Below are 144179 nucleotides of genomic sequence, written 5' to 3'. Positions count from 1 at the left end.
GACCTTAAAAAGTTTTAAAAGGTTTCAGTTCCTTTCAAAAACAAACTTGGAAAGCAGAGCCTTATACCAATCATGCTGCAGTACCCTGTGCTAAACCCCTAAGGAGGAAAGTGACCAGAAAAGAACCCAATTTGATCAAGAAGGTCATAAGAACATACGATACAATATACATGTTGCACAGTTGTGAACTCTCAAGGATGAACCTTTCTACATTTACCCATATTTTTCTTCAATGATTTCACAAAATCATTGGGATCACTTAAAAATCTGGAGCTAAAGATGAGTAGTTATACAAAATTTTCCCTGCCATTCAATATTCTTCTATTGAGAATTCTCTGATTAGCTCTGTACCCCATTTTTTTAATTGGATTACTTGGTTTGTTGGTGTTTAACTTCTTGAGTTCTTTATATATTCTGGATATTAGCCCTCTTCCTTATATAGGGTTACTGAAGATCCTTTTCCAATCCGTAGGCTGTCGTTTTGTTCTTACCACTCAGTGGCTCTTTGATCACCTCCCCCTGAGGGGGGAGCAGCTTTATCAGGCCACAGAGGAAGACTATGAAAGACAGTCCTAATGAGACCTGATAGGCTAGGGTCAAATGGAAGGAGAGAAGGTCCTCCACTATCAGTGGAGGGGGAAGGGGCATGGGAGGAGATGAGGGAGGGAGGGATGGCAGGATTGGGAGGGGACGAGGATGGAGCTACAGCTAGGATACAAAGTGAATAAATTATAATAAATAAAAAATTATATTAAAAAAGTAGAAAAAATTTCTCATAGATGAAAATATTTCTGAAAGGCTCAGTTTTTTCCCTGATGATGCTAAACAAAAATAACATAAAAACTGAAATTCCATCTAAAGTGAAATAAATTAAAAGCTGTTCATGCCCTCACCTATCCACTTACTACCTCAATAAACATTTATTGTGAAGAAAGAGGAATGTATAAATGAGGATGTGAGGCAGACTTCTTTTCTGGAAGTCTCCCAACTCCTGAGAGCAAACCATAAAAGCTCCATTATGCTAACAAAGAAGGGAGAAGTCAGACTTGGGGCCGAGATACTGTGAATAATTTCAGGAGGACCTTGTTCAGAATCCAAGGTATTGTGCACATTCTTTTTCTACAGTGCCACCTACGAAGATGGTGTTAGCACAGAGCAATGCTGTGATGAGGCCGTGCAGTCAGGGAGAGCATCACACATGAGTCTAAAAAGCTCAGGATGTGGGAGTGAGCATTGTGGGAGGAGAAGACTAGAGGAGAAAAGTGGCCCCCATGCTAACAATGAATGAACTGTTCTGACTACAACTCAGCATTCATTTTTATGCCCTTCTTTTTTAATTCTAGAACCATAGAAGAAAGAGAAAACAAACAAAAAACAATCTTCTAAACTTTCTAGTAACTTTATCCTAGGAGCAAAGACGTCTACTGTAATTAGAACTGGTGGAGAAATTCAAATGTGGACATATGTAAGATCTCACACCCTGCCCCACTATCATCTTTTAGAGATAGTCTTGCTGTGTAGCCCATTCTGGCTTTGAAACAAACCACAGTCTCTCTTCCTCAGCCTCCTCAGTACTGAATTTATAAGCCTACGCTGCCATGCCCAGCTGTTGTGGCTATTTTAACAATGCCACATAGATGTCAGAATTTAATGTAGTTTTGGCAGGGAGACTCCCCATTAAGGTAACTTTTACAGATAGAGGCAGTTGAAGGAATTACTGAAGCTGATGCCCACCCACCTGGGGAAGGTTGTCGTAGGGTTCCTCAGTCCAGAAGTGGGCCTACGATCCTTGCCCGGCTAGCCCATCTAATCAGTTCACAAGAATGTCCTTCCGTGCTTCTAATACACCCTTATCACACTAAACTCTGGTGAAACAGGATGCTCAAAAGCAAGTAAATAAACACAACATACACAAACATACACACATACACACACACACCACATGCATGTATTCACTTATGATCAAGGAATGAATAATTACTAAGCATATTGGAACCAAAGACAGACAATAATAGAAGATATAGGTGGAAGAACAAACTGCAAATGTTGAAGAAATTTTCAATTCTGTTCATCTCAAACACTGTCCATCTCAAAGAGCTTTCATTCAATACATGGCTATATAGGGTTGCAGAGATGGCTGAGCAGTTAAGACCTCTTTCTGCTCTTTCTGAGTGCACTTAAGCTCGATTTCCAGTACTGATATAGGGGTTTTATAATTGCCATAGAATTACAACTCCAGGATGTCTGACATCCTCTTCTGGCCTCTATACTTACCTGTAAACACACACACACACACACACACACACAAACCCTTCAAATATACATTATTATTCAGATTGTATTTAAACTATTTGGTTTGGCTTTTTCTCCTGGGTGACAGCGCATAAGGCTTTTATAAATGATCACTATGAAATCTATGCTTTTTATTTACACTTTTCATGAACAGCATCGGACAGGAGGTAAAGGTAGCTAAGTACAGAACAACTCCCCCAGACTGTCTTGTAACATGTTATAAAAGCAACATGCAAAGCTTATGTAAAGTTTATTGTATGCAGCTTAATTATCATAGTTCAAAACACTTTAATAATTTTTTAATAAAAACTCACTAATAAATAAAGCCAACACACAGCAAAAATTAACTAGATGTAAAATCTATGCAACTTAAGGAAATTATATACAGATAGAATTGACATCTGAAATGAAAGCTGTGAAGATTTACATTGTGTTTTACACTTTCAGACCTGAATATACTTTATGCATGTGTCCATCAAGAAAAATCCAAAAGCCCATTGCAGAATTAGAACTAAAAGAACAAGTAAGTTTATAACCTCTTTCATAACGTGTATCATTTTGTACATCCAGTCCTTACAGTTAGCGTGTTCTCTTTCCTTTGTATTATACTGTAGCCACATGCACATTTGTTTATCCATGTATCTATGTATCTGTCTGTCATCTATCTATCTATGCTGAATCCCACATATACGAGAAAGCCTGAAATTTATTTGTTTCTGAGATTGTGTGATTTACAAATTCTAATTCCAGCAGTGGAGAAGGGTTCCCCTTTCTCCGCAACGTCTCCAGCATGTGTTGTTTCCTGAGTTTTTGATCTTGGCCATTCTGATGGGTGTAAGGTGAAATCTTAGGGTCATTTTGATTTGCATTTCCCTGATGGCTAATGACGCTGAGCATTTCTTTACGTGTTTCTCTGCCATTCGATATTCCTCTATTGAGAATTCTGTGTTTAGCTCTGTACCCCATTTTTTAATTGGATTACTTGATTTGTTGCTGTTTAACTTCTTTAGTTCTTTATATATACTAGATATTAGCCCTCTGTCAGATATAGGGTTGGTGAAGATCTTTTCCCAATCTGTAGGCTGTCGTTTTGTTCTGAGGACAGTGTCCTTTGCTTTACAGAAGCTTTTCAGTTTCATGAGGTCCCATTTATTGATTGTTGCTCTTAGAGCCTGTGCTGTTGGTGTTATGTTCAGGAAGTTGTCTCATGTGCCAATGAGTTCAAGGCTCTTCCCCACTTTTTCTTCTAAGCGGTTTAGTGTGTCTGGTTTTATGCTGAGGTCTTTGATCCACTTGGACTTTAGTTTTGTGTAGGGTGATAAGTATGGATCTATTTGCATTTTTATATATGTACACTTCCAGTTAGACCAGCACCATTTGTTGAAGATGCTGTCTTTTTTCCATTGAATGGATTTGGCATTTGGGCAGAGTGCAAGGAATCTTAGGAAAGAAGTGGGAAATAGTAAGATCTGAAGAGGACAGGAATTCCACAAGGAGAGCAACAGAACCAAAAAATCTGAGCACAGGGGTCTTTCCTGAGACTGATATTCCAACCAAAGACTATGCATGGAGATAACCTAAGACCCCTGCACAGATGTAGCCCATGGCAGTTCAGTATCCAAGAGGGTTCCATTGTAATAGGAACAGGGATTGTCTCTGACATGAACTGATTGGCCTGCTCTTTAAAACTTCCCCCTGAGGGGGAAGCAGCCTTACCAGGCCACAGAAGAAGACAATGCAGCCACTCTTGATGAGACCTAATTGACTAGGATCAGAAGGAAGGAAAAGAAGTCCTCTCCTATCAGTGGACTTGGGGAGGAGCATACATACAGAGGGTGGAGGAAGGGAGGGATTGGGACAGGAGGAGGGAGAGAACCACAGGGGGGATACAAAGGGAATAAAGTATAATTAATAATGAAAAAAATTCTAATTCCATCTATTTTCTTACAGCTTTTTAATTTCAGTTTGTTTTACTTTCTGAATTAGTAAATACTTTTATTTTATAGAGTTTTTTATTTTATTATGTAATCTACATTTCTGTTCTTTATTGTACAATATGGTTGTTTTCACTGTTCTTTATTTTACAATAGAAAAAAGAACAGAAAAGAAAGGTCACTACAGTAGATTTACAGCTGAGTATGGGCTTAATATCTCAGTGACTATCAAGTTCTTTGTTTTTATGGCTGATCATTATATGTTGCTTTCTATAAAACACTATTCTTTCAAATCTGTTAACATTTTTTAGAGCAAATTACACCATGAAGTATCAAGAATCTGCTAACAATTTGAAAACATTCATTAAGATGATATGCTTTCAAAATCATTCAGCAGAGCCTACTGTGGGGTGCATGGATGTTACTGCCACATGCTGTGGTTTGGATCTGGAACATGCTCCAAGCTCAAATGTGTTGAAAGCTTGTATAAGGAGGAAGGGGGATCTGTAAGAGATAGTTCCATGGTGAGTGTAAAGCAGGTAACTGGGCATGTCCTATAGAGGCCATTAGACCCTGGCCCAACCTCTTCTTTGCCTTTTCTCCTCAACTGCTGTGGTTAAGCTACTCTTTGTGCCTGGGAGCTTGCCACCACAGTGTTACAGTTACACATGCCTGTTACAGTCCCAAAGCAACAAGATGTGATTCCCCAAATCATTTCCACTTTATGTGTTCTTTCCTTTCTGCAGTTTGTCACAGTGAGAGCTGGCAGACACCATCCGCTAACACCAGGGTGGCTAGTGAACAAAAGTATCATCAACTCACACTTAATAGGAGGTATGTGAATCTGCTTATGGTCTCAGACTATGGGTGGGTGATTTGATTTTACAAGACTGTATTTTCTTTTTGGATATCATAATTTTGAAATGTTCCTGCTTTTCCCAATTAATCTGGAGATCAGTTATATGGGTAGAATGTTTTAATTGATAAACATTCACAGGGCATGTCTTAATAATTTATTCAGTAAAGCAAACTTAAAACTATTGCCATCCTCTGCAAATGTTTGATTTTATGGAAAAATTAATTGTATTATATGAGATTACTTTTAAGAACTCTCTTCTTGTGTCAAATTAACTGCCTACACTTATGCGCTCCTTTATCAAGCACAGACATGGCGAATGTCTTCCCCCTGGCTGTGCAGCATGAGCATTCTTCTCTTTACCTACTCAGTGCTCTCTTATCAGCTTTGTGGTGAGGGTGGGACCATATGGCATGCCTGCCTACAGGTGAAGCCTCCACATGCTCTTCTACCTTCTAGACCTCTTTCTCCATTCCAATTAGTAAGCATTTAAGAGCACTCCTTGGGTTGGCTCCAGTAGATACAATAGCCTTAATTTCTGAGTCACTGTCTGGGATGTTTCCACATAACCCACTCTGAGTCCTATCGTGCGCTCATCAGTCTGCAGTAGACCGTGGCATGCATTGACAATGGACCTCCTTTACTTATGATCCCGAAAACTTAGCATTGTTTGTTGTAGAAGGAACTCCACCTTGAATTAAACAATACATCTCTTTATCTCGTTACACTGTATGTTCTGAGGTCTTAGGATCTGCTTTACTTACCTATTTTCTACTACAGGCTTTTCCTGACACACGGTAAATGTGTGAATGTGTGAACAAGTGAATGAATATTCTAGACAAGAGATAATAGACATTGTATCTAAAGCAATGGCGTTCATCAGTATAAAAACAAGTATATAAAGAAGTTTTCAGGGTCTGGGTATATAGCTAGATGGTAGAGCATTCTCCTGGTTTATCTAGGCTCCTGTGTCTAATCAATTGCTCCATAAAAAAGAAGAGAACAGTAAAAATGTCTTCAACTTAAACATTATTTTAGAAGAGAATATGCACCTTTACAGTATTTAATATTATAAATATTTCATGGTCTGTTCATCTTTTACTGTCTCAATACTTAAAATTAATATTGTTTACTTAATATTAATATTAGTACTTAAAATTAATATATATGTAAGCTTTGGGGGCTGGAGGGCTACCTTAGCTGTTAAGAACACTTGGCTGTTCTCACAGAGGACCTGAACTCTATAGCAGTAGATCCAGAAAGGAGAGTCAGGTCAGATGCCCTCTTCTGACCTTAATAGACAGCAGGTACCTACACATACACGCATGTACAAAAACATTCATATGCATAAAAGTAACAAAATAATAAATATTTAAAATACTGAGCTTATACACTGATAGTAAATATGTGTCAGCATTTATGCAACATTAAAACACTTTTTTCTACCAAATTCACGTAGGATTATCAGGAGACAATATTATGCATAATGAAAGTTATTTTCATGTATACTTTACAGAATCAGCCCAATTAACTATAATTGATTATATTATATATTGTAAGTCAATTACTTGCATAGATATATCTTCTTAAAATCCCCTCTTATACCGATGAGACTTGGTTCTTGAGAAGTTTTAAATTGTATAAAATTAATAGAGCATGAAGAGTTCCTGCATCCTCATGTGCCAGTTACATTTCTGGTTGTAGCGACCAGCACATCTATGAGAAACAACTTCAGGGAGAGTGTTTTATACTGGTGCATGGTATTAGGAATAACAATCTATTGTGGTGAGGAGGTATGGCAAAGCAGCGCCATTGTGGCAGGTCATGTGGCTGAGGCTTGTTCGCACCTTGGCAAGTCATTAAATAGAAGGCCTGGTCTAGAACCAGAGGTAGATAGAGCTCTTAGCCCTGTGTCTGGCAAGCTGACTTCTGCTAGCTAAGACAATAGATATACAGGTTCAACGACACTCACAACAGTGCCACCAGCTGAGGACCTCATGTTCACGGGAAGCTATAGGGGACATTTTATATTTAGAACAGATGTTCCTATCCTCTAAGCATCCCTTTATGTTAGCATCTTCTATCGGTGTACTACATGTTGCAATGAAAGAACAAATAACATTCAACTGAACAATAATGACCACGTACATTATTACTATCCATACTTCACTGTTTACCTTAGGTTCACTCTGTATGTTGCTTGGATTGTAGTATATAATGATATGACTATTAGCTGTCACTCTTTTATTGTTTTTGTTTTTTTCTATTTTTCTTTCAGTCATGCTCTGAGTCACATTTTATCTTTGTAAGATATAAAACACATATATTACTTACATGCAATACGTGTAGTGGATATTTTTCTTTTTTAATGATTTTGTCATTAATTACAGTTTATTCATTTTGTATCTCAACTGTAGTCCCCTCCCTCTGCCCCTCCCTCTTCTCCACCCGTGCCTCTCCTCCAGTCCACTGATAGGTGGACCTCCCCTTCCGTCTGACCCTGGCCTATCAGGTCTCATCAAGACTGCTGCATTGTCTTTCTCTGTGGCCTGATAAGGCTGCTCCCCCCTCAGAAGGAGGTGATCAAAGAGCCAGCCACTGAGTTCATGTCAGAGATAGTCCCTGTTCCCATTATCAGGGAATCCACATGAAGACTGAGCTACCACGGGCTACATCTGTTCAGGGGTTCTAGGTTACATCCATGAATGATCCTTGGTTGGAATATCAGTCTCAGAAAAGAACCCTGTACCCTGATTATTATTTTTTCTCTACTTGTGGAGCTCCTGTCCCCTTCATGTTTTTCTATCTCCCCCTTCTTTCAAAAGACTCCCTACTCTCTCACAGAGAGAGAGACAGAGACAGAGAGACAAAAAGAGAGAGACAGAGACAGACACATACACACACACAGAGGGAAAGAGAGGGAGAAAGAGACCTTGGGACACAGCTCTTGAGATTCTTCATCAAGACATCAGAGCTCAAGGGACCCTGCAGAAGAGGAGGTGGAAGGAGTTTGTGAGCCAGAGGGGATGGAGTACACAGAGAAGAAGGCCCTCTAAATCAAGTGAGATTTGAGGGGATAGCTTTTTATTTATTTTATTAGGTTTTATTTTGTTAAAAATACTATTGAAAAGCTTCAGGCTATCAGACAATAGAATTCATGTTGACTAATACCTGGAATACTTCTGAAATTATTTTAATTGAACAAAAAATTTGCATGTTCAAAAATGCACTTGTGTTCTGATGTGTGTTGTACAATATTTGCATTATAGTTTGTATAAACCCCGTTAAATACCAAAATCACAATAATAGATGCTTCACAGTCCTATAACGACTTTTCAAATAAGTCCCACACGACTCTTTCCTTCACCTGAAACCCAGACATCCGCTTACCGTTACTGTGTCCATACTTTCGCCTTTTCAATAATAAAGAAAACTGAATAACAGATGTAGCCTTTTTTGGATGGTAACTTTCTCTTAGTTATAGACACTTAAGATCCCTTTGTTTATTTCACATCCTGGCAGCACATCTCCAATACTGTCCCACTGAACCCAAGTGCCACACCATCCCTCCGCTGAAGGATATCTCAGCTTAACATCTTTGAAGCGAGTAATGCTTGCAAATTAGTAATATTTGTGTGCTTGTGTGGATATAGACACTAATGATTTTGTGATGTTCCAAGGAGTAACACATAATAGGAGTATGATATGATTACATGATATTATATATTTTGTTTCAGCCGAAACTGACAAACTACCTTCAAGTGTGACTGATTGATTCATTTTCAGACAGATGTTCTCCTTACTGTGTGTGAAGGAACTTGTAAAGAACTGAGATGTGCCTCTGAGTATCAAGGTTAATTGATTTGTATTTTGCATTGCTTCTTGAGTCTAAGACCCAACTTCAAGTACCTTCACGTGAAAGTCATAAGTCCCTGCCTTTAACTCTGCCCTTCACTCACTGCGTGTTTTCTGGCTAACGTCCTAGTGCAGGACAGACTACTGTGATGAGTAAAGAGAATAAACAATATCATATCCCTAAAGAACCAGGGGACCACCTGCTTGTCTCAGCCTTCATTTTTGTGTGGTTCTCCTCCATACAAAATCGGAACTCATTAAAAGATAAACAGGCAGAACGCTGACATCAGCAGCTTGTATGAGATTTCTTCGGAAGATTGACTTTCTCACCCCTATCCCCAGCATTGTAGCGTCTGAAAGATGGATGACATAACAGCCACAAGATGATTGGGGATGAGGACATGTGCATGCGGTGCCTGCTCTAAAGGAGTGGGTTTTCTTTTTCAGAGTGCCAGAAATCTGTTAGCATGTAGAAATGACTATCAGGTGCAAAGTACAGTCTAGGGTCTGAGAATGGATAAGCTGAATTCTTCATCAGAGAAATACAGCCTGTCTTTGTTCACACTTCCCTTTTGGCAGTCAGCTTCAAGATGATTGCTCTAAGCCTGACCCTTGAACGTAAATATTATCTGAAGGATGAAAGCTACAATTTCATATAATTCAAAAGAATTCCAAACTCTTCACCGCTGACGACTGGGGGTAGGGCTGGCGGGCTGGAAGTGGGAGTTTTACTTTTTGTCTTGTTCATATAGGAGGCAAGTATTTTTTTTTTCCAAGTGAAAAGACAGGCTGAGTATTTCTTTACCATGTTAATGTCAAAACATAGTTGGTGGTAGCTGTGCAGTTGCTAAGATGGACATTTGTTCAGAGCAATGATAAATGCATACCAATACATTTGTGATTACATGTGAAAAGGTTCTGTCACTTGTCTGTGCTATTATAATCATATGTCACGTGTAACTTGTGTGGTACCAGACCTAACGGTCATTTCTCCATGCCAGGTACTCCAGAATGTGGTCTAACTCTAGGAAGATAAGCCCACAATTTCAGTAGTCGGATCTATAGGGGAAAAAAAGAGTAGAAAGTAGAAAGTTTTCTTTTCTTGTTATCCAAAATAATGAGGGTAATAAGTAGGACGTTATTAAAATCAGTTACTCTAAAATCACCAGAGAGATAGAGGCACCTTAGCAGATAATTCTTTCTTCTATGCCTCCATTACCTTCAGTCATCCACACCATAATAATAAGTGAGCCAATAACAGCTTAGCAAGAATCATAAATTATTATTCTTCAGCAAACACTATATTCTTTTCTCTTCTGCATTAAGAGAAGCCATCTCCTTGCCTAAACAATGTCACGATCCACTCTAACTAATGCCGTGTTGGCAAAAGCAACACTGACAACCATACAGTTTAAGCAACATTATTACCAGCACCCACCAACCAGTGAGGCACACTTGACTCAAAGTTGTAGCCTCGTCACAGCTGTATCAATCTACAGTCAATATGATCAAGCTGCAGGAACTAGCAAAATATGTCACTGATATTTGAACACTTGAAGAGATATCTTTAGTTACAAAAAAAATGGTATTAAAATTAATGGAAATATTGAAACATAGAGGCAAAAAACTTTCACAATGACAAGACAGAAAAGAAATGACTGAAATTGGCTGTTTTGTGTATTGTAGTGAAACTTAAAAGAATCCAGCAAGATGACACACCATGTTATGTAATAAGGGAATATGCAGCTAACTGCATTAAATCCTTTGAGTACTTAAAACTCAGTGTATTTTGTATTTAGAGTTTGTTGTCACTTGCTAGAGATGTGAAGAAAGTACAGGAGTAGATAGATCCAGAAAAGAGCCATAGTGCTCATAAGTGGAATAAAAAGAAATTAGAGAGTACAGGGAATCTTATGAAAGAAGGGGAAGATAGAAGGACCTGGAAGGGACAGGAGCTCCACAAGGAGAGCAACATAACAACAACAACAAAAATCCGGGCACAGGGGGTCTTTTGTGAGACTGATACTCCAAACAAGGACCATGCATGGATATAACCTAGAACGCCTTGCACAGATGTATCACATAGCATCTCCATTTCCAAGAGGGTTTCTTAGTAAAGGGAATAGGGACTGTCTCTGACATGAACTCAGTGGCTGACTCTTTGATACCTCTACCTGACAGGGGAGCAGCCTTATCAGTCCACAGAGGAAGACAATGAAGCCATTCCTGATGAGACCTGATAAGTTAGGGTCAGATGGAAGGGGAGAAGGACCTCTCCTATCATTGAACTGGGGAAGAGACATAGGAGGGAAGGAGGGTGGGATTGGGAGGGGATGAGGGAGGAGGCTACAGCTGGGATACAATGTAAATAAACTGTAATTAATAAAAATAAAATAAAATTAAAAAATATAAAATATTAAATCTTGTTCAACAGAATCAATTAAAACATGTTGATATGTCTGAAGAAAGGATACCAAGTCTAAGTAAAGTGGTTCTCCAAAGTGGCCTCCACAAAACCTTCCAAACTTAGGTTGGCCACACTCTCCAAACATTTTGAGTTCCTGTTGGGGAGTGGCATTGTATTAAAAGTGTCCAAGGAAGGCAGTTCTCAAAATCTGCTGGGTCCTTCACAGCTGGGTGGGTAGCTGAGAGTTCAATTATTAAGTTGTACTCTAATCCTCCCAATGTTGTCATATTCTTGATAATCTGGTTTCTCAGCAGTTTCTCTGGCCAAAACAAATGCTACAGAATAATTGACATGGTACGGAAAAAGAGATTGTGTTGACTGATCGTATTTCAAGATTTCAGAAGCTGTATAGGTTCAACAGATGCACATATCATGAGAAGTAACTTGAAGATATTTTAGAATAAAATATAAATGTTATATTTAAACCAGCAGTTCTCAATCTGGGGGTCACAACCCTTGGTGGTTCTGGCGACTATCACAGGAATCACCTCAGATCATCCAGAACGACAGGTATTTGCATAACAATTCATAAGAGTAACAAAATTATAGTAATAAGGCAGCAACAAAAACAGTTTTATGGTTGGGAGGAGGTCACCACAACATAAGGGCCTGTATTAAAGGGTTCAGAATTAGGAACATTGAGAAGCATTGTTTTAAACTTGTTATATGCATTTTTAGACCACATGGTTAGGAAATGTAACGGTTAATCTTAATGATCAACTTGATGGGATTTAGGGTCACCATGAAAACAAGTCTCAGGATATAATTGTGAAGAATTACCTAGATTAGGATAATTGAGGTCAGAAGATACACTCTAGATATGGAAGGTACTTGTCCCCATGTGGGGGTTTTGGTATGAATAAAGGAGAGAAAACTAGCTGAATTTGCTTTCTGTGAATATTAATTTCTTTCTCCTTCATTTGGGATGAACCTTGACCAGTCACTTCCTACTCCTTTGGCCATACCTTCCCTGCCATGATGGATTGTGTCCCCTGAAAATGTAAGCCAAAATAAACCCTTCCTGCCCTAGGTTATTTTTTGTCAGGTATGTTGTCATGGTAATGAGAACAGTAAATAACATACTAAATTACTAGGACAGAGTTTGGCCCTTGCAATTTAATAGCATGAACTATTAGATACTGCTTTTGTCAGGTAAGCAGTAGGAAAAAAAATATGGTCTTTAAGGACGCCATGGACTTATAAATTCGGGGAGTCTCTCTGCTCTTGCCTGAGTTTACGGTAGAAATCTACTGAACACAGACCATCACATTCATGTTGGAGGTGAAAGTCTTATTGTGAGTATCAGACCATTACATTCTCTGATATCTGTATTGGAATTACCTAACCATAACTGTTTCTAATTAATCTTCAATAACTTTCAGGAGCAAAGAACCTTGCATAACAGAACGCGAATGGTTATACCATGTAAGAGCTGTGCTATTAATTATGAATTAATACTCAAGCATCTTTATTATACCCCTTCACAGTGTTTTGGGTTTTTTAACAAAAACAAAACAAAGATAGTGAATCCCTTTTAGAATATGCTCAAGAGTACATGGGTAGAGTTATGAAGAATATTTCTTAGTTTAGATGGCTGATACACCAGTGGTGGACCACTGTCTTTATAACATGGAAATCCAAGAACCTTTTTAGGCTTTCTGGACACCAGTGAGCAGTAGAGGCAGCTTTCTGCCTCTGTTATTATTTTGGTAGCATGGGGAGGGGGAAGAATGCCTAGATTCAAATCTTGGAGCCACCATCAACTTTGTGCCTTTGATCTAATTCTTCAACTTCTCTAAATTTCATCTTTCTTGTGTGTGTGTGTGTGTGTGTGTGTGTGCTTGTAGAAACCTGGTGTTATTCTTCTCCATATTTTTGTTGAAACTGGATCTCTCGCTGGCCTGAGGTTCACCAAGGAGGCCTGAGGTTCACCAAGGAGGCCCGAGGGCTGCAGGCGTGCTGGCTTGCCACCAAGCCTTATGGATGCTCCTATCCTCACCTACAAGTTCTGGGATTACAAATGTGTGTCACACACCTGGATTTTTGTTTTCTGTGGGCTCTGGAGATTGAGATTGTCCTCATTCTTTCAAAGAAAGTAATTTACCCACTGATCTTCTCTCCATGTCTGTACTTTTAGCTTTCCTAGCTGTAAAATGTATGTTGTCTATATTAATCGCTAAAGATGATTGCTGCATATTTGAAGGAACATAATACAAGTTTGTAGAACATGTCTGACAGATCTAAATTCTAAATACATGCTATTTCTATTTGCAATATTTGAACTATCATCATGTTCACTGTTGGCCATAGCGGCATTCTTACTTTCATTTTTGCTGCTATGTCTTCACCAGATGTGTCTGCCATACTTAATGCTGAAATGCATCGTGGGTGTGTCATGAGATTCCTGAGTGAAATCCAAGCCTGGGAGTGTGCCAAAGGTTCCATTTCTCATCATTGTCTGCATGGGCCTATACAATTAGAAGAGGCATGTAACTGGTTGTGACCAATCACACAGAAGTGAAAGTGAAAGAAAGATTTTTCAAAGCCCATATATAATCTTTCAGTCTCTCCTTTTCTTATCTCAGCACTCATTGAGAACTTATATTATAGACACAAAGCTATTTGCTAGGGATACACACACACACATACACACACAAACACACACACACATTCATCAACTTGGATTCCTCTGAAATTCAATGGAACAAACTCACCCACTGCTAATGAGAATTATATCCCATAATTAATAAATAAGCAAAATTTCATATTTACAGGAATTCTAACACAACTGCAACAGGCACAGATGACCTCCACTGAAAGGTCATTCTTTTTGTTTGTTTGTTTGTTTGTTGTTCAAGACCAGGTTTCTCTATGCAGCCTTGGTTGTCCTGGACTTGCTTTGTAGCTTTATAGACCAGGCTGGCTTAGAACTCACAAATATCATCCTGCTTCTGCCCCCCGAAGTGCTGGGATTAAAGTTGTGTGTCACCATATCCAGCTAGAAGGTAATTCTTAATGGTTACTCAATTTTCAGAAAAAAAAATATATGTGTTTACAAAAGTCTTCATAAATACTTGCTTGAACAATTGAGTGCACTATATATTTACATATTCTTTTTTCTTAACTTGAACCCTAGTGGAGCTTAAGACAGATATGAGCAGAGGCTCTGGTCCTATATACATTTTATTGGTATGATTGCTATCCGCTGTGTCTTTTCCTATAAGCTGGTACTTGGCATGGGCTTTCACTTAGGAACTTGGTTGAAGGTCTTGATCAGAACATGCATGTATACTTTTCCATGGGGTTTCAGTCTATTATACATCAATAAGAACTCAAAAGTCTATGAGTTCTTTAATAGTGAGTGTACTGAGATAGCCACGAGTAAAGGTGGAAGTCATTCTATAGTCTGGATTTCAAAGTTCCTTAACTTCAACTCAGTCACATCAGCACTGTGTAAATAAATCTTCAAAGTGGGGTGGGGTAGGACAAGCCTATGTGAGAAAAAGTGAAAATATATTTGTATTTGTTTCCCTCATTATCTTATCACAAGTTCATGAAGTAATGGTCATCGAACACGTATAAGCTCACACATTACATTTCTTGCAGCCAGTAGCTATGCTCATTATAAGTGAGCATCTCTACCAATGCGCCTCTGTTTACCCTGATCCATGCCCACTCATCGCTGCTGGGAAATAAAGGTAGGTGAGGTGCACACCTTTGAATTTTTCCATTGTCTTCCATGTTATCTAGACCATAAAGGTTCCAGAAATGGGGGTCTGGGACTAGTATATAAAGTAAGATTATTCTGACAGTAACTTAAAACATTTGTTAACATATTTCCTCTGAAACTATCAAATTTTAATATTACATTTGTCTATAAAATAGTAGTGTAAAACTGTTAGGTACAAGCTGTGTTTCATTGTGTTGTGAAAGGACTGACGGTAAAGCTCATGATTATCCTCAGAAGGTTTTTTTGTGTTTTATTTTACTGTATTTACTATGTTATTTTTGTATTTATCTTTCTGTATCCCATCCTGGCCTGGAACTCATGATGTAAACCAACCTGGCATCAAATTTGTTCTTTCCCTGCCTTAGCCTAGGAATCTAATTTTTTTAATTAAAAATTATATTCATCAAATAATAAGTGTATGCTGACATATAAAAACATATATTAATAAATTTGATCATTATAATCAGAAAAGCAATGAACGGGAGCACAAGCAAAGCAGGAGCAAGGGTCATCTAAGATGGTAGGAGGCAAGGTAGGGTTTTTGCTTGGAACAAAAACTACAGTTCTGCCTGAATAGTGTTGCTCCAAATTCAACTGAAGCTTTTAATTGCTTGTTTGCGCATGCCATTTTTGACATATTTGATATGAACTAGATAATAGTAAATTTAACAACTTAGAATAGACTATAACGGACTGTGGTCATTCTACACGTCCTGAGATTTTCCTGGGTCCAGTGCAATAAGGTCTAGCAGCAAGTTCTATCACCGGCGCCTCCCCACCACCCCCCGCAACCCCTGGCAGAGAAACCTCGGCGCAGGATCGGACTGAGAAGCCCCAACCCCTTCTGGCACTCCCCTGAGAACACCTCCATAAGCTTGCCCTAGCGGAGGGGAAGGTCAGAAGGGAAGGACAGAGAGGCAGCCTGCCAAGGACACAGCACCCTCTCTCCAGCTCACCCAGCGGCCCCTAGCAGAGAAACCCAAGCTCTGGATCTGAGGATACTCAACCCTACCTGGTACTCTCTCGGGATCAGCAAACATAGGTTCTACCACCAGGCTGCTTCTGGCAGAGAGATCTGGGCCCGGGATCTGGGATTGAGAACACTCAACCTAACCCTTTCCCATGCCACCTGGGGACCAGTCAACATAACCCCTCCAGGCAGAGGGAAAGGACAGAGAGGCAGCACACAGGAAAGGTGGACACTGAGTCCTGCGGCCACAGTGTCACAGAGCTGACTGTTAGCCTACCCGTGCACTCTCCGCAACAGGACCAAATCAGAGAGTAGTGAGCAAGGGGAACCCCTGTGAATTCCAACTGGTCCTGCAAGAGAGTGAGTGAGCCTTATAGGGAGAGTTTGCCCCAGACCCAGGGCCTCTCCACAGAAGCAACCAGACGAGATCCCTGCCACCCACACCCCTAGTGTTGGCATCATAAGGATAGCGACCCCAACATTGAAGCCTCTGCATTACGGGTCCACCAGTGTAATCCAGGCAAACAATCCCTGGATCTCAGACAGAGCTGTGTAATAGTGGCTTGCAGGCCACTGCAATAGTCAGAGAATCCGCGCATGCACACTGCACCCACTAAAAGCGCACGCAAATAGCGCCAGCGTCATATTCCTTACTTAGGCAAAACTGAAACCACAGTGCACACTCCCAAACCAGTGAACCTCTCTCATCTTCCTGAAAAAACAGTCCAGAAAACAGAAAGAGACGGTCATAGCCCGAACTACAATCTCGAGGAACAAACAGTGAGGATTATAAATAACCAGATGGCTAGAGGCAGACATAAGAACACTCCCAACAAAAATCAGGACATAATGACCTCACCAGCAACCCCACAAAACAAAGGATACTTCAACTCACTAGATATACAAGAAAACGACCTCAAAACTATGTTTCTCCAGGTATTAGAGGCCCATAAAGATGAAATGAACAAGACCCTCAGAAAAATAACCAAAGAAATCGAGATGAACCAAGAGGAAAGAAAAAGAGCTCTCAGAGAAATGACCACAAAAATTGAGGCAATCAAAGAGGAAATGCACAAAGCTCTCAAAGAAATGTCCACACAAATCAAGGCAAATAAAGAAGAAATAAACAAAGCTCTCATAGAAATACAGGCAATTATACCCAAAGAAGTAGAAGGACAATTAGTGATACATAGAGAGGAAACGGAAAAAATAGAAGCTCTCATTGAAAAGCAGGACTCCATATTCAAACAGATGAAGGAAATGGTGCAAGATATGAAAACAGAATTAGAATCAATAAAGAAAACACAAATAGAGAAAAACCAGGAGCTGGAGAACATAGAGAAAAGATCAGGAACTACAAAGGTAAGCATCACCAACGGAATACAAGAGATGGAAGAAAGAATCTCAGGAGCCGAAGATACACTTGCGGAAATTGACATGTCTCTCAAAGAAAAAATAAAATCAGAAAAGTTCCAAACAAAAAACATCCAAGAAATCAAGGACACCATGAAAAGACAAAACCTAAGAATAATAGGAGTAGAAGAAAAAGAAGACATCAGGCTCAAAGGTCCGGAAAATATTTTCAAGAAAATTATAGAAGAAAACTTTTCCCAACTTAAAGAAGGAGATGGCCATAAACATACAAGAGGCCTACAGAACACCAAGTAGACTAGACCAGAAAATAAATTCTTCACTTAAACATCATAGTCAAAACACTGAACCTACAGAACAAAGAAAAAATTCTAAAAGAAGCAAGGGAAAAAGGCCAAGTAACATATGAAGGTAGACCTATCAGAATCACACCAGATTTCTCAACAGAAAATATGAAAGCCAGAAGGGCCTGGACAGAAATCATACAGTCCTTAAGGGACCACAGATTCCAACCCAGACTACTATAATCAGCAAAACTTTCAATCAACATAGACGGAGAATTCAAAATATTCCAAGACAAAACCAAATTTAAACAATATCTTCATAGTAACCCAGCTCTACAGAAGTTACTAGAAGGGAAACTCCAAACCAAAGAAAACAACTACAATTAAGGAAACAGGAAATAGATAACTACACAACAAAAAAACCCAAAAGAATACAAGCAATGAAACTCAGTGACACCACCAACCCCACATCTAAAGTAAGTAACAATTGTTGGTCACTAGTATCTATCAACATCAACGGATTCAACACCCCAATAAAAAGACACAGACTAACAGAATGGTTGCGGAAACAGAATCCAACATTCTGTTGCATCCAAGAAACACACCTATGCAACAAAGATAAACACTACCTCAGAGTAAAGGGCTGGAAAAATGTTTTTCAAGCAAATGATTCCAGAAAACAAACGGGAGTAGCCATCCTAATATCTAATAAAATAAACTTTCAACCCAAGTTAATCAAAAAAGATACGGAGGGCCACTATATTCTCATCAAAGGAAAAATCCACCAAGAGGACATCACAATTTTGAATATCTATGCCCCAAATACAAAAGCACCTACATTCGTAAATGAAACAATATTAAAGCTTAAATCACACATTGGTCCTAATACCCTAATAGTGGGAGACTTCAACACTCCACTCTCACCAAGGGACAGATCAACTAGACAGAAAACAAATAGGGAAATAAAAACACTTACAGAGACCCTAAATCAAATGGACCTAATAGATGTCTACAGATCTTTTCATCCAAACTCAAGAGTATACCTTCTTTTCAGCACCGCATGGAAACTTCTCCAAAATAAACCATATAGTTGGTCATAAAGCAAGCCTAAACAGATACAAAAAGATTGAAATAATCCCTTGTATTCTATCTGACCACCATGGACTAAAGCTGGACATCAACAACAACAGAAATAACAAAAGGCCGACATGCACATGGAAACTGAACAACTTGTTACTCAATGACAGCTGGGTTAAGGAAGAAATAAAGAAAGAAATTAAAGACTTCCTAGAATTCAATGAAAATGAAGGCACAACATACCCAAATTTATGGGACACATTGAAAGCAGTGCTCAGGGGAAAATTTATAGCACTAAGTGCCTGCAAGAAGAAATTCGTAACATCACATACAAACAACTTAATGGCCCAACTGAAAACCCTAGAAAAAAAAGAAGCAGATACACCAAAGAGGAGCAGGTGGCTGGAAATAATCAAACTCAGGGCTGAAATCAATCAATTAGAAACAAATAAAACTATTCAAAGAATCGATGAAACAAAAAGCTGGTTCTTTGAGAAAATCAACAAGATAGACAAACCCTTAGCCAAACTAACTAAAAGGCAGAGAGAATCTATCCAAATCAACAAAATCAGAGATGAAAAGGGTGACATAACTACAGACACTGAGGAAATTCAAACAATCATTAGGTCATACTACAAAAGCCTATATGCCACAAAATTTGAAAACCTAAATGAAATGGACAATTTTCTTGATAGATTCCATCTTCCAACATTAAGTCAAGATCAGGTAGAAAGACTGAATAGCCCTATATCCCCTAAGGAAATTGAAGCAGTCATTCACAGTCTCCCCTCCAAAAAAAGCCCTGGGCCAGATGGTTTCAGCGCAGAATTCTACCAGACCTTCAAAGAAGTGCTAACACCAATTCTCCTCAAACTATTCCACAAAATAGAAACTGAAGGTACATTACCAAACTCATTCTATGAAGCGACAGTCACCCTGATACCTAAACCACCACACAAAGACCCAACAAAAAAAAAAGAGAACTTCAGACCTATCTCTCTTATGAACATTGATGCAAAAATACTCAATAAAATACTTGCAAACTGAATCCAAGAACACATCAAAGATATCATCCACCACAACCAAGTAGGCTTCATCCCAGGCATGCAAGGGTGGTTCAACATACGGAAATCCATCAATGTAATCCACCACATAAACAAACTGAAGGAGAAAAACCACATGATCATCTCCTTAGATGCTGAAAAAGCATTTGACAAAGTCCAACACCCATTCATGTTTAAAGTCTTGGAGAGATCAGGGATACAAGGCACATACCTAAACATAGTAAAGGCAATATACAGCAAGCCTAGAGCCAACATCAAACTCAATGGAGAGAAACTTAAATCAATCCCACTTAAATCAGGGACAAGACAAGGCTGCCCACTCTCTCCATACCTCTTCAACATAGTACTTGAAGCCCTAGCCAGAGCAATAAGACAACTAAAGGAGATCAAGGGGATACAAATCGGAAAGGAAGAGTCACTATTCGCAGATGATATGATAGTATATATGAACGACCCCAAAAATTCAACCAGAGAACTCCTTCAGCTGATAAACACCTTCAGCAAAGTGGCAGGATACAAAATCAACTAAAAAAAAAATCAGAAGCACTCCTGTATATCAAAGACAAAAGGGCCGAGAAAGAAATTAGGGAAACAACACCCTTCACAATAGCCACTAATAACATAAAGTACCTTGGTGTGACACTAACCAAGCAAGTGAATGACCTGTTTGAGAAAAACTTCAAGTCTCTGAAGAAAGAAATTGAAGAAGATATCAGAAGATGGAAAGATCTCCCGTGCTCATGGATTGGTAGGATTAACATTGTGAAAATGGCCATCCTGCCAAAAGCAATCTACAGATTCAATGAAATTCCCATCAAAATACCAACTCAATTCTTTACAGACCTCAAAAAAAAAAAAGATTCTCAGCTTCATATGGAGAAACAAAAAAACCCAGAATCTCCAAAACAATCCTGTACAACAGATCATCTGGAGGTATCTCCATCCCCGATCTCAAGTTGTACTACAGAGCAATAGTACTAAAAACTGCATGGTATTGGCATAAAAACAGAAAGGAGGATCAATGGAACCACATAGAAGACCCAGAAATAAACCCACACACCTATGAATACTCGATTTTTCACAAAGAAGCAAAACTATTCAATGGAAAAAAGATAGCATCTTCAACAAATGGTGCTGGTCCAACTGGATGTCCACATGCAGAAAAATGACAATAGATCTATATTTATCACCCTGCATAAAACTAAAGTCCAAGTGGATCAAAGACCTCAGCATAAAACCAGATACTCTAAATCTGTTAGAAGAAAAAGTGGGGAACATCCTAGAACTCATTGGCACAGAAGACAACTTCTTGAACAGAACACCAACAGCACAGGCTCTAAGAGCAACAATCAATAAATGGGACCTCATGAAACTGAAAAGCTTCTGTAAAGCAAAGGACACCATCATCAAATTAAAATGACTGCCTACAGATTGGGAAAGAATCTTCACTAACCCTTTATCTGACAGAGGACTAATAATCCAGTATATACAAAGAACTAAAGAAGCTGAAAAGCAGCAAACCAAGTAACCCAATTAAAAAATGGGGAACAGAGCTAAACAGAGAATTCTCGACAGAGGAATATCGAATGGCAGAGAAACACTTAAAGAAATACTCATCCTCATTAGCCATCAGGGAAATGCAAATCAAAACGACCCTGAGATATCACCTTACACCCATCAGAATGGCCAAGATGAAACACTCAAGTGACAACACATGTTGGAGAGGTTGTGGAGAAAGGGGAACCCTCCTCCACTGCTGGTGGGAATGTCAACTGGTACAACCACTCTGGAAATCTATCTGGTACTTTCTAAGACAATTAGGAATAGTGCTTCCTCAAGACCCAGCTATACCACTGCTAGGTATATATCCAAAGTTTGCTCAAGTACACAAAAGGGATACTTGCTCAACAATGTTTATAGCAGCTTTATTTGTAATAGCCAGAACTGGAAACAACCCAGATGTCCATCAACGGAGGAATGGGTACAGAAATTGTGGTATTTTTACACAATGGAATACTACTCAGCAATCAAAAAGAGGAAATCATGAAATTTGCAGGCAAATGGTGGGATCTAGAAAAGATCATTCTGAGTGAAATATCCCAGAAGGAAAAAGAAAAACACGGTATATACTCACTTATATAGACCTATAAGATATGATAAACATAATGAAATCTATACACCTAAAAAAGATAATCAATTGAGCGGGCATGGGGTAAGATGATCAATCCTCGTTTAGAAAGACAGATGGGATGTGCATTGAACGTATGACAGGAGTCTACTGAGCACATCTGAAAGACTCTATCTAGCAGTGTTTTCAAAGCAAAGACTCATAACCAAACCTTTGGGAATCATAAGAAAGAAGGGGAGTTAGTCTGATGGGGAAAGGATAGGAGCTCCACAAGGACCAAATATATCTGGGCACAGGGTCTTTTCTGAGACTGAGATTCAACCAAGGACCATGTATGGATATAACCTAGAACCTCTGCTCAGATGTAGCCTGTGGTAGCTCAGTAACCAATTGGTTTCCCAAAGTGAGGGGAACAAGGACTATTTCTAACAGGAACTCAATGACTGGCTCTTTGGCCTCCCCATTTCCAAGGGAGGAGCAGTCCTGTTAGGCCACAGAGGAGGGCTTTGCAGCCAGTCTTGAAGATACCTGATAAAACAGGATCAGATGAATGGGGAGGAGGTCCCCCCTTATCAGTGGACTTGGAAAGAGGCATGGTGGAGATGAGGGAGGGAAGGAGGGAGGGACTGGGAGGGAATGAGGGTTCGTGACATGGCTGGAATACAGAGTTAATAAAATGTAACTGATAAAAAAAATAGAATAGACTATAACATATCCTAGATACTAAAATTCTGAAAGAAAATAATATAAATTTAACACCAAATAGTTCAATTAAAGAATGAACCACACTTAAAGAATGAAACACACATTTAATAAATAAATTTACATTTTGAGATACATTATTTTGAAAGATTTTTGAAATTAACATTATAAAATACATTCTCTGAATAAAAATATGGACATTGGTCCCTATGAGATCTGATAGACTAAGATCACAAGGAAGGAGAGGAGGACTTCCCCTATCAGTGGACTTGTGGAGGGGCATGCGTGCAGAATAGTGTGGGAGGGTGGGAGGAGGGAGGAGGCTTATGGGGATACAAAGTGAATAAAGTGTAATTAATAAAATAAAAAAATACTGACATTGGCCAATGATGGGGCTGTCATCTATCATTCTCTATTTTATCTCAGAAAAAATATTTTAATGCAGTTCGCTAAAGTTGAATAACAAATAAGATAGAACAAGTTTTTATTTCCAAGTTATCACCTTGTCAACATCTAGGTTTCTCCCTTAGAGAACCGTGGCAGCAGCCTTCTTGGAATGTGGCACCAAGGTTCTACAGCAGAGCTCACAACCCTGATAGGTTTCTGCCATCTATCTTCAAGACTAGCTTCTTTCTCAGGAAAGAACTTCATGTGTGTGCTAACGAACTTCATGGTGTAAAAGATATTGCCACAGTGAAGAACACCAATATTCATCGATGCCCTCCTCTCTCTGTGAAAGTGACTGAAGGCGGAAAGTGGGAGACATTCCCTGCACTACACTGTGTCTTTTGCTATTTCCTATCTGCTTTTCTATAAGCGACACACACACACACACACACACACACACACACGCACACACGCACGCACGCACGCACACACACTCACTTCTCATAATGAGAGAAAAACTTAAATTTTTACTTACTAAAACACATAATCTTTTTATATTTTCTACAGTATTCCAGATAACATAAAAATTGTTTGTTCAGTAAAGCACTGTAAGTGAAAACTGTTTCACCGTTTATCTGACTCATTTATTTAAAATGCTGTAGGCATGCTGGTTTACAATGTCATAAACAGAGAGATTTAAACAATGAGGCCAATATGCCTTTTCTTCTCTCTCTCAGCTCTTTATTTGCTAAGCATTGGATCAGATTAAAATAAACACCCAGATCTGTTAATTTAACACCTGAATTACAGATTAACTCTTGGCGTGGAGAGCAATAAATATGCTTCATGCTTCAGATGAGTTAGATGTGCCTCACAACAGAGCCAGTCCAGGTCAGATGTATCACAGCTGTGGACCATGTGACAGCCATTCAGTATCCGTGCAGGTCTCCTATCTCAAAACTGCCACCGATGGAGACCAGAGGTCTTAGTCCCTAGTGGTCATTCTCTCAGAGACTCTAGGCACACTAGTGAACACCAGACCCATTTGGCACATATACTGACAGATTTATCATGTGTTTCTTCATAATTTCATAGGCTGTTCAGGATTTCAACATTTGCATCCAATGAAGATAAAAACTGACTTGCTAACTGTTTCACCCCCCCCTGAACCCTAGAAAGAAGCAGAAATACCAGCATTAGTATTCTATGATCTTGCAATTCGAGGTGAGAACATTTATTTCTAGGATGCCTATGTTTCTTCCACTTCTCTTTCCCCGTGTTAAGCAAGGAACAGAATAGGGGCAATCATTTATTTGGCCAGTGTAGGTCACAAACCCCAAAATGTCTTAGAGCTCAATTTGAGGATGGCAATCAACCCAGGTACAACATTTTAAGAACATTTGAACAATCACTCTGACCCATATTCTAATGTCTTGACCCTAGGCTGCAGGCAGGACTGAAGTCTCGAGGGTACATTCAAATACATCATCCACTCAAACAAATTTTCATGCAATAAGGGATACAATTTAATCAGAAATCATCAACATGTTTGTCTTCTGTTATATTCTTACACTCCGCTGATGATTCTATTTCCCAGTTTTGAATCTTCTGAAAGTTATTGCTAGTATCTCGAAAAATATATTTTGCTCCTTACTTCACCATAGAACATACTTAGCACCAGAGTTATAGGCCAAGCACAGACACTAATATGTGTGAATGTTTTAGGATATTTTCCTTTTGCTGCTACACAGAATGTTTACTTTGTATGTATAATCATAACAATGAGCATCAATGGGTTAAATGAGTTAAGAGACTCTCAAAGCCCACTTGAATGGCTTCATGCTTATAGTATTTCAGATTAAGGACAATACTTCATTATACCTGATGATATGTTTCCTGGGATCATGTCCAAATCACTCCTCAGAAGGGACTGCACCCCAGCTCTTGACATCGTTTTGTTTATTCAAAAGGTTGACAGGTGACATCCTTTAAAATAACTGTGCGATGTTCTCACACCGAACACATTCACTCATTTGCTTATTTTCCAACTACATCCAGCCTTTGATGCTGATCATTTTTGTTGGCCCATTAATTGCATTTTTCTTTGTTTGAGAAAATCCTCGAATGCTCATGTTGCATTGCTAAAAACCGGTGAGAGGAATGGCACCAAGAAATCACTGCTTTTCTTGGCCACCGGCATTTCCAGACTGAACAATGCCTTTGTTCCTCCTAGCTTTCAGCAGTTTCAGATTGTGAGCAGGAAATAGATGAGGGCAAATGGATGGCAGTGAAGGCTGGAGATCTCATGTAGGTAGTCAGGAAATGTGAGATGGATTGCGAAAGCAGAAAGGTATCACAAAAGGTCTAGGTCAAAATACAAAACCGAAGTGTGCTGAAGTGGGCTCTAAAACTTAGCTGACTATCTTAGCAGCTTGGCCTTGCTTCTGGGGGATCTATTCTCTATGAAGAGTGAAAAGAGGGAGATCAATAATGCTGGGCTGCCAGAGATATAAAAATTATTAAGAATTCATGTTTTATAAGAATACACACAATGTAGCCACTCCTGATGAGATCTGATAGACTAGGATCAGAAGGAAGGAGAGGAAGACCTCCCCTATCAGCGGACTTGGGGAGAGGCATGGGTGGAGAAGGGGGAGGTAAGGTGGGATTAGGAGGGGAGGAAGGAGGGGTTTATGGGGGGATACAAAGTGAATAAAGTGTAATTAATAAAAATTAAAATAAAAAATAATCTTAAAAAAGAATACACACATTTTAAGCTTATTTTTACCTTCAATATTGCAAAATTCTTACCCTTTCTAGGTTCTTATTCTTTTCATAAGTCATTGTTGAAACTGATAAGGATTTCCTTTCAAAAGATTTTATTTTATCTTTAATTATGTGTATTTGATGTGAATTTAAATTTGAGTATGTGCATATGAATGCGGGTGCCCACGGAAGCAGGAATGGGAGGTCAGATCCCCTAGAGCTGGTGTTACAGGCAATTGTTAGCCACCTGACACAGATTCTCCAGGAAAGCAGCAAGCATTATTTTAATGGCAATTTAATAGTCATTATTTAAGTTTAATATTTTACAGATTGTAAGCATTAAAATGGGGTCATTCTTGTGTTAGAGGAATATGAATGACAAAGTAAAACAAGCCTGAGAAGCCTAAACATAGCATGCTTACAGATAAGGTTGTCCCTTCTAGGAGAAGAGATGAGACATGAGCAAATGATCTGGGGTAAGGGACTGGGATTTAGCTCAGTGGTAGAGTGCTTGCCTAGGGCCCTGGGGTTGGTCCTCAGCTCCAGAAACAAATCAAACCAAACCAAACCAAAACAAAACAAAACAGAACAGAACAAGACAAAAAAGACACAGGTCTTAATAACATTCAAAGATATAAAGGGTTTTATTGAAAAATGCCAAAGGATTAAGGAAATTCCTTAAACTTATTGAAATCTGTTTTTTCATGGTCCTGAAAGATATAGCAGTTGCTCCAATTCTCCCGATCGATCGTCATTAGTATTTTATATTTTTTTCTTTTTTCATGTTGCTTTCTGAAAATTTTTAGAAACCTTTTCATTCTGTGACTCTAGCTGGTCCTCCTTTTGCATTGAACTGGCCCTTCATTACTCCTAGCAGAGATACATATGCAGACCCTCATCCCTGGAGCAAATGGTAGAGATGTTTGGTGTTAGATCAGAAAGAGAATATAGCTTGCTCTCTGAGCCTCCCTCTATGCCCCACATACCCAATGCATCAAGCAGATCTCCTAAAGCTGACCTCCACCGCCTCATCCCTTGTTTCAGCCTCCAACTCACACATGCACCCCAGGGAACCTGCTGAACACTCCAGAACCAGGAGTGGGCAATCAGGTAGGCAATCTTCACTCTCCCTCATCTAGTCCCATTCCAGTGCCCTGGGCTTACCCCAGCTTTGTAACAGACCACCTGCTGTGGCCTCTCATTCTTCTGTGCCTCTGTACCCAGGGGGTCTGTACAGACCACTGTGGCAAATCCATCCAATGGTCCTCATATGGACTCTCTCAGATTCCCCAATACCTAGGAAAAACAAAAAACAAAAACCAAAAAAACTTCTCAAATACAGAGGCTCATAGCTGGACACTGTGCAGAAAGTGGCGACTTTGGAACCCTAAGTGCTATATGGATTAAATCATTTTTTCAGGGATTAGGGAACCCTTCAGAGGAGGAGGCAGACAGATTTTGGGAACCAGAGAAGATGGAGAGCACCAAGAAAACAAGGCTTTCTAAACACAGCAGAACTAATACCAGTATGAAGTCATAGAGACTTGGCTGCCTGCACAGGCCTGCTTGGGTCTGTGACAGATGGTTATCCCAGAGCTGAGAGAAGTGGACCCAAAAGCTATCTCCAATTGATAATCACTTGCAGCTTATTTTTCTCTAATAGAATCTCACAAGGGATACAAACCACTCTTAAGGCAGTTGCCGTGTCCAACAGGAGATGGTCAACCCAAAATAACAGTGGCGTCTTGGAGGTAGCTTGCCTCATGTTTTCTCAAGACTATTTTTTTTTTAACTTTACATGACCTTTGTGTACACATTATGGCTTCCGATTTTAGATTCCTGTCTCTGTGCATTTTTAATGATTTTCTTCAGCTCTTTTTTGTTTGTTTGTTTTGTCTTATTCCAGCTTGGTTTTCTTTTTATGCTATTTTATTATTATTATTATTATTATTATTATTATTATTATTATATGCCTGTTTGTTTTCTAATGAGAGACAGAGAGAATTCGAATGGTAGAAGAAGTGGAGAAAATCTTGGAGGACTTGGGGAAGAGGAAATTGTAATCAAATTATATTGTATAAAAAAACCCTATTTTCAATACAAGGAAAATGAAAGGACTTCTATTCTTTTCTGCATCAATAATTGAGTAGAGTCTGCTTGGTCTAAACTTTATGGCCCTCAAGTTTTAAATAGTAGAACAATTAAAATAAATTATTTACCAACCTGACAGTGTTGACAAAGCAATTTGTGTTTTTCATTTTTAAATCAATAAAATATATTTTCTAGTAAATGAGAAACACTGAACAAACATGTCCTAAACTATAAGATAAAATAAGGTGGAATTCAGTCACAGTAATGTATGTCTGGAGTCTCAGCCCTGGAAGAATGGGCACGGTACATTTCCTTTGCTTACCTAAAAACATCCATCTTTCCCCAAATTTAGAAGTTATATCCATAGAAAAAGCTGGTTTTACAGAATTATTTAATGTATTCCTTTGCTTCTTTAACTCCTCAGACTTTATATTAAATGCCTTTCAACTCTCAGGAAGTCTGAAGGAGTAATGCTCAGTCAATAGCCCCACTGAACAGATATAGTAATTTATATTCAACTCAGTTTAAGTGAACAAAAATTAAAAATCCAGTCCTATTAACAACATCTGAGGCTCAACAGGTATCTTTTTTATATTAATTACAGTTTATTTACTTTGTATCCCAGCTGTAGTCTCCTCCTTCATTCCCTCCCAATCTGACCCTCCCTCCTTCATCTCCTCCCTGCCCCTCTCTAAGTCCACTGATAGAAGAGGTCCTCCTCCCATTCCATCTGACTCTAGTTTATCAGGTCTCAACAGGGCTGGCTGCAATGTCCTCCTTTGTGGCCTAGCAATGCTGCTCCTCCCTCGGTGGGGGGAAGGGGGAAGGTCAAAGAGCCAGCCACTGCATTCATGTCAGAGACAATCCCTGTTCCCCTTACTGTGGCACCTACTTGGATACTGAGCTGCCATGGGCTATGTCTGAGCAGGGGTTCTAGGTTATATCCATGAATGGTCCTTGGTTGGAAAATCAGCCTCAGAAAAGTCCCCTGTGCCCAGATGTATTTGGTCCAGGATTTGCTAAAGGAAACAGGTGTTGTGTCTATCACATTCTGCAGCACACCAAGGGCTTTTCACTGTTGCAGAAGTCATGCAGAACCCCATTTTATTATTCTGGAGCCTTGCTACTCAGGTAGAGTCCACAGACTAATCATGTCCACGTCCGATAGACTTTATGAGAAAAACAGATGGATAGCTTCCAAACCAGACTTTCTGGATCATAATCAGCCCTTCTCACCAGACACCTGTGGCATAATGCAAGGCTCCATCCCAGGAAGACCTGCTGGAAAGAGTCATGATATAAAGTGTGTTCTTAAATAATCTTCCTGCTGTCATGTACAATGTGCCTAAGTTTTGTGTTTTACATTCCGAAGATCAGAACCCCTTTCAATAATTTTTATTACATTGCAGAATAAGTCTTAATAAATTTATTCTGATGAGAATTATTGTTTTTGATTTTCCAAATTGTCTTGTACAACTGAAGAGATTCGCTGTTTACTGTAAAGTTTGTATTCTGAAACCATGCCTAATTTTTCAGGAGCCTCAGAGACGAAGGAAAACACTGGAGAAAACCATAAGCTTCTCATGACAAGGTGCATGGCAAAGATACTTACCTTGTTCAACATGAAAAAACCAACACCTCCAAAGACAGAACTGTGAATGGGCAGAAGTAGATATTCATGCTTCTAACAGGATGTAATGGCGAAATCCATTTACAGGGACAAATGTAACAATATTCTATATTTGTCTTTATATATAGCAAAACAAAAATATTTGACTATTTCAAAGTCACAAAAACAACTTAAGTCTTCAAGCTGCAAAGCTTGTGGAAATACATGAAACCAAAGGATATCTCATTTGACTATTATACATGGTATGACCAGTTTCATGAATAACATTTTTGTGACAAGTAAATTTATTGACATCAAATACCAATATAAATTCAGAGTCTTCTTAGTTAGGTCATTACAAATCAATTTATGTTCTACATATTTATTTCCTTCAGTGGGAAATGCTAATTTTTTTAGAAAGAGCCAAGCCTATGAGATAAGCAGTTATTTTAAAGATAGAGCAGGTTTACTCCAGACTCTGAAAATAATTAGAAAGGTTCCATACATGGGCTAGCCCTGAATTCCAACCCTTGAGATGAAACAAGGATCCAAATAAAATAAGATAACCTGGCTCAAGATTTATAGCATCACGCCAAAGTTCCATCTTTAACTGTTTAAAAAATACATATAGTTTTTAGTGGCCAAAGATAAAAACAATCACATTCTTTTCTAACAAGAACAATGGTCCATGTCTTTCTCTGAAGTGAGATTAATTTTATTTTTCTTTTGGCTTTGTTCCCTTTCAAGGTTTACAATTTGCAAACCTAAATAACCAAGAACTTGTTCAAAGTGAAATATCATTTTTTTGTGTTCTCAGTTCACGAACCCCTGCTCACTTGCCCTGATGGAGGCCTTTCACACTTGCTTTATTAGATAATATTCGCAGAGAGTAACAACAAGATGTTGGCACATACATAAGAAAGAAACATAAACTGCCCCATTGGCTCAAATGCTCAACTAAACTAAGACTTCAGCACTAAAACATGTCCCCTTCATACCTCAATGCCTAAGCTGTCAAGCCCGAGGTGCTTTCCCAAATATATATTTGCTATGATTTGAATCTGAAACATCCCACAGGCTCACTGACAATGCCATTTTAGAAGGCTCTGAAATCTTCGGGAGGTAGGTGGGACATCCCTGGCAGAAATAGGTCATGCATGTAAAAGCCCAGCCCTGGATCAAGTGAGCTTTGCCCCTTCTGGCTACCCTATCACTCCTTTGTCACTTGCTTCTACAACCATGGAATTAAACATATCATCTCAGCCATGATAGACATATAACCTCTTAAACCGTAAACCAAAATAAAACCTTTTAAGTTATCTTAAGTATTTTTTCACAGAGACAGTAAAAGTGATGAGTATAATACTTAAATGTTTATACTCTTATTTATTGTGTGTGCGTGCTGTGGTGTGCAAGAGGACAGTTTATGGGTGTCAGCTGTCTCTTTGTACCATGTGGAAGCCAGGGATTGAACATGCTCATAAGGCATGGTGGCAAGTGCCTGTGGAGACATCCTGCAAGCCCATTTCTCTCTCTCTCTTTTTCTGAAGAAAGAGTTTTTGTTTCAAGTATGACATTTTCCTATAAATATTATTTTATCAGTTGCTTTTGTCCAGATATGGCAGAAAGTAAGGTCCTTGAGAAATGTGATTGGGAATGAAGGGGACAGGAAAAGTATAAATTCTAGGGCACTTCTGTGGATGACAGACTTGTCCGGTGTGCTTCACGACAGTCTGAGCTGCCTGAAGCTCTGACATGCCCAAGAAAATCGCAGGTGTTAGAGACCAGAGGAGTGGGAATGAACTGTTTCATCTGTTACCCAGATTTCTAAAGCCTAAAGTATTTGGAGAATATTGGTTGCAGTGCAGTTTCTATATTTTACATTTTGTTTGGGGATGAGATTTCCGGGAACCAATTCTAAGCTCCCGTACCCCACAGGCTAGCAAGCATTCTACTGCTAAACATTGTTTCAACCCCAGCAGTAGAGCTTAGGGTATTTTAGGCATAACATGTGTTACTATAAAATATTGATTTAAACGTACCAAATGAAACACAGAACATAATAAAGATTTCCCATAGAATAATAAAAATAATCCAAATGATGACTATTATTTCTAGTTTTGATACTGATGAAAAATAATTTCAGTATGAAATAATCTCCTGGGATTTTCTTGAGACTCGTGTTAGTCTCACAGTTTATGGCCAGAGTCATAGTCAGACTATGGTTCTTGTGTTTGTAATTGTGTATAATGTTAATTGTTTTAATCGTCACGTAAAAATGAACACATAAATTATTTTCTAAGATGTGTTGGTCACAGAAAGCAAATATATAAAGCTGATAGTGACTTGAGTTCTTGCCTGCCCTTGTGCCCAGAACAAACCTCACAGTGAGGCATGCAGTGACATCACTGGGACCCGCCTAGAACAGTGGCCCTCAACCCATGCATCACAACTCCGTTGACAAACCTCTATTTCAAAAAGTCCTCACACTGTGATTCATGGTAAAATTACAGTTAGGAAAAGGCAACAGAAATAACTGTATTTCTGTTGTTATATTCAACAACATGAAGAGCTGTACTAGGGGTGACAGAAAAGGGAAGGTTGAGAACCACTGGCTTAGGTAAAACCTGACAACAGAAAGATTAACTTAAGATTCTAAGAAAAAAAAATCTGGACTATAAAGCTTGCACTTCAAAATCAAAGCATTCTCCTGTATCCGTTCTTATATCTTTATGACTTCATATATTCATGTCATGATAATTATTTTCTATAAAAGCATTTTGCTGAGTATTTCTATTTGCAGTGTTAGAAAATGAATAGAAATAATCAGTATTTCTTTTATACTCAAGTTCTCTCTACTTATTAAGGACTTCCAGAGCCCCTGTGAATTAGAAGTGCTGTAGAAAGCACATTAAATCCTATCTAATTATCTCACTACTTATGGGCTTATATCACCATTTTAATGATCTTATACTTCTAGAAAACTGAAACAGGGCTAAATGACATTATGTCTCTTGGACTGCAAAACTATATCACAGGAAGAAAATAACATTTCAGAGTCTCCAGTTCCTCACAAATCTATGAAGACCTGATTTGGTGAGGTAGTGTTCAGTATGAATTCCCTTTTACATATAAAGTATATCATTTTACTCATAAACGTTCAAAATGAAAACTGAGAAATTATTGCAGCAGGAATGTTTAAATTATATTTTGCATGGGTATACTAAAAAAAAAAAAACCTGGCCAATTATATAAGTGTGTGTGTGTATTTGTAAATATTTTTTTCCTTTTAAAATTTGTACCAGTTGACACACAGAGACAGAATCTTAATCGATTTGGGTGTCCCAAGTGATAGATCGATATCCAGTCAAAACTCTCAAAAACCTTTATTATTTAAATTATGCAATGTCTCCATCAAAATCCAAAATCAAAATAAAAACACTTTTTAATATTTTATTTTAATTTTTATTAATTACACTTAATTCACTTTGTATCTCCCCTGTAGCTCCCTCCCTCCTCCGCTCCCAATCCCACCCTCCCCTTCCCTTCTCCACTAATGCCCCTACCCAAGTCCACTGATAAGGGAGTTCTTTTTCTCCTTCCTTCTGATCCTAGTCTATCAGGTCTCATCAGGAGTGGCTGCATTGTCTTCCTCTGTGGCCTGGTAAGGCTGCCCGCCCCCTCAGGGGGAGGTGATTAAAGAGCAGGCCAATCAGTTCATGTCAGAGACAGTCCCTGTTCACTTTACTGTGGAACCCACTAGGACGCTGAACTGCCATGGGCTACATTTGTACAGAGGTTCTAGGTTATCTCCATGCATGCTACTTGGTTGGAGTATCAGTCTCAGAAAAGACCCCTATGCCCTGATTTTTTTGTTTCGTTGCTTTCCTTGTGGAGCTTCTGTCCTCTCCAGGTCTTACTATTTCCCACTTCCTTCATAAGATTTCCTGCACTCTGCCCAAAGGTTGGCCATAACTCTCAGCCTCTACTTTGATACCCTGCAGGATAGAGCCTTTCAGAGGCCCTCTGTGGCAGGCTCCTGTCCTGTTCCCTGTTTTCTCCTTCTCCTGATGACCATCCTCTTTGCTTTTTTGAATGGTGACTGAGCAACTTAGCCAGACTCCTCCTTCTTGATTAGTTTCTTTAGGTGTACAGATTTTAGTAGGTTTATCCTATATTATATGTCTATATGAGTTAGTATATACCATGTGCATCTTTCTGCTTCTGGGATAGCTCACTCAGAATGATCTTTTCCAGATCCCACCATTTACCTGCAAAGTTCATGATTGCCTTGTTTTTTTTTTTTTTTTTTTTTTATTGCTGAGTAATATTCCATTGTGTAGATATATCATAATTTGTGCATTCATTCCTCCACTGAGGGGCATCTGGGCTGTTTCCAGCTTCTGGCTATTACAAATAAAATTGCTACAAACATGGTTGAGCAAATGTCCTTTTTGTGTACTTGAGCCTCTTTTGGATATATGCCCAGGAGTGGTATGGCTGGATCTTGAGGAAGCACTATTCCTAGTTGTCTGAGGAAGTGCCAGACTGCTTTCCAGAGTGGTTGTACAAGTTTACATTCCCACCAGCAGTGGAGGAGGGTTCCCCTTTCTCCACAACCTCTCCAGCATGTGTTGTTACTTGAGGTTTTGATCTTAGCCATTTTGATGGGTGTAAAGTGAAATCTCAGGGTCGTTTTGATTTGCATTTCTCTAATGACTAAGGACATTGAGCATTTCTTATCCTGTTTTTTTGGCCATTCGATATTCCTCTATTGAGAATTCTCTGTTTAGCTCTATACCCCATTTTTTGATTGGATTATTTGATTTGTTGCTGTTTAACTTCTTGAATTCTTTTTATATACTGGATATTATCCCTCTGTCAGATATAGGGTTGGTGAAAATCTTTTCCAAATCTGTAAGCAGTCGTTTTGTTCTGACGACGACAGTGTCCTTTGTTTTACAGAAGCTTTTCAGTTTCATGAGGTCCCATTTATTGATTGTTGCTCTTAGACCTGTGCTGTTGGTGTTCTTACCAAAAGCAATCTACATATTCAATGTAATTGCCAGCAAATTACCAACACAATTCTTTACAGACCTTGAAAGAAAAAAATCTAAACTTCATATGGAATAACAAGAAACCCAAAATTGCTAAAACAATTCTCTACAACAAAAGATCTTCTGGAGGTATCTCCATCCCTCGAACTATACTATAGAGCAACAATACTAAAAACTGTATGGTACTGGCATAGAAACTGATTGGTGGATCAATGGAATCAAATAGAAGTCCCTGAAATAAATCCACACACTTATGGACACCTGATTTTTGACAAAGATGCCAAAACCATACAATGGAAAAAAGACAGCATCTTCAACAAATGGTGCTGATCTAGCTCAATGTCTACATGTAGAAAAATGAAAATATATCTGTATTTATCACCCTGCACAAAACTAAAGTCCAAGTGGATCAAAAGACCTCAGTATGAAACAAGACACACTAAACCTGTCAGAAAAAAAAGTGGGGAAGATTCTTGAACTCATTGGCACAGGAGACAACTTCCTGAACAGAATACAAAAAAAATATTTTTTTTGAAAGAAAAAGAGGAAAAGAGGAAGAATAATGTGAAATTGGGTTGGTAGAGAGGGGCATCAGAGAGGAGTTCAGGAAAGGGCAAGAATATAATCAAAATATGTTATATGACAAATTAATTAAAAATTAGAAAAGCATGTAAATTTTTTGAATATTGGTCACCCTGCTTCACACTAGCACACTGGAACTTCCTAATCTTATCTCTGAACTTTTTCCATCTCTCCCTTTGGTGGATAAATATTTTAAATGCAGTATTTTACCCAAATTTTAATCTATCATGTCAATTGTATAATAACAGATTTTCAAGGTGATTTGATTAGGCTCTACTCTGCACACTAACTTTATTTATTCCTTTACAGGAAAGCATCCTCTTCTCTAGAACAAAGAGCAGTCTCTTTTTCTCTCTCCTCTTCTTTTCCTTAATCACCTATTAGCTTGCTCACTCTGACTCTATGATCCAGTTCTGATAAGAGATGTGCTTTCCCATGATTAACTATTTTAAAAGCCTCTTTTATTTTCTGATGCTGGGGGTTTAGCCGGGAGCCTCCTGAATGTTAAACATGTATTCTGGCTCTGAGCTAACTCTTCATTCTCAGCATTGATCGTTTTTAGAGAACTTCATTGCAGGAAAGATAGATGATGCCTTACAGTTTTCTCTGTCTTTCAAATCAAAGAATATTGAATTCAGTTGTAGAAAATTCAGACTAGAGAAAGAAAATGTCCAATTCTCCTCCTGCTATGAGTGGGCAAGTGCTCTTAGGTAGGGACAGTTGATACAGGGATTTGCTACCCAGGTCTTGGAGGAACACTGAGACAAACCACAGAAAGAAATGGCAAGAACTAGCTACAATCCCCAGGGTTGCAAATAAGCAGAAAAGATTAGGATCCCCAGTGACTTAAACAGGGCCAACCACAAGGCAACTGGCTGCCTTAGATACCACTGAGCAGAAGCAGGAAATGGAAGAAGCTGAACGATGAAGGCAGCTGCAGTGCTGGGTGCTGGTGTCAGAGGAGAGTAAGCAGGAGGGCAGAAGTCCTTCCTATTACCTAGATTCTCTCTAGATTCTTCTCTTGGCTAAACTTAATGGGAAGTTCCTGGCCAGGAAGTCCTAGCTAAGTAATGTACAGAATTTCAGTTCCAGCCCCATAAGGCCCATAGTTGAAGGGCTTATTTGGAGCTCATTGAAGGATAAAAATTTAGCATACCCACAAAGCAGTAATTGGCAATGTGTAGTAACTGTGCTATTTGAATTTCATGTTAACTTGATGTAAAAAAATGTAGGGATGGTGTTGTATGTTAAAAAGTACTTTGTATGTTGCAGCCTATTAACCAGTTTTTAATTTAATCTTGATCATTGATTTTGGACAAACATATTAAAAATTGCCTAAACTTCACATTCCTCATTGTGGTGTTTTATTTAATGACTGCCAGCACAATTTCAGCTTCATGGGTTTATTTGATTCCACGGTTTTAAGGTTAGCAACTGAACCCATTCTGTTTTTAAGAACAGTGTAACATGCTGTAGAATTGACATACAGAAGCTTAGATAACAGACAAGGATATTAAGGAATGTCGGATCAATCTGTTTGCTTCCAGACAGGTAAGTGATCGGGAAAGTTTTCTTTAGTAGTAGCACATTGTAGGAAGGAAAGTTGTCAGCAGAGTTATAGCACACTATAAGAATATGTCTTTACAGTAGAACTGATCTTAAAGTATATTATAGGAAGAAGTAGAATTTTTCTTTGTCTTGTACAAAATTATTTAACTTTTACTGAAGTGGGAGAAAATATAAATACTTTTCTCCAGAATCAGAAGACCCTTGTGAGAATCAGAAGAACACTGTGAAGTATTGTCCTGACAGTGCTTCTCTCTATAGGAGTTATGGTATATTTGGAAAAACACACAGTAGATATTAAATAACCCAGTATTAAAACAACAGAATAATTAGTCTGGCATATACATAGGAGTTGAGTATTGGGTACATTAGCATCTGAAAATCTTGGCATTATTCTAAAATGTTCAAATAAGAATTAAAATGACATTAACAAAAATACTGGTTTCTGAAACAAAATAAAATATAATAAAGGAATAAAAATATTGAAAGTAGTGACTATGGACACAGAACAGAAAAACCTAAGGCTGACATTAAACTCCAACACAAGATTCTGGAATTTATTAAACAGAACAATGCATGGAACATTTGGAAGCAATCTGTGTGCTATATTATGCATTCACCAGCTAGCTATTTGGATATTGTGGCTACTTTTGGTCACTGCACTTTTTAAAAGATGTAGACAAACCAAAATTGATCAGAGAAGGATGAGAACAATGTTAAAAAAGAGGTTAGATAATCGAGGCCTGGAGGAAGTTTAAAGAATACTGAAATCTAACACAGAAAATAAGCCCTGAGGAACAGTCTGGTTGCTATGGTTGGATTCATGAAGCATTTTTCTAATATTAGAATCAATTAATACTTTCCCCCTTGGCAATGGTACCTAAAATAAAAAGGAGTTTAATAAAAGAACCTTTTAATTGTTTTTTTTTTTTTTTATTTTGCCTTCCTTTGCCCTGTGATGAAATTCTAGAGAGTCATCAATGTAATCCTGGGAAGAATAACTCTCTCTAGAAATTGGAAAGCAGGTTCCGAGATGTCTCTGAAAAGAATCTTCTCTTTACTTGCAAATGGACTATACAGGTATCGTCGTTGTTTGGTTGGCATTATAAGTTAGATACCTAGTCATGTCTTACCACGGTAAACATGGAATTGAAAAGAAGAGATATCCAAGACCCTCAGAGTCTCAAGAAATACAAGAAGATACAACTAAATCTACATAGCTATAATAGTGGTTCTCTTCTGCAAAGACACTATATGAATATTTTGAAAGAGCACTAGCGTAGTCTGGGTCGTGTCTGCCAACAGCTGAGGTACATAATGAAAAGTAGCTCGACTGTGTAATCCCTGCAGTGGGGATTTCAAAATGCCATCCTTGGGAGGTGCAGGGCCCAGTCACTGCCATGGTTATGGCTGTCCAGTTGTCAACAGAGACACCATGTGGTAGGTAGAAGCAATGGCAGCCAAGATAGTGAAACCAGCTGTCCCACCTATAGGACACACAAGGGCCTCAGAAAATTGGGTTCTTCTTGTAATCAGGGTATTTTGTATTGAGCTAGAGACATGATTACATTCATAACCCAAGGTAGAAGAGTAGCCATGGACAGGAGCCACTGTTTTAAGAGTACATTTTAAAGACAAAGGGATAGCTTCAATTCAAGTTGAAAATATAATCTACAGATTACTCATAAAAGCACCCTTCATATGCGTAAATTAAATCAAAGCTCATCATTTTCAACTCCCATGCAGTAGGAACGCCTACTTAGAATTAATTAGAAAGCTCAGATTTATTGCTGTATTGCTGGAAAGTCTATCTCCAGTCCAAAATGTGAATTTCACAAGAACACACATTTCTCACCCATTCTTTTACTGTAAACTCAGGCCAAAGGAGTTCCGAAAATACAGTGGATACATCATTTGGTACATAGGCATAGTCAATAATTATTGAGTGACTGAAGGCCAGCCTTTATCCCATTTATCAGGAAAAATTAAATACAATATTCAAATACCTTCTCACAACGAAAATCCTAACCTACAAGCATATCTTTATAAACATTCAAGGAATTAATAAAAGTAAGAACCAATACCAGTTAGACATAGCTCTGTCAGTACACACAAATAAAGAGGTTTCTTACTCAGAGTTCTCTAGAGGAATAAAGGTGATAAAAAGGATGAGTATATGAACAGTATTTATCAGAGCGGCTTACAGGCTGGGGTCTAGCTAGTCCAACAGTGGCTGTCTACCAATGGAAGGTCGAAGAACCTGGCAATCGTTTAGTCCACAAGGCTGGTCTTTAATACATGCTGGGATTCTGAAATCTAGGCTCTAATTGTAGTGAAGCAATGGAACCTGCCAGTGAGTGTGAACTAAGAGGCAAAGCGAGAGCTTCCTTCTTCTTTGTCCTTTACATAGGCTCCCAACAGTTGGTGTGGCCCAGATTTAAAGGTGGGTCTTTCCACCTCAAAAGGTCTGGATTAAAGGTCCATCTTCTCACCTCAAAAAACTGTGATTCTAAGTGGATCTTACCACGTGAAATGATTTAATTAAGAAAAGAAAAAAAAAAAAAACACTGGTGTACCCAGATGCTTGGGTTTTAGTTAATTCCAGATGTAAAGTTCACAACCAAGAATAGTCATCTCAGCAGGAATGATTCCTATTTTTATTAGGTTAATATTCAAATCTTGATTCCAAACCCTAGTAAGGAAATTACAAAGGAAGTTACAGACCACTCTTGGGCATGAGTGCAATTCAGCGTGTTTTTACAATTATATAAGCTTTAATACCAGATGAGCTCGCTCCATAGGCAAAGTTAGTTTAACATTTACAAAAGTAAGTTATGTCTGTAGTTTACTACATGAAGAAAAAAAAAAGAGGTTAGGAAAATGGCATGATTACTTTGATTTGATAAGGCTTATAGAAATTATTTGAGCAATTGCAATATTCATCCCTGATAAATAATTTCAAAACATCGAGAATAAAGAAAAGCATATTAATCTACAACCAAATATTTACATAACTATAACATATAAGATTTATGGAATGTTATTAAGATAAAAAAGTAGTTAAAAAAAATGAAAAACTGTCCCTTTTACCAGTAAGCAACAATTAATTATTTAATTGAAATTTAAAAATTCACTTTCATTATACTACTCAATAATTTACTTGGAACTACTGTAACTACAATTAGTAGTATAGGTAACAAAAATGACACAGTAATTGGAAAGAATGAAAATAAAGAAAACCATTATTCATAAGTATGACAATCATATTGCCAGTAAACATCATGAACTTACTATTATAATCAAATGGTGAATTTCTCAAGTGTATTGAATGGATGTCCAGTATACAGAAAACATTTGTATTCCAGAAACAAGACAACAAAAGTAAAATGAAAAAAATAATAAATGATATATCTTAATCAATAAATATAACTTATCTATAGCCAAAAGTATCAAAACCTGTACACTAAGTACAGACATGATGTAGACTTATTAGCTGTACCATCCAGTGCTTGAAAGTGCAATATTAAAACTCAAGTCAGTCTTCTCCACACTGTGCACAGATTCTATAAACCACAATAAAAGTCCCAAAAGTTCTGTTTTCAATCTTAAACTAAAATTGATGACAGGGTGTTGTGCACATCGTTAATCTCAGCATTTGAGAGGCTGAAGCAGGTGAATCTCAGTGACTTTGAAGTCAAGTTAGTCTGCACAGCAAGTTCCAAGACAGCCCAGCCAGAACTATACTACATACAGAGATCTTGCTTCAAAAAAAAAAAAAAATAAATAAATAAATAAAAGAAAAAAGAAAAGAAAAAGAAAGAAAGAAAAGATAAAAGCACATGTAGATGAGTTCAATTATCATCAAGGCAGTACTAAGGAAGCTAAATAAGGCTAGACCCTAGTAAACACTAAGAGCCATTCTTAAGATACAGTCAATAAGTCAAGTTTATAATGGAAGTTTGGTTTCTTTGTAAACCCGGTTATCTTAGGTAAATAGGTTTCTGTTTTAATCCCATGTGTGGGATTTTAGTTGGGCTTTAGTTTGTCTGCAGTTGATATTTGTCTTGTGTGCTAATAACAAACAACCTGCTACATGTGGCATGGAGAGAGGTGTGGTCCAGGGCTCTCAGGATATAAATATGAGAGCTCATGAAGATAAACTGTGCTGTGGGGTGTTGGCATGTGGCATGCAGCAGTTTTAAGAGACCAGGGACGGATGGTGTGGTGGTTTGGAGCAGACAGATGGAGAGAAACACTTTGGGGCACAGCGACTTGGAGGGGACTTCTTGCTGTGTCTGCTGCTGATGGAGACTGGTATAATCTCAGAAAGAACCCATTGGCCCTAAACAGCCAGGAGAAGCAAAGGTGTCTGCCCCCTCTCCCCACTAACCTTCTCCCTCCTGTTTAGAGTTGAAGGATTGTAAGGCAGAGGCTTTAAGGAACCCCAAATAAAACAGTTTAAAAACAAACACTATAATACCTATGAAATGTTAGCTTAGTAAGAACCTTGAAACAGAACAGAAGATCTAAAAACAGTCCCTTCTCTCCTTATCAGAGTGTAGTAAATGTTCCGAGGTATGTACTTTACCTTTCTTTTTTTTTTTTTTTTTAGAGCTGTGGATGGGACTGCAGGCACACTGCAAAGAGTCTGGTGAAATTGTTTTTTTTTTTTATTTTTATTTTTTATTTTTTTATCAGTTACATTTTATTAACTCTGTATCCCAGCCATGTCCCGATCCCTCATTCCCTCCAAGTCCCTCCCTCCCTCCCTCATCTCCACCGTGCCCCTTTCCAAGTCCACTGATAGGGGGGACCTCCTCCCCATTCATCTGATCCTGTTTTATCAGGTATCTTCAGGACTGGCTGCAAAGCCCTCCTCTGTGGCCTAACAGGACTGCTCCTCCCTTCGGGGGTGGGGAGACCAAAGAGCCAGTCATTGAGTTCCTGTTAGAAATAGTCCCTGTTCCCCTCACTTTGGGAAATCAATTGGTTACTGAGCTACCACAGGCTACATCTGAGTGGAGGTTCTACGTTATATCCATACATGGACCTTGGTTGAATGTCAGTCTCAAAAAAGACCCTGTGCCCAGATGACTTATTCTCCCATCTAACAGTGCTGCTTGGAGCTGATCCAGTTCTCCTTCTTTGAGGATCATTTCAGTTTGAAGACAAGTGGTCACCCCTACTTCTAAGTTATCTTGTACCCATCACAAGGACAGAAAGACATAGCCTATTACTAACTCCAAAAAACTCTGGAAGGCTCCAGATCTATTTTTGGAATTATCAGAAGCTTTTGGGAAGATGGCCTTTCAGAATTACTTATTTCTCTGTCCAATGGCACTTCTTTTCCTCCTCATCTATACATGTAGAATCCTAAGAGTACTTTATAAATGCCTGGCAAGATCCTCTTTGTCTCAGAGCCTGCTTCACATAAAAGCAGAATTGCAGCTATTAGTGCCAGGAATCTGCAAAAAGCAGATGCTAGTATGTGCTTCCAGAGCCAAGTCGTCTGTTATCTGATAGACGACAGTAGGCTACTGCAAAGTCAACCACATAGTAGCTCCACTTGTACCTGTAGGGCCAGATGGGATGATCTTCAATACAACAAATCAGCAGCTGCTTGATAAGTGGCCATTGATTCATTTGTGCATCACTTTTTCCTATTCTTACCTACTGGGAATGTCATAAAAACCTTATGATTGATTAGAACCATCAGAACATTTGCAGACATTTATGGTTTTGTTGTTGGACAGTGTTAACTCTCTTGCACTTTTCCATGATACAATTCAAGAAGATCTGCCATAGATTTACCAAAGAACAGAAATTATACTGTTCAATTGATTTGATGACATTGTCCTAATTTTGATTGGAACGTATATGCCAGAAGTATTTAATGGTTTGAAGCCTTGGTACCATCCATATATTGCAATAAAACTGACAGAGTATCAGAATCTATCACAACACTGACATTTTCATGTTTCAAGAGGGCCTATGTGCTTAGAAGTGAGAGAAATATTTTTTTTTCTTATCTCCTATTATGAAGAAGGACAGACGTAGGTAGGTAGATCCATTTGCATGAAGGATATACTATGTGTTAAACCTGGAAATAGTGATGACCATTGTGTTACTTAAATCTTCTAGTCTATGAGTAGGACCTAAAGCAAAAAGGGTTCTTAAGACAATCCCATGTTTTTTTAGATGCAGTCAGTGACTTTTACCCTTCATCTAGTTAATGTATCAGTGAAGTTAAAATACAGTTAGTTAAAGTAGAGTTTATGAGCCTCAGAGGAGACAACACCACATGGAACTTCAGAGTTCTATAACAGAGCCACACCATCTCCACTGGACTATTTGATGCCTTTAAGAGCAGTCCTGACATGGTGTGTCAATGTATGCATCCTAGATAAGAACTTGAGCGTTCTAAGTGATCATATGATTTAATCCAAATGACCTATGTAACAATTAAATTAGCAAAGACTTACTTTCCTAGAGGCCACCCCATTAGGCTCCTGTGATATCAAGGGCTTTGTTGGGGCCACAGGCTCCAAGGCACCATCAGTCTTCATCTGAGAGTACTTCCTGTGAAGGAGAAACTTAGGAGGCATCTCCTGTGTCCTGTTTGCCCACAGTCCAGGTGGGGTCCTAGCAGTAGGTGAGGCACTGGGGCAGTTTTGCTTATGGAATCATTACCACAACACAGGTGGGGTCCTCAGTGCATTGATCTTTTTTGCAGACCTTGGGATCACCGCTAAGAACTGGGGTCTCTGTCATAGTAAGATTTTTTTATTAAACATTTAAATGACATATTCAGCAGATCTATGAAGTGCCAGAGGAACATCTATCTATTTAAAGTGTGTTTGATGGGACAAAGTTTGCTCGTTCCTAGTTACCTGTTCTAGGCTTAATCTTGAAAACATATACAAGAGGCTAAATGATGCTCATTCCTCTTAAGGTTGAGTCTTAAAAATCATGATTTAGAACTGAAGCTCTTTCAGTATCAGCATAAGATTTTAAATATAGAGACTGGGAACTTTCTTGATCCTTACATGGAAAATCATTATAGAATGTTCCTTGTATGATTCAGTGTACCAAAAAATAACTATTTTTTAATAATGATAGTAAAAACAAGGTAGTTAAATATGTATCTTTAAATCTGTCTCTGTTAGCCTGAGTAGACCTTATGAGCCGGTGATTTTTATTTTCTTTAATGTTGTAGCCCTTTAATATAGTCTTTTTGTGTGTTAAGGTCCATATATGATCAAAGAACCTTTTCCAAAGATTAAGCAGATTGTATAATTTATAGAGAAAGAAATGATGAATATCAGCTGTATACCCAAAGCTATTTTCAAAACCCAAGACAGTAGTGTATGTCATTAAGATTCCTGTTGTAAATTTGCCTGGAAGAAGAGGCTCATTAAAATCCTGGAAGAAGCAGATCTGTGTGTGTCAGAGTTATGCCAGGGTCATGCCTCTTGCTTCAGCAACTCAGAACTCATCCTCTACTGGAATCAGTAATGCTAGAAACTGGCTTTCAGTTGTCAGCTCTCATTGAAAATTATATTCTTAGCTAAAGGCAGGATCTCTGTACAAGGCTATGCTTCTTTTCACTGTCTGTATCCAATGAGTGAACACCTCAAGAGCATGTTCAAAACCTCAGCTCCAGACCTTGGCTCTAGAGTGCCCAGTATGGTTCACTGATTCTGTCATAGCGCTGCATTGCAACTCCACCTCTCTCTATATATCCAATCTCAACTCTTTGTCCAGTCTATTGTTTCCTCTGATATTGATACTGAATCCAGGATCATTCCACAACAAACCTTTGATGTGCTAAATTCTATCATGGTCTGCTTCCCAGGAAACACAGGGTATACAGCCACTACTACTACATGGAATATCTATATTGTATTTTCATTAGAATATCTATATGGTATTAAACCTGTATGTTTGTGGTGTTTGTTTTTCAATGAAAGGCACTATCTTAAATGTCTGTCAACTGAGAAAAAAAAAAGTGTTTTGATCCTTACTTGAATATTACCCAAATATCAGTATTAGATAACTTGATACAAAAAGTTAAAAATAATCAGAAACACTCTTAGGAGAAAACAAGGGAGCACATTTCGCTAATATTTCCCTAAGGAGGATACAGCAGGATTTAATGATACTGTAAAGAAATTACAGACTAGAACACCTGAGTTTTAGGAATTTTCATCGTTGAACATTTAAAAGACTTTAAAGGCAAGCCAAGACTATTGAGTCATTTGTGAGGTAGAGGCAAGGATCAGAAATTCAAGGTCCTCCACTATATAGCACATTTGAGTTTAGCTTGGGACATAAGCAAAGAAACAAAACAAAAACAAACAAAAAGCCCCTAAAATAAAAATAAAACAAAAACCAGATTATCATTAAGGATATAATTAGTGTTTCCATCTAGTCAGCATATATTTGGATAGATCAAGTTGCCTCCGGGGTGGTCTCCAGACCAGATGATAGACAAGCCCAATTCAATTAACTCTTTTCTGTTTTAAAAGTGGAAGTATGTAATGTTTTAGGAGCTCAGAATGATATAAGCAGAACACAGATTCTATTCTGAAGGTGAAGTTTCTGGTTTCTTTGAAGACTAAGTTTTGTCATGTGATGTTTTGCTACAAACTGGGCATGTGAGCTCTCTCAGGCAAGGGGAGTGATTTTGACCAGCTGAGAACACCCTTGGGTGGACTCTGAGGAGAGGAGATATACAGAGGCCCAAGCACAGTGAAGCTTTGCTTTTTTGATAGACATTGCTGCATTGATCTTCATGCTTCAACACTTCATTTCACAGAGAGAAATGTTCCAGGGAACTTCCTGGGGCAATCCAACTGAGTCCTGCGGCGTTTTCTGACTTGCCCTGATCATCTGAATGGTGTTGCCACTTGGTGTTGGCCTTTGGACTGGACTGCTGGTGTCCTGACAAGTGAGTTTGGTAATCCCCTAAAGACCCATCTATCCTAACCAGCAGGAGGTAGATAAAAGAGGACTACAGCCCCTTTCCCTACTTATCTCCTATCTAAGAGGTGGGGGTGGGGTCGTAGGGAGGTAAAGGTGCTTAAGAACCTTAGATAAAGTAGGTTTGGTGAAAAATCTAAGCCTACACTATTCTGATAAGAAGGAAGTAGATTTCCCTTAATGAGTCTCAACAAAGACCCCATTCCACACAAAAAGGGAATAAGTTGGAAGTCTTTTAAATCTCAAGAAGGAACAAAGCCAATTATGAGGTGAGGGTGTGTTGTTTGTTTCTGAGGAAGTGCAACGCACATATTTACTCGCCACAGATCGGGAGCGCGTGACAGACCAAAGTATGGAAGCTACCAGAGAACAGTTTGGTGAAGCCATGAGTTTTATTGGTATTACTTACACAAATATGGGTGAGGGTTCATTTACAGGGCATGATGGACTTAAAGTTAGCTGCATCTCAAAGCCCATCTCAGTGTGGATGACAGGTCACGAATGCTGGGAATTCATGAGCACACTGCACAGCCTGCAAGTAACTCAGCAGGCTGGAGAATATCCTTACCAAGTGACGCAGTTGCTCTAAAACTCTTCTAGGCAGCTAATCTGGTTTCTGCTTTTTTTCAGGCAGCTGGTGTAGCCTCAGAGTCCTTTTTGCAGCTTGGCTTGTTTGAGAGAGAATCTCAGCCATCTTTATTGCTTACTCAGGGAGAGAGGGGGCTAGTGAATCTTGTCGGTTTCAAGGACTTCCTGAAACTATTTGCAGATTAATATGTAATTACACCCTGCTGAGTCTTTTAGTGTTGTCAGAATAGAAATGATTTTAGTGATGACCATTTAGTTTTGGACAACCAATTAGGGACTCATCCTTGGGGAAGACTACCTCCCCCTCTTTCAAGAGTTCTAGTTACTTGTAGATTCTGCCTAAGTTTGGGACTGTATGAGATTTCCCTTTTTCTCTGCCATGTCTATTTCTACTCTCATTTCTCGGGTCTTGTTTAGGTATTTTTGAGGTATCATTTTGTATCTTTACCTTTCTTTTTTATATCACTAATTATTTATGTTCTGTAAAAAGAAAACTTTTTAGAGAAATATCAATGTACCACATTCACTACACATGTCTTCATATTTGCTTTTGCAATTTCCTTTTATCCTTTTGGTCATTATGACTGCTGTCCCTGTAGAACCGATAATAAGCATGGAAAGGCTTTCTCGCCTCTGAAGCTGATTAAGAACACTCTCTCCAGGATATGGAAGCTGTTAACACCTTGTACACTAGAGTCTGTTGTAGTTATCGTTAAAATGATAGTACACTATCGTTTTCAGTGTCATCTCACCAGGGAGCAGGGACTTAAGGAATGAAACAGAACTGTGTCAACCCATTTAGCTTTAATATGTAATTATGACTTTTCTTTGTGTTCATTGTAGAACGACTAAATTCTATTTTTAAAGCAATTTTATTTTTTAAAAAATATATTGTGGAAACGTATTTCTCTTTTGTTCTCTTGTACCTAGCCCTCACTGTCTTTCTTTTTAATAATGCCTTCCTAAGACTTGGGATGTAGCTCGTTATTATGTTAATAGCTTGCCTGTTCAAGGGGCTGTGTTTAATTAATTTGAGCACTGAAGGTAACAGCCTATACAGAAAGCCATCCAAGAGAATTCTTCAAAAATTTGTGATGATGCTGCTGAAGTGTAGCTCTCCACAACTGATGGCTGATGGCGGGGGTGAGGTAGGAAGGGTGGCAAAGGATTCAGTTTTCTTTCAGGAGTTTGACCATGCTCCAGTGTGTATATAAGCATATTCTTTCTCTTCCTTTTCCTCCTCCTCCTCTTTTTTTTTCTTTTTCTTTTTGTTTTTCTTTTTGGTCTGGGGTAGGACACAGGATGGTGGAAAACACATTGGTGGCCTGAGAAGTGAGTGTAAATGTGGTCCATCATTTAAAATTCCAAAATAATCAATAAAAAGGTTATGGGAAAAAAAAAACAAAATTAAAGAATGGTCTCTATCTATCTATAAATCTATCTATCTATCTATCTATCTATCTATCTATCTATATCTATCTATCATCTATTATACATTCTTCTATCCACCTATCTATCTATCCATACATCTATCTCTCCAAAAAACTATTTCTTTTTTGTGTTTTTTTAATATTTTTAATTTAATTTATTTTTAATAAATTACAGTTTATTCACTTTGTATCCTAGCTGTATCCCCCTTTCTCCTAATTCCACTCTCCCTCCCTCTTCTCCTCCCATGCCCTTCTTCAAGTCCACTGATAGGGGAGGTCCTCCTCCCCTTACATCTGCCTCTAGCCTAGCAGGTCTCATCAGGACCGGCTGTATCGTCTTCTTCTGTGACCTGGTAAGACGGTTCCCCCTTCATGAGGAGATGATCAAAGGGCCCATGAGTTCATGTCAGAGATAGTCCCTGTTCCCATTACTAGGAAACCCACTTGGAGACTGAGCTGCCATGAGCTACATCTGAGTAGGGTTCTAGGTTATCTCCATGAGTGGTCCTTGGTTGGAGTATCAGTCTTAGGAAAGACCCCTGTGCCCATATTTTTTGGTTTTGTTGATCTCCTTGTGGAGCTTCTGTCCCCTCCAGGTCTTTCTATCTATTTCTTGATCAAATATTTTCAAACACTTCATGTTTTATACTGCCTAGGCTGCTGTAACAAAATATGTCACTGACTGAATGACTTAAATAATATTTCTTCCTAACAGTTCTGGAGTCTGAAATACAATATGATACTATTTTCAGATTTGGTATGTGAAGAGTTCCATGCTGGTGTAGCAGTATTCTTGTTTTGTGCTTCTATGGTAGAAGGAGGCAGGTGAGCTCTCTGAGATTCCTTCATCAGGGTACTAACCAAGCCATCAGTGCCCTCCCTCATGACCTAATCACCATCCAAAGACCTTTTCTCTTAAGACAGTCTCATTTCCAGTTAATGAGAATTTTATTATATATAGTTTTGAGAACAGAAACCTACTATTGATAGTGACAAGTTTCTTCATCAGTTAAAAACTGGTTTGGTATGTATCCTATAAGTCTTACAAAGAAAACATAAAAGACAACACTTTCTTTTATTTTCCATACAGCAAGCATCCTAAGCGCTAATGTGGTGTTTTAGAAAATGCTGAAGAACATTTATTCTGGATACTTTACTCTGCTCCATGTTTTTTGACTGCATTAGTTCCTCCCTGTTGTAGTTAGCAAATACCTAGTAGGTAGTAAGTTGAGAAAGGAGGAGCTTATTTTTGCTTACAGTTTTAGGAGATACAATACATCACAGCAGGATTTAATGATACTGTAAAGAAATTACAGACTAGAACACCTGGACATACAGAGTTTTGGCTAAAATATATACTTTTGATATAATTTATATTAGGGTGCTGTTCTAACTGGATGTCAGCATGTAGAAGCTGCAAATAGATTCCTATCTATCATCCTGCACACAACTCAATTTCAAGTGGAATAAAGATCACAACATAAAACCAGACACACTAAACTGAAACTATCATGAAACTGAGGTCCCATGATATGAAGGACACCATCAAAAGGACAAAACAGCAGCCTATAGAATGGCAAAGATCTTCACTAGACCTATATCTGACAGAGGGCTAATATTAAAAAAAAATATAAAGAACTCAAGGAACTAGATACCAACAAACCAAACAACCCAGTTAAAAAGAAAAAGGATACAGATCTAAACAGAGAATTCTCATCAGAGGAATCTCAAATGGCTGGTAAGCAATTAAAGTAATATTCAACATCCTTAGCCATCAGGAAAATGGAAATCAAAACTATTTTGAGATTTTATTTGCTCCTGTCAGAATGGTTAAGATCAAAACCACAAGTGACACTTTATGCTTATGAGGATGTGGAGAGGAACACACCTCCATTGCTGGTGGAAGTGCAAACTTGTACAGCCACTTTGGAAATAAATTTGGTGGATATGGATCGTGAACTAGCCATCTCCTGTAACCAGGTAAGACTTCCAGTGGAGGGACTAGGTAATCAATCTAGCCACAAACTTTTTGACCTACAATTTGACCTGCCTACAAGATATGCTGGGGTAAAGTTGTTGCAGAAATTATGGGAGTGGCCAACCAATGACTGGTTCAGTTTAAGACCCATGCACTAGAGGAAGCCCACGGGTGACACTGCCTGGGTGTGGTAGGAAACAGAGGTTGGATATCCCAGAGACCTAAAGTAAAACAAAACAGAAATAAGAGAAAAAAGTAAATGAAATGATTCCTAGTGATATTCTGCTATACTTGTAGATTGGTCACAGTGCAATTATTATCAGAGAGGCTTCACCCACAACTGATAGAAACAGATGCAGAGACTCAACAGTCAAACATCAGGCAGAGCCTGGGGAATACTGCAGAAGAGGGGGAGGTAGGATTGCAAGAGCCATAGGGGTCAAGCTCACTGTGAGAAAACCCTGTAGAGTAAACCTGGCCTTACAGAGACTCACAGAGACTGAACCAGCAATCAGGGCGCCTGCATGGGTCTATCATAGGCCTTTTGCACATATGTTACAGTTGTGCAGCTTGGTCTTCTTCTGGGACTCCTAACCGTCGGAGCAAGTGCTATCTCTGACTCTGTTGCCTGCCTTTGGGCCATTTTGCTCCTTTTACCTTGTCTAGTCTTAAAGGGAGATGAGGTGCCTAGTCTGACTGCAACGTGAAATGCCATGGCTGGTTGATATCCAGGGGAGGCCAGCCCTTTTCTGAAGAGAAATGGAGGAGGAGTGGATGGGGATGGAGGAAGGTGTGGGAGGACAGGAGCCAGTGGAAACTACAATCAGAATGCAAAATAAATAAATAGGTAAAAGAATATGCTGGAGTGAGTAGCTTTCCCAAACTGAATAATAAATAGATTTGCTTCTAAGGCTCATTTTAAGAACAGTAATAGTATCATGTCATTTACATTGGGGTGATGCTTCTTTTATTATTTTTACTAAGGGTTTATTTAGCTTCAGTGTCTAAGTTATCTAAGTGCTACTGCACTGAGAATTCCAACAAAATGATACATTCCAGAAAATTATTTTAGGTTCATACATCATCAACTGTAGATTGCTCTTCCCTCTGGGTAGCCCATGAGCACAGGTTGGTAGCTATAAGGTTGGGCTCTGTGATGGTTCTAAGCAGTGCCCTCAAGGTAGACAGAATATACTACACATTTTGAAAAGTGGCTTTCATTCATTTAAATATCACTCATTCTGTTCTTGTAGCATCATAACTAATATGGAGTTTTCATTGAATGTGATTTCTATTCTGGGTATTGTGTGTGGTGTCAAATATAAAACATTTTAAGGATCCAGTTTCCAGAGTCAGCCATATGTAGATACATCTTCCTCTAAATAATTTACGAGCAAAGTGACTTTGGAAAAACTGCATGATTTCTCAGATCTGCATTTATAAATTATTGCAGGATGAACATCTCATAAAATTGTTGATGATATAATAAATATACGTACTACATGATATTAATTAAAGAGTAGTAGGTTACATACAACCTCAATCAATATAAAAATATTCAACTTATGTCACTTACATTAACATTCTTATGTTGAACACAAAACATTTCAGTCACCAAAGCTTGCTGACAGATTAGCTAATTCTTAAGATCAACCTCGAGTGTGAGGTAACAGCCTGCTCAGCTTCATTTTTTTCTGATGCGTATAAACATGTTTGTGTCTAGACATGAGCTCTTTTCCTTGCTTTATCCATAAGCAAGTGAAACCAAACAAATTTTGGGAAAATTCCGAGGAATAATCACATGACCTCCTACAACGAAGCACAAGGTCCAGTCCTGTGGGAACCTGTATTCCCCAGAACCAGTCTCAAAATTACAACAGACACTGAAGCATCAGTAAAACTCCGACTTTCTTTTTTGTGCTATTATGTTAGCTAATTTAATTTCTCTTTATGGCTGCTGATTTGTCTCAAAAATATAGCTATGAAAATAACTTCATAGTAAACCTTGAAGTTCTTAATATACAGTGCTGAAGGTTTTTGTTTTGTTTTGTTTTGTTTTAGAATGAAATTAAGAAAGTGCACCTCTTATTTGAAAATGAGCTTCAAATATAATTATATGATTGAAGGCTAGTTTAAGGACAATCAGCTGTGTTATAATAATGTGTGAAGGTGATCTTGGATGATCAAATATTTTCATTGTTTCAAGGAGGCTGACTGCTTGCTCATCATCTCTTGATTTTTTTTTTATAGTTCATGAATAGTGGTTAACAGAGGCTAACAGCTTCACCATTCTTATTATCTTCTGTTGTAATAGTCTCTTTTATATTTATACCTATCTATTTTATTTTGAGACATTTTCGAAAATGATGATTCACGAAAAAACACATCTCCAGCAGCTGGATATGTTTTTTGTTGATATTTGACGATTATAAAGCTATATGGTCTAGAATATTGATGAAAAACTTCAAGAATGATGATTATATTTCAGTATATCATTACAGAATGAGTCAGGTAGAACTGAGGAATAAAGAAATTAATTTATACTTAATATGTTATCTCTGTTTTGAGACTACTTGAAAAGATAAGAGTAAATTTTTATTTCTTATAAGACCAAATGATATTGTAACAGTTACCTCTCTTCTTCCAATACTTGATTTAAGATACCTATGACTATATTTAAGTTATATTATTAGGAGATATAAGATTTACATATTTTAAGGCAAATCCGCAAACACAGAGAGTCTGTTCCCTATGGATTGTTTTGAGATAAGCCTACAAAATATATCCAGCTAGTTGTAAATACTACTTTTTTTTTAAGGCAAAAACCAAAATGTAATATCTAATTGGGTTCCATAAGTTACAAATCTATGATTCTATGAAGTAAAGAGAAATAACATAAATGGGGGAATGTATTATTTCTGGCTCCTCCTATCTTTTTCAAATATATAACCTCAATTAATCTGTGTGGTTCCTGGAGCACTCTCTAAATTATGTGTTGCCATCTGCATTTTGCTTGGGCAATATAAGTAGTTTGTTTTGAGTTTATGACACAATCGGAGGAAAGAACTCAAAAACAGTAGTGTATTCTGCAGTATGTTAGGATGTAATAAACATCATGATAAAGAAAAAGAAAAGAAATTTAATGTGATAGAAATTTTTGAATGGAGAAAAGCTTGAGCTTTTAAATAAGATTTAATGAATCTTCCTGAAGTGTTGTATCTGAGAAAGAAGACAATGGTATTAAGGAGTTAATACATGGTTTTTCTGTAAGAAGATCATTTTGATCATTTTAGTACATGGTTTTCTGTAGGAAGATCATTTTGATCATTTTAGTACATGGTTTTCTGTAGGAAGATCATTTTTCTTACAGGGAATAATTGGAGGCAAGAACACAAGGTGGATCAAGGATGGGAATAATCACAGCAGCTGAGAAAAAGAGAAAGTGGGAGAGCAGAGGAAACAGTCACAGCTCTGTGTGTGAGAGAGAGAGAAAAAGAGGGAAAGAGAAGGTGAGAGATGTAAAAGATCTTACAGACGAATGCATGCACATTGATTCATGCCTAGGGGTCACATTGCTGGGATTTGAGCTAAAGAATGACCTAATACAACATGAAATATATTCTGAAGGTGTCACTCCGGATGCTCTGCTGAAAAGATTCAGAAACCGTAGAACAACATGAGAGCAGGCAGAAACGTTTGTATACAGCTGTTGGAGTACAGGTTGTTGGAAGCCGTTCTAGGGTGGTTGTGGTACATATAATTCAAAGTGGTTGGATTCCAGAACTTCTACATTACTGGTAAATGTTAAAAACAAAATTGTGAACAGTTTTACAAGTTTTGGTCTTGCAAAGCTGGATGATGAGTTCCCATCATCCAGTGGGGGGAGAGAAGGTCTGTTTGTGGACCAGTTTTAGAGAGAACAGTTTTATATGTTAAACAGTTTTATATGTTCATATGTTAAACAGTTTTATATGTTAAACAGTTTTATATGTTAAATATTGCACCTGCCATATGCAATGGTTAAGAGTGACCGTCAACTTGACAGGTTCTACACTCCACTAGCAGATAGATATCTGGCATGTTTATGTATGAGGGTGTCTTTATACTAGGGTAACGGAAGTGAGAAAATGAACTCTAATTTTGGGTGGCACCACTCCAACTGCTGAGCTATCAACAGTTGCTGAATACAGAGGTAAGTCAGCTGGGGCCAGCACTCACAGACCCTGCTTCTGGACTTTACACGCAGTATGACCATTTGCCTCACATTCCTCTCACCACACCTTCCCCACCAGGATGGACTGTAGACCTAGAACTGCAAGCCAAGAAACACTTCCTCTTTTAAAAAAGATTTTTTTAAATAAATTACAGCTTATTCATTTTGTATCCCAGCTGTAGCCCCCCTCCCCATTCTCTCCCAGTCTCACCCTCTGTCCCTCATCTGCTTCTCTCTCATCTGCTCCTATGCCCCTCTCCAAGTCCATGAGTAGGAGAGGTCCTCCTCTCCTTCCATCTGTCCCTAGCCTAACAGGTCTCATGAGGACTGGCTGCCATGTCCTCCTCTGTAGCCTGGTAAGGCTGCTTCCCCCTCAGGGGAGGTGATCAAAGGGCCAGCCCATGAATTCATGTCAGAGACAGCCCCTGTTCCCCTTACCAAGGTACCCACTTGGACACTGAACTGCCATGGGCTACATCTGTGCAGGGGTTCTAGGTTATCACCATGCATGGTCCTGGGTTGGAGTATCAATCTCAGAAAAGACCCCTGTGCCCAGATATTATGGTTATGTTGTTCTCCTTGGGGAGCTCCTGTCCCCTCCAGGTCTTTCTATCTTCCCTTCTTTCATAAGATTCCCTGTACTCTGCCCAAAGTTTGACTATGAGTCTCAACATCTGCTTTGATACCCTGCTGGGTAGTCTTTCAGATTTCCTCTGTGGTAGTCTCCTGTCCTGTGGCCTGTTTTCTCCCTCTTCTGATGTCCTTCCCATTTGCCTTTCTGAGTGAGGATTGATCATCTTACCTAAATAATCATGAAATTTGCAGGCAAATAGTGGGAACTACAGAAGATCATCCTGAGTGAGGTATCCCGTAAGCAGAAAGACACATGGTACATACTCACTTGTAAGTGAATATTAGACAAGTAAGATAAACATACTAAAATCTGTTTGTACACTCAAAGAAGCTGTACAAGAAGGAGGAAGTTGCTTCTTAACTATGGAAATGAAAGCTCGAGTAGTTCAGTACCAAAAGGCAGAAACTAACTGGCACAATCCTGCAAAACCACTGTGTGTTTCTGGTAAATCCCTCGTAAGATCCCTAACCCCCAAGTAAATCTGTGACCCGACCTTCAATTTCGCCCTCTATAACACTGAGAATGACATACAACTGTGTGTCATACCATCACACTGATGGGCAGCTGAGGCTGTGTGAGCCTGGTGAATGGAGGGGCCTTGTGATGCACAGTGCTAACTGTGCAACCAATGTTAACAGAATTGCTTCTTGCGCTATACTGCTGTGGGATTCTGACCAGACGAAGCCTGCCTAGAAAAGGCAGCTTCCGAAATTGGACTTATCATTCTGACATGAAGCCAGCAGGAGAGGCAGATGATGAAACCGCAGGAACCCAGTCCACTTTAGTTCGGGAAGGCCAACTGCTGTCTCTCCTCAGGTAGCTAGTGTCACAGCCTACCCGTGAGCCTTGCCACTCTGCTGTACCTCTTTTTCTCCCAAGAGTCCTCCCCGGGGTCCTGCGACGGTGCCCCAGCAAGCCTCCCCACCCCCACCCGTGCGGAGCCTGGTCCCTGGCGGTGGCGACCCGCTCCTCCGCCCGCGGTCCCCGCAGCTGTCCGCGGCGCGCACGCTCGGGGGCGGAGCAGGCGCGTCAAGGCTCGGCGGCGGCGGCGGTGGCGCGGGCGGCGGCGCGGGCGGCGGCGGGACTCGCGGATCGCGGCTGCCTTTGCGCCCGCCACCGCCCGCCGTCACGTCGGCGGAGGGCTGCGGGGCGCGTGCGGTAAGGCCTGGCGGCGGGATCCGCGCGCCGCGGGCTCCGGGTGTGCGCACTGCGGCGGGGCCGAGCGGGGGCCCCGGGCGGGCTCGGTGGGTGGACGATGTGGAGTCCGACGTGCGCGGGGGACGGGGCCGGGCCCGGGATGGGGACGGGAGGTGGCGAGGGCCCTGGCGTGCTGTGGGGAGGCTCACCTGGCCCTGAAGCAGCCGCTCTGCACTGCCACCGAGCACTGGGGACCAGGGGCGCGGGAGACCGGCTGTGGCGGCCAGCGCCGCTCCCGGAGGGCATGGGGCTGCAAGCCAAAGGGGGACAGCCCTACTGCGGTGCTGGGGCTCTCCTCCTCGGGGTGGTGGTGGCTGCGAGTGAAGGACCCAGTGATGCGCCCTTTGGGCCTGCTTTGGGGTGTAGAGGATGAAGATGGGATAAACCTGGGAAAGGGGGGTGGTTAAAAAACGGGACATTGGCATTGCAGATACAAAAGAGGGGTGGCACTTGCGTGTTTGGGTCTTAGGTTGCAGAAAACAATTCTAAGATCTGAAGATGAAGCACGCAGAAGAGGTTTTAACTATTCTGCTCTCAGTAAATGCTTGATGGTTTGCTTTTTGTGTATCGTACTCTGGCAAGGATATTCTCTTATGGGCATAGGCAGTGATGGTACAATGAGGTAGGAAGATTATCTGAAGAACACTTGCAGTTTTGTTTCCTTACGATTACCCAGAACTGTCTTTTTGATGAGGAGTGTAACACGAGTTTCCGCATGAATGGAAAAAACTAGCAAGCCGACTTATGCTAATGCTTGGCTTTTTCAGAGTGAAAAGTAGCAGACGTTCCGATGTAGGGAGAGCAGTGGGTTTAGAGTGTGAAACTTTCATGGTAATGTTCCTTTATCTCCGTCAGTTGCTTAATAGTTTGAATTAAATACTTAAGTTGTTTTTGAAAAAATATACATGTAAAAATTCACACTCTGTAGGTTAAAAAAATACTACATCAAATGTACTTGTCAGAGAGAACCATTTTAACCATTAATCCTTACAGGTACCTGTCTGAACCTGTTTTGGAATATTCTACAATTTACTACCAAAATTTAATTTCATATGACTCCGAGTTAGACATTCTTCAATCTCCAATTGTATCTTACTGCAATCTTGTTTTCTCCATATGTTTTCTGGAACTGAGTTTAACCATGATTTTCCGCTATATAAAGGAAGCTTAAATGTTCAGCTATGCAAGATTTGGGGTAAAAATACACTTGCCTGTTGGGTAGCAGTAGTGAAGAGAAGTCCCAGGCTGGCCCCATGCTTGTTGAGAGTGAATATCTTCCTGTTTTCTCTTGTAGATTGAGCTGCTGAAGTTCTCAAGATGAAGTTTTCATTGGCAATCTCCTTTTTTATTTTAATGTCCTTGTGGTTTGAAGAAGCTTGTTCTAAAGAAAAGTCTTCCAAGAAAGGGAAGGGGAAAAAGAAGCAGTATTTGTGCCCATCGTACGTTCTTCACATCTTATATCCTTCTGCAGAGCAATGTTGCTGCTTTCGCTAGGAAACCAGACTGGTTGTTAAATGCCCACCCACAGTTTTCACATCCAGCCATGCACCCACTGTGTCCTACTAGCAAAACGTCAGAGTAGACAAAGGTTTGGAATGCAATGGGCCTCCCCAGTGGTGAAGGACACTTTATTTGGTCATCTTTACATATCATTTACAAAAGGAAAATGAGTTACTGTAGCTTTCTTATGCCAGATATGCAAGCTTAATTGGATGCTATGAGTCCACGCTTTGAGCAAACACTAGTTCAAAAAGTAGATTTAAAAATAATCTGAAATGAAAATTTATGAGAAACCAGATGAACTATGATCTTGAGGTCTATTATATTTATATTAGTATCATAGAAGTAAATTTGTATGATATATAACATTCCTTTTCAAGTGTTTCTTGTAAAGTACTTACAAAAGGAATTTAGTGTATTCTTCAAGAAATGTGTGATAAAATATAGATTTACTTGTAAATACAAAATCCAGCCACAATCTCCCAAAAGTCAAAAGTTTATCAGTCTGGGATCTTTTCTGGGAAGAGTTACTATTACTAGTCAATAAAAGCTGAAAATACCCAACACTTAGAGCAGGTAAACACTATATAATGACGCCTCCCTATTATAATGCGTTTTTACGGAATTATACAACATGTGTAGTTATTTGCTACTGTGGGGCATCTTTTCAGTTAAGACTGTTGAGAAGTCATATTGACCACAGACAACGTTTTATCCCGGGATCATGACTTCCATGTGACCACTGAGATTTTAAGATGTCTGTAATCTTACCATTCACATCCTTCCTAATTAGCAGTATTATATGTCAGGGTCAAGGTTATGCAGGATAATCTTTAAGGGTGTGCATGCACCAACTTGGCCTCTACACCCTTGGGTATCTGCTGAGTGGCGAGGGCCAGGCTCAGGCTCACCCACTGCGTGCTGACATCAGGACTCCTCAGTGTTATAATTTTTGTGTTCTCATCAGGAAGGAGGTCAGCCCTTGAGTCATGGAGATTGTGTGTGTGTGGGGGGGTCAGGCTATCGTCCAACAGTCGTGTTTTTCTTTACAAGCAAGTGATGTTCTGATTTCTACCTCCCTGTCAAGCCCCTGTTCTACTTCCTGTCCCCAAAGACACATTGTGTAAAGATCACAACAAGCCTCATTGTCCCCATTTACCTGACAGTCGTATTTGGTGGACACTTGCTCTCTCTTCACAACTGCACTGTCAAATTGCTCAGCATATAATAACGGTTAATGTACCTGGTGTCGACAGTTACTTAAGACATATTTTAGTAGGGCAAAACAGTAGAGTTTCTCTTGGAGAATGTGAAGATTCTCAGGTTTCAGAAGGTGCCATCTATGCCCATTGAGTCCTTCTCACGGTACTTCATATATTATATAATGAGCAGAAAATTGGTCTTTACTAGCTTTTCTCATAGCCTTAAATTTATTTTATTTTCATGAAGTAAAAGTCACTGATGGTCAGACATGAGATTTCTCAGTGTGTAAACAGGACAGTGGAGTGACTCAGCAGGGAAAGTGTGCTCTGTGTAAGAACCTGAGTTTGGTTCCTGGCACCCACATGGTAGAAGCAGAGAACTGATTTCCAAAGGCGTCACCTGACATCCATGTGCACGCCCTGACACATGCACGTGCAGACACACAAGACCTTGAAAACAGGTGATTGATAGACAAACAAATACATGAACGAATGAACGAATAATAAGTAAACACGCCTTGGTGAACTGTAGTGGATTTTGAGATTGATTTTTTTTAATAAATATTTCCTGGCACAGTAATAAAATTTTATAATCCCAGCATCTGGCAGGAAGATTGGGAGTTCAAAGCCACCCTGGTTACACAGTCAGACCTAGCCTAAAAAACAACTAAAGTAAAATAACAAAAACCTAATTTAAGACTGAGAACTGCACCGTGTGGTGGCGCGGGCCTGTAATCCAGGCCTCCGAGACGTAGGGCAGGTGCATCTCTATGAGTTCAAGCCCAGCCTGGTCTACAGAACGAGTCCAGGACAGCCAAGGCTACACAGACAAATGCTGTCTGAATACCTCCGCCCCTCCCAAAGAAGACCAAGAGCTTAAAGAATCCAGAAGTCATTTTTTTTTTCTGGCTGGAATTTGGTTCATTATATGGAAGTTCTCTAAAAACTCAGGCTAGAATCTTAGCCATGGTAATTTGCTGTAAGATAATCTTCTAGAGTTCTTTGTAAGTTAGAAATCTAAGCTATTTATTTTGTGTAATTTATTAGGTGTCTTAATTATCAGACTTAGAGTTAGAAATCCCAGAAATTGAGGATAGAAAGTGAACACTTATTAATATCGTGGATTCTTGTCTGGTAAACTTCTGTTTATTTAAACACTTTAGGGGTGGCACTGATAAGCCATGGGAGCATGTATTCCTAGCTTTTATGTTTGCAGTCAACAAGACTTAAATATTTCTATTTTCCCACTAGAACAGTCATCTTTTTCCTGTTAGAAGAAGGCACATCATAAAATACAGGGGAGCAGCCGAAGGGAGAGATGGCTTAGTGTGATGATGTGATTTTCTGCTGGTGTGATTTCACCTAAGCCCCTGTGATTAGTTGTGCTCACTCACTGTTGCCTGCAGATCTTTATGTCTAAGTCCAAGCTAGGTAGAGGGTAACACCCTTCATCTTGACTGTCCCATCACGCCTCGAAGCTCAACTCAACACAGCAAAACCTGCACCCAGAACTCCTCTGCACCACTCCCAACACAATGTCCCTTTGCCAGCAAATAACCTCAACACCTCCTTTGCCATCCTAGGATCACCCTTTCTGTCTCTCTCTCTCATCTCAAATTTAGCAGTCACCAAGACTCAGCAGCTCTTCCTCACTGCCTTTGGAATGTCTTTCCTTTCACTTCTTTACAGACATTGTTTGAATCATCTTCCCTAAACTTGGTAATACAGCTTGTTTTAATCTTTCCACTTTTTTCCCCTAGTCATTCTTGCCTCACACTGATTTAGAGGTGTTTTCTGTTTTGTTTGTTTGTTTTTCCTTTTTTTTCTCTTTTTCTCAGACCTTGGTTCTAATTAGGTCATTCCAATATTGAGACGCCTTGCAGGACTCCATGGCTTTCTGGATATGGCCGACATTTCTTGTCTCTACACAGAAGACCATTGATGGCTCCAGTCCAGCATCTTCACCATTCTCCTCTCCATCCCAGCATGCTAGTCTGTTCTTCGCAATAGTTGGTGCTTTAGTGCTCATTAACTCAGACCTCGATGCTTTTGATTGGAATTCAGAGCAGCAACTATATCACTTATTCACTGTTGATCCTCAGTCTGTGTGCCTAGACCTTCACAAACACTGCTGTACATTTCCTCTTCATTCACCATTTTAAACTGACATTCCCAGAATGATATAAAAATCAACCCAAATTTAAAACTATGACCTCTACTGAGAAACCTGTGTGCATGTTTGTATGTGTGTGTGCATGCATGTGTGTAAGAGTTTGGGTGTGTGTGAGTGTGTGTGTGGGGGGGCACTATGTTGTTAGAGGGATCCCAGACTCTTTCCTCATTTTGACAGTCTGATTTTGAATCATCTTCTCCACTTCCACAGCCCTCTACTTAAAGTCCATTTCCATAATTCCTCCTGGAACTTATCATTTAGAGCCCTGTGCTTCTCCAGCTCTTTGTAAGCTCATGAGAGAACACTGCCTTACTTGACTCATTACCAGAGAACAACAGAGTGCCTGGCCTTTAATAAGTGAAGGGAAACCTAAATGCCATTGTCTGCTTCTTACTGCCTGTTATGTCTGGATCTTACACAAATTGATCTGATCTCAGCATATGGACAATTAGAAGTAGGCACAACTAGGCTAATGAGTGGAACATTTTCAACCTGGGTTATGTTGACTGAGGTGGAATTTTAGCTTCATCATATTCAACATTTTATCAGTGGTTAAAAGGAAACATTAAAAAAAACTCATACAAACTGAAATTTGTAACATTGGAAAATGTAATGTGAGACAGAATTGGGATCCAATATAACCCTAAATTAAGAATTAATATTAATTAAGAATTAATATTTTCAAAATATTGAAAATTATATGCAGTCTATCTATCTATCTATCTATCTATCTATCTATCTATCTATCTGAATGGCAGGGCATTCTTCTAGGAGGTTAGGAACCAGCAGGACTAGGGGACTGACAAGAATGTGTACTGGAGTGAATATGAATGAAGCAAATGATACACATATAGGAAAATGTCATAATGAAACCCATTTAGTTTTTATGATAATAACAACAAAATAAAGTGATGGACCAAGGCTTTATGAGATAGGGGACTTAGCTGCCCTTTGCTTAAACTATTATCTGTGCAAGTATAAGTTAGAGAGAATATTTGGAAAATGGTTGACGATATCACCATTGTGATACAAATGAATATGGATGTATGTATGTGTGCATGCTTGTATGAATGTTTGTGTAATGTTTTACTTAGGCATTTAAAGCAAAGTTTATGCTGCACTGTTTTATTCAATATTTCCAGGCCAGAGAAATGATATTAGAAGCAGTTAAGGTATTTTCATAATAGGAAGTACTAAAGCAACTGAGATAATTGAAGGTTGTTTCCAAGTGTTTGAAAATTTGGGATGTAAATAAGAAACTACACTTTATGGCTTGGCATCAGCTTAAAGCCAGGCTAATGAATAGAAGCTACAGGGAGTGAGACTTTTGGCTTAGACTTAAGAAGTTTCTGCTGGAGATCAGATGAGGTATAATTGACTGGAGCTGGAGAGGGGAAGGTACTGACGTAAGAGCCACTCTGGCGTAGGGAATTTGTTTGGCCTGTGTTAGGGGGTTTGAAAATGAGTAGCTAGGTAGACCATTTGCTGGTGTTTGAGGCCATTTTAATTTGTGGGTTTTTTATTTTTTTTTTATAAATTCTGTCACCCTGACAGTATATTTGATTTTCTAATAACCATAGAAAATATTATCATTCTACAAATTTAAATTTTATCTTTCTCGAGTTAGATAGAACTGCCTTTGTTTTTGATGGATTGACTTAGAGGTTTCTAGTATATAAAATGCATAAGCCTTGGTCTTGAGTTGGTAATAAGAATTTAAAGACTTTCATTAACATAGTTTCCATTTAGGCCAGACCTGGTCATGCCTTTCATTCCGGTCCTCAGTAGGAAGAGTTCACGGGCAGCCTGGTCTACATAGGGAATTTCAGTTCAGACAGAACTACATAGAAAGACCCTCCCTGAAGAAATCCAAACCCATCAAGCAAAGGAAAACAAATGCAGAAAACAAAACACTATATTTTTCCTCTGAAATTTCATAGATATTCAGTTTTATTTAAATCTCTTTTAAACGCAGAAAAACTTCTTTTCTGACATAATCCAGCAGGAAAAGGTCTGTCAGTCCACCACACCCCTCAAGAAATAGATGGCTGCAGGGTGACAAATGTAAATGATCAGCACTGCTATATTCATCATGAATATGGTTCCTGTTTGCATATTCTAAAAAAGAACAAGCTAAAATATACTTAATAATCTCAAGAGTAACAAAAATATAATTTATAAAGCACAGAGAGAGAATTGATTTCTGTCTCAATTTTCACTCACAGAAGACATGCTAGCTCCTTTTCACTGGGCTTGCCTGGGCAGTGTCCTGGCATGCATTAGTGTTTTTGCCATTTCTGAGCTACTGGTATGAATTCTCATGTTGATGCCTCTGCCTTTCAAGCATCTGGCAGCTGATAATCAAAAGTGGAACAAGTGTGTGTATGAAGTACGTTAGAGAACTGTCTTGAACATGACATGTGTGTCACAGACAGGCAGACAGTCTGGTGTGTTTTTCAAATGCATGCTGTATTATACATACATAAATAAGCACGTGGAACACCTTACAGCAAACACATCTAACAAAATTTTAAAAATCTAGTGGTATGTGATGTCAGCAACATCAATCTGGAGGCAGAGTTCATTCACAGACAGTGGGTCGAGAAAGAAGGAAGTGAGCTGAAAGATTTCCACTGTACAGCAAGCCCCCATGCCCTTGTTCACTGGTCAGGAAACACTGGGAGTGGGGGTTGGCCCTGCAGTAGATTCTTGAGAACTGTATTCCTTAAAAGCACTGTATGCTAACTAGTCAATGGCCTCAGTTATGCTTAACCAGGTCAGTCAGAGTGCTGGATGCTCAGTGGTCACTAAAATCAGAGCAGGATATCCTGGCAGTAGGGAGATGTGATCACTGGAAGGCCCCTTGTTGATGGAATACGTGGCTCATGTATGTTGAGGTATTTTGGAACTCAGCATCTACTGAGCAGCTTGGAGCCTAGGTTTTTCTCTAGCTTCTGAGCCCCATCTTGTCTTCTCAAACCTTTTAGCCTCTGCACACGATTAGCATAGGCTGCGCGCCTAGGGCATTGCTGGGTACACTCAGGTACTCCTGCTCTCACCAAGTTCTGGTATCAAGACACTGAGCAGGAGCGCCACAACCCTGGGAAGCACTGTCTTTTGTTTTCAGAGTTTTGATCTAAATATTTCCTACAAAATCCGTCGTTTCTTCCCTTTCTAGCTCATACAATGTCTTCCCTCTGAGGAGATTCACATGAAGCTTTAATGATTCAGGTAGCTCTTCTTGTTTGGGTATACAGTCATGTCAGTCTATATTTGGCCTATTTTCTAATAAGTGATTTCAAACCCTTCACAACTCTAGTGTTAAAATTATGACGTTAACTAACTCACATTTTCTTTTGGTTTTGTGCACATACTGGAAAAGAATGAATTATTTCTATAAGCTAGTCATAACCTAAATTATTATGTGTAAATATAAGTGCACTTGATATCTTCTCTTTCAGCATTTAGTGCTAGAATATATGCACTTCAGTTTTCTATATTGGTGGGAGGTAAAATTGGAGTGAAAAGCAAAAGCTGTAATGTTGAGGCAAATTATTATGGTAGTCATTAGTAGCTATAGTTTCTTTTTTCTAGTTTTCATGAGCAAACTGAATGGATCTTTACTTAGTTCCAGTTTTTTGCTTCCTTGTTGAAATATTCAAGGGGAAAATGTTGGCCAAAGATGAGAGGCTGATTGAAAAAGGTATGGCTAAAGTAAAAATTGGATACACATGTAGATTGCTGGTATTGTCATCATTCCATACTTGGACCAGTATTTTTTTTTCTTGAATGTTTGGTTATGTATTTTTGTACTATCTATTTTGCAATTTCTCCTTGCTCGCATCCTGTAATTTTGCAATCACTTGGATTAATGATGTTGTCTTTCCAAACAATTCTTCAGTTTTCAAATTGGCATCCCCATTACTTGAGTTAGTCAGGCATGAAACTGAAATGGAACCTGCATCTTTCCTTTGAAATGATCTCTCTCCCCTATCACCATATCCAGGTTTCTTTTTAATGCATTTCCTCTTGCCATCATTGTCAACAGATCTGCTATGTTATTTTCCCAGTCACCTTATTGCCATACATCTTAGCATATTGTTTTTATTTTCTTCTTGCTAGTCTTTCAATCAGGAACCCCCAATTTCTTGTTTTTGCTCACTAGTTCAGCTCATTTTCTTTAACCCCAGATTTCAAAGGGCTCTTGAATTTATATTCTAGACTTTAGGTGCAGCTACAGTCTTGATTTAGAAAAATTGATCTGCCCCCTTTTTCTTGCCTTTTCTTACTATTATCTTTTTCACATTTAGAAATGTAACTTTATGGTTTCCAGATTTTACCAATTTTTCAGGATTTACCTTGGTAAATATTGCCCTATCCTAACAGAATGTTTAAGTAGAATTTTCAGTTGGGTGTGTGAATTCCGGGAAGTAACATCGTTTGGTAGAAGTATGACCAGTTAATAGCTTGGAAATTCATTGAAATTCAGCATTAAAAAAAAAAGTGTTCATCTCATTTTATCACACCTGCAATACTGTACTAAATTCCTCTTGCCATTATTTGGAAAAGTTACCTTCTGTGGAAGCTTGTTCAGAGGGTTCTGATTGACATTTGCTTGGACTTGAATGTCTATTGTGTGTTGTTGGATTAGTTTTACTGTAGTTTATTTTCTTTAAAGAATAAAAATAAATAACTTCTAATTAAGGTTTTGTCTTATAAAATAAATTAAACCTCTTTTGTATATGCCACATTATAGAACCAAGACTAAGGAGGAAAATGCAGAAGAGATCTGTAAATCATAGATACTATAGATGTCTCTAAAAGGGAAATGGAAGTTTTTAGTCAGGACAGTAATTTTTTTTATAATTTTTATTTTTTTAATATTAGTTACAGTTTGCTAACTTTGTATCCCTGCTGTATCCTGCTCCCTCTCTCCCTCCCAATCCCACCCTCCCACCTTCATCTCCTCCCTGCTCCTTTCCAAGTCCACTGATAGGGAGAACCTCCTCCCCTTCCATCTGATACTGGTTTATCAGGTAAGACAATAATTTTAAACCAGAAGAGATACAACCAAAATCAAGCATCTCTTGGATATTAATAGCATTTAAATTTATTTTAAGACACCTGTGACTAGGGCTACTCTTGAACTCTTTCCTCTCACACAATCCTTTTTCTTTCACATCATCTCTTTTGGCAGTTGATTAAATTTATATGATGAGGTCTTTTACTTTTTAGATAAATCATATGTGTGCTAACCATCTATACTGCAAACAGTTGAGATGAGGTGGGCTTATATTGTTTTAGAACATGTCTATTTTGAAGCTTTGTGCCTCAGAGCTTTGTTTATGCTTGACAATACAATTGAATCAAGTAAGTAAACGATTACATAGAAAAATGAGAGTTAATCTTTTGACACACCCATGGTTTAAAGACAGTGCATTCAGTAGTGATAATGGTAAGATGAATTCACTTTGCACATCTTCTCACAAACGCTGGACAAGACTTTGGGTCATAGCAAGAAAAACATAGCACACATGGAATAATACTAAGCCAATCCACTTGGCTTTCAATTTTCTCATGTGTGCAGTCAGTGAAAAATTTGATCTTGTTCAGTCATGCACCCACCTGTTCACTTGAGGAAACTTGGCCTCTTCTGGTATTAATTTTTATGATTGTTTTGTCACCTTCCTATTCAGGGATACCTTAGGTTCTTTTTCAATTATTTCTGTTTCTCAGCTTTGAAGTAGTAAAGCCTGGGGGAAAAAATCCTAAGCAAAATTCAGTTTCTTAAAAAAGTTAGTTACAAATGGATCCAGTTTTAGATTTGAGGTGTCAAAATGTAGGTATTTAAAAGTAGAATAATACATGTGGGAGTTGAATTGTTTATGTTATCAGCCTCTCATATTTTTAGAAATTGAGGGAATTATGCAGAAAAGAATAGTGTTTGTTTACACAAGTCTCATGTGTTGCTACACCAGCTCCTGAAAGAAACAGTTGGCCACTCTGTACTCTAAGGCTTTCGTCCAGCATCATACCTTTTATGGACACTGACCCTCAGCATTCAGGAGGCAGCTTATCTAAGTTGTCCCTCTGGGAAGTCTGTGCATGTGAAATAAAATATTTAGAGCCTTCATTGACAGAACAGTGAGCTATGTAATAAAGTGCTAATAGAACATGTTGGATGATGAATCATCTGGTTGTTGGAGCTCCCTTTGTTGACATGTGTTGATTTGTGCTGGGTGATCTGCTAATCTGTTTGGGCTGCACTGTCTCTGCAGTTCTGTGGCCCTTTGCTGCCCCCCCCCCCAGCCTTCTCACACTTGTTCTCACTTTGTCCAGCATTTCATTCTTTCCTCCCATTTGGTTCAGTTCCAGCCTGACATTATATTTTTTTTACTAAAGAACAGCAATTCTCAATTTGTGGGTTGTGGTCGCTTTGGGGTCCACAGCTCCTTTCACAGGAGTTGCCTAAGACCATTGGAAAACACAGATGTTTACTTCACAATTAATAGCAGTAGCAAAATTATAGCTATGAAGTAGCAATGAAAATTATTTTATAGTTGGGGTTACTACAACATGAGGAACTATATTGAAGGGTTGCAGCATTAGGAAGGTTGAGGACCACTCTATAGAGGAAAGTAATCAAGCTCTTTGGCAGACTCCCCTCCCCCAATGTCTGTTCCTTTTGTGCTCTGAGGCTTTTGTCTAGCATCATACCTTTCTTGCCTTCTCAGCTCCTGGCTTTGAAGAAAGAGATCTTCCTTGGTGAGGGGATCTGGGGATCCACCTTTTCCACTCTGGAAACAGCTCTCCATTTTATTTATTTATTTTTCTTTTATACTTAAGGGCTTGAAAACATACTGAAGTGGCTCCTACCTGAAAAAACAAATGGAGTGTATTCATATCTCATTAACATTTCCTTCTATTAGCTGTTGTATTTTCTGAACTAAAACGAGCTCCACTATGCTGGTTTTTCCTTTGTTGGGCTCCCTTTAATTAACAAAACCATATATTATCTTAAGAGGCAAAACACTTCGGTATTTTTGTGAGGGCCTGGTTTTAATACCGAGTACAACAAACAAGGAAAATAAATTTCATATAAATGTAGACATTAAATATTAGCCAGAACAACTTACTTTATGAAGTTCTTTGTAGGATAATATGGATTGTTTTAAAATGAGTGAAAACAGCGTTTTGATTTGCATTATTACGTGTTAGTTTAGGGGCTGACTTCATGGAAGACTCCATATTTGAGCTCTCTCATGCACATTTTCATCAGGTTCACAATGATATATTAATTTGGCTGAGGCATGTGAAGAAAGGATGACTGTATGCATATTTGAAATTGGAAAAAGGAAGAGTGCTTAGATAGCTTTTCTTAATTGTGAATGTTCCTTAATGTTGTGCCAGAGTTAACAAATGATATCTCCTTAAGAGAGAGTTTTTGTGTGAAACCGAAGGTCAGATCAGGGAACATTTTCTTCTGTGTCATTACGATTCAGTGGTCTGACGTGCACATTGAATGGACTCTTTTGTTCAGAAATGATTTCATAACAAGAAAAAGAAACATTTAGGAGATACTTTGAAAGTCTTCCAGAGGTTGATCATGTCATTACACAGCACCAAAAGGCACTTGCATTTAGTGTCCCTCTGTGTAGGGTTGGGGAGATTATATAAAGACTGGGAAGTGCTCAGACTCATAGGAGCTAATGTTTTTCTAAGATGCTTGTTTGTATGTGAAACGTTATATTTTGTCAGTAGCAACTAATGCATCCATGTTTGGTGTACCATAGCTTTTGTGTGTACGTGTGATTCCATGAATGATCTTCCATGAAGAATAGGAATCTAATTTAGGCCATAAGTCAAATAACCCAAGTTCTTTTTTTCCGGAAACACTTCAGTTTGGGTTATGGCAACAGCGCAGTGCTGGAGGTCAGGTACGCTGTTAGCTCATTTAAGTTATAAAATGCAGTGAAGTGATGATTATCTTAGTATTTCTTTAGGAATATTTCTTAGAGACACTAACTTTACAGTTTACAGCTTTTTGCATAAGTTTCTGTTAGGTTGCTAATGCTTGGCATGTTTTGAAGGTTTGTGGTAGTGTGTATAAGTTGGGTAGGTTTATACAACAGTGGTGTGTGGTATATTTTTATTTTGTAGGGGTGGGTTTTGGTGTATATGTTGGTAGTGTGTCATATGTTTTGATATGTGGTGTTATATATTGATGATATGCAGTGTTGTATATTGTATGGATTTATGTTTTGGTGGTGTGTGACATTATGTATTGGTATGTGTGTCATGTTGTGTGGTATTAAGTATTGGTTGTGTGGAGTTTTATGTATCTGTGTATAGTGTCATGATTTGGTGATGTGTACTATTATATTTTGGTGGTGTGTGGTGTTATGAGTTGGTAATGTGTGGTCTTATGTTGTGGTACTGTGTGGTGGTGAAGAATGAGTTGGCATTCCGTTGAAACATTTTCCTGATTTGTTCTAATGCACAAGCAGGTATATTCAGCAACGCCTTTGCACCGTGAGCACAACTGTCAGTATTTGACGGGATGGGCAATGTGTTACTAGCTTCATGAAAGTAGTTTTGACTGGTGTGGGCAGTCTGCAAAGAGACAAACCAGGCTTCAAGAACTGTTACCCTAGTGTGGGGCCCCCTGTGATGTCTGGAATGGAGTCAGCAGCTCATTTCTCTGCTGTGACCAGCCTTTTCCTCTTCCAGCTTTTCTCTGCACTGGCAGCAACTTCTGCGATAAACGGCTCAGCTTCCACTTTGCTCTGGGGTATTCTGTAACTTCTCCCTGACATTTGCCCTGCTTCTTCTCTTATCTTGTTCCATCCCTGCATATCACTACTTTCAGCCAAAAGCCACATACTCCTCAGAGTCCCTGCTGTGTAACCTGTACAAAATCCAGCAATACAGACACAGTGCCAACAAGTGCCAAACTCATTGCGTTAGTCCTGAAGACAACACATGACACTGAACTCCAAGTGACGTGAGTTCATTTTGGTTTTGGCTTATGTACTCTCACTGGCCAGATCTATAAAATAAAAGCATTAATGAATTTCCCAGGTTAACTGGAGTAAAATATTTTCTGCAGTTTTTATATGAAATAAATCAGTGTCTCCTCCAGAGGCATTTGGTCTGTCTGAGGACAGAGCCCTTCACACATCCATGGCCTCAACGGAGCTGACCTTGCTTCCACACACCTCTATTTTCTCCTCTGGAAATGGGCACAGCCTTCCTCACCTCTGCACAGAGCACAGGATCTAAAGTGGATCACTTTTGCTTGGTATTGCAGAACTTATGTGACAGAGGTCAAAGAATATTTTCATATTCTAATATTATTCTTAACCTCCTTGAACTTGTATTTAATTTTGAAAAATAAAAGATGTAATCACAGGAAAATATCTCCATAACTTTTTTAGACATAGCTTTCTCTGTAACCTCAGCTGCTGGCCAGGTTGGATATGGTGTTTATGGGGTGTTTTCCTGTATGAGGGTGAACCCCTGGTAGGACATCATTAAATTTTTGTGAGAAGCGTGTGCAGAGGGAGGCTGGTCACACAATTTGCATTATTTCCTGCGGATCTGGCTAGCGTGAGGGCAGAGGCCATCCTGGTTATTTGGAAGGGTTAGAAAACAGATCTGCAAGGTGAGCACACCTCTTCCCCAGCCTTTCACCCGCTGAAGACAGATTCACCAGTAAGCTGTGTTCCAGTCCAGGCTGGGTTTCTTTATTACACAGGCACGCTCATGTTACATTTTCTTTAGTGTTTTTATTTTGTTTTTATTGATGGGTGCCCACATCAAAGCTGTGATGAATAGATTTGGATATAGAAGGAGGGTTTGTTTTTGCTTGAGCTTTCCATAAAAATAACCAGTTTTTGTTCAAAATATTGATCTGGATAAAGAACTTTAATTAACAAGTTATTAAATTTTAATAATATTGTTTACTTAAGTGTTAGTTGATTTGAACGTTCTTAAATTCTTGCTTTGAAATCTCTGCCTAGCTATGCTTATCTGTCTTAATGCCATGTTATGTTCTGCCAGAATCCAGCAAGCAGGAATGTTTGCTGGTTCTTTGATAGTAAGAAACACCTTAATTGTGGCCTTTGCATGGTCACACCTTGCCAGAAGTTGAGGTGCTGTAGGCGTGGTCCTCACTGTGGTGATTTGAGGTGATGGTGTTATAAGAAGTGTTGTCTGGTAGAAGGCGACTGGGTCCTGGTGTCCTCTAGGAAGTAAGGCAAGATGTGTAGAATGAATTCGCTTTTAGAACTGCAAGTTGTTAAAAGCATGACTGCCCTGCGCGTGAATTTTCTCGTGATAAGCCCTTCTCTGTTCCTTGACAGGCGTGGCATTCTGCTCTTGGACTGCAAAACCTGAGACAGAAGTGAACTCCTTTCCTTTATAAAACAATGGATCTCAGCTATGATCATAATAAGTTAATACATTAATGCAATTACTTACACTTCATTTTAATTAAATGTTAGCATTGATATTAATATCAATTTTGCATTTAACATAAAGGGCCATTGTATTTTTTTGTTAGAAGTGTCATGGAGGGCAGTTAAATGTTATACAAAAAATAATGAAAGTATATTTAAAAAAAAAGTGAGAGTGCTAATTATGGCCAAAGCTCTAGGGACCAGGAAAGAAAATATATTTCAGAGACCCTGCATAGCACTGTTAGGAATCAGACCTCTTCTGCAAGCAGTGAGGGCAGGGAAGGGAAGCATGGCTTGGTTACCTTAACTCAATATCTCCTCCTTGGGCTTTGTCAGGACTGAGGAGAACGAGGGAGAGAATATTTGAGGAGGCCCATGGAGCTGTAAGGAGAAATGAATTCCCTTCTGTATTTCACAGAGAGAACATGGAGGAAGGACTGCACCTGGCCTTGGAGTTTGCTGGGCTCGGGGTAGATGGCTCTCAGTTCTTGCTGAGAACTCAGACGCAGCTGCTGCTGAGGCCTGGGAGCCATGGAACAGAGATGTGGGTTGTGTGGGATGGGGAGAATTTATACTGGGAAAGGGGACAGTGAATATTTCCTGTTGGTCAGATGTGGGTCATGGGAGCAATGAGACAGGGAAGAGAGTTGCAAAGAACAAGAAATGGGGAGTTTAGATAAGGAAACAAAAGTGGTTTTTGTCCACAAGAACCTAGGAGGGGGCTGGATCCAGGGCCAATGTGAGCTGTGGACTCAGGGCAGGCAGGAGCGGAGATGGAAAACAGCCAAAGCTTCTTGTTGGCAGTTGATGCAGAAGAATTCTTGTGAGGTTGAGGTCAGCCTGGGCTTACCGTAGGTTCTCGCTATAGGAACACAAACAAACAAGGAAACAAACAGAATTATCAAAGAAAGAATGCGAGGAAGCCACAAAGAAAGTCTAGACTAGTAAGTGAGGAAGCCAGCAAAACCCAGACCTGGCAGGGCCAGTCCTCTTCTCTGTGTCTCTGTCTCAGGGCCTAGCTGAGGAAGGAGGGGTTTGGAGTTTCTCTTCAAGCATCCGGTTTTGTTGCCAGGACTAGAAATGTTACATATGTAGTGACAATTCTGGGTGTTAAGAAAGTGCCAGGAGGGAGATTCCGTTCTCTAAAGATAACTAAAAATATCAGAGAAGTTGCTGGGGGTTTCATGATGCAAGCTAGGAAGAGCTAAGCCACAAAGCTGTTAGATTGTGGTGAGGAGGGGTAGAATTTATTTTTAAGGAATCCTGTGGATTTTAGTTTATCCAGTCTAAGGTGACACTGATTCTAAGCAACAATTCACAGAAACAGAAAGGGCTATCTTTCTTTTTCTATACTGAAATGCAATAGGTAATTCAGCATTCAGAATAAAATCTGCATTTGTTGCCCCTGCCCTGAAGTGGGTTTGCTCATCATTGTTCACATAAGCTGTGGGGCTATAATGAAGATAGTAATTCAAAGGAGATAGTTTTTGTGTCTCTGGTAACAAATTTGTTTGCACATTGGATCTGACAAAAGGAAAAGTGACAAAGTCATGGTAACAGAACCAGCTTAGATGTTAGGGGTGGCCTTGGGCTCCTCCACTGGGTTCCTGACAGAAACAAAAGCTCCTTTATCTAAATGATTTGTGGTGTTCCTGGAGTGACTTATTCAAAGAGCTTTGAAGTTTAAATTATTCATTTCTCAATTTCTCCCTTTTTACTTCTTTTTAAAAATTTGCTTGTAGAGGCAAAGAAAATATTTCCTTTCAAAACGTAGTCTCATCAGTTTTTGGAGAGTAGTGGAATTGCAGTGGGGACTTGGGAGAAAGATGCATGAATAGGCAGCGTGTGTTCATATAAGAATGGGAATACTCGGCTTATTTGCTTAAATAAACCACACGTCTGTGGCGTTCTAGTGGTTGAGAGAGAATTGTGAATGTCTGTCATTTTCAAGCAGTTGTTGTTTCCCTTTCCACATGACACAAAAGAGGCTCCCGGGAATCGTCCATCCCATAGCTTCATTACTAACCTAGGCTCTCTATTTATGCTGCCACAGTTAATTGCACAGACAGGCCTTTTGTGAATTGTTTTTAGGCAGCTATCTTCTCTGTTTACTGAGAAGCTCGCAGAGGCTGCGACTGGGTGTCTAGAGCTATAGCATGTGTCATCTGTAAGTCAGGCCTCCAGTCTAGCCAGCCCGGCCTGCCCAGAGAAAGGGCAGCTAGATATTCATTTTTCTATTTTTTTAACCTCCCTCCCCCCTGCCCCCTTTCTCTCATCATCCTCTTTCCTCCTCCCCTTCCATTCTTCTCCTCTTTCCCTTCCCTTCTCCTCCCTGCCAAAAGTCAGAAATGGACAATGTTCAGAGTTAGAGTCTTTGGGGCACTTAGCCCTTTCTTTATCTCCTTATAGTTGAGACAAGTGCTGCTAAGCAGCCTGGGTTGGGCTGGACTCACCATCAACTTACCTCTTACTCTCAAGTGCTGGGATCTCAAGCCTGTCGCCATTCCTGGCTCACTTACTTTGCTTCTTTTCTGTCAGAATAGAGAGCAATTTTGACTTCGTTGTACAGTTAGGAAATCTCAGAATATGTTGTATAACACCTTATAGCAGGACAGATAACCACTTTTGGAAAAACAAACAAACAAACAAACAAACAGAAATAACCCAACAAAACAAAATAAACAAACAAGACCTGTTACCTTGCCAAAGAACTGAACATGGACATCCTTGTAATTTTTTTAATGTACAATAAACATTTCGTGTCTCTTATAAATATTACATGGTTAGTGCCTTTGCTTCTTCCAAAGATTTACTTAAATTTCTTTTATGTGTATGAGCATTTTCTCTGTGTGGATGTATGTGCAGGTATAGGTGCAGGATCCCAGAGAGGGAATCCGATCCTGTGAAACAGGAGTTAGAAATGTTTGTGAGCCACCATGTGAGTACATCGACTAAACATGAGTCCTCCGGAAGTGCAGGCAGGACCAGCTCTCCAGATTTTGATGGACCATAGAATTTGGTGCCAAATTTGTCTGATTAATCTTTTCACTGTGTGAGCACAAGGGTCAGGAATAATCAAGATTATAAAACCACAGTGTAACTCTGATTGTTATCACTCAGTTATAACAATTAATAAATGTATTTTATCCTAATGTAGCAAAAAATGAAACACACAATAATTTACATCTGTTTCAGAGGCTTTTTTTTTCTCAGTCAAATCTATCATTAGACAGGAATGATGCAATAACTCCTAGAAATGTGATTTCAGATCTTTACAACTTGTACCATTTTAACTTAGGTAACTGAATCTCTAAAAATTTTGTCAGTCTCTTTCTCTATTTGCTTTTCTAAAGCTGAAGGTTCTGAGAAATATGGTGTTATATGACCAGAAAGTACTTGGTAGTGCTCCTGACCCTTGGGCTCACACAGTATTTTCCCCGTTTTTAATAATGCTGGCTGATGGATACCTTTCTTCAGTGTAGCCTGGAAAGAGTCAATTGTGGCAATCTATTTAAGTGGTTGGTCTCTGTGGGTGCTGTGCTGAGATCTACTTTCCTGAATGAGATTGTTAATTCCTTGAAATATTTTCATCCATGATGACATTGAAGATTGTTCTAAATTTAGTTACATGTTCCAGACTTTCTTTTTTCATACATCAGTATTGAAACTGCAAAATTCTGAAATTGTTATATGCTTTCTTTGGTACTTCTGTATCTTTGTTGTACAATTTGGCTTATAATAAAATGAAGCCTTACTATCCACAGTAAAAAAAAAAAATCTTTTCACCGTTTTAGAGACTAGTTATAGTATTCAGAAAATCATACAAGTAATTGTGGTGCAGCTCATTGACATTTAGATATGGAGAAATCCCATTTTTTGGAAATCCTCCTGTCTCCATCTCCCATCGCACCATAAGAGCGCCAATGCTAAAGAGATGTGGTTTTGCACTGGCTTTATATGGGTTCTGGTGATACCAAATCAGGTCTTCATACTTTTTCAACACATTACCTTCTGAGCCATGGTCACTGCCTGCCTTTTCACTTTAACATTGTCGTTTGATGAGAAGGGCTAATCTTCAAAAACTCTTTCTGCGTGTAATCTTCTGCGTTGGTACTTCACAGCTTTATAGAGCTCAGAGCAACACTGTGTGTGTGTGTGTGTGTGTGTGTGTGTGTGTGTGTGTGTGCGCGCGTGTGCAAAGATAAAGAGTCAGACAATGAGAAAGCGCCTTGTTGTGTTTCTTTCTTGGGAACTTCTCTTCTGGTTATGCCTGAAGTAGATCGTAAGTTACTGTAAGCAGAAAGTGCCCTGCTGTGCTGTAGCAGATGAGAGCTGAGCTTCCCAATCTGAGCTTCAATGCCCCTTAGTCTACTTCTTTCCATTGCCCACCCTGAACCCTTCTTGGGTTTTAGTGCCCATCACTCTACTGCTTACACCTATAAGACCTGCTGTTTGGGTTTTATAAGTGAGTGAGTTAATGTGCTACCTGTCTTTCTTTATATACCTGGCATATTTCATATAACACCAGTGATCGCCAGTTCCTGCTACAGGGACAGGAATTCATTCTTTCCTTATAGGTGAATACTATTATATCACATAGACACATTATAGATATTATGCATATGTACACATGTACATATTGTATTCATGCTTCCTTTTCTATTCTTCCACTGACGTTACCTTGATGTGTTCTGGGCCTTGGCTGCTGTATATTGTACAGCAGTATACATGAGCCTGCCAGTATCTTTTTGATAAAGTGACTCTATTTCCTTTGAGTATGTATGTTGGATGACTTAAGCATATGATAAATATATTTTTATTTTTTAAAGGAATCTCTAAACACTTTTCTATAACATCTATAATGGCATCTTTATATCAGTGTGTGAGTTCCCTGATAAGCTTGTTCTTGTAAGCTTTTCAGTACATTGTCTTTTTGATAATATCCACTGAAGGGCTTATTTTTCATAAAGGCTGATTTATTACTGTTTCTTCCACTGTTGATGCCTTTCCATTCTGCACAGTATTTTCCTCTATTCTCAGGTCAGGTGGCTCTGTCTGCTTTGGTTTAGTGTTCTGGAAGCTTTGTTGTTCCCAGCACACATTTGCTCTGTGATCCGTCTTCCTCCCTGCCTTGACTCATGCAGCCGGCATGTCTGGTGTCTGTCTGTGAAACCATTGCCAAGAGCAATGTCATGAGGACTTTCTCCTCTGTTTTCTTTTGAAGTTTGGGATCTCATGTTTAAGCCTTTAATGAATTTTGAGTTGAATTTTGTGTGAGCCAGAAGATAAACATCCAGTTTCTTTTTTTTTTTTTTTCATAGATGTCTGGCTCTCTTAACATTATCTGTTAAACACAGTGTTTTCTGCTCATTGTGCATTCTTGGCTGACTTACTGAAGAACAGTTAGCTAGATATATTGTATTTATTTCTGCTTCTCTTCAGTTGCATTGGCCCATACCATTTTATCTCCTAAAATTGTGGTATATATTTTAGGAGAATTTATTTTAGAAACATAAAAACACACAACTAAAGAAACCCCTCTTGCCATAGCAGTGAGAATACTGAATAGAGAAGGTTCATGTTGATATATAACAAATTATAGAAGAGTTTCAAAAAGAGAAGTATCCGGTAAAATGATGTGAAATATGAATATTCTTTGAGGAGAGTCAGAGCTTAAAAAAACAAAAAGCAGCTGTTAATCAGCATGCAAACTTTCATACTATATCTAATAACTGTGAAAATTAGCCAGCTCTTATAGGCTGTCTCCACACAACTGTCCATAATCTATTCCATTGATACGCTTGGTGCTTTGTAATACATTTCAAATTACAAAATGTTATACTTCCTTAAAACGTCATCTTTCTAAAAATAAGTTTGTTTTTTTGTGTCTATGAAGCTAAATACTGATTGCTAACTGCATTGTATTGAGAGTTACTTAGGTTTTAAAGCACGTCTTTTGGTGTGCCTTTGCCCTCAGACTTTCCTGAAAGGCGTCACTAAGTGAGGGTGCTGTCCCATGAATGTGAGCAACAGCATCTCATAGACCAGCTGTCCTGAAGGAACGACTGGCAAGACGCAGGAAGGAAAACGGTCACTGCAAGATGTCCTCTCTTTCTGTGCTTTCTAGACAGTTCTGCACACTTTCTATGCCATGGTCTTCTGAGCACAGAGAAACTCTTTCTTTCTGAAACTGCATCTTTTAGGTGTTTGCCCTGGCATCAGAGTCTTTGTTGGTTCCTTGGAATTTTTGAATTGTTTGTTTTTATTTTTATAATAACTTTCATCAGGTTTTGGCTTCTTTGTATTTTTGTTGTTTGTTTTAGATATAGAGACTCATGTATTCCATACAGTACTTCTGTGAAGCCAGGGATGACTTTGGCTTTCAACCCCATGTTTGAGGATTATGGGTATTATACCAGCATGCACTGGTATGCAGTATTGAATCTTGAACCCAGGGTCTCTTGTATGCTAGGACAACATTAGCAACTGAGCTACCACCAAAGGTTTCATCATGAGGATTTTGATAGGTAATTGCTTTTCATCTTACATCTCTGTGGGTAGTGTGGATATTATAACAGTATGTCTTCTAATCCATAAACTTGGCTAACTTCCTATTTGTTTTTAACTAATTTTTTATAGTTGTTAATGTACAGATGCTTCATTACCTTAATCAGAGCTAATGTTATTCTAAAATATCTAATTCATTTGGATGCTGTCGTAAATAGGATAATTATCCACATTTCCATTTCACAGTATATATATATATATATATATATATATATATATGAGCTTTTTCAGTTACTACTGTTTCCTACACCATTACTTTGTTAGTTCTAATTGGATGTTTGCACAAGTGTGTGGCAGTGTACAGATGCTAAGGGATGCGATAGCTGGATGGTATTCACTGCAGAGACATTGGACTCATTGTTATGAAATGACAGTGAAGAGCTCTGATATATATTGAGTAGATGCAGTAAAAGAGGGCATCTTACTTTGTTCTTGATCTTAGTATAACAGCATCCAGTTCTTCACTATGGAATGGAATGTAAGATGTGAACTTGCCATGTATGGTAGTCATCCTTAACCTGTGGGTGGTGACCGCTTTCACAGGGGTCACATATCCTGCACATCAGATATTTACATTACGATTTATAAAAATAGTAAAATTAAAGTTATTAAGTGGCAATGAATATAACTTTATGGTTGGGGTCACCACAACATGAGGACCTGTATTAAAGGGTCACAGCATTTTGAAGGTTGACAACCAATGATCTATGGCCTCTAATACATAAAGATGATTTCTCTTCTATCTCCAGTTTCTTGAAATTCCTTTTAATCCAGAAGGAATGTTTATAATTATATCAGGTGACTTTTATGTGCCTTTTGGTATGATCCTGAGTGTTTTATTTATATTTCTGTTGATAATGAGTGAGGTGATTTTCAATGGCTGAGCTGTGCTTGCACCCAAACGTAAGCCCCACTTGGTGAGTATTGAAGGTGCTGTTGAATTTGTTTTTCCAGTCTTTGTTAAGGGTGCTTATGAAGGACCTTGGCTTGTAGCTTCTTATGCTGTGTTGTCTGGCTTTAACCCCGGGGTCATGCTGTCCTCATGCAGCCCTTGGAAGTGCTCCCGCTCTCCGTGTTTGGGCAGATTTTGACAAGCACTGGCTTGACTGTGCTTTTAGCTGCTCAGCAGAATTTGCCAGTGAAGTCATATATTCTTGGGCCTTTTAAAATTTATTCACTTTACTAGCTAAAGATCAGTTCAGATCTTTATTTCTTCACAAAAAAGTCTTAGAATGTTGGCTGTGTCTAGAATTTTACCACTTGTTCTGAGTTAATCCACCTGTGGGCATCAGCTTCCTCCCTGGCTTGATATCAGTTGTGATGTCACTTCTTTCATGTCTCATTTTATTTAATTTTGGTCTTTTATTTCTTTTTTATTCTAAAGATATATCCATTTAAAAATATTTTCAAAGCACTGTCTTCTTATTTTCCTATTTTTTATTTCATTTCCTGCTAACTTTTGGTTTATGTATTTCCTTTTCTCTATCAGGTAGTTGATACATGTTTATTTCAACAACATTTGTTCAAGGAATTTTAGCTTGTTAGTTTTAATAGACCCCACGATTAACCTGGACAACACATTGAGATCCTCATCTCAAAACAAAACAAAAACAAGCAACAATAACAACAAAACAAAACCAATGAAGTAAAACCCAAGCTATTTCATGCTTAAAAGAAAAACAAAAGCATGGTTCTCTCTTTATTGGAAAGATATAAGTGATAGCTATGTAAATAATTGAAATATATAATTTCTGGCAGTGCTGCTTGTTGTAGGTAGCTTCCTGCTTTATGTGAAGATGTGCTGCCTGTAATTATTTACCATTTTCCACATCTGAAACAGTGTACAATGCATTTCTATGTTATTTCTTATTAGCGGTTAATCACAGAGAGCTGAAAAAACTGCCAATCTGAGAACAGTGATGATTCTTTCACATTTTAGGTCGTTTTTCCTGAACACGATTGCTTATCCTGTAGAAATCTGCAAGAATGGCCATCTGAGTTCAAATCTCTAACACCATATTAAAAATATGTGTGGTAACATAAACCTGTAACACCAAAGCTTGGAGGCGAAGACAGGAGCATCCTGAAGCTTCACCACCATGCACCCTAATCCATTGTTATCAATCAGTCTTTCCTCTCTCTCTGCTCCCCCTTCCTTCTTTCCCTTCCTCTCCTATCTGTGTGTATGTTTGTATAGTTGGAAAGTTATACAGGTAGATATCCAACATCAACCTGTGATCTCCACACATCTATGCATGCCTGGGCATCAGCACACACACACACACACACACACACACACACACACACACACACACATGACACGTCCTTTTCTGCTAAGGCAAGCATTCTTTTGAGGTCTCTTTAAGTAGTTCATAAATAATTAGATAGAAACTGTTTTCTCATCAGCAGGGTCCCTTCAAGTCTTAGTTGATGATCAAATGGTATGAATAATCACTCTGGCTAGCTGGCTAACAATAGCTACTGGCATTTATGTGTGATGTTCACAGCGAGACACGGAGTGTAGCTGCCTGCTAGGAGCTAAATTATTTCCTGGATTCAAAGGGGTCTCTTGGATTTGTTCTTAAGAAATAAAGGTTAATGTCTGAAAGCTGCCATGTCAGCTCATCCTTTCTTGCCCTTGAAACAACTCCCTTTTGTCTTTAGATAATATTTTCATCCTGAATATTTGCCAAATATTTCTTGGTCACCATCCCTAGGCAATAAATAGATTGTGTGGAGGATAGATTAGTATCATTTGCTTTAGGAAGTGTGGATTCCCCAGTGAATCTCTGTTGATTTTCATTTAAAGTTTTATTTTTCAATATTGTGTGTGCTCATAGAGTGTGTGGGGTTCATGCCACATCATGTGTGAAAGGTAGAGGACAATTTTGTTGAATTGGTTCTCTTCTTCCACTTTTGTATGGATTCCAGGAATTGAACTCACTTCACCAGGCTTGAGAGGCAAGTGCCTCTGTGCTGTGAGCCTTCTCACTGACCTATCCCCAGTTCTTATGCTTCATTCTTATGCTCAGCAAACTGTCTGCATTTGTTTCTTTTTCTTGGATTCCATGTGGGTGTGTGTCATTTTATAGCTGTGTTTTCCAGAGTGTGAAGTTGCTAAAGGTTCTGTGGACTGATTGTCGTTAGGGACGTGGTAGCACCTCTCAGTGTTCTGATGTAGCAGAAGCCCACAGAAGTAGAGGCACTTCACACTCACTGTCGTTTGAAGGCATTTCATAAATGTATTAATCACTGGGGTCAATACACGGTGACTCCCTAGTCCTCATTTTTGAATTATGTGATGGAATATGATACTGACAACTCAACAGTGACACTGCTTCTGAAATGAACCTGACTGATCACAGCATCACTGTGTGGGGTCCTTTCCACGTTGGCATGCTGTTCAACAACTATCTGGTAGGTCTCTGATCTTCTTTTAAAATCTTTGACTTTTAATGCATTTTTAAAATGTTTTGGCTGAAAGTACTTGGAGATTATGAACACCTTCGGCCCTGGTACTTCAAGAAAATTTGCAGTTTTATAGCCAAAGCCAGTCATTTTCTTCATGTGGCTCAGAATATCAATGTGATATTGAAAGTTTAAGATGTTGATTGCTGGCTTGGTCTAAACATGCCTGAAATAAATTTTGCAGTTTATCAAGAGTGCTCCGTCGAAGCCACTGAGCACAAATGATTATCAATGGCCTGTCCTTTCTCTGACTAAAGCAGATGAACATGATGTCAAGAGATTTACTGACTGATTATTATCTTTCTGACCTGACAGTCCCTGTAGAAAGGTCATCACTGTGAAGTTGGGAGACTTGGTTTTCAGTGGTTTCTAGGTACACAGAAATATTGTCAGTAAGCCTTTCAACAACTGGATGAAATTTTCCCAGCTGTTCTGTAACTGATTGAGACATCTCTCTGTAAGAGCCAAGCCTTTTCTATTAACAAATACCAGCTGTGGGTGCTTTTCATCTCTGGCTCTTGTAAATTTCTTAACCCCTGAGTTTCCTAGCTTCCTAGTTCTATGTAAACACTAAATACTCTCTTAAATACCTATTAAATACCTAAAGGTTTGCTCTTTAATTTTGAGTTTGAGGTCATTTCTATAGTTGCTTAAACACAATGTAGATACATGATACGTTTTTCTTCATTAATTAATTTATTTAATCAAGTTACGGACTGGTCCATACCCTTCCCTTTTCTTCTCCTGCTCCCATCATTGTCGTTAGGGATGTGGTAGCACCTCTCAGTGTTCTGATGTAGCAGAAGCCCACAGAAGTAGAGGCACTTCACACTCACTGTGTGACACCCGCCTCCACCAACTTCCCCTCCTCTTCAGAGAAGAGTGCCAACCCACTCTGGCACATCAATCAAAGCAGGGCTAACCACTTCCTCTCCCACCCAGGCCAGAGAAGATAGCCCAGCTAGGGGAAAGGGATCCAAAGGCAGGCAGCAGAGTCAAAGAGCTCCTGCTCTTTTGTTAGGGGATCCACATGAAGACCAAGCTACACATCTGCTACATGTATGGAGGGCACCTAGGTCCAGCCCTACTCATGTTGGCTGGTGGTTTGGTTTCTGTGAGCCAACATGGGCCTAGATTAGTTTCCTCTGTAGGTCTTCTGCTGATGTCCTTTTCCTCTCCGGATGCCTCAATCCTTTCTCCCATTCTTTCACAAGATTTCTCGAGCTCAGCCTATTTGTTTGGCTGTGGGTCTCTGCATCTGTTTCCATGGGATCAAGTGTGGGGAGAGCAGGGATGGGTGGTAGAGGGATGGGAGATATGTGGAACTTTTTTTTTTCTTTTTCTTTTCTTTTCTTCTTTTTTTTTTAACATGTGGAAATTTTAATGAAAAACGCCCCCATAGGCTCAGACATTTGAACACTTGGCCTCGCCCCACAAAGGGTAGAAACACCACAGCCTCTGCCTATCTGTGCTCTTTCCCCCTCACGTTTGAGCTCGAGTGAGGTCATGTGTAGAGCTGCATCTGCTCTAGATTTCTCACTGATGGTGCTTTCAGGCTGAGAAACCCTGTAACCTGTGTTTTCACACTATGGAAAAGTTAGGCATTCCTTTGGACATAGACTCGCAATTTGAGAAAAACTGAGGCAATGTGCTCACGCATACCTGTCTTTCATTGATCAGCTTTAGAACTGTCATGAAATGATCAGATTATCCTACACTGATGGCAAGTCAAGCCTATGTTTAGAAAGAGATTTCTGTATTTTTCTTTGAGCACTGTAAAGCATTACCTCATACAGCCATATAGCCTGACACATTCTTTACATAACTTTCCATGTTAGTAATGAAACATTGGTTCACATTTAGACAAGTGAACAATACAGGAAAGATTTTAAAAGGCTTGTTATATAAGGCAGAATTTCTAGATCATTTGATCACTTTGTTTGAGTAAGTTATTTTCTTAATATCATATTTCTAATAAATGAATCTTGTTTTGTAATTTATTGGAATTGTTGAAAAAACTGAAATAAACTATTTACATGGATAAAACATTGAACACTCTACTACTGAAGCCATTGCTAATTTTGTTCCACTTGAAATCACTAATAACACACTTTGCAAATTATCTGTATATGTGTGTGTTACTATATAAATAATCAAATATGTTACATACACATTGCATATTGTTTGTTGGAGAAAGTAGCTGCAGCCATCTGATCCCTCTAAATTAGTAGACAGTATTCTTACGGAATCTTAATATTGGAATGTTACAAAAATTGTTACTATATTTATGTCAGTATAAAAACATGGAGTCATACCTATAAATACAAGCTGCATGTGACTTCTTTACATTTTAAAAGGTTTCTGAATTTCTAACATAAGAAGATGAACTCCTTATTAAGCATTCAGGTCAAATTGTATTGACACAAATAAAAGAGGAGAAGAGGACTGAAAAGATTTGGTATATTCTTTGGTGTGTGTGTGTGTGTGTGTGTGTGTGTGTGTAGTTGATTTTCAAGTTATTTTTTTTGTAATGGATATTGCTTTTGTTTTTTAAAGCAGCACTTTCTTTTAACTCTAAGGGGAAAATGGAAGCATTTGGGCATAACTACCATGTGATAATAATAAATGTGATAATAAATAAATAAATAATGTAATAAAAATAAATAAGTAATAAATAATGTGATAATAATAAAATTCAGAAGAAGCTAGTTCTTCGTTTTAGTGCTGATTTACGAAAATGATTGGCAAGAGCAATAAATCCCTGGGTGTAGCATATGTACCCTGAAGTGTGGACGGTGTTCACAGAAGCTATTTCAGGGTGTTGCTTTGGACCAGTGAAAACATCAGAGTGATGTTCGCTGTGCAGGCTAAGTCCACATTGCCAAGCCGTAGCTCTGAGGCATGTTTTACCTTGAGAAATCGGCTTTGAGAAGTAATTTCCAACTTCATTGACTGGTTTCAGTTGGCATGAAGGTGGGCCTCCTCCTTCCTGCTCCTTACACAGCAAGATCATGCAGAGTAACCTGATATTGACAAGTTGTTTTTCTTGCGTCTGTTTCTGTGTCTCTTTCAAAGAAAGTAACAGGGTTAGCTGACCAGTTCTCATTGATTTTGGTTAGTTGATTGGTTGGTTGGTTGGTTGGTTGGTTGGTTGGTTGGTTAGTGCATTGTTGTTGGTTTGGTTTTTTGTTTTGTTTTGTTTTTGAGAAAAGGATCTGTAGCCTAATCTAACTTAGGGCATTGATACTCAGGCTGGCTTCAAACTCAAGGTGATCATTGTTCCTCAGCTTCCTAAGTGCCACCATTCCTGGTTGGGCTATTTATTTATTTATACTCCATAAAACTAACTTCCTCTGCTGGATTCCTTGGAAACTTTATTGTGTTTCATGGAGAAAAGCTCTCCTTGATTCTGTAATTTAAAGTCTAAGCATTTACAATATTAAAGTCAAATGTTAACATTTGGCTTTGACAATGGGAACGAGAAGGTAGAAAATATTTCACTTATATCGTGCCAGGTTTCCCATGGGATGAGAAGTCAACTAATAGATGGTACCAGAAATGTTACATTTTAAGTATTTATTTATAGATCATACTACTGTTTTCATTATTATTATCATTATTATTTTTGGTGGAGCTGCTGACAAACCACCAAATTTGACCAGTTATCACCAATCTTTTTTTTCTTTCTCTGAACTGAAACATTGCCTAGAGCTTAGATAAATAGCCTTTCTGTTAAACAGATCATAATATGTTTTGCAGCTGAAAGACTGACATAGATACGTGGGTTATTGTTGCACTGCCCATTCCATTGTGGAATATTAATCTGAGCCGGGGCAAGTAGAAAGTAATAAATCCTATGTGCATTTAGTGGCAGTACAGGAAACTCCAGGTTAAAAGCCATGATTCCCTTAGTAATCATGGTTTCTGTACTGTATCTAACTAGTACTCTATAAATAGATACGGATGGAAGCTACAAAAGTGTCATCAAAAGGTGCATTTATTAGTTTGTATTTCCATGGTTGCATGGCTGAGGCATACTTTTAAAAAGAGATGGAGGTTAAGGTAATTTTAGAGACAATTTAGGTTTAGATTGGTACAATTAGAAAGAGGAGTTATAATGTTGAATGCATGGGGCAGATTCTGTAGCAGTGGACAGAGGAAGGGTACAGTTTGATAGTGCAAGGCTGGAATTAGGATTTGATTGGCATAGTTTATGGCAAAGAAGAAGCAAAATGTCCTGAAAGTTCCAAACTATACAATTAAAGTTAATTTTCCTTATGCTCTCTTTTCTTTGCTCTGAAGGAATGTAATTGTAAAGATATTATATCAAGAGACACAATAATAGCAGTCCTTAATTGATTCAATAAAGTATATTTCATAATTAATTCCATTTTCCTTCCTTGAATGAGAAAATCAATAGATAGGATTGAACACTAATTTGCATCCTAATATCCAATTTCTCCTCATACCCTTATTTTCTTTAGAGTATCTGATCTTGTGATAAGAGATGACAATTGGCCCTAAGGAGGTTACAATTTTACCTGCAGTGAAATAGAAAATCTCATTACCAGTGCTCAGATCCCTTGGAGGTGTGATATTGGAGTTGATAAGGCCATGAGAAGCAATTTAAAAAATCTATGCAATCTCTTACACTTCGGGAAATTTCACTAATTGGTTTTCATCTGTTGTTTAATGTATTTCACTCAAAATGATTTCTATCTGAAAGAATTGTCTGTAGCAATTTATAGCAATTTTAGCTCTTTCCAAACTTGTGCTGTCTTAACGTTTCTCCTCTTGTGGCCTCCTTGCCTCACAGCAGAGATGGCTAGTAGGTATTTTAGTTGTGAAAAAAAGTTTAACCAGCTGCATCAGAGTTTGTTTCACATCAATTAATGTCATTATCAGAAAATCAGCACGTTACACAACACCACATGTATCTGTTTAATCTTTCTTGTGATCATTAGATCATTATAGAGTTGTTGGTTTTGTTTTTCCCTGTTTGTGTGTTTCAATTTTGTTACTGGGTTAAAATGACTGTATGATAAAAATTCATGGGTGGTATAGCAAAACAAACAGAAACCACATAGTATTTCCCCTCGGCAACCAAGGAAGTTGAAATGTTCTGTTAAACTGTCAATCTAGCCATGACTCGCCATCATTTGTAAGAGCAGAATGGCATCTAGTTAATAATTAGCTAACAGAGTACTGGAAAAACATGGCAGTCTCCTCTCTTCCAAATAAAGAGCGTATAACAAACATGTACAGGAAATATGCAGCAGGTTTTTGTTGGTGATTTGTTTGCTTTATTGATTGGTCAGTAGCAAGTCTACATTTAACCGATTTCTACGCTGGGCAGACATGATTTAGTTTTGAAGAAAAAAAAATGTCATTGTTGCCTAGGAATAACATTTTCTGAAAAGCCTGATTGTCCTATGGATCCTTAACTGTCTCTCTGGCCCCATTAGCTTACAGCATTTACATTCTCCTTTGCTTGTGTCCAAGCTAATGATATGCATTGTTAAAACAAACAAACAAAAATGAACCCAAACTGTAGTTTGCTCTCTCACTGACTTGTGCACATTTGATTGGAGGTTAGAAATCTCCTTGGTTTCACTGAATGGGAGGTAACCTGGATAGTGTTTTTACAATACGGCTTCACACAGTCAGTAAAATTAAATGCGAAAACACTCTTGTTTGCTTTTATTTTTGCTCAGATGACTTGGGCTCTGCCAGTGTTTGTGACTCTTTTTTACTTCAACTTGGAAATGTCTTGGTGGAGTTGTCTATTTGTCTTAAGAGAGCCAAGCCAGTTCTCCTGAGGAAAATGACTGCTTTCTGTTGTTTGCTGGTTTTTAATACTTCCTGGCTTCTCTCTCTTCTCTTGTTTAGTCAGCAGTCACCAGAGGACCTGGCGCGTGTGCCCCCCAACTCCACCAGTAATATCCTGAACAGGCTGCTGGTCAGTTATGACCCCAGGATCAGACCAAATTTCAAAGGTTTGTTGTTGCGCTGCTCCGCACGAACCCCCTTCAGCCTTCATGGTCTAAAATTTAATTCTGCCTATATAATACTGTTTTCCTAATGTACCAAAGAAGAGGATTTCAAGTTAGCACTTAACTATCCTGCAATGTTTAAAATACATTTTTGTTATTAGGAAAAATGTTAATTCTCATAGTTTTAGATAGTAACCAGATGAAAAAAAAAAGTGAAAAGGTATATGCTATGAATTAATAGGCTGACCTTTGAGGGCGATTTTCTCAGTGCTCTGTATCCCTAATCTTGGTGATTTAAAGTTTAGCCTCCTGACATTGATGTGGTGTTCAGTAATAGACATAACAGTTAATAATTCGTACAGCACCATTTACTCAGGAAAAACGAACAGTTCTGAATGTATATAAATTATCTTTCATTAGTTTTTTTATATTCATAGAAAATACCCTCCGTCTGTTATTTTGCTGAAAAAAGACAGCCGACTTATTTTAAAAACCATGTTCACTTTATGAACAAAAAGTTTCAGAACAAAAGTTAGCATTTCAGCAAAATATTACCACTTGTCACAAATTTTAAGGAAAAATAAAACCATGGTTAAAATAAAAGGCTTCATGACCAGATGGCATTATTGTTGCAGAGTTTTGTGGGTTTTTTTTATAATCTTCTTGTTAAATTCAGAGACTTTACATGAAGCACGCCCCCTGGAAGATTGTAATCGTCCTTGTTGGGAAAGGACAGACATTAATGTACATATGTACATACGATTAGCATTCTAAGGCTTGATACTTTTTCCCCTTTGTGAAAAAAAAAAAAAAAAAAAAGGACTTGCAGCTGCTTCTAGTCAACTAGAGTTCTGCAGCTATGTTGTAAAACAGAGATTCTGTTCATTACCGGAGCCTGTACAGGCGTTCTCCACAGCAGCCGCAGTCTGGGCTACAGGCTGAGCGCGCATCCATTCCCACCTGTTTCTCATCAGCTTAGGAGGCTAAAGGCTACAGTCACATGTTCCCTTTGATAGGCACAATGAGGTAGAAAAGAAAGAAAATTGCAACATTATACCTCGGTTCTCACTCCATGAACTTTCAAATTATTTTCCAACAGGTCAGACAGAAATCTTTATAATGGCTCTATTATAGGTCTGATTAGCTTTGCGCTTTCATGAAATAAAATGGAAATATAGCAATTATAAGCAATTATAAGTAAAAATCTGTTGAATACTGGTATAGCAATTAATTTAAAGATTTGAAATGATGAAAAACTGCAAAAAGTTACATGATTTTAAAAGTGACTTTTACAGAAAACTTTAGTGAGTAGACCAATTAAATTATGCAGTTGGCAGTTAAAACATATATTCCAGAGTTTATGCAACTTAAAACAGAACTATTTCTGAATAATGCATACCACTAAATATAACTGAAATTGGGTTTTATTTGTATTAATATTTCTATTCAGAAAATAAAATTGATAGCAATTGTGAAATGCTATATTAACATATTAATAATATTACATGTTAACAAAGATTTTTGCATCTAAACATACATTTAAAAATACAAAAATTAAATATGTATACCATGGAATAATTCTGAACAGATCTTTGCAGATGCTAAATTTTTCCTTAATTTTTCTTTATAGGTATTCCTGTTGATGTAGTAGTCAACATTTTTATTAATAGTTTTGGATCCATTCAAGAGACAACAATGGTAAGATGATAATTTCATATATATAATTCTCAAAGTTTCAGTCAGAGGACATATAAACCATCAAAACTTAAAAAAAAAGAAGTGACTGTGAAGAAAAATGCATGCATGTTAGCATGGAAAATTACAAGTTCCCAAGTTGTGTTAAACAAGAGATTTCAACAGTATGTCATTTTGCAATTCAAATTCAGCCTTGAAACTTTCAGGCTTAGGAAATATGCAGTCACCCTGAAAAACTGCTTTTATAGGAAACACTTTCTCTCTAAACTCTGTCTCCATCTTTGTCTCTCTCTGTGTCTCTCTCTCGCAATCTCTCTCTGTGTCTCTCTGTCTCTGTCTCTGTCCCTCTGGCTCCCTGTTACTCCCTGAGCGCATGTGAGTATGGACATGCACATGCCTGTGGGCGGGAGTCAACATCTGCTCTCTTCCTCAGTTACTCTCCCCTTACTTTATGAGCGATCACTGAACCTGAAACTCATTGATTTCGGCTAGATTGGCTGAAAGTGGATCCCCAGGGATGCTTCGGTCTCCACCTCTCCAGCTTTGGGATTACAGATGTGGACCACCATATCTGGCTTTCTATGTGGATATTTTCAGGAGCTGAAGTCTTCGTTTTCATGGCAAACACTTTACAGAGTCAACCATGTCAGCAGCCCCCAAGAAGCCTTTTAAAAATGTCCCCATTGAGCCATTCACCAACCTATATGAAGTAACTAAAAATCTTAGGAAATGTTTTCTTTTTATTTTTTAGATGTATAAATTTTCAGATGATGCTTTAAGATTCTTCTTTCTCTGTTATGCTAATTTTGAGAGAATTGGAATAACCAGAGGGGAGAATTTATTTTCATAAAATAGACCTAAAATTCCTGGTTAAGTAGCAAGCACAGAGAAAGAAGAAGAGGGAACAGTGCCTGTGATCTTAAAGAAAACAGAAATTTGTTTCCTTTAGATTATTTGAACAATGAGTAATATAATTGATATCCCCATACACTTTTGTGGGGGGGGCTATTCTTTTTTTATTTTTATTTTCTTCTTCACAATTTATTCAATTATCCCAATTGAAGACCTCTCCCTCCACCCCCCAGTCCCACCCTCTCTCCCTCTTTCCCACATCTCCCTCCCCTAGTCCATTGAGAGAGGGAGTTCTCCACTATTGCCATCTGCCTATAGCTTGTTAAGTCTCATCAGGACTGCTTGGTTCCTTTTCCTGTGGCATGGCAAGGCTGCACCATTAGGAGTGAGTGATCAGAGAACAATCAACTGAGTTCATGATGGAGGCAGCCCCTGCTCCCCTCACTTAGAGGGGAGCTGCCAATAGGCAGCTGCCAATAGGCCACATTTGAGCAGGGGGTCTAGGTCCCTTCCATGCATTGTCCTCCATTGGTGCATCAGACTGTGCAGGACCCCCTGGGCTCAGATCTTCTAGTTTTACTGGTTTCCTTGTGGGTTTCCTGTTCCCTCCATATTGCTCTAATCCCACCCCTATCTTCCTCCATAAGATTCCCTGCACTCTTCATAAAGTTTGGCCCTGAGTCTCAGCATCTGCTTTGATACCCTGTTGGGTGGGAGTGTGAAATTATACAATGACTTTGGAAATCAATCTGACACTTTTTTCAGAAAATTAGGAATAACACTACCTCAAGATCCAGCTATACCACTCCTGGACATATACCCAAAAGATGCCCCACCATTCAGTAAGAACATTTGCTCAACTATGTTCATAACAGCTTTACTCATGGTAGCCAGAATCTGGAAATAACCTAGGTGTCTCTCAACAGAGAGGCATGGATACAGAAATTATGCTACATCTTCACAATGGAATACTGCTCAACTATTAAAAACATGGAAATCACAAAAATGTCAGGCAAATGGTGGGAACTAGAAAAGATCATCCTGAGTGAGGTAACACAGACCCAGCAAGACAGGCTTGGTATACACTCACTTATAAGTGGATATTAACCATGTAATATAGGATCGCTATCTACAGACTTAAAGATGTTAAACACTAAGGAGAACCCTAGGGAGGATGCTTAAATCTCATTCAGAATGGCAATCCGGATAGACACCAGATATGGTGAAAAACAGGAAACACAGTGGGAGTCTCCTATAGAGGAGACTCCTATAGAGGGTACCAACTCACTTCTTAAAAAGTGCTTCAACAAGCCAGGCACAGTAGCACATGCCTGTGATCCCGGCACTGTGGAGGCAGAAGCAGGCAGATCTCTGAGTGTTCGCTGAGTGATCTCACTGTGTTCTGCAAAGTGAGTCCAGAACACGCAAGGTTATCTCAAATACTAACCCTCTCCCAACAACAACAACAACAAAAGTGCTTCAACAAAGTTTACTGTGTTCATGATTTTAGATGATCAGGTAGTGTCTTCTCTTTTTGATAAAATACTGAAATAGTACTTAGGTGGGAGAAAAAAACATTTTCCTTTGTTGTATTATTTTATTTTTTGAGATATTTAATTTTTAAGTGATGCTAGAGGGTTTGATTGTAATGCTAGTAGAACTACCAGAATATCATATAAGCTTCCAGGCTACCCCGGGTCACAGAAGGGGAGATTTAAAGTAACCACTCCTTTATTTTTAGTTGCACAGCTATTATATTTTTGTATAATAACAACACCTGAGTGTTGTATTTACTTTCTGACACAGAGTAACAATTGTGATACATTTATTGCTATAGAAGTACAAATTTCATCACATTTAATACATACATAGTTTTAGATATTTTTAGAGAATTATTTAAAAGATTTTGAGATAGAATCCAAGTCTCACACCTAAATGGCATAGACATAACATTATAGATCATGAAAACACTCCACTGAAATATATTGTCATTTGTCACACAGGAGAAAAATGTATTGCTCATTGATCTAAAATATGTTTTATCTACATGGGCCTTTCATTTCACAAGAGTAAGATATGAATAAGGAGGTGAAAATTTGAGGGTTCTGTTTGGTCTATTTGGTCTCAGAAGTCCATGCTGTACCTTACAGTTCTTCCTCAGAGCTAATTGTAAAAAGCCACTCTACAGAATTTGCCTTTTCTTGGAAATATCCTGACTCTTCATGTTTCTTAATTCCAAAAGCAGGTCTGTAAAGTCTGGGGGCAGAAGCTAGGTAAATGATCTTTTTCTTCATTGATTTTTTTTTCGCATGCCATCACTCAGGTGGCATGATTTACTCTGAACCATGTTTATCAAGCAGATTTGTCCTGCTCGCTCGTCAGTGTTGGCTTCTTAAGTACCTACAGAATTTTAGAGGGTGTCTTTTGAGGGTGTCTTATTTTATAGACTCATTTTGGTGATTTGCTAACTTCTCTTGCTTAACAGGAGCACACACACCACACACACACAAGAAAATGTCTTCTAAGAAAAACAATGGCGCTAGACAGACCAGTCCTTCATTACTTGTTATAAACAATGGTCAGAAAGATGGAGCTGACTTTGGAGTTGTTCAGGAGCATGTTCATATATGGGCAGGAGTGATAGCATCAGAGGCTGCTTATTAAAAGCCAGCTAAGAGAAACAAAACTCTCCCCAAAGCAAGAAGTTGGGAAAGCAGAAAGATCAGCTCCATCAGCTTGCTGGTTAAGTATTCATGATTGTGTGGTGTTGAATATGGGAGCTATCACCAACAGACTTGAACTTGAACCCTTCATGTCCCTGTTATGTGACACCTAACAAACAGGAGAGACTGACATACAGAGGGACAGTGTTTTTTGCAAGTATCCTAAAGTCCCAGTGATGGTGGATTTTTGCTTGTTCCACTTTTGCAAAAGGATACAACATCTCAAAGTGCTAACATCCTGCAGCTGCTTCATTGCCCTTCCGGTTATGTTAATTAATCAACTAGAACCTTCTCTGTGAGAGTCTGCTGAAACGAAAGAACCCTTAACATTTTGGAAGCCTAGCATTTCACTACATTTTATGATTTTTCAGGATAGACAGGCAGTCGTTTCTTCAGATCTCAATGCAAGGCCTGGAGCTGGGGGCTGGATAGGACATTAGTAGCCCCTAGTTAGGTGGTAGACAGATGTGGGGCGCCTTCTGAAAGGAGAGCCAACTCTTCTCTCCAGTGCATGAAACTGGCATGGCACACCTTGTCAAGATCCCTTAGCCCTGAGGGGGAGGGGAGGAGCCTCCCGGGTTATTCCTTCATTTATTTTTACTTCGGATGCTGCTGCCTAAACTAAAAGTTGTCTCATCTTATTTGCAAACCATTGCTGGGCGGTAGAGGAAGCACTACAACCGCACCAACCCTTGCCAGGTTGTTTCCTGCCCTGTGAACCTGTGCCCTGTGTGCCTGCGCTGTGGTCTCACTCTGGCTCTATTGTTCCCACTTCCAGCGTCTGTGTGGTTTGCTTGCACTCGGCTACCTTCCACTGTTATCAGGTGTCGTTATCAATGCTGTAAGTGAGATTTGCTGACATTAGCAGCAACGTCACACGGGTTAACACATACATATTACCACCCCGCTATGAACTTGCTGGAAGGACTGATTCCCACTTTCACCAGTTTCTGTGCTACTTGGGGCAAATGAAATAAGGGCACCTGAAGCCGTGAGAAGAGCGTCTAGGGAGCATACGCCCTACTGTCACACTTTCAATCGTTGCTGATTTTTCTATTTGTTCCCTACTGCTTACCCAAGACAGTGGCTTTTCTTAAATGAAGAGTGAACCATTACCCACTGTGGAAAATCGGGCATCATAGCTGATTGTAAAAGTCTATGCATGAGCGCGCTCTCTCATCAGAAACACACAAGAACCCCTTCATGGAAATAAAGTCTGCTTATACAATCCATTTTCTCTTTTTAGGCATGCTTTGTAATTATATTGAATTATTGCTATGCTACAATTCACGGTCCTGTCAGGCTTTCTATGACTTTCTGCTGCATGACTTTTTGTTGTTTTAATAATAGACTTCAAATCATTCTGGGCAGCACAGCTGTGCTTGTCAAGAAAAGGAAAATCATGTTTGGGATCAGCTTAAAGAGCTTATTTCTAATTCCTTCCAATTGCTCATCTTCAATATTTTAAAATGATTTTATCTTTCCTGTATGTATAGATTTAAAATCTATTTTAAAATCTGTTCTTCAAAATCTATTTTATTGTACCATTCTTTATATTTTTATTGGTTTCCAAAATATTTTTATTTATTTAAAGAACAGACATACTTGTTCAAATTTTTTATTACTTCTCGTCTAAATTTCGTCTTCTATCTTAGGAATAAACTCAGAAGCGATAAAGTAGTTTTTCTACTCTTTTCTTTTAAAACAAAATCCTCCGTTTCTGTCTCTGTCTGTGTGTGCACGCGCTTGTACTACACTCATCATAACTGTAGTGGAGGAAGCATGGACTGGAACGGCGTGAGGGAGGGCCGTAACCTAAGAAATATGGGCGGCTACCAGAAGCTGAAAGATGGGGAAGGAATTATGTCCTCAACAACTCTGTTGAAGGAACCAGCCCTGTGAACAGAAACCTTGAATTTCACCTGTAAAAGTGTCTAAACTGCAAATCTCTAAGATATTGAACTTGTAATGTTTTGCTCTACCACATTTTATTTTATTTTATTTTTGTAGTTTATTCACTTTACATTCTGATTGTAGTGCCCTCCTTCATCTCCTCCCAGTCCCAGCATCCTTCTCTCTTTCCCCCATTCCTCTTCCATATTTTTCAGAAAGGAGGAGCCCTCCTTCCCTACCATCTGACACCAGCCTATCAAATCTCATTAGGACTGCCTGCATCCTCTCCCTTTGTGGCCTGGCAATGATCCACAACCAGAGGGAAGTGATGGAAGAGCAGGCAACAGAGTCCATGTCAGAGACAACCCCTGCCCCCCTTACTAGGGTACCCACATGGAGACTGAGCTGCCTATTTGCTACATCTGAGCAAAGGGTTTAGGTCCTCTTCATGCATGGTCCTTGGTTGGTGCATCTGTCTCTTCAATCACCATGGGTGCAGATTTGTTGGCTCTGTTAGTCTTCTTATGGAGCTCCTGTCCACTCCAGGTCCTTCTATTTCCCCACTCCTTCCTACAACTACCTGTGCTCTGCCCAAAGTTTGGCTGTGAGTCTTACATCTGCTTGAATCCCATGCTGGTTGTTGTCTTTCAGAGGACATTTATGGTATACTCCCATACTGTTCTCTCTCTTCAACCACTTCCGGTGGCTATTCTATTTGCCCTTCTGAATGAGAAATAAGCATCTTAACTAGAGTCCTCCTTGTTATTTAACTTCTTTAGGTCTCTGGAGTGTAGTATGGCTAGCATATGTATTATATGACTAATGTCTGCTTATAAATGAGTGTATATCATGCTTGTCTTTCTGGTTCTGGATTACCAAACACAGGATGATCTTTTCTAGTTCCATCCATTTGCTTGTGAATTTCATTGTTTTCTTGTTTTTAATAGCTGAGTAGTAATCATTTGTGTAAATGTACCACAATTTCTGCATCCATTTTTCGGTTGAGGGACATGTAGGTTTTTCCAGATTCTGGCTATTATGAATAAAGCTGCTATGAACATAGTTGAGCAAATGTCCTTATTGAATGATGGAGCTTCTTTTGGGTATATGCCCAGGAGTTATATAGCTGGATCTTGAGGTAGTGCTATTCCCAATTGTCTGAGCAAAACAAGATTAATTTCCAAAGGTTTTGTACAAGTTTGTTCTCCCACCAGCAATGGAGGAGTTTTCCCCTTTCTCCACATCCTCACCAGCATGTGCTGTCACTTGAGTTTTTTTTTAACTAAATTTTTATTTTTTATATTAATTACAGTTTATTCACTTGGTATCACAGCTGTAGTCCCCTCCCTCATTCCCTTCCTAATCCCACCCTCCCTCCCTCATCTCCTCCCATGCCCCTCTCCAAGTCCACTGATAAGGAAGGTCCTCCTCCTCTTCCATCTGACCCTAGCCTATCAGGTCTCATCAGAACTGGCTGCATTGTCCTCTTCTGTGGCCTAGCAAGTCTACTACCCCCTCAAAGGGGGAGTGTCAAAGAGCCAGCCACTGAGTTCAGGTCAGAGACAGTCCCTGCTCCCCTTACTAGGGAACCCACTTGGAGACTGAGCTGCCATGGGCTATATCTGAGCAGAGGTTCTAGGTTAGTTCCATGCATGGTCCTTGGTTGGAGTATCGGTCTCAGAAAAGACTCTTGTGCCCAGATATTTTGGTTCTGTTGTCACGTGAGGATTTGATCTCAGCTATTCAGACAGGTATAAGACAGAGTTGTTTTAATTTGTATTTCCCTGATGATGATGAAGGATTTTGAACATTTCTTTAAATGATTCTCTACCATTCAAAATTCCTCTGTTGAGAATTCTGTTTAGTTCTGTATACCATTTTTATTTATTTATTTTTTTTAATGCAGTTTATTCAGGAACATTGAACAATCCTCGGACCCCGGGGAAAGCCAGCCCACAGCTTAAATAGCCTCTGGGTAGCCAACCCAGGCGTGCCACGGGGGCAATGCAGATAGGTCCACATACATGGAAGCAAGCCAGATCCTCGGCCTTAGCCAAATGTGGAGTTGTTCGTGACAGAGAGCACTCACCATCGGGAAGGTGGAAGGCGGAAACCAGCTCCATCTTTAAGGCATAGCATTCTGCAGCTCTCTACAGTTCCCCCTTTTTGTTTTAGACGCATCAGGCAAGAGTGGAGGTCTGATCTCTGATATTAGAAATAAATTGGGACTTTGTACAGATGTTCATTTAGGTGTCATCCACCCAAAGAGCATCGGACCCGTCCGATACCTTTTTCTCAGAGGCGGGACCTGGGGCATCAACCCGCATGCAATCAGACATGCTCTTCTCTGGGTCCAAAGCGGCTGACCCTGAGTGCAGTGCTTAGCCTCGCATCCTGAGCGTATCATTTTAGCTTTTTATGGTATCCAACCATGCTTGGGGAGAATGTCTTGCTTCAATGGCTGTAAAGGCCTGAATGATCATGGCTGCATCACACTGTTGTGAGACTCTAATCTTGCATATATACCACAGGCAAACCAAGGAGACCAACACCAGAAGGCCTGCTAACACTCCCATGCCCGCCCATTCCTTCAGATGATTCATGGCTGCAGCAATCCATGGTGATAATCCTGTGGCTAGTCCTGCATCCACTCCGGTAGAATTTACTGTGACAATGGCCACTCTCAGCTGCTCCATCGTAGTATCGAATTCTCCAGTCCAATTACCTAAAATATAGCTCGACAATTGTTTAGACAGATTTGCAGCGCAGGAAAAATTCTCATGTTGTATGCTAGTGACACAAAGTCCAGCATACTTTCATTGACAGCCAGGTTGAGCGATTTGCCATAGGGTATCAATTTGCTCCTGCAAGAGGTCAATCCTCTGATTGAACACCATCAAGCTTCCTTTTAGTTGAGCATTAATTCCTTTATGTACAACTAAGGCATGAGCTACATTGGCTAAATGATTATTCAGGGTCTGAGCAGTCTGCCCAGTATGACTCATGGCTAATGCCCTGGTGGTAGCTCCAACAGCCGTCAATGAGATGGTAGTAACAATGGTGGCTGTAGTTCCAAGATCCCTTTTCTGTCTGAAGAGAGTCATAGCGTGAGGGGCATCAATGGGCATAGGCACCCTGTGAGGCATGCGAGTAACCAGGGCATACCTAACTTTACTAGCATTGGGGTTTAAAAAAAAGCGAGTATCATTACCACAATTACTTGGCTCTATCTGGCTAATAATGAATAAAAATGGGGGATATAGACAAACAGGTGTGGGCTTATAGGAAATATTATGAGAAGCCTTAACCCCTTGTTGGAACATCCTGCGTCAGTTCTAGAACTAGCAGTGGTGGTGTCCGAGGTCTGAGTAGGTTCAGGAGACCATTGCCCCCAGGGGCGAGACGTGCTCCATGCCAATTGACTAACTCCATGTTTACCATTTTTAAATTGGATTATTTGGTTTTTGGAGTTTAATTTCTTGAGTTCTTTACATATTCTGGATATGTAGGATGTAGGATTTTTTTTCGGATGTAGGATTGGTGAAGATATTTCCTCAGTCTGTAGGCTGTCATTCTGTTGACAGTGTCCTTTCACCTACAGGAGAGCCCAGGGGCTCTCCTCTCAACAGGGGAAGTCCTGGTGACAGCTGCCCAGCCACTGGCTTTCGTGCTCTGAAGTTAATGAGCTGCAGCTGCCAAGACACTGCGCTCAGACATTGTATTTTCTGGACACACATTTGTTTTCTTGGAGAACAGCGAGCCCAAGATTTGGTCAGATTCCCTAGAGCTGAGCTTTGGAGAGGTGTCGGGCTCTTCCTGTGGCTCCCAGCTATCAGAAGACCTGATGTGGGAGCTTCATTCCCGGTACCCAGAAGGTATTCATTGGCCAGTGAGCAAAACATACAGGCATGTGGCTAGGCCCTGCAGACCTCAAGCCGGGGGGAACCTAGAATCTTTTCTGGGGATCAGCTGGATGCCCTGAGTTCGGATTGTTTCCCTCATCATGGGTTTCCTCTTGAATGGAACTGGGAGACCCAGTCTCTGTTGTTTTGGGGCCCAGAGTTGAGACAGGGATGGTGAGTTTTATTTTCTCTTTCTAGTAACATGATTATTAATGCATAGGAGGGAAATTATGTTTGAAACTTGAAACATGTGATTTAAGATCTGAAAAACTATCCCAGACTTCATTTCTTCTCTCCTTCGCATTTAATAGAAATACGTTAAGCACTTTCTGGACATACTGTCCCACTGGGTAGCTCCTTGCTATTTTCTTGTTCTTCCTTTCTCCTGAAAACTCATATATGCAAACTAAACTCCAGTGCAATTGTCTTCAGAAGTGGGGCCTCTGGGAATTCAGAGAGCGAAAGTGTAGCCCCTGATAACGGAATTTACACTGTCTAAATGGAACCAGGTGCCACTTGTTTTTCCATCCACCTTGTGACTAGGATGAATCAAGAAGGTGCTTTGAGGAACAGGCCATCATCTGTGAACACTGCATTGCTATTGCTCAGAAATAGCATAAAGTATCTTGCTCTTACAATAGGAATGGATTAAGATGCCAGCCTCGTGGGGTTTACAGTCCAATGTCAGTAGTCCTGAGTGAAGAGCTTCTACTACAAATGCGCAATTGGTGTAGGTGTGGAAAAAGACAAATACCAATAAAATGTTTAATACTACTTAATAAGAAAACATGGCATTTTTGAGAAAGATCACTACAATATAAACTAAGAACTCCTAATTAGCATTTTTAAACCCAGCATCTCTCATGGGAGACTTCTAGTCTCACAAAAGACTATATTTGGCATCATTTTGGGCCATGTTTCTAAGCTTTGACAGAAATTTAATTATAATGCTGCCAGATGCTACAAGAGTTGGTCTTTTTATTTCCTTGCATACTAATTATGTTTTTTATCCCAATGTGAAGAGAACAAATGAGTTAACAATTGCTTATATGAGAACCAGGTAAAAGTGAATCACAGAAGTGTTTGCCTAGTGATTTCATGAAATAAAGATAAATAGTTCTCACTATTAAAATACCATTAATGAAACGTAACTGGCCATTGTGTCTCATTGTGAATTGTTTTATTGCCTTGGGAAAACGGTTTAATTTGAGTGTTAATTGGTACTGAAAATTTATGGAGAACATCCATTTTCCAAATAATGACTAATAATGAGTTATTTTGAATGAACAATGAGTAGAATTTGTCACCAAATACTTTATAAACAATTAAGTCATTCCTCGCTGATAAAGTTGTCTGTTTCTGATGCAAACTTGTTTATCACAAAATAAGTGATAACACTGTAATTATTGTGATTGAGCAATTAAGATGGAAAGTAATAGATTTCAAAGATATATATATATATATATATATAAAGTTGTCTTAATATAGAGCATTTGAAATGTCAATAACTAGTAATTATTCGGAGTTTTGCTTTAAACATTAACTGAAGGTTACTGACTGATGAGTTCTTATCTTTTAATGAGTGTTGAATCAAACTATTAATTTTAATGAAAGCATTTAAATGTGCTTAAAAGATATATAATCATGCCACAGCCTGTACTGAAACCCAATAATATGCAGTTAGGTAATTAATAGAAAAGAATCTTTAAAGTTTTTTTTTTCAAAATAAAACAGTAAAGAATTATAACAATTGATACATTAATGAGACAACATTAATGATCAATACGTTAAGTGAGATAATGACATTAGTGAAAAATGATACATAAAATGAGACAGTTTGGGGAGTTGTTTATTTGAATATTATCTTAATTGGATATCTGTTAAAGATAATAAATCAGGTCAGGGAGAGTTTAGTTGGTGAGGTGCTTGCCATGGAAGCATGAGTACCTGAGTTTGAGTCACAAAACCTAGGATTGGGCATGATTGCATGCATTTGTAATCCTAGCACGGGAAGATGGAGGAAGGTGACTCCCTGGGCCTTGCTAGTCAGTCACTCTTGTCAACGTGGTCAGCTCCTGGCCTCTGGAAAACAGCATTGATAAACAAAAACAAAAATCCTAACAGGGTGGTGGCTGGAAGGATTGACACTTGCACCTGACCTTTGATCTCGGCATGCACACAGCTACACATGTACCCACACTCACACCTCCATATGCAGCCACACTAACACCTACACACATATGTGCATACTAAAATTGGTTCATCAAAGAAACCTGAAGTTGCTGTAGCTGTTGAACTCACCACAGTGTACCTTGAGAAGAAGGGTGCAGGGAGGCAGTAAACAATGTTTTAACAGTGTGGTGACATTTGTTTGGTAGAAGTGAGGTACTGTTAAGAAATGTAGAGCAGTGAGCAAACCCTAGCACAACCTGAATCAGGTCCACTGGACACAGGACAGTTTTCTGAAGCAACACAGAGAAGACTTAGAAAGCTAAGAAACTATTTCATCGTCAAAGTGTTCAAAAAGCAGAGTGGAGATCTGAATCAGGACCGCTGTATTTATGAGTCTATGACACCGCAGTCCTCAGTCTTATCAACTAGAGTAATGTAATCTTTTCTGGTATGTCTTCACTGTATGTAGTAACAAACTTCATAAAGACACTTTCAACCAAATATATCATGTGTTTTCACTGTATTCTCTGCCATTCCTACCTTTATCACTATTTCTTTTAGCCACTTTTTCCTTCTAACATTCTCTTTTCTATCCTGTTGTGCTCAATGGAAAAGCCATTGAGAGACAAAGGATAGCACGTCAAAATGATCTATAAAATTAAGTTCTTTTTGTTTTCATTTTTTTCTTTTATTAAAAATAAATTCTTTTCTAGTACAACATATTCTGGTTATAATTTTCCCTCCCTCTACTCCTCCCAGTTCTTCCCCACCTTCCTGTAAGTATATAGTAATGATCCACTCCATTTCTGTCTCTCATTACAAAAGAACAGGCTTCTAAGAGATAACACAAACATGACAAAATAAAATATATAAGATGAGGCAAAAACCGTCATATCAAAGTTGGATTTGATAATCCAACAAGAGAAAGAGTATCAAGTGCAGATAAAAAAAAAGTCAGAGACATATTTATAATATTCATACAGAGGACCTGGTACAGAGCCATGTAGGTAGGCCCTGTGCTTGCTGCCTCAGTGTCTGTGAGCGCATATGCACCTTGCTGAGTTGATTCAGAGGGCCTTGTTCTCCTGGTGTCCTCCATCACGTGTGCCTCTTAGAATCTCCCTGCGTCTTCTTCCTCAGGATTCCCTGAGCTCTGAGAGAGGAGGAATTTGATGAAGATCTCCCATTAAGACTCTCTCTCCACATAGTTTCTGGCTGTGGCTCTCTGTATCCTTTCCCATCTGCTGGAGGATGCCTCTCTGATGATGACTGAGTAAAGCAGAATATCATTAGGAGTCATTTTGTTGATTTTTTTTTTTAGACCGGCCATATCTGGTTTTACTCTAGGTTTCTGGGCTAACTAGTTTCTGGTTCTTTGTTCCTCACGGAGTGTTTGCTGTGGGTTCCTAGAGTAGGCCTGATTTCAAATCAGACATTGGTTGGCTACTGCCATTAGTTCTGTGCCAGCATTGCCCTAGTGTATTGTTCAGGAAGGGCATGTTGTAGATCAAAGGGTTTGTGTCTGGATCAGTGTCCATGTTTCTTTTTCAATAGCTTTCAGAGTACTTTCCTGCACCAAAGAGACTGGAAGGTAAGGGGTGAAGGCTTCATGTAAAAGCTCTACCTTTCTGTGTTCAATGAATTTTATGGGTGTTGTCTTCTTCAGTTTGGCTCCACTCAATTGGTGTAAAGCAACTCCTCATTGTCTTAGCAACAGCCTGTGTTGTGTGGGAATTACCAGGAGACTCCTTTGGCCAAAAACTCCTTTGAGTATAACCCAGTCCTCCTACTGGAATCCTTGAGTATAACCCAGTCCTCCTACTGGAATCCGTGCCTGGCTTAAAGAAACGGCTAGCTGAGACTCCATATGCCTTGGTACTAGAAGTCCTCATTAGGATCACCTTTGTTAAGCTCCAGAGTTTCTACTGCACTAGGTTAGCACCCCCACCCCAAATGCTTCCTAATTCAATCCTTCTCTCATTGCACTATCTCCTTCCACCCCATCTCCTCCAACACCTGACCCCAAACTTTTCTCTCATGAGATGACAAGAGATTTTCCTGCCACCTAGATGGTATGCAGACCTTAAGATCCCTGTCTGAGCTCAGGCCCACTCAGTGATGGACCAAGGTTCCTGTGCAAGCACAGGCCTGCTCAGTGATGGACCAAGGTTCCTGTCTGAGCTCAGGCCCACTCAGTGATGGACCAAGATTCCTGCGCAAGCACAGGCCTGCTCAGTGATGGACCAAGGTTCCTGTCTGAACTCGGGCCTGCTCAGTGATCAACCAAGGTTCCTGTCTGAGCAAAGGCCTGCACAGTGATGCACCAAGATGCCTGTGTGAGCTCAGGCCTGCTCAGTGATGGACCAATGTTGATGGTGCTTATGACTTTCATTTTTCTTTTTCCTTTGGTCTCTCTTCCTCTTCCTGTTACCATGGATGCCATGAGGACTTGTCCCTTGCACAAGCCTCTGACACTGTCCTCTGTGCAAGATCTGGTTCTGAGAGTCAAGTCTGAATTTTCTGAGGCTCTTCTCTGTTTTAAGCAGTCCCACCAACCATCTACATTTGAATTTAGTCTACCTCCCCACTGCAGACTACGTGCCTTAAGGATCTTGCTCTGCACCTGTTCAGTTTCTTTTCTTTCCTTATTCCCGAAACTGTGCTTGTTACATCGTTCATCTCACATGTTAGCTGCTCTCTAGCTGTCTCCCGTTTATTCTACAGGTTGTGTCAGCCAGTGTCTGGTGTCGCATGCTTCTTTCTGCTTCCCGATTAGTGTAGCTTTTGAAAAGTCATTTGCATAGAGACAGCATTACATGATTTCTTGTCTTCTCTTCAGATGGGTTGTGTTTTCTCCAAGTTTGCTGATGCTTTGTGGGAATTTTCTCTGTACTTTACCAATTTCTGCTGATAAGAGTGCTTTGAACTTGGTGTACTAAAAAAGCATCATGAATGTATCTTGAATTGTGTGGAATCATTTATTAGACTTTTGAAAAGAATTAAAGAAATAATATGGAAGAACGCTTTTAAAAACTATTGTAATTATTCCTTAAAAGGTTAATTTTACATGAGTTAGCCCTACAGTTTTGGAAATTGGTAGACCGTGAAAGTGTTTCCAGAAGTATCAGTTGGCGTGTAGAAATGTCAGTATAATGCATAATAAATTTCTGAACTTCAACCCAAAATATTAGAGATGGCTTATTGTATAATTATGCAAAGTATGCTGAAGTTAATTAAAGGTTAGCATTGCTTTAATCATTCCCAGATATTATCTTGAATGTTATTATGAAATATTGATATAGTATCCATAAAATTAATTAGCAGTAAGCAAATTGGCAGACATATTTCACAAGGTAATTGTTTTAGTGCTAAGAATGCTAATGAGTTTTCAGTCATTCTGTCTTTGTATATGTATTTTCTAGCCTACTACAACAGGAAAACCCGATATTATAGTAAAATACTGCTTCCTTAATCTGGAAGTCTGATGGGGAATTTCTGGGAGCCATGGGTAGAAGATAATTGGTAGATTCTCTTTATGTATATGGTACTCTCTAAATTTCCTCTACATTTTCATTCATACCTATTTCTGTTAATCATTTGAGGTGTAAGACAGTAACAAAATAGAGGAAAATAATTAAAGTTGGATCGATTGTGCGTATGTCCTACTGTGGTAACTGTGCCCAGGAGAGAGAGGGAAGTTGTGGGTGCAGGTGGCTCCCAGGTTAACTCTTAGTTCTCTAGCCTCCAGACAAAAAGCAAAACAAATCGAGACACTTCAGCATTATTTTCCAGTACAAGGAGGCCTTTACAATCTCTGATGCTATGAAATAACTATAACATGATGTGGCTGTAGTTTACTCGTAAACAAATAAATCACTAAATAACGAAGGAAAGACTTCGCCTGGGGTGGTTTCAGAAGAGCATCATTGACTGAACATGGCCCTGTAGCATTTCTTATACTGATCCTTGTTAACGATGGGCTGTCTACAAGTTGACAGTGAAGACATGTTTAAGTGTACCAGTTTAAATATATATTGATGGGATGTTGTCCCTTGGCAAGGCACAGCACTTAGAGAAGGGAATTAAAATCATCTTTGAATATTTAACTTTATAGTGTCAATGATTTGGGCAGATCATGCCGGGGACATTAAACAATTTGAAATGAAGTGTCACTGAATGCTCAGTATGAGCTCAAGTTGAATACCACCATGTGCTTAGGTAAAGGACAATAATCAAAACTTTATGAGAAATCAGCTTAGCATCAGGTGTATTACTCCTGTACTGGAAACCATGAATGACTGTGTGGCACACGAAAAGGTGTGCCAGAAGCATCGTTGAGTTTCCTGGAAGCTTGGAGTTGTCACGGTTGTTTTAGTAAAGAATCACTTCACCTCCATTAGACTTGTGTATGTGTGTGTGTGCACACATGCACTCACGTGTGTGTGTGTGTGTGTGTATGATCCAGTAATGTAGCACATTGACAAAGTTGTATACCGCTGGTCTGTGTATTCTGACAAGGTTCCTTCACTCCATCAGAGTCCAAGTTCATCTAGTTAAAAAAGAATGTTTTATTCTCAGTGCAAAGGTAGGTAGGTGCTCACGCATGTGCAGATGTGCTCATATTATCCTTAACTGACATGGCGTCTCTAAACAAGTGGCACATGATATCCAAGGCTTAATTTATACGTTGAATTTTAAAATCAGTTTTAGTTTTATATGACATGCTAATTCATGTTATTATGGAACGCTGTGATGTTTCAGTGTGTTTGTAGAATATACGGTGGTCACTTAGGAAAAATTGGCATGCCTATTACGTCAGTGTGTCGTGTTTTTTTTTGCCACACCCAATGCAGGTTGCTGGTGGAGATGGGTGGGCAGCATGGCAGTTTCCTAGCTGTAGCTGGGCGAGGGCACAGTTATCCACTGTCTTACCTTCTCTGAGCGCTGAAGAATCTGAGCACATAAACAAAATGATAAGAAGAGTACATTTTCTTTTTTCTTTCTTTTTTTTTTTTTCTGGAGTCCTTGTTTACAGCTTCTGCTTTAAAATATTTATACACATGTAAAGCATATATAGTTTTACCTCCTATAGAGGTGTTGGCTTTTGTTTTTAATAAAAGTGACACCACTTCTTTGTATATTCTTAATTGGACTTGGAGTTCAAATTTACGATTTAATTCATTGTTCAAAAGGATTTGGAGGGATAGTATATGCACTTTGGGCTTCTTATGATACAGTCTTGAAACCCAATATAATTTGTACCTTGAATACTTTTGTATACATTTTGAGTAGAGGGAACAGAGTGAAAATCATCAATGCTGATTTTTACTGTGCACTGGTGATCCAGATTGTACCAAAATGTATTCCCTCCACCCATTTCCTTCTCTCTCCTTCTCTTCCCTTCCTCCACCCCCTCTTTCTCTCTGCTTCCCTTCCTCCCCCCTTTTACCTCTCCTTGTTCCCTTCCCGCCTCTGTGTATGTTTGTCTTCTTTGAAACAGGTCTCACTGTATAGCACTGGGTAGCCTAGAATTCATTCTGTAACCCACCTCAACTTACCTCTCTCCCAAGTTCTCGGATTACAGGTGTGCACTACCTCATCTGCCCAGAAATCCATATTGGCAAATTTAAAATATTTTAGGGAATCACACATGGTTTTTATTTGTTCACATATTTTTAGCATAAAATGTCCCCACAATTGGTTATTATAATTTTGTGGAATTAAGGTTTCTGACCATGAACTAATAACTGACTAAAACAATTCACTATTTACATAAATTAAGTATAAAATAACATTTTTGAATTTTGCGCTCATTTTGGTCTGCTTTACATAGTCCAAAACTCATTTTCTTATATACCCCAGGCTCTATGGTAACTCATATATTCAAATAGTTATGAATAGATTTTCTCTAAATATCACAAGAATATATATCAGCCCTCTGAATCTGAGTTCTGTATATGTCTTCATTCATGTGCAAATGGGTTTTTGAACAAAAAGTGCATGTTACACTGGCATGTTCAGATCTGAACACGCAAAGACTTCTGTTTCTTTTCACTATTCCATAAACCACAGTTTATAATAACACTCACATGGCATTTACATGGCATTAGGGTCACAGCTAATGGTTAAGTGTGTATATGATGGCATAAGCTATTTGAAAATTCTAAGCCATTTTATAGAGAGGTGTTGACCTCCGCATGGACTCTTTTTTTTTTCAATGCAGTTTATTCAGGAACCTTGAACAATCATCTGACCCTGGGGAAAGCCAGCCCACAGCTTAAATAGCCTCTGGGTAGCCAACCCCAGCATGCCACGTGGGCAATGCAGATAGGTCCACATACATGGAAGCAAGCCAGATCCTCACTCTTAAAGCTACTCTTGATACTCTTAAAGTAGGTATCAAGGCCCAATGCTGTGTGTAGATTCTCTGTGTTTCTGTACACACTCATATACACTTGTCCTTTCATTGCTTACTTTTCTATTTAACAAAAGATTAACACAAATGTTTTTCCTCTGTTTCCCATCTAGTCTTAATTTCATTCTACTTTGGAGTCTTTAGGAGTGTTCATTTAGAGGACGCTATCACCCAGCCATGTATAAATTATTTGTTTGCTGCTAACAGTGAAAATACTTTGTTCGAAAAAGCTGTGAAGATACACATGCCTTTAAGCAATTAAAAATATCAACAATGCAACATACTCTCCCCTCCGCAGGACTACAGAGTTAACATTTTCCTAAGACAGAAGTGGAACGACCCCAGGCTCAAGCTGCCGAACGACTTCAGAGGCTCAGATGCACTCACGGTGGATCCCACCATGTACAAGTGCTTGTGGAAGCCCGACTTGTTCTTTGCAAATGAAAAAAGCGCCAATTTTCATGACGTGACCCAAGAAAACATCTTGTTGTTTATTTTTCGGGATGGAGACGTCCTTGTGAGCATGAGGTACCCTGTAAAACTTAATCCCAGTGTTTTCGTATTTTCCTTTCCAACTCAGTGGACCACAGAAATGCATACTCAGTGATTCCCATGTCTCTTCTGACTTCAGGTTGTCTATCACTCTGTCATGCCCTTTGGACTTAACTCTGTTTCCCATGGATACACAGCGCTGCAAGATGCAACTTGAGAGCTGTATGTACATGAGACTATAAACGATTTGGGCAAAGTGTTTATATCTAGATAATATATTGTGCTGCATAACTGTGAAAACTGTAATGTTGTTGACTACCAACATCATACTGATTAGGATAATCTTTGTTTTAAAGATTTTTTTTTAATTCATTTTATGTACATGAGGCTTGTCCACCTGCATGCCAGAAGAGGGCATCAGACCCCAATGTAGGTTGTTGTGAGCCACCATGTGGTTGCTGGGAATTGAACTCAGGACCTCTGAAAGAGCAGACAGTGCTCTCTAACTGCTAAGCCATCTCTCCAGCCCCTGATGAGGATAACCATAAGGAAGACAGTGCCTTCAGTTGCAGCTAGCTTTTTTGCGAGTTGATGTTGGTCTGTGTGCTTCTTACTCTAAAGGCTAATCATATTTGGTTTGGTGATGGAGAAAATATATAGAAAATTATGGTCTTATAAAAATGATTTCTCTGATGTTAATATTCTCATAGTAAAAAAAAATAAAAAATAAAAAAAAACATGAAGAGGCTGGGCATTGTGGCACACACCTTTAATCCCAGCACTTAGGGAGGAAGAAGCTGTTGCATCTCTGTGAGTTTGAGACCAGCCTGGTTTACAAAGTGAGTCCAGGCTAGCTGAGGCTACACAGAGAAACCCCGCCTCAAGAAATAAACAAACAAAATGCAAACAATACAATTAAAAAACAAAATCAAAGAACATTGAAACATATGTAAGCCCAACCAATTGTACATTTTCTAAAAGAATATAATTTTTCCTTTTCTTTTTTCTCTTTCTTTATAAAAGATGTACTAAATCTTATTAACTGAAATTTCAACAAAATAATTTTCTATGATTGTTATCTTAAGAAAATAATAAGTCACAAACCTAGAAAAATTAAGGCTGATGTCATAAGGAAGTTTTAATGTGAATGCTTAAATATTAAGCTATTTCTGTGAATAATGACAGCCTTGTAAAATAGACTGTGTGTGCGTATTAGATTATAAGTTATTCAGTAGGGATTTTTGTTGTTTTTTTTTAAATGCACTAAAATTGATCTTAACTTTTAATTATATTTACTGCTTTCTAACAATGAAATTATGTTTTTGTAACACTATGCAATGTTTTAGTACCACATATATAGTACCATTATATTATATAATATATATAATTATAATATATTATATTATAATATATTATATTATATATATAACATATATCTTATATATATACACATATGTATCAGAATATACTCAATACTGATTTAAATAAGTCCATGGTCACTCAGTGCATGAAGTTAACACACTGTGCATGACTCTAGAACCCGATGTTTTTTGCAGTCCTATAGTTATGATTATTCTAGTCATGAGTTGTAGCCACTTATCCTAAATCCAGACCGTGAAGTCCTGGTTACTTTAATGATGGTAAATTGGTGTTCACGTTGAGTACAGTCTCACTGCTTTTGTTGTCATGATACAATTCCTTCAAGGACCACTGCGGTGATATAGTTAAAATCATACCTGTTTTAAAACTTTAGGAGCATAGTGCATGATTGTAAATGGAAGTATGCAGGCAGCTTGCGTCTTATTGTCACCTTTTTATTGATAGGGTTAGGAATGGTGAAGAGCTATATATGATAACCTAGGATTGCATCTGATTTTGAAAATTGTTTAACTTATTCTTTCTTTACGTTGATGACATGTTGTTCTTGTGTTAATATTTTGATCACAGCCATAGATTCAACTACTGTGAATTTTAAATTACAAATCCATAACATAATGTCATGCTTTCTCACCTTTTATATATTTAATATGGATTGTTGAAATAATGAAAATGAATTAATAATTAATAAGCATGTTTTAATCTAACATGTTTATTTATTTATTGTAGTTGGTTATACAACTGATGATTTGAGATTTATCTGGCAGTCAGGAGATCCTGTTCAGTTGGAAAAAATTGCTTTACCTCAATTTGATATTAAGAAGGAGGATATTGAATATGGGAACTGTACAAAATACTATAAAGGCACTGGTAAGTGATTTTTTAGAAAATAAAGCTAACCCAGGTTTCAAAGTTTTGTTTTAGCTTTAACATAGACTAAGGAAAAAATAGAAGAGAGATGCTTAAAAATGAGCTAACTGTAAGAGATTTATCCTCATAACCACATGTTAAAATATTTTACACAACCATATTTCCTTAAGAAGTTTAGTTTTATAATTATAGAATAAATGTTTTTTTTTTTCATGTAATTCTGTTGGTAAGAAGTTGTCAGTTTTCTTTATAGTAACACAAACTCTTTCAGGTAACAATTTTCTTAGATGTTGCCAAGTTTTGACAAGATTGTTTTTGCACTAAGCATTTAATATAGTGCAATATAGTCTATCTGTGTTCATCTGCTGTCTTGTGAGCCGTTTTATTTAGATAACCAGTTGTTTTGTTAACTTTAACAGCATTGATCTTTGTGGTACATGAGAAGTGATAAAGAGTGTGAGATAATTGGATATCTGTGAATATTTCCTATATAGTGTTATTTGTGTAGGTCATGGCTTATCTAAATTTTGTAAGGCATAACAAATTAACCTCAGTCATTAAATTACAATTGACTTTTGAAGAAAATACAAAAGTCACCCCTTACTCTCATTATATAGATAGTGGTCATCCTTGGGGTCTGAACCATCAGCTGTACATCACTGAGGAGGTTTGGTAGTGTCAATACATTTCACTTACAATGTGAAGTTAAATACTACAGAAAGTTGAGTATGGCATTATTAGCAATGAGTAAGTTGAAAGCTGCCTACAATTCTGCTTTGGAAAACAAGTCGTGACAAAGGTATTCAGAAGTAGATTAGAGTTAAGTTTATGAATTTGGAAGCATTTATATTATGTAAAAATCTACTAGTATGATCACATTAATGGAAAAATACATTAAAATGAGAATGAGGATGTAAAGTTGCATATTTACAGTATTATCAATATATCGTAGATTAGGAAATGTTGTGGTAAACTTGATTTAAGCATCTGTTGTTGAATATAAAATACATTGATGAGATTATATATTTTTATGGGTAGACCTTAAAGTAAATTATAAGATACATCATAAATACAATTGTAAATAGTTGTTGAATTTAAATGGTAAAAAGTGAAAGTTTCTTATTTTTTAGAAGGAAATAAGCACATTGCTGCAAAGAAATGGCTTAGAGGATTGCTCTAGAGGTCCTGTGAAGTGCTTTGGTTTTTTTTTTTTTTTTTTTTTACTTAGTCATGAATAAGACCTTATAATCCTATTAGCTACAAAAGCCAGCAACAACGTGCTTCTGACTAACATACTTTGAGCATTTACCATATTTCAGATTCTTTATGAATATTTATGTAAATCAGAAGTAAAACATGCAGTATTCAGATATTTGTGAAACTTTGTAAAAATTAGATAGTTCAAAATATATGTGACACTAACCCTGCAGACTTGTATGAAACTACACACACATGTACATATATATTTACATATACACGTGGTATTGGGCAAGTTTGAAGTTATAAAGGAATTCTGAGATAGCAATAATTTTACTGAAATTATACTGCTCCATACATAACTAACAGATAGTGAAGAATTTGGGAATGCAAAATGAAAATGCTTAAATTGACTGCGTAAATGAATAATGAAAGAAAATGACACAGGAAATAGAAAGTAAATTGAAATTTCCCAATGCACATTTATATCAATTAGCTGCCCACCTGCCTCTCATAAATATAACAGACTAGAGAAAGATCAAAAAGATCAAGAAATGTTTCTCATAAAACTTTATGAAGCAAATCACTATAATATCCAGCATGCATTTTACTGCTAGATGCATCGACAGCTCATGAAGTCCCCTAGTGAGGGCCTTTATGAAAGTACATGATGGAGCTTTGCTTTAAAACACATGTCATATGGCACTCAGTCGGGCTGTCTTTAAGCAAAGTGAGGTGGAATGTAAACTTTTACTTTAAATTATGCTACTTTATAGTGACTAATACTGCTATAGAAAGAATAAACATTTATATATTATATATTCTCTCTCTATATATGGTGACCAGAGAAGCTTCATACTCATACATATAATTTACTTAGAAGTACATATGTATTGTTCTTTGTTTCACATGCAGTAGGTGAATGAGTAAGTGATATTGTTACAAAGTGATATTGCTACTGTGTAAGTGATATTGTTATGAAGCAAGGTACTTTGAGCATCATATTCTAGGAAGCACTATGAGCCTTTTTAAATGTATCCCTTGTAGGCATAAAATGTTTTCTGATCTTATGAAAGGTTGTACTTTTGAAATATTGCCATGATCATTGGCTGAGAGCATATGGTTTTGTTATCAGGGGAGGAAGTTAAAATGGGTGCTGGGATAGAGAGGGAGTACTTCGTTCACTTTTCCCCTCATGTCATAAAACCTGTGAATAATATACTATATCGCTTTTTTAAAATGAATTTGAAACTAGAAAGCTGCATGTTTTGTCTCTGAGATTTTATTTAGCATTTGCTACCCTTCTTACCCACTGTTTGGTTTTGATCCATCTTGATGTTTTCACCTTTCTAATTTCCCTGAGACCACATTGAGCATAATTCACAATATGAGCAGAATAGCTTTCTCCTATAATTTAAGAGGATTGTGAATACTCTTTTAAAGTCAACATTTAAGACCCTATTGTATGGAAATCCTACTGAATAGCCATTATGAACATTATTTTAATTTTTGGAAGATGTTTGTTTTCCCAATTAGAATGACTCGTGAAATATTACTTTTTAATTATAAGACTGTAGAACATAACATCATCCTTCCATTATTATTTCACTTGCGTATTGCTCATTTGCTTGTTTCAACATTTTAAAGTGATTATGCACAGTGTCTACTGAAAACAACAGGAGATCATTTAACCTTTGGTATTTGTACGTAATCTTACTTTTATTAAGTGGTAAATGCCATTTCTCTCCAAATTAACTCTTTTCATTGGTGTTGGTGAGGCATACCTGTAATTCCAGAATGCTGAGGCAGAAGACTTACAAGTGTGAGGTCAGCCTGGCCTCTATAGAGTATCAGGCTCAAAATAATTAAGCCTGTTAAACAATAAGCATTATATGTAATATAATTGTATATTTTGTCAGCTTGAGAGCCTTGGAGAGTGGGAGGGAGGACAGTGGAACTTCCTGTCTTCCCAGTGCACAACCCTTGTGTGGTCACTGAAAACCTCAGTCCTTGTTCTCCCTACTGTTTACTTGAGTGCTTACCTAAAGTCTTGAGGGTTAACTGTGCCTGTGAGCTCCTGCAGACTGACATGGTACTCACCAGATGTGGATCACATGGCTGAAAGTGAGGCTGACGGCACAATCCCAGTGTGTTCCCTTTTACAGTGAAAGTGAGGTATGATTCGAGCCTCACAGGCTCATCTGCTGTGCTGGCGCCTCTGAGGAGGGAAAGTTGCAGGGTTGTAGACTCTCATACAAACTTAAAGCCCAGATTTGACAAAGAGCAACACAGTAGCAAGCTCTGCTCCTTGGTACCATGGTGAGGTTGTGGGGGTCAGGGAAAGTGGGTCCCACCCTCTTTATAAAATGTTACCCACTGAAGGAAAACTCTTGGCAGTGATTGCTTTGTAAAACTGTCAGAAGTGGAAGTGCCCTGTTCCTTGCAGGCCCTTCTAACTTGTGGTTCAGTGTGGGTCTGACCCTCCAAACTGTCCCTTTGACAGGTTACTACACTTGCGTGGAAGTGATATTCACGCTGAGGAGGCAGGTTGGCTTCTACATGATGGGCGTATACGCACCGACTCTGCTGATTGTGGTTCTCTCCTGGCTCTCTTTCTGGATCAACCCTGACGCCAGTGCTGCCAGGGTGCCCCTGGGTAAGCCTCCCTGCTTCTCTGCCACCATGACTGTGGGGCCTGATTGAGCATCTTATCCTGAAAATGCGAGTCTCCATATGTTCTAAATGCAACAAGTGGAAATTACACACTCTTAATTCCTTTTAGAGCATAATAAAAGTGTCATGTGTGAACTACCCTCAGGCTTTGTGTTTAAGGTGTATGTGTATATGGAATATAAGTGAACACTTGTTGGACTTGGGTCTTCTCCTCAAGACTTCATATGGAATGCATGCAAATATTTCAAAGTCTATAAACTCCAAAACTGGAAAGCCTTCTGGTCAAAGGCTTTCCAAAAAAAGGATACTAAACTATGCCCTTATATGCTAAATTTATCAGCAGCTACCTTGAAGCAGGGAGTTTAGAAGTGAAAGCTGCCTGTTGTTTGAGGAGAGGTTTTCTTCAATATTTGACACTGATCTACATTTTCTCAGTGTTTATGCAGTTGGTAATTGAGTTTTTTCTTTGCCTGTTCTGAGAACTTTGCAGTGGTTGATTCACTCTATTTTTTTCCAGTAAGTACGTATTGATTGGATATACTCATGTGCAACTAAAATATTAAGTCTTCAGTAATGCTGAAGTTCAAAACATGGTGGGAGTCATTCTAGATAATATACAACATACATTGCAGTCTCAGAGGAGATGAAATCATATGCTGCTTACTTGATAGCTCATCAGGATTGCCAGCTTGCATGATAGTATCCTTCGTGTGTGGCAGGCTTTCCTGGCTAGCTTTGTGTAGCTGTGCTCTACTCATGCGCACACAGTGACAAGGGCACAAGACGGTGAGCATCTTTTCATCTCTATGTGGCATATGGGTGTCTTACTATTATTTATTATTTAAAAATTACTTAGTATCATTTAAGTGCTGTTTCTCTTCGCTTGTGATGCTCATGTGCTCCAACTTATTCTTTTTAAGGCTAGTGATAAAGAAATAACATTATCTAGTCATTTGAAAACTGTATTTATCTATTTTTTTAAAGTATTTGCTTTGGTTGGAAAGGAAGCTTAGTGGTAAGGAACATGCAAAGTCCTGGGTTCCATCCCCAGTAACTTCTGCATCCTCTTCCACAAAACAGTGTTGCCTGAGAAAATAAGCAAGAACTGTCTCTGTGAAGAAAGTAGGTAAATGTCACAATGTAAATATTAGTGCCATGAGAGTTGGACTAGGGAAATGTTTGGAACTCTTCCATTTACTGTGTTTTCTGAATCTCTCCAGAACCTCACATAGGTAAAACTCTGGATTACATGGTGCTTCATCAAGTGATGGGATGATACATTTGGGTTTCTTTCTTCCTCCAAAAAGGTCTTGGGTTTCTGAAATTATTGAAGGGAATGAATGAAACACAGTTATGTGTGTATATGACCACATGTGCGTATGTCTGTGTGTATTTGTGTGTGTGTGTCAGAGGGGTTCTGGAGAATGAGTTCAGGTGGTAGTAAGTCTTGGTAAATGCCTTTGTAGCAACTGATCTGTGTCATTTATTACATAAAATATAGATTTTTAAATAATAAAAAACAGAGAAGCAATGAAAATGACGTTATATTGAAATGAGCAATTTGATCAAAGTTGATGAAGCAACCATAAAGCTTAAGTCTTTATCCGGTTTTCTGTGTGTGGCATTTGTGTGTGTGCACAGTTGTGCGAGCTGTGTGTGCACATGAAGAAGCCAGAAGCAAACACTGGGTATGTCCTTTTATCACTTCCACTTCATTCTTTTAAGTCACTGTCATTGATTGGAGCACATGACTAGGCTGTTCTGCTTGTCTCTATTTTCCAGGGCTGAAATGCAGGCATGGGCCACCGTCCTACCATAAGAGCCAGGGATCAAAGCCCAGGCCCTCATGCTCACACACCAGGCACTGTATATGCTGAGTCTATAATTAATAATTGAAAGTGTGTATAAGTTTATCCTAGAGGTTATGTATATGTAACCATGCACACATATATATGCAATACATTTGTATATTATTATATGGCTGACGAGGTACTTTGGGATGTTTAAATAGCTTCAATGCATTTAAATTTTCTTGCAAAGAAGCAGACACCAAACAAATATAATATATACTTTATAAGATAGTGAAGTGATATAAAGAAGAGCAACATGCTTGTCAGAAAAAATCTTAAGAAGAGTTAATTCTGACAAAAGAAAGCAAGTGAAGAAATGAAAGTACCTCATGCCACTACCTAGGAGAGAAGGAAACAAGGACTTGAGTCTAGAGCATTAGTAACAGTGAGAGCTGGCCAGCTGGCCACTTCTAAATCTTCTCCGTTGTTAAGGTTCTTGCCAAATGGGAAGCTCCTTGAAGGACTTTTATTATCAGACTCCAAGTTTGATTAGTTTCAACATCAATCCCTGCCTAATTTCTTGTTGAGTGACTGGTGCAGGAAAGGTAGAAACAAGGAGAGCAGTTAGGAGATGGGTCATGACTACAACTAACAGCCGTTTAGGGTAATAGTTGATAATATCCTAGACTTCCACATAAATATTCCACTGACAGTTTAAAAACCGATGAGACCTATGTGGACTTCAAAAATTTACAGTTCACAGTGTTATGCTTGAAATAGTAAGTTAGATAGCAATCAAGTCATTATTCCCAAAATGGTGAGGATCTATGCAAAAACAAAACAAACAAACAAACAAACAAAAACAACCAATAGGAGGACTCACTGTGTCCAGGGAAGCTGAGGGTAGTGTCTGGACTGACAGCCTCTTGCTCTGGACATTGCTGGAGGTTTCCTTACTCACAGTGAGTACTGTGGCTGTGCCAGCAAATCACCATCACCTTCCCGGTGATAGGAAAGCAGGAAGGAAGAAAAGGAAGAGTGGTGAGGTTAGAAAGACAATTCACCTTTGGAATTTTATGAGTGCTTAAATTGTCATGTATTACATAAACCTAATTACCTTATGTTGATTACATGTGTTTGCATGTATTGCTGGTTTCTCATCTAAAGTTAGCATTTTCTATAGCAGGATCATATTCCTTTTCTTAAAAGACTGAGATTTTCTTTCCAAAATTAACAGGAATGCTCTATGCTTTATCTTCTCTGTTACTTTGTAAATAAAACAAAACAACCAACAAACAAAAACTTACCAAAAAGTTATGTGCCCTCTTCTTATTCATGGGTGAAAATTACTCCTACAAGTAAAATCTCTCCATGAAACAAGCTGAGAAATTTAAACTCATCTAAACACTGTGCTCTGTGATTTACTAAGACACTCTTGAGTGGTTCCAGGCACCATTAATCCTCAAATCAGAATTCATGTTGTGCTTTCAAAACTTTGTCCAAATCTGTTTTTAAAGTGATGCATGTTTACGAATGTTTTCCAACCACAATTCCTGCTTCATGCGGTACCTTGTATTTTTTCCAGTCTTTGATCTCGAAGGTCAGCCGACAGTGGCTTGTGGTCTGTTATTGCGATAGTGGATGCGCGGTGTTTGTAAGGCCTCTCCCAGGGACTAACGCCACCGCTTCTCCTGTTGCCAGGCATCTTCTCCGTGCTCAGCTTGGCCTCGGAGTGCACCACCCTCGCGGCCGAGCTTCCCAAGGTGTCCTATGTGAAGGCGCTGGACGTGTGGCTCATCGCTTGCCTGCTTTTCGGGTTCGCCTCCCTCGTGGAGTACGCGGTTGTCCAGGTGATGTTGAACAATCCCAAAAGGGTTGAGGCCGAGAAAGCCAGAATCGCCAAGGCCGAGCAAGCAGACGGTAAAGGTGCAAACGCAGCTAAGAAGAACCCCGCGAATGGCACAGGGACCCCTGTTCACATCAGCACTTTGCAGGTAAGGCCCGAGTGAACCGTGGAAGCCCATCCTCTTCTTTCAGGGAGAGAGCAAGTGAACAAACCAGTGGAACTGGCCTTTATTCTCTATAGACGGAAAGGAACTGAGTCCAGGGCAGGTTTTGTCGGGTATATTCAGAAAGCACGTGAAACGTGTCAAAGATTACCTAGGAAAATCTAATGTCTTAAAATTCTTGAAAACTGTCCACTTTTAAAATCACGGCTTCATTTTGATTCTCATCATTGAATGGAGAGATGTTTCCAGCGTCTATATATCACTATTGATTCTCATTTTATAAACTTTAGTGAGAAGCCAAGGGACTTATGGGGCTGCGCAGACTATCTGCCAGTTCTGAGGCTTGGAGAGCCAAGTACGCTCTTTTCTGTTCCCACCGAGTTAGGGAGCTTCCATAGCTTGCCAGAGGTCACTTACTGACTAGATGACTGGCTCACAGGGACTCTGCAAACCATTAAGGGTCTTTCTAGCCCATCCATCACAGCTAGAGAAGAACTAACTAGTCTTTCTGTGCTTGGCCCTATCTTGTCAAGTGTAATTGCCTTAAAAATGTACTCAATTAGCTAGGTGCAGTGGTACACACCTTAATCTCAACACTTGGAGGAGGCAGAGGCAGAGGTCAAGGCAGAGGCAAGCAGATCTCTGTGAGTTGGAGGCCAGCCTTATCTACAAAGCGAGTCCAGGACAGCCAAGGCTAAACCAGAGAAACTCTGTCTTGAAAAAACAAAAAGAGAAACAAAACAAAACAAAACTAAACAAAATGGACTCAAGTAATTGGTTCCAGAATAACCGCTGCTTGAAAGTTAACTGCACCCTTACCACAGAGCCCTGCTTGATGTTCACTTTTTGTGAAGAAATTCAGCCAGAAGGCCATTTCCAGAGAGCTCATGCTGATACACTGTCCAGAAGGAAGGAGCTAGCCGTCCCCAGCGGTGAACACTGCCTACTCTGACCATGTTCTGGCCCCATAATCCTCTAGGTGCTGACCCCCACTTCCCTCTGACCTGGAATTCTAGAAAATACGCTACAAATGGAATGTTTGGATCATAGACCAAACTAATTCTTCCTGTATTGCATATCTTGTGGCATTTTGTTTTGTCTTTTGTTGTTGGTCTTTTAATTCAGTGCACTCATTTTTAAAGCTTAAAGCTCCAACCCTCTGCCTATCTGTAGCTTCGGCATTGAGAGAAGCTTCTTTCTACCATGTGACCTTTTTTACTCTATTATACTCCTGAAGGAGAAGTGATTCTTTTGTGCAGAATGCCATGACTGGAGTCATCCTGTGCTGTAACTCCCTCTTCTCCATCAATCATGTCTGCAACACATGTGAAGCAAGTTTCTTACAGCCAGCATTGTTGATGTATAAATTCTACTCTGCCACTCTCTTATGTTTTGATTGGCTATATTGAACAGTTGTATTATTGTGTTAATTGACACTTTGAGACCTCAGTATACATTTGTTGTTATTTACCATTATTTTTGTTGTTGTTTTCTTTTTCCTACATTCGCATGATATAACTAAGTTACAGAATTCCATCTTGAAATGTCAATATTTTATGTGTACCCCTTTATACATTACTTTAATGGCTGCTTTACATAGTATAATATGAAATTATAACTTATGAAATTATGATCTATAGGTGACATAATCTTACTAGTTTGTGTGATATGAGAAAATGTTAGTTCCCTTTGTGTGTGTGTGAGAGAGAGAGAGAGAGAAAGAGAGAGAGATTACTGTATTCTTTCTTATACCCTACTGTTTCAAGGTTATATTTTATTGTTTGTTTGTTTGTTTCAGAATTTCTTTATCCACTATTTTGAGTGGTGTGCTGGTGAACTCTGTTTTCTGCCATCTGCTTTGTTTTCTTTATTCTAATGGCTGTTCTTCTTGGTTATGGGACTATAGGGAAACAGTTAATTTCATTTAGCATCTAACAAGTATGATGATCCTTCTTTCTTCTTCCATAGCTTTTCATGGAAAATAAACATTGCAGTTCTTTTTTCTGTAGTTAATGAAACTAATCACTAGATTTCAATAAGATTGCTTTCCTTACACTTAGAGAAGAATGGCGTTTTTAGACTTCACCCTTCATAAATTCTTTCCTCTGCTCTTGCATTTTCCTCTTGATACAGCTATGGTTTTTCTGACTTGCTACTCACTTTTCAGGTTCAGATGGCTAGCTGGTATGTATGAACATGTTTTCTGTGGCAGCTCCTAGTTCTTAATGAGGTAATCTGGGTTTTCATTTTTAAAAGCATATTGGTAATAGCTCTCTGAAGCATTTTTACCATAAATGCTTTAGTATTATTCCCAATTTTTAAAGATTTGACATCTTGGATTTGGTATTTCTCATGTCTTTTTATTCATGTTGAGGTATTCCCTAGAGTGGCTGTCAAAGACTTTTTCGGATCATGAGCCTATGAGTCATGTTTAAAGCATGTGCTATCAGGGGCATGGAGAGGATGGATGCATAACTACTCTGGGGAAGTAAAAACCTGGGTTTACATTAGTGCGAGAGAGTTCCTTTCTCTTACTGGGTAGAGAGGGAGGGCTCAGTTCTCTATGTGGTCTGCATCGATGCAGCACATGGGGACCTTGAGACTGCTTGGCCTCCATTCTCCCCAGGCTCCTAAGGTGCACCCCATTGTGGAAGAGGAGAATTCTGTAGGTTGAAAGTGTATGCTCCCTGCCTAGTCAGAATCTGAAGAGGTATCTTGCATTACTGATATTCAGGGAATAGAGTCCTGGTTCTGTGCATGGCGTTGTCTCATTCCTTCTCACACAGAAGGCCCTTCTGTGGGGTTGTGGGCTTTCTGACTACACACTTGAAAGATGGCAGCTCCAGTCCCCCCACAGCTTTTGTTAGTGTATGTAGAAAAATTACTATTTCGTGAGTGTTTCTCTGTACAAGAGAGAGAGAGAGAGAGAGAGAGAGAGAGAGAGAGAGAGAGAGAGAGAGAGAGATTTGGCTGGATTAGATAATAGGTCATCAGCTCAACATTTTCTGCAGTGTTGGGTTGTTCTTTCTTTGTCCTTTGTGTGGACAAAGCAGGCTCACTTGGGTAATTTTTTCTGTACCTTTTGGGTATTTATAGGGGTCACCATCTTAAGCTACCTTTCAGAAACATGTGAGGCAAAAGATAATGGAAGACTGAATCACTGTGTGGCTGCTTGTGTTTAGAGGCTCAGGATCTGGCCCTGCCCTGTACCTTTATGTGGTCTTTGAAATAGTTTCTTCCTTCTCCTCTCCTTCTGTCCCTCCTCCCTTTCCCTCTGCCTTCCTCTTCCTTACTTCTCCCACCTTAGCATTTCCTTCTTTAAATATGCTGCACTGTCCTTTCCAGTGCACTGTTCATTTCTTTGCCTCCTGCTGCTGCTTCTTTTAAAGTCTCTGGCTATAAAACAGCTTTTCATGGAACTGAGTGGGAGGAAAAGAAGTCCAAGTCTGCTTTCTCCTCCTGCAAGCAGAGGTCCAAGGTGGTTCTCAGACCCTCCAAACCTGCTATTTCCCCACCTCACCCGACGCTAACGATTAAAGACACTCATTAGCGCACTATGATTTTGCTTTTTGTCTTTTCCTTTCTTTTCTCTTTTTCAGTTTATATTTCTGAGCCGATTAGTCGGTGTTTTCCAGCGGGGCTTCCATTGTTAGCTTCCTGAGAGCTATGATTACAGGCTTAAGACACCACACCTTCTTTAACACTTTCCTAACTTTTATCTTGCACTAGGGAAGTCATTTTCAGAGAAATTGTAGTTCTCTTCCCCAGCATTTGACCTTAGTCTCTGTTGCTAACAGCACTGAGCAGAGCTAGGGGACTGCAGGAGACACTAAAGAGCTCCTTTGCGCCTGAAGTGTGTGTTTATTTCTCACTTACAGAAATGCAAACGGGAGCCATGGGGACTCTTGCATTGTGGGGAGATGTTCACATGTCATTTTGTTACTGCAGTCACCTCCCATTCTGTTCTTATTTCTCTGTCAGTGTTGGACCTTCTCCCATGTTGGCCCTCTGTCTGTGTTGAGCCTCCTGTCACTCCATTGTCATTTCTCTGTTGGTAACCGGATATCCAAAATATGTTACTATTAATATGCCCACCAAGTTTACAGTAATCTATAACTTGGTTAGTTCACAAAGTTGGAACATATTAACATGTGAAATGAAAAAAAAAATTAACTATGTTTCAATGTGTTTTGCTTTTCAAAACACAACAAATTTCCAAGTAATTTTAATCAGGTAATGTGTCACTAATTTTTAGTCTAAATATGAAGTATCAGGGTATGTAGAAAACAGCCCAAGCAGTCATAAGAGTTTAGTAAAGCAACAAATTTATTTGAATTAGGCAGCAGATACTGACCCTCAGGGACAACTTCATAGACTCGAAACTGACTGTGTCTTTGAAGATTCATCTTAGTAAGTATTTAAGCACATGACCAAATCCTAGTGCATTCAGGCTGCTACTGAATATCAATCAGGGCTGCAGAACAGATCTGGGAGCTGCGACCATGAAGAGCAATCATACAGCATTTTAAAGGATGGAGCACTGTCCAAACATACACAAGTAGTTGAGCAAGGAAGTAAACAATTTAAAATATAATGGTGTGCTTGCTAAAGAAAAGTATGACTAAAAACATAAAAACATAATCAAGATCTCAGTAGGAGAGTTTTAAGAAAATATAATTGTGCCCCTTAAGCAAAATTATGTTTTCATCCATATATTTGGCTTTTGGGTTCCTTTTAATAAAAGCAAAAATATGGTGCTATTTTAGCCAGTTTTCAATATTTTGGTAATTAATGTATTTTTTTTCTACTTATTTGTTTTTCTTTTCATTCATAAAAACAGCTTTAGACCCTCTGTTGTTACTATTCACCTTTTCCTAACACTTCACACCTGTCATACAAAATGATTTTATGAATAAAAGACAAAAGTTCCCATGCTCACAATTTTTAATAATTTTAATAAACAAAAGCCGATGTTTGATCATAGCTGTTTCTTTATGGTAAGGCTATGCTTTAAAAATTAGCACTGATTTAGATTCAGTAAAATCTGTCCAAATTGTGTCCTCTAATTATCTTTTTATTATCTATAGAAGACTTCTCATCTTTAGTTCTAGAAGCTCTACACAAAATGATTTGCTTTTACATGAACCACAAACGATTTTAGAGGCTAAGGTAGGGGCTCTTACAGTTGTGTCGGCAGCTCTATCCTTGCACTCCCTCCTGTCCGTTATTGGCACCTTGTAGAGGAGGCAGCGCGCAATGGCAGTGAATGAGACGTGCGGAAAGGAGCAGTGCAGAACGAGAATAAAGTCTTGAGCAGAACTGCTGTGTTACTGAGGTGGCTCTCATCCTTACTCACGGGATTAACTGCTGGAGATGACTTTTTTTTAATGAAATCTTTTGTCCTTCCCTGCGTTCATTTTATTTAATAATGAGTTTGATAAAAAAAATGTGTAAAATCTTTGATGAATGGAACAAAAAGAGACTTCCCTAATAGTGAGTGAGCCATGACCTGTTGAAAGAACTTGGAGGCTCCTTCCAAGGTTGGAGACCAGTCTCACTTCTTCTGCTGTGTCGTCATGGATGCTTTTCTTAGAGCACACATGGAGTGCATGGACCACGCCACTTGTTTAGAGCCTGGGAGCCCAGCAAAATGTCACGGAGCGTTTCCAGTGAATTGAGTGTGGGAAAGGGGCTGCTTCCAGAAATTTTTTTTAGTATTTTAGTGATTGTTATAATATTGAAATTATGCTTCCCTTACTGCTTTGATTAGACATTTAAGTCACCTACACTTTTTATGGCTGTGATTCAGAGGCTGACATCTTATTGCAGGACAAAAGGCTCTGTCATTAATTACCCAGCAGTTCTGTTCAGAAACAGGAAAGCAAAGACGAAGATTCTGAATTCACACTTATAGCAATATTTTCTGTGAACTCACTCCATATTGGACCAAGGACATATTTTTGCTTTTTTGGTATTTAAACTAAGAAAAGGCTTACAACTCCAATAGTAACCTGTTAATGTTGTTTCATTCTTTATTTCATAGTACAAATTAATAAAATGTCCAGTCAGTAGTTTTAGCTTTGTTATGTGGGCAAAATATCAGAGCCTTCTTAAATGTTTAATTGATCTGGTGTATGAATCAGTGGACTACTCTTCCTGCTAGCTCATAAACTCAGCTTTAAAATACCTTTTTGAAGCGATGTGGTATTTATAACTAAAAATTCTTACATCATCTTTAATCTTCATGCTCAGGTTGGTGAAACCAGATGCAAAAAAGTTTGCACTTCCAAGTCTGATCTGAGATCCAATGACTTCAGCATTGTTGGAAGCTTACCAAGAGATTTTGAATTATCCAATTATGACTGCTATGGGAAACCCATTGAAGTCAACAATGGACTTGGGAAATCACAGGCCAAGAACAACAAGAAGCCTCCGCCTGCCAAGCCTGTCATTCCAACAGCAGCCAAGCGCATTGACCTTTATGCAAGAGCATTATTTCCTTTCTGCTTCTTGTTCTTCAATGTTATATATTGGTCTATATATTTATGATAAACTGCTTCCATTTGTATGAAATACAATATCATTTCATTGTGACCAATGCAATTCATAATTGCTGATCTGTGAAAACTTTGCATTTTCATAGCAATATATTGCATTTTGGATGCCACTTAATTATAACAAAATACAGCACCTTATGTTGAATGGCAAGCATGACCCTAAAATGTCTGTTCTCAAACCATGAGATAGCTAGATAGATGTATGTATATTGAGCATAGTGCTTTAGGAATCAACGAAAAATAAGCATACTACATAATCTACATAATGTGCTCTTCAGCTACTGTAACTCTGTAACTGCAAATACTTCAAATAACCCTGATGATGTGCACGCTGACTCCTGTTATGTTCACCGTTCTACTATATATAGTATCTTACATTCCCTTCCTTGTAAGAAAGAAAGCCATCTTATTCTTAAACAATTTTCAACAGTATTATCACAGATTAAGCAAGATTGTATGACATATTGTTTAAAGTTTTTAAGAGAGGTAGATAGTAATAGTTATGCAGGTGCATTGAGAAATAAAGTCAAAATTATACATTTATAAAATCAGCTTATTTTTAAGTGTGCTTTTGTTGTCAAAATGCCAGACAATGGAACAGTAAGCATTGTGAAGGAAAGAGAATTCTGGGCTGGTATGAATGCATATTGAATTCTGGCTTCTGACAAAATACAAATAAATGATAGATGTATTAATTAAATATTTTGGATAAAGTAATTATTTAATCCACCTTAAAATTGAAATATATTTTCATGCCTTTTGTTTGTTGATACGGATAGCATTAAGCATCAGCCTTAAGATGAGTTGCACACATTTCAGATCTGAACAGAGTGGTGATGTGTGATGCCATATGACTGTTAGACTCGAGAGGAATGGTAAGCATTAACTTGAAATGGAAAAATTGTAATAACTGAAGGACTTAGCTTGTCTATTTTAGTAAAATGCGTCTATACTTCAAGTAATATTCATACTGTTTTGGGAACTTGTTTTTGTTTTTAATTGATTTGAATGTATTTGAATATGTTACAACATAATGATTTATAAATAATGTCTTTTATTTAAAGTTTAGACTTCACTTTTTCTTTGTGCTACAAGTCTAGACATTGCGGGGTGGGGGTACTGGCTTTATCTTGTTCCTACCTGAAAACAACTCCTAAGTCTCTTAAGACCCCATTATCTAACAGTGTCATAGTGTAACTGTTTATTTCTCTCTCAGCTAAAGTTCGCCTATCGGTAACTAGTCTGATGTAAACATAGACCATAAATCTATTTCACATTATTTGGAGTGCTTTTGTTCCTGTTGATAATTTGTACAGCCCATTCCTAAAATAACATATTAAAAGTATTATTTGTGCAATTACCATATGCAGTTCGCTGCTATTTGATTCATTTAATATTTTAACTTAAAAATATCCTCAGTGGTTATGAAGTTTTAAAATGGTGTATAGACTAGTCCTCTGTAGTCTTTTGGTACCATCCAGTTACGAAAGCATGACCATCTAAACAATTGTAAACTGGCACAAGTAAAACTGCTAATTAACTTCACGATTCTACCGAGACCTAGAGAAATATTAGTTTAACGGAATAGCTCAAACATGTATCATTTTAAGAAAATCTGTTCATAGTGATGTTTTCTTACATTAGATTTATAACTTGCTTTCGTAGTGGGGCTTTTGATCCAGGGTTTTAGATGTCTTATAGTGAAAGCAGTGTCATTATACAGACATGTATTAGTGAAAATAGTGGGAAAGGACTTTCTTCATGCAATCCAATGTGACAGCCTCTTAATATCAGACCATATCATTGGTCTACAGTCTCTCCCTGCTGTTTATGAGCTAAATGTGTAGAGGTTTTGTAAACCAGACACATCTGTTTAGGAGAGACACATGACATTGCTATCCTTGCCTTTTTCTCTCTCTTTCTTTTGCCCTTCCCAGGGTTTTTCCAGGGCAGTGGGATACCAACACTGACCTGATTTTTAAGTATTTCTAACCTCTGTCTGACTTTTGAATATGAAAAGTAATTTAACATATGAGCTTATAGAAAAAATCTTTTATTTAACCTAACATTATTTGAATTTTTCACATTATATGTGTCAGAATTCTTCCTAGGTGAAGACGTAAATTCACCTGTCTCAATTCTGCCTCCTCTCATTCTTGGGATGACTTTTGCCAAGAAGAAATGAAGTTTTGTTTTTTCTTTTCTTTTTTTTTGTTTTGTTTTGTTTTGTTTTCTACTACAGAACACTAGTACAATAGTTGTTTGTGTATGGATGTGGCTGTTTATGTGAGATGGATGCCCAATGTGACGGTGCTGACTTGAAAAACTTAGACACTTAAAACTCTACCGTGCTTCGTCACATGTTTCTGCTACAAGATGCTAATGTCTATTCTCACCAGGACAGGTTCATGCTCTCAAAGTGCAAGTGCCTACCCAATTTCAGGTTGCTGACCTATCTCTCTTTAAAGTTTTTTCACTTGACATCATTTCAGAATTTCCCAAGAACTTGAAAAATTACAAAGAATTGTGTGTGCCCTTGATCCAAAGTCTGCAAATACTCCTCCTTTCTCAGTTGTGCGGTGTTTCATTCCCATCGCTGTGTGTACATGAGAAGCTGCTTTTTAAGACTTTAAAGGGTAGACATGGTATCATTTTATCTATACAACTTAGTACACGTTTTCCAGATTGCAAGCACCTTTCATTTCAGGACCACAGTGGTAGAGTGAGTCCACATCAGGTAATTAGCACTCACAAAAGTATAAACTCTTAAAGCTACCTCCCTATTTTCTGTTACTCGCCTTCAGGGGCCAATCCGGATCACGTGTTTCACTTAATTGCCATGAAAACATTTTTTAAAAAACATTAATGGGGGCTGAAGAGATGGTCAGTGGTTAAGAATGTTTGCTGAACTTGCAAGAGGACCCTACCTCAGTTCTATAATCCATGTGCAGTAGTTCATGAATGCTTGTAACTCCCACCCCAAAGAATCTGAACCTCTTCTGGCCTCTGCAAGCCACCCATACATGGAAATCACGTACGCCTATACATAAATAAAAATATTTTTTTAAAAAGTGAGTATATCTCTATGCAGATATACCTCATGCTTTGTGTTAGGCCTCCGTGACCTGAACAAAAATTCCCTTATAAAAGTTTCATAAAGTTATTTGTACTCTAACATACAACCAAATTAATTTCAACCATTTCCCCTCATGTTTAGATTTAATTGGAGTCCTAAATTCAGCATCCACCTTAGGGAAATGGCTATTTAATGTTTTGTTTCTCTTAGGTAGACCAGTCCTGGTGTCATGTCTGCAAACACTCCTTCCAAGTCACATGTATTTCATTCAGAACTTAGTGTGTTTCAGTCATACAATTTCCTCTCTGGTGAAAAACAAAGCTAAAACGTTTTACTCAGGAGATGCAGTGTTCAAATTAAGCAGCTTTTAAAACCTACTCAATTTAGTATTATTTATAATACTAAAGATTTCCATTCCTGTGAATAGTGCCTGTGAAATGTAATCAACCAGGCCTAAAATGGCAAATAGTTTGCCATCTTTTTCTATAACCTTTACTAAGTACATTCATGCTGAGTGTTCCTTTGCTTAAGAAAGTAAGGATTGTTCAGATTACATTATCAAACTGACTGCATATGTATGCAGCATAACAATGATTTAGCACTAACTAGCTCCCTTTGTTTTACAGTGAAGCTAGTCTTGACCTTCCAATGCTTAAGTCAAGCTCTGGGAAAATGTCAGCCTCATCACCAAAGGAACAGGAACATTTGAAGGACATTTTTGTGGTTAACATTAATGACAACTCTATGCAAGCGAGAGTTAAGCTTACCTCTATTTCTAGTTTTCATGTATGCATAAACTAGATCCTTATATTTTGATACATTTTTCTCTTGATATTTATATGCATATCACACACACACGTATGATTTTATTGTGTCTTTCATCAGCAAGAATATTTGAAGTTCATAAATTCTACTTGATTTTCATTTTGTTCACAAATGTTTTTACCAGTGTAAAAGTTTTTGCACTCTTAAAATGTTTTTAAATTTCTCAAGTCTCACCTGCTATATTTCACATAATTTTTAAATCAATAAATGTGTAAATACCTTATTTTACTTAGAATCTGTATGAGTTCAAAACTGTTGAGTTGTATAAAGCAGAGCACCCACTAATACATGAACGTCATACTGCAATTGACAATGATTGAATTTTATATGCTAAATATGGAATTCACTGTAATACAGATCACAATATAAAGCATATTAACTAAAGAGCATAAAAAGTCCTAAGCCATTTGTGTAAAGAAAAAAAAACTTTTAGGTATGAAGAAGATAGGGAGCCAAGCAGCTCAGCTGTTAAATATATATATAATTTTTAATAATTTACTTTTAATAAAATTATATATATTATATAATAAATTTTTATTAATTACAATTTATTTGCTGTGTATCCCAGCTGTAGGCCCCTCCCTAGTCCTCTCCCAATCCTACCCTCCCTTCCTCTTCTCCTCCCTTGCCCCTCCCCCAGTCCACTGATAAGGAAGGTCTTCCTCCCCTTCCCTCTGACCCTAGCCTATCACGTCTCATCAAGACTGGCTGCATTGTCATCTTCTGTCATTTGGCCTGGTAAGGCTGCTCCCCCCTCAGGAGGAAGTGATCAAAGAGGTAGACACTGAGTTCCTGTCAGAGACAGCTCTTGTTCCCCTTACTAGGACACCCACTTGGACATTGAGCTGCCATGGGCTACATCTGTGCAGGGGTTCTAGGTTATCTCCATGCATGGTCATTGGTTAGAGTATCAGTCTCAGAAAAGATTCCTCTGCCCAGTTTTTTTGGTTCTCTTGCTCTCCTTGTGGAGCTCCTGTCCCCTCCAGGTATTCTACCTTCCCTTTCTTTCATAATATTCCCTGCCCTCTTCCCAAAGTTTGGCTATGAGTCTCAGCATCTGCTTTGATACCCTGCTGGGTAGAGCCTTTCAGAGGCTCTCTGTGGTAGGCTTCTATCCTGTTCCCTGTTTTCTCCTTCTTCTGATGTCCGTCCCATTTGCCTTTCTGAATGAGGATTGATCATCTTACCCAGGGTCCTCCTCCTTGCTTAGCTTCTTTAGGTTGTACTGATTTTAGTATGTTTATTCTATATTGTTTGTCTAATATGCACTTATAAGTGAGTCTATACCGTGTGTGTCTTTCTCCTGTTAAGGTTTAACGTGTTTGCAGCCAAGCCAGGAGCTGGGACTTGGATGTCTGAGACCCGCACAGGAGAAGGAGAGAACACTCTTTCACAAGATGTCTGTTGACCTCTGCATACAGGTCATAGTACACATCTCCAATAAATATGTTTAGAATAAGAGAAAATTAATGTGGCTGAGTAAAGATAGCTTAACGATGTATTGTAGAATTTTGGAGCTAGAAGTTAACCCAAAGAAGAATTACAAATTAAAAGTGCAGGAGCATTTCAGTCAAAAACCAGCAAGAGCTACTGGGAGAGCAGCACGCGAGTGTTCTTAGCTGGTGATGTGCATCTCTTCACCTAATGTGTATTTCTTAACTAAAACCCGCATCAGCTCTTAATCCTATAACTTGAAACAATTTTCAGCAAGTCTCAGTTTTCAGTGGGAGGCTGTTGCAGTTCAATCAGTCCTCCATGGTGAGGGAAGAGCAGTATGACAGTGCCCCGGTGACTCAATGGCTTACCAAGACTCTAGGGTAACTGTAGGTCTTCTGCCAATTACCTCCGAATGGAAATTTTATTGGTCAATTACTATTGCCTCACCCTAGACCACCAAGGACAGGAACATAATTACCTTGTATGAAATTTTTGGCAAGATGAAGAGGCCAAATGCCTTAGCTTTGAATGTCTCCGTTCAGGTTACCCTATGGTTCCATGGGACACTCTGGTTAGCATTGTAAATGTTGCTCTGCTGAAGGATACTGGCGTTTCGTGACAACAAATATGCTTACTCATTAAAGACTACAGCTGTGTGCCATACAATTCATGGAACTTTCCTCCTAAAACGCAGGTCATATCTGCCTACTTGATTCAGACTCAGTGTTTAGCATCACTCTAAGTCAAAATCAGCCAGCTTGACAGCTGTGAAGATGTTTTTAGTTTATTAACTGAGAGCATATTATATGGGATTCATTAAGAGGGAATAACCTAATAAATTCTGCTTTGGAGTATTATAAAGCCTCTTTCTAAACACAGCTGCACTTTTCCTGTTCATTCATTCCTAAGCTCAAAAGCTCTTTCATTCGAAAATCACGAGTTTCCAGTCACTGTGCTGGCATCTTGGAAGTTTTGAAATTTTTAGGTGAATTAATTTCAATGTCCAGCATCACATACTAGAGCAGAGAAGAAGGTGATAGACAAAGCTTGGACCTGAAATGCTGGCAGCTGGGTTTGCTATGAACCTTGAATATTTGTTAAAGAACTTTTCTTTCAGTTTCTCCTATTTTTAAAGAGGGACAAACAATTATGTATGAATCTATAATAATAATAATAACGCACATAATAATACATGTATATTTTATGGTGGTTAAAAGCAAATATTTAGAAATAGCTGAGGGTATAATTTATGTTTTTAAGTATCTTTTATAAAATTGGGTGTTTGGCTAAAAATACATATATGGTCATTTTGATAAAAGCTTTATGTTGCTTCTGCTCCCAAGATAGTTTAGTGTCCACAATTATCCAAGTCAGAGTAGACTACTAAACTTTAAGGATAGGTGTGGAGAAGGAACATGAATTACACAATTAGATTTCTTGGAAGTTGAAAATTTTATCTGGAGACCAAAATTATGAGTCAGGCTGTGTGCATGATAAAACAATATCCTAAGTCCAGAACTTCAACATCCAACCACTTTCAGAAATGTTCATAGGGCTTCTGAACATTTCCAAGAAAGAGAACACGTTTCTTGGACCTATTAAACAAGCTGAACAAATTGAGCTCAATGTTTTGTATCTAATTATATATTGTATATATATAAATATATATATGATATATTAGATTATATATGATAATTAGTTCTCATAATGATTATTCTGAAAAACTATGATTCTGGACTTATTTCTGAAACATTAAAAGAAATTTAAATTATGTTCAATAGAATGGTAATGCTGATGTGTTTGATTATATTCCAGTGCTTTGAAATTAGAAAATACCATTACTAAATAGAATAGTAATTCTCAGTGTATGAAATTAACACAGTTCTGAGCAAACGACGTTTTATGCTGTGAACTCATCTTTAAGTGTATGAAGCAAACTTCCAACTTATAAAATCACATCCAACTTCACTATATACGCCATGCTACATTATAACCACTGTGTTTCAGGAAGGAAACACTTCTTCAGTTCTTGACATGTGAAAGTATATGAGTATATGAGTGGGTACAAGTGAGGCCAATTAATGTGGTAACCGGGTTGTAAGTTTGGATACACTGTGGCAGCACGAGAGGGGGGGCCCACACTCTGATGAAAGCACCTGAATACTTTGAAAATTCTACCACACATTACACGCAACTCCTTTAAGGAAAAGCTTTCGAACACTTCATTTTGTTTAACAAAGGAATACTTAGGTGAAAATGTTCTGTGACTAAGTGCCTAAAACAATTAAGGAAACCTTGAAGAAGCTCTAAATATGAAATAAATATCAATGAAAGGTAGTATGAGGTATATATTTGCTGGATGAAGTTAATCACTTCAAATAATGCATTTCAAAATACAGCAAAGATAATTTTTTCTTCACCATAGACAATACCCTTTAAATATGACCTGTTCTAGCTTGAGCTTTTAAGAGCATTTATGTTTAAACTATGGTGTATGCTTTTAAGAGAGATAGTCCATTGTATAACCCGACTTTTCCATGACACCATTGAGGATGTTGTCAGTCAACATACAGATACACACAAATTTTCATATCAATATATATTTGTATATAATATATTCCAGATGCTTATTGATTGATGAGATATACTGCTTATCTTTGTACAGGTATACACACACACACACACACACCAGCATGAATTGATCTTCTCTTTGCAAGCTTGTGCTATATTTTTTTTTCTTTTTTAAGTTCTTCAGGGTATACATACATTTTATATATGTTCTGTAACAGTTCCACATTATAGTTGCATTAGGAGCCTTTTTGCCAGCTTGACTATTAAAAGATCAAATAAAATAAGTGTGTGCTAATTGATATGAACCAGATGGCCCACAAAAAAAGACTTAGTCTCAACAGATTGTTCCATTTACTTATTTGATTTGTATGTTTATTCATCTTAAAAAGCTGACATTCTTGAATGTACCCCAGGCTCATTCTTCTGCACCTCATAAAATGAAGTACACCCCACCTCCTTCTATACACCCAAACAGCTCCCACTTCCTATATGCCACACATTTCTGGGGGGATTCCAACTCATTTTCCCTGCAGCCTCCTACTCTATTCTTTAGGATTTGTATACAATTCTATTAAGTTTAACTCCTTCCCCGTAGGCCATGTCACCCTTGTCCTCCAGGGGACCTGATGGAGTTTCCCAGGTTGCATTATGACAGTGTGTGCTTCCAACTTGTTTCTGAATTCTAGGACTACATATTTTGGTCCCCCATCCTGCTTGTTCTCCTTGGTTATGCTCTGAAGTACCATGTCTGCAAGGAGTTCCCCAGTCCCGACGTTGAGGCATTCATTCCTCTGCCTCTTCTGCCTCATTTGCATACAGTTGCAGCTCTCCACAAATTGTTAAATCAGATTTTAAACTATGCGATAGACATCTGAATGTGGCAAATCCAAACTGGCCCTGCCATTTTTTTCTGATGTGGATGCATGTGTGGGACACGGAGCTATCACCTTGCTTACTAATAATGTCCCTGGATTCCTTCCCCACCTATGCAAATCCCCTTTCTTTTGAAGATGGTATTAGGCTATGCCTCCAGACATTGAGTGTGTGTGGGAGAGAAAAAGAGAAGAAATGAGGTAGGAGTGGAGAAAGGGGTTGAAGGAAAGAGCTGTGTTTCCAAGTTTTACTTTGGCATAATCCTTTATATTTAGTATAGCCAAAGAATCAAAATTATTTCTTAGAAACGTGATTGGCTTGCCATATTTTTTGTCATCCAAGTTCTAAATCTACATTGGAAGTCTCCTAAATGCATGGCTTGGTGTAAGAAGACAAATAAGCCTGGGAAATTAATAGTTCCTAGAATTTTCTAGAATTCTTAGGATATGAAATTGGCTTTGGGATACGAAAGGTAGAATGGTGGGGATTTATGATTCTGAGCTCATTTTGAAATTCTTTGGTAAGTGTATGCTTGATGCCTGAAGATGCTTAGTAAATTTTTCATAAAGCTGTTAGTCATTTATGTGTCTTCTTTTGAGAAATGTCTAATCAGGCTGTTTGCAAGCTTTAAGACTAGGATATTTGTTTTCTTTCTATTGATTTCTTGTGGTTTTGAAGCTGCTTCTGTGTACTGATTACAAATAGGCTCTTTTTTTCATCATATGCTTTCTTTTTCTGTATTGTTATTTTCCTTGATGTCAAGAAACTTTGTTTTAATTGACTTAATTCCACTTTTCCTATTTCTTTTCATTTACTTTGTTAATCATGTCCAAAAACTTATTGCTCTGAAAAATGTCATAAAGCCTTTTTTTAAATGTTTGATTCCAGAAGTGTCAGAGCTTGCTTTCTTATTTTGAAATGCTAATCTATTTGAAGTCTATTTTTACAATTACTATATGAAATAAGATCTGATTTTACTCTTCTTTATGCACATATTCTGTTTTCACACTGTTTTCTATTGAGGAGATTGCCCTTGATTTCCTCTTTTTTGTTTCATTCTTGGTACCATTGCCAGAGGCCAATAGACAATACATTCAAGAAGTGAGTTCTAGGCTCTACCTTCCATTCCACTGGACTATGTGTTTGTGTTCATTTCAGTAGATGTTTTGACTGAGGCATCGTTTTCACGTGTTTTAGAACTAGAGAAGTGCTTCCTTAGGTCTGCAGATTGTAGTATGGTTATCCTTTAGTTTATGGCTAGTATTTTCTTATATGTGAGTATTTACCATGTATGTCTTTCTGGTTCTGGATTACCTCACTCGGGATGATTTTTGCTAGTTCCATCCATTTCCCTGCAGATTTTATGATTTCCTTTTTTTAATAGCTGAGTAGTATTCCATTGTGTAAATGGAATTTCTGTATCCATTCTTCCATTAAGGGACCTCTGGGTTGTTTCCAGATTCTGTTTATTACAAATAAAGCTGCTGTGAACATAGTAGAGTCCATGTCCCTGTTGAATGCTGGGGCAGCTTTTGGGTATCTGCCCAGGAGTGGTATAGCTGGATCTTGAGGAAGCGCTATTCCTAATTGTCTGAGAAAGCACCAGATTGATTTCCAAAGTGGTTGTACATTCCCACCAGCAATGGAGGAGGGTTCCCTTTCTCCACATCCTCTCCAGCATGTGTTGTCACTTGAGTTTTTAATCTTAGCCATTTTGATGGGTGTAAGATGAACTCTCAGAGTTGTTTTGATTTGCATTTTCCTGATAATTAAAGACCTTGAGCATTTCTTTAAGTGTTTCTCCACCATTCAATATTCCTCTGTTGCAAATTTTCTGTTTAGATCTATACCCCATTTTTAATTGGACTATTCGGTTTGTTGGTGTTTAATTTCGTAAGTTATTTATATATTCTGGTTATTCACCTTCTGTGGGATGTAGGGTTAGTGAAGATGTTTTCCCAGTCTGTAGGTTGATGTTTTGTTCTGTAGCCAGTATCCTTTGTTTTACATTAGCTTTTCAGTTTCCTGAAGAGGACCTTAGGGAGGATGCTTAATTCTCATTCAGAATGGTAAACAGGATAGATACCAGGAAGGGAGGAAACAGGACTGGAGTCTATCATAGATGTCCTTTGAAAGTCTCCACCCAACAGGGGATCGAAACAGATACAGAGACTTACAGACAAACTTTTCGCAGAGCACAGGGGATCTTATGGAAGATGGGGGATACAAGGATCCTGAGGAGACACGAACTCCACAAGGAGAGCAACAAAGCCAAAAAATGTGTGCCCAGGGGAGACTGCAGAAACTCATACACCAACCAAGGAACATGCATGGAGAGGACTTAGATCACCTGCTCAGTTGTAACCCATAGGCTGTTCAGTCTCCATGTCGGTTCCTGAGTAAGGGGAGCTGTCTCTGACATGAACTAGGTTGTCTGCTCTTTGATTACTTCCCTCTGAAAGTTTGGCCTTGCCAGGCCACAGAGGAAGAAGACCTAGGCAGTCTTGATGAGACTTGATATGCTAGGGTCAGATAGCAGGGGAAGAGGTCTCCCCTTTTCAGTGGACTAGGGGAAGGAGATGGGGAGGAGAAAGAGAGGGAGGGTGGGAACCAGAGGAGATGGGGGTGGCTACAATCAGGATTTAAAATGAATAAATTGTAAAAAATAAAAATTAAAAGTTAAAAAAGAAAAGAAAATAGAGAAAATGTGGCTCCTTTAGCCTTTTTCTTACTCTTAAGGCTATATTTGCTAATCAGAGGTGTTTGTGGCTTGTTTGGAATATTTTCATAAAAAAAATCATTGGTACCATGGTAGGAGTCATACTGCATGCTCAAAATGCAGTAATATGAATATATAATGAGATAAATTCTTTGAATCCATGCACACAGAATATAGTTCAATTATTTGTGTCTTCAAATTCTTTTATCAATGCTTTATAGTTTTTAGTATGCTTTATAATTTTTAGTATGCGTGTCTTTTGCTTGCATTGTTTCATTCCCCATGATTTTAATTAATTTGTTGCTTAATTAATTTTAGAAATGTATTTTTTTATTATGTGTGTGTGTGACTGTGTCTGTGTCGGCATGTACGGAGGCCAGATGAGGATGTCAGATCTCCTGGATCTTGAATTACTGGGTAGTTCTGAACTACCCAGGGTAGGCTGTGAGCACCACACTTTAGTCCTCTGCCAGAACAGCAGGACTTCTTAACTGATGAGCCATCTTTCAGTCTGTATAAGGTTTCAACTTTTTTTAATTGGCATGAAATTGGGGTATGGTGGGGAAACATATAAGAGGAAATACAGGAAGAGATAACTAACATCAAAGATACTTCAATAATGTCCTATCAGATTCTACTACTATAGAAGTCCCATAAAATATATAATTCAAACCACACATATGTTTGCATGTATATGGGCTAATAAAAAGTTCAGTACCAGCAATGGATTACCTTACTAAGAATTATGTGTAGAGGAATTTTAATTCATAACATTGCTGTTCTGGCAAGAGATCACATTCAAAGAGTATCTAGGTTTGTGTGACCCACCTGGAATACAAACACTTCTTTAATCCAGGAGACAAAGTCAAGCAGATCTCTGAGTTTAAGGCCAGCTTGGAATAGAGCAAGTTTCCGGTAAAAAAAAAAAAAAGCCTAGGTCCAGGAGTGGAGTGGTGGTACATGCTTTTAATCCCAAACATGAAGGTAAAATTAGTTTGTAGAAGGAAACACCCATGTTTGAAAGTGATGTATAATTGAGTTGCAGAAAAAGTGATGAATCAGAGAAATATTTGATAGAATATAACCCCAACTCTTATGAGAAGAGGAAAGGGAAGCTACTTAAGGAGCAATGAGAGAAAGGGGGGACAGTAAGAGAGACAGGTTGCAGAGAAAGAACAAGCCAAACTCATGTAAAGACTGAATGAGTCAGAAAATGAGAAGAATCCAGGAGATTAGAGAAGATTGCCAGTTAGTTTGAGGCCAAGCCTAGCAATTCAGAGGCTAAAAGAGAAGCCAAATTGAATAAATTAGCTGGGAGAGGAGTTTGAGCCAGAACAGCTGAGTTGAACCAGCCAGCCCAGAGCTCAGAAAGAACAAGATAAACTCCTGAGCTTATTCAGGAATAAGTCGCAAAGGCTGAAAACATTCTAGGCCTAGGATAGACTGTATGGAGGCTAGCGGCTTTCAGGACTAGGCCTAGGTTAGCAGACAGAGGCAGTAAGCCTCCAAGACAACAAATGAAACAGGAGAATAAAAGTTACTTTTGCAGTTATTGGACAATGAATTCCCATTAACCCTCCAATCATTACAAGCATGTGGTCTTAGTTATTCTCTAGAACTTGACAGTAAGATACTACTGCTGAGGAAACCATGTACTTGAGTCACAGAACACAAAGAAATCAAGCTGGGTTCCTGGAAGCCTCATTCCTCACAGCTAGCTTTTAGGGTGCTGGAAGTGTTTTACACACTACAGGAGAAGATAAAGAAGTCATCAATCTTTTTTAATTTAATTTTTATTTATTACAATTTATTCACTTTGTATCCTGGCTGTAGACTTCTCCCTTGTCCCCTCCAATCTTTCCTTCACTCCCTCTTCTCCTCCCATGCCCCTCCCCAAGTCCACTGATAGAGGAGGTCCTCCTGCCCTGCCATCTGACAATCGCCTATGCAAGCCCTGAGAGCTACAGTAACAACTGATCCCGCAAGATGTGCCTACCGGGGCACTAATGACACAATGTGGTGGGAGTAACCAACCACTTTCTGACTAGACTTGACCCTTGCTCCACGCATTGAATCTTGTCTTTAGCACCATTATTGGGAACATGAACTTATGACTAGACAAGTCATAGGACCTAGTGGAAAGCCTCCTCTTTTTTTTTTTAATGAGCATAATATTAAACCAACTCCTAATTATTGTTATGCCTATAGAGTGATCCTCTTTCACCTTTCATCAGAGAAGCTGCTTTCTACATTATAGGAGAGACTAACACAGAGACCTACAACTGGCAAAAGTGTAGAGAATGAGAGCTTGCAAAGTACTCAGCCCTAAATGGAACATCTATAATACCACCCTTCTGTTAAAGTTCAGGAATCATTCCAGAAGATGGACTCTTTTTTATTTTAATTATCTATCTATCTATCTATCTATCTATCTATCTATCTATCTATCTATCTATCTACCTATCTATGTATCTACCCTTCCATCCATCCATTCATTCATTCACATTACATCCTGATCATAACCTCCTCCCTCCTTTTCTTCCAGGTCCAATTATCCTCCTTCTTCCCTTTTCCCCTTCCCCTCCCTCTTCTATTCCTCAGGAAAAAAGGACCCCCTTACCCACCCACCCCAGCTCATCAGGTCGCTTCAAGGAGGAGTAATAATAAAGCAGGCAACAGAGTCCATGTCAGAGATAGCCCACACCCCACTTACCTTTCTAGGGAACCTACCTGAAGCCTGCATCAGCTACGTCTGTACAGGGGGCTGAAGGGCTCCGAACAATCACAATAGAAGAGGTGGTGGATGACTCTAAGAGAAGTCTTTAGCAGGAGGCTGGAAAGATGGCTCAATGGTTAAGAGCACTGTTTGCTCTTCCAGAGGACCTGAGTTCAATTCCCAGCAAACACATGGTGGCTCACAACCATCTATACTAGGGTCTGATGCCCTCTTCTGGCATGCAGGTATACATTCGGTCAGAACACTCATATACATAAAATAAATAAATCTTTAAAAAAAAAAAAGTCTTAGCTAGGTGTGGTGACACACACATATAATCCCAAGTACTCTGGGAGACAGAGGCAGGTGGATCTGGATCTCTGAGTTCGAGGCCAGCCTGGTATACAAAGCAAGTCCAAGACACCAAGGCTAAACAGAGAAACCCTGTCTCAAAAACAAACAAACACCAAAAATCAAATAAAATCAAAACAAAACAAATTGTCCTTTATGGATGCAGCAAACAGTAGCACAAATGAATGCCTAGCCATTGTGACAGACACAATCCCAGCATGGAAAGGGGAGGTGAACATACTTGCCTCCAGTAGCTAAGGAAACATTGACATCAGATAGCTCCTGGAAAGAGAAAAGTCGTTCTTCAGGGTGTAGCCCCTGGCAGTTCAAGCAAACTCTTGTAAAAGGCCACACATCAAAGAGTATGTGGTCAGTCTAAACTGTGCTTCCTGAATTTCATGTTCTTTGAAGGACACATGTTAGGGGGCAGGATGGTGAGTAAGTAAGGAAAGGACTGCATCTGGGAGGAGCTGGGGAAGGCAGCGAGTGTGATAAGAAAAAGAAAAAAGACAACATTGAACTAAATCTTCAAATAACTCAACAGAAAGAAGTTGGTGTCTAAATTGAGTGGTATTATTTATGTGTTGTATTTATGCATAGTTCATAGATAATAAAAGACATTAGCTTTTATATCCTACTTTTTTTACCCAGAAATGTCATTTATTTATTTATTTATTTATTTATTTATTTATTTTTATAGTCTACAAATCTGTTGGGAGACTCTTTGGGGTTTTATTTTTTGTATGTTGGAACAAGTAATTTTTAATTAAATTTTTATATTAATTACAGTTTATTTGCTTTGTATCCCAGTTGTAGCCCCCTGCCAATTCCACCCTCCCTTCCTCATCTCCTCCTATGCACCTCTTCAAGTCCATGGATGAACTCAGTGGCTAGCTCTTTGACTGCTTCCCCCTTATGGGGGAGCAGCCTTACCAGGCCACAGAAGAAGACAATGCAGCCAGTTCTGATGAGACCAGAGAAGCTAGGGTCAGATGGAAGGGGAGGAGGACCTCCCCTATCCATGGACTTGGGTTGACGCAAGTTGTTTTCAAATAGGAGAAATTTAACTTCTTTCAAATTTTGATTCCTTCACATTATTTTTCTTGCCTAATTGCTCTGGCTTAGAAGAGTTTTTAAAAAAATGCATTTTACCTTGTGTTTTCCAAAGAAGTACTGTGTTCTGTAATGCAACATTTCTGATGAAATGTCAGATGTCATTACAATTATCTTTTTTATAGAACAATTGCTTTGTTCTGTATATTCTTTGATATTCTGAAGTTTGACTAGATACATTTTGACTGAGGTAACCATTTCTTACAGTCACTGTATTTTCAAAGCTGTTGTTACGAGAATAACAGTGCACGCTGTTTTTATTATGATAGCTCTGTGATACAACTTGAATTCAGGGATGGAGATATCTCCACTTGTTCTTTTATTATGCATGATTGCTTTAGCTGTCCTTGATTTTAGGGGATTGATTTGTCCTTGATTTCATATGTTTCCCATATGAAGCATATGATCACTTTTTCAATTTCTCTGAAAAATTGTGCTGGGTATTGCACTGAATCATTAGATTGCTTTTCCATATGACATCATCTGATGTCTTTTTCAGCTTTTTTCTTCAATGCCTTAAAGTTTTTATTATACATATCTTTCACTTACTTACAAGAGTTATTCTAAGATGTTCTACTATTCTTTTTGATATTTTGTGAAAGGTATTGTTTTTCTGATTTGTTTCTCAGTGTTTGTCATTTGTATATAAGGAAGCTATCAGTTTTGTGTATTAATAGTATATCTGGCTCCTTTGCTGAAAGTATTTATCAGCTGTAGGATTTTTCTGTATTGCTGGTATCATATGCACATAAAAATACTTTCTTTTTCCTTTCCTATTTTATCACCTTGATTTTCTTTAGGTGTCTCATTGCTCTAGCTAAGCTTTCAGTGAATGTATCAATGTCTTATGGCAAGAGTAGACAGTCTTGTCTTGTTCTTGGTTTCAGTGGAAAAGCCGTGAGCTTCTCTCCATTTATGTTGATGTTGGTGTGGGCTTGCTGGAAATCCCCTTATTACGGTGAGGCGAGTCCCTTGTGTCCCTATTGTTGAATTTGTCAAAGGCCTTTTCTGCATAAATTGAGATGATCATGTGGACAACAGGGTGTGTCCTGTGTGACTCTAAATCCCATCTAGTTGACAGTGCAGGTTGACTATCCCAGCCACCAAACATGTCCCTCTCATACTCCAAATCTTCAGGCTTCCCTAGGTAGACTAGTTGTACCCTCTGCAGGACATTCCAGAAATGACAACTCTTGATACTAAGGGTTTGCCAGGTGGCTTGTTAGTTAGCACATCTAGAAATAGATGTCATTTCCACACAAAGGCGCAGAATCAAGCTTGTTAGTTAGCACATCTAGAAATAGATGTCATTTCCACACAAAGGTGCAGAATCAAGCCTGTATCTACTGCCAATCTTCAGTTTCACAGTCCATTCCTTCACTTCAACCAAGTTGACCTTGATACATATTTATTTCAAACTATTAGTAAATGTTCAACTTCTATTTTATGGACTATTGATAGTAAAAAATTAAAGCTTCCAAGTCCTTTGACCTCCAGGCCCTGACATATATAGAAAAGAGTCTTTCTATAGAGAATGCTAACTGTGCCTATATACCCTTTCTTTGGTATTTTTTACTAGCTCCATTAACTTTACCAGCTGGAGTTATTTGGACTTCTTAAGAACAACATGTGTTGACAGAGGCATTTATAGGCGTTCCAAGGGAAAAGCTTTGTTTGTTTGTTTGTTGTTTTTAAATTGGCAAATTCCTATGGAAGTGCTTTGAAATCATTCGTGTTCTTAAGTTTACCTCTCAGAATATTTACCCCAAATAGAGATCATTATCCATGATAGGCATGATTTTTATTTTATTCTACTTACTGGCATAGGAGGGTTTTGTTTTGTTTTGTTTTGTTTTTTGTTACCTATAGAGTTGTAGCAGATGAAAGGATTCTTGGAATACCACACTTAAATACACCAGAAAATGACTGTACCATTTGTTATTCATTCTTAGCAGAAGCCATGTTCTGTAATACACATACAGTCAGAAAAATTACTACAGTAAGTCAATGTTATTGTTCAGTAAGTTATGGGTTATGTCTGGCCTGTGACATAATTGTGTCCTATTAATTATAATTGAATTTCCTACAAGGCCTTATATTAGGGAAACACATTGTAAATTTGCTGATCTGTCCCGGCTGTGAGTAATATTGCAATATTCTTTATAACCCATACTAGTAGAAATATAACACTGTCTATTAAAATTCACGGTACTAGTCCATATAAAAGAGATAAACACACCTGTGGTATCTCACTATATTTAATTTAGGTTTACCATCCTGTTTTCATAGATGTCCCAGTTACCTTTGTATGTGCCGTTCCTGAAGCTGGCCCTTAACTATTTCATATTATATAAATATTCTAGATCAAAAAACATTCTATATTTCAGAAAGTTGTCTCTTGTTGTTACTGCTGATGGATATGGAGTTCCATCAGAGTAAATACTTTGTATTTTAAACCAAAGACTAGTTGGATTTGTGTACAAATATAATAATTTGCCAAGGTATTCTACAGTAGCTCTTTATCCCATTTTTTGTCAGCATTGTGCTCAATCAAAGAGAGCTTGTATTTCTACAGAAGTTCAACTCCAATCTTCCAAAGAGAGCAAATTCAGGGTTTCTCTCCCAAAATAAGACTCTTAGTACTAGATAGGAAGGAATTTGCGAAGAATGTTCTTCTGTCTCCTTCGTAAGCATTGTTAGGGAAATATGAGGAGAGCATGATGGCATTCTTTCCTCACAGAGGTCGTCAACTAGGAATCATTTGCATGTTTACCTTTGTTGTTTCAGTTATTTCCATCATAATTGCACTTTCTAACTTAATTCTATCCATCCACAGAGCTAGCAATAATAGGAAGTTTGCTAATCTCAAGTTCCTCCTAAGTAGATAGTAGGTTATGACAGATAAAAGAAAAAAAATCCAAGAATTGTCTGTTCCATTTGTAATTTGGTATTCTGCCGCACTCTCATACCTAGTCTTAGTTTTTCTGAATAAGTTGAAACTGTGAAACATATGGATGAACCTTTACAAATACACACTATGTTTAGTAGCGTTGATATTGTTGTTTTGTATGATAGTCTCATTCTTTGAAAACGCTGCCTGTGGTGATTTGAATGAGAATGGCCTAAAAAGGATCATACATTTGAATGCCTGTTCCCAGGTGGTGGGCCATATTAGGGAGTGTGTCACATTGTTGAAGGAACTGTGTCACGGGGTAGGATCTGAGGTTTCAAAAGCCATGTCAGGCCGTCTCACTCTCCATCTGGCCATGTGAGCTCTCAGCTACTGCTCCAACACAGTGTCTGCTTGCCTGCTGCCATATTCCCTGCCATGATGAGCAGGGACTAAGCCTCTGAAATTGTAAGGCCCATTAAATGCTTTCTATATAATTTGGCTTGTTCGTGTTGGCTCTTCACAGCATACCTGGACTTAAGACATGTTGAAGTCTAGATATGAGACCATTTCAAACAGCAAACATTTAAATAATTACTAGCTGAAAGATACAAAGGTCTGTATTTCCCCATCCCACACATCCTTACCTCTTCATCCTAAGAAGCCTCTCCAGTTCAGCCCCTGATATCAGTCCCTTCAGAGTTCCAGATCAATTAAAACTGTAAGGCCCCTATTCTTACGATCCTATTACTTTTTCTACTAATCAACATTTCAGCAGCGAATTGAATTAAAATTTTTACATTTTGTAGGTCCAGACATTGTTTTTTTTTTTTTTTTTCCTCAAATCTTGCTTGGTAGTGTCAGCAAGGTACAGCTCTTTAACTACCAAGAGAAATATGTACAGGAGGCCTGAAACAGTAGGAAATTTGATGTTTTAAGTTTGAACCATTTTCTCTAAGGTTGTTTTTTGATGTGGGATAAGAAAAATGTCAAGCATGGCCTGTGCGCATTCCAGTTAAGAGCCGTTTATGGCTGCCAAGCGCTACTGAACAAGCACCGAGGTGATCATCTCTACAAGTGCCCATTCTCTTGCTGTTGGCATCGGCATGACTTCTCATCTCATCAGGCATCTTATCAAGTGTCAGAGTGACACTACGCTCACACCATGAGCACATGTGCTGTTCAGGAACTTGTCAACCAGTAGGCATTTATTCTAATTTCCCAATCTACCGCACCGTTGGCAATAATGTTAAGTTGATGGGCATCTGCATGAACTAGATTATTTTCTTCCTCTAAATTCTCATAAAGAATACCATATCTAAATACTCAATATGCAGGATTATTTGTTGTAGGACCATCCAGAGCACATGTGTCTGGCTATATAGCAAGACTTTGGTACAGCCTAAGTCTATTGTGAAACAGCTAAGAGGCTGACATCTAATTCCTATTTCATTTTTAATTAAACACCTCTCAGCCTTGTGTCCTGAATAAACTTGCCATTTTTCATTAACTTTTGCCATCTGCAGGGTATTTTGTGACAGATTACAAATTGCATGGTCTTGATATTGAGAATTCCCACAAGTGACCAGAAAGCTTAGCTTTCTTCAAATGAGAGAGAACTGGTCCTGCCTACACAGCAAAGGAAGTAAGAGCTCATTTCAAATATGAAATTTTACTTATTATAGGATTATGTATTGAAGGTACATGGCAATGTTGTTGAAGGAGATGCTGGAAGCTATGGAAAGTGGTCCTCCAAGTGGAAATACATTGAACTTGTCTTTGGAGGTTATATTTTGGCCTGGTAGCCTCTGTCTTTCT

At 38.7% G+C, this 144179-nt stretch overlaps 1 protein-coding gene across 4 annotated transcripts; it reads left to right on the top strand.

The window, feature by feature from the left end:
- Positions 1–55285: 55285 nt before the first annotated feature.
- Positions 55286–125153, top strand: Glrb (glycine receptor beta). Of its 4 annotated transcripts, none has more exons than XM_060378481.1 (10): positions 55286–55429; positions 57105–57249; positions 87070–87176; positions 88804–88871; positions 107124–107353; positions 107457–107539; positions 109424–109564; positions 113265–113417; positions 116926–117218; positions 123486–125153. In XM_060378481.1, the coding sequence occupies exons 2-10, from the start codon at positions 57128–57130 to the stop codon at positions 123780–123782; spliced, it is 1494 nt and encodes a 497-aa protein (XP_060234464.1). In that variant the 5' UTR covers positions 55286–55429; positions 57105–57127; the 3' UTR covers positions 123783–125153. The 4 variants fall into 4 exon arrangements, with proteins under 4 accessions (XP_060234464.1, XP_021516004.1, XP_060234463.1 ...); XM_021660329.2 differs by lacking the exon at positions 55286–55429 and adding an exon at positions 55614–55771; XM_060378480.1 differs by lacking the exon at positions 55286–55429 and adding an exon at positions 55648–55857.
- The last annotated feature ends 19026 nt before the right edge of the window (positions 125154–144179 follow it).

The sequence above is a fragment of the Meriones unguiculatus genome, chromosome 2 (genome assembly GCF_030254825.1).
Source record: "Meriones unguiculatus strain TT.TT164.6M chromosome 2, Bangor_MerUng_6.1, whole genome shotgun sequence".
Taxonomy (NCBI): Eukaryota; Metazoa; Chordata; class Mammalia; order Rodentia; family Muridae; genus Meriones; species Meriones unguiculatus.
This window is presented reverse-complemented; position numbering and strand designations above follow the sequence as displayed.

Excerpts from the sequence above, each read along its gene's own strand:
- Glrb (XM_060378481.1), top strand. The coding sequence starts at position 57,128 with ATGAAGTTTTCATTGGCAATCTCCTTTTTTATTTTAATGTCCTTGTGG. Across the intron at positions 113,418-116,925 it reads TGCTGCCAGGGTGCCCCTGG|GCATCTTCTCCGTGCTCAGC; the intron begins GTAAGCCTCCCT and ends TCCTGTTGCCAG. Across the intron at positions 117,219-123,485 it reads TTCACATCAGCACTTTGCAG|GTTGGTGAAACCAGATGCAA; the intron begins GTAAGGCCCGAG and ends CTTCATGCTCAG.